This window comes from Budorcas taxicolor, chromosome 11 (assembly GCF_023091745.1).
Source record: "Budorcas taxicolor isolate Tak-1 chromosome 11, Takin1.1, whole genome shotgun sequence".
Classification (NCBI taxonomy): Eukaryota; Metazoa; Chordata; class Mammalia; order Artiodactyla; family Bovidae; genus Budorcas; species Budorcas taxicolor.
Window position 1 is genome coordinate 78914051 of NC_068920.1, and position 144179 is coordinate 79058229.

The following is a 144179-nucleotide window of genomic DNA, read 5'->3' on the forward strand; positions in this document are numbered from 1 at the left end:
TCTGCAGTTCCAGAGTTGAAGAGGGCACAGACAGGAAAGATAAAGGTGACAGAGGGCCTCACTAGCTGGCACTGTTATGAGCCGGCATCCAGGTTCCCTGGGCTTGGCAGGCATGTGCCACTGTTTCTTGTCCCCATGGAAGCATTTCTATGGGTTATTTGAAAATCCCCCTGACTTTGCTAGTGACCCCTTGCCTGTGGTTCCCAGACATCATTTCATATGAGTTTGCTCTGGCTGGGGGCTTACAGTTCCTCCCCCAGCCACTGGGCGGCTGGAGAGCGATGTCCTGTGGCTTTCTGCTGCCCTTTCCCGAGCCCTCCCTGGACCCGGCTTGGGAGGCACCTAGAGCCACCCCAGGCTGACTCTCACACAGGTAGCCTTGTTTGCCATGAACTATTCCCTCTCTGTCTTAATCAGGAGTCCACTGTGCCCTCAAGTCCATGGGACACAACTACTCAGTCATTTCAACTGGTCACTGGGCATCCAAGCTGGACTTCCAAAGGAGGTAACCAAAAACCAGGATCCTGGCTATCTGCCCCACTCCAGACAACACAGGTGGGTGTAGAAGCCAAGAGGGTAGCTGGAGATTAGAGAGCAGGGTTTCTTTAGGAATAGTTGTTGGCATGTTCCCTCCTCCTCTGCCTCCCCAGATGCAGAAAGGGAGCCAGTGGTCTCCCCGCTTTCACCCACTCAGGCAATGGCGAGAGAAGCTGCAAGGAGACCACTTAGGAATAGGGAAGTAGTTGGCACTTGGTTTCAGCTGAAACTTAGACAAAGGCTCATCCCATTTTAACATCCCATTACACAGCCAATTACAATACTCTCAAATGTTTATTTAGATGGGTGTGTTATGCCTGGTTAAACTTAAAAATACGCCTGGTGCATCACTTTACCCTAAATAACATTTGTGAGAAGGAGAAAGCTGTGTGTGAGTTCAGGTCCAAATATGACTCTCAAACAACAAAAAAATCTCTTAATCCTCACAACTAAGATGATTTTGTCACAAATTTATGTATTTCACAGTGTGCCTCTAAGCTATTGTCCACAGAGCATTTCAAAAAGCCTAGGATAGATGTATCAAGACAAAAAGGAAGGGAAAACCATCTTTTGATCGTAACATGGGGGTAGTAAGTGGGGTTAAGTGTTTGAGACCTGGATTCTATTACGTACTTATTCTACAACTTATAGCTTACTAACGTTTGATTGCTTGCTAAAGTTCTCTGAGCCTCAGTTTCCTACCCTGAAAAATGGGTACAATAGTAGTGACCTGATGGGGTCACCATGATAAATAAGATCACACTGGTGCAATGTATAACATACGGTGAGCATTCAACAAATGATATGATTGTTATTATTAGAGTGGACTGTAAGCTTCCAAAACTTTCCTTTAAGAGGAACAAAGGACCAATCCCATGTCCAGGCCTCCAGACAGCTCAGACACAGTGGACAGAGCTGGGAATGGGCCCAGGGGACCTCTGGAACATGAGGCCACAAGGTTCCCCTTGGAGAGCTGGGTCTCCTGCTTCTAAATGACTCTCTTCCTTCTGCTGGTCCCCACCAATTTCTGGGACTTAATCCTTCAGAGCCATCAATAGCTCAGCCTCAGTCCCAGTCCTCCTCCACACCCCCGCTCCCCCCAGGCCTCTGGTTGCTGGAATTCAGGAATGCACTGGGACCTGCCGCCCCATGCCTGCCTCATGGTCGCGGCCAGAGAACTGGCCCCTGTCATCTGAGACTAACCCACTCTTTACCAAGAGGCCAACAGCAAAATACTACGGACCTTGCAGACACACCCTCATCTTCCTACCTCAGCTGGAAGGCTGTGCCAGACCCAAAAATGTTTTTCTGGGCCTCAGAATTGAAGGCAGACCAAAAAAGCACAGAGCATTTGGGCCAGTCAAGGCCCTGGGGATCCCAGTTGGACTGAACCAAATACCCAGCTCCAGATTCAACAGTGGACGGCCCCTTGGCAAACCACAAACCTCAGAGCCCAGGGGAGAGAACTTGCTGGGAGGAAGAGGGCTAATCCACAGTGTCAAATGCATTAGGTAAAGACGCTGCTGATGAGAGAAACTCGTCTTCCAGAGCTTCCATGAGAACCATTTAAAGCGAGAACGGTTTCCAGAGTAACTACAAGGAGCAGTCATGGTCCACCTGGCCTTTCACTGAGGCCCTCTGCCCATCCCCCTCCATCCAGATTTACTGCTCTTCCTGCCCCCTTCCATTACAGAGGATAAATAACTCTTGGAAGGAGTTCTTTAGAGCTCATTTGGGGGCATGCCTGCAAACTAGTATTTTTTCCCACTGGCAATATAAGATCTAAACTACCACTTCAGAAACATAATTACTGTTTGCAGCCTCACTGGAAATCACTATTGGTCGAAGCCTTTGTGGATGTGGTAAGCATTACCATATGTCAGGTTCTTAACGAGGTAGAAAATGATGGTCTGAAACACATGCACGGGGACGAGCTTTCCCTTTTTGGTTCCGTGACATGTAGAAACGTGCCACATGGATCAATGAATCTCATGGCATAGGCATATATCAATTATCAAACACATGCATAAGAGCATTTTAATCCACTCAGCTTCCCAGGAGTGAATATCTTTGCTTTAGGATTTTCCCTGAACGATGTAGTGATCAAAAATGATCTTGGAAAAGGGATCTTGAGCAACACACACTTTAACCATCAAAAAAAATATTACCTATAATATTTATGGAAAATTCCTAGATTGGAACATCAGTAAGTGTAAGATTCTGATACATACACTGAAAAAATGAACATTCTCTTAAATCAGAGTTTCTCAGCCCTGACACTATTGGCATGTCGGGCTGAACAATTCTCTTTTTTAGCAGTTATTTATCTGGCTGTGTGGGGTCTTAGTTGCGTCATGTGGGATCCTTTGTTGTGCTGCGTGGGCTCAGTATTTGCAGCTCATGGGCTTAGTTGCTCTGCGGCATGCAGCATCTTAGTTCTCCAACCAGGGATCAAACCTGCATCTCCTGCATTGCAAAGTGAATTCTTAACCACTGGACCACCCGGGACGTCCCTGAATAATTCTTTGTTGTGGAGGTTGTCCTGCATGCTGTAGGATCTTCAGCAGCTTCCCTGGTCTCTACCCACTAGATGCCAATAGCATCTCCGCCCCAGGCTGTGACAACCAAAAATGTCTTCAAACTTTGACAAATCTTCCCTGGGGGACAAAATCACCCCTTGTCATGAACCATGGTCATAAGTACATCAGGAACTCCACCGGGACATTCTGACAGCATGATTTCAAGGTCTTCTCCCATTTTTCTTCCCAGAGCATCCCAGGCATGCAGACCATGTTTTTCTTTTTCAGTGACTGCCACGGTTCTTGGATAGGAGCTGTGTGACCTTAGGCAAGTCACCTCACTGCTCTGAATTATAAGATAATGTCACAATAAACTGTGGGAAATTCTGAAAGGGATGGGAATACCAGACCACCTGACCTGCCTCTTGAGAAACCTATATGCAGGTCAGGAGGCCACAGTTAGAACTGGACGTGGAACAACAGACTGATTCCAAATAGGAGAAGGAGTACGTCAAGGCTGCATATTGTCACCCTGATTATTTAACTTCTATGCAGAGTACATCATGAGAAATGCTGGGCTGGAAGAAACACAAGCTGGAATCAAGATTGCCGGGAGAAATATCAATAACCTCAGATATGCAGATGACACCACCCTTATGGCAGAAAGTGAGGAGGAGCTAAAAAGCCTCTTGATGAAAGTGAAAGATGAGAGTGAAAAAGTTGGCTTAAAGCTCAACATTCAGAAAACGAAGATCATGGCATCTGGTCCCATCACTTCATGGGAAATAGCTGGGGAAACAGTGTCAGACTTTATTTTTCGGGGTTCTAAAATCACTACAAATGGTGATTGCAGCCATGAAATTAAAAGACGCTTACTCCTTGGAAGAAAAGTTATGACCAACCTAGATAGCATATCCAAAAGCAGAGCTATTACTTTGCCTAAAAAGGTCTTTCTAGTCAAGGCTATGGTTTTTCCAATGGTCATGTATGGATGTGAGAGTTGGACTGTGAAGAAGGCTGAGCACCGAAGAATTGATACTTTTGAACTGTGGTGTTGTCGAAGACTCTTGAGAGTCCCTTGGACTGCAAGGAGATCCAACCAGTCTATCCTAAAGGAGATCAGTCCTGGGTGTTCATTGGAAGGACTGATGTTGAAGCTGAAACTCCAATACTTTGGCCACCTCATGCGAATAGTTGACTCATTGGAAAAGACCCTGATGCTGGGAGGGATTGAGGGCAAGAGGAGAAGGGGACAACAAAGGATAAGATGGCTGGATGGCATCACTGACTTGATGGACATGAGTTTGAGTGAACTCTGGGTGTTGGTGATGGACAGGGAGGCCTGGCGTGCTGCGATTCATGGGGTCACAAAGAGTCAGACACGACTGAGCGACTAAACTAATTAACTAATGTCTATCTACTGCCTCAAGAAGATCTTAGGTGGTTTGGATGAGACAATTGTTGAGAAAACACTCTGCAGATTCTGATATAAACATACATCATTACAGTCTTCCCTAGCTGAATTCACTGAATGGCCAGGCACAGTGAGTTACAAAGCAGTCAGGAATAATCTTTCAGCTGCAAACCCCCCAAAAACAGAAATTTGTTATCTCACAGAATAGGTGGTCCCGAGGTAGGCCCAGCCTCCAGGCACGAGACAATCAGAGATCCTGCTCCATTTCTCTAATTCATTCAGCTGCCTTCCTCCTTTTTGCACTGGCTTTTTCCTCAGTCTAACTTGCCTCATGCTCACAACATGGCTGCCAGCATACTGGTAACAACCCACCCCCTTATTCATTTCCAGCAAGAGAGGTAACCTCATCCTGAAAAGCATAGAATTTAAGTTTCCCCTTTCTATTGGTCTGATTCAGCTTGGGACACAGCCCACCCCCTTGAGTAGTCATGGTCAGCTGGCGAGGGCCCTGTGCTGATGGGCTCAAGCTTCCAGTCCTGAAGCAATCACCAGCAAGGTGGCGTATGGACTCATCCTTGGCATGGACATGGAGTCAGATCCACAGCAGAAGCTGGGCACGGACCAGCTCCCTTGGAGCCCTCTGGTGGCATTTATTCCCTTTATCCAGTTGGGGCTGTGTTAGGAAGGAGGAAGCCAGGAAGCAGGTACTCTGCTAGGCAACCAACAGACAGCTCGACTCAGATTCTAAGCACATCTTCAAGGAGTCTGGTGCATCCTTAGGAGCCAAGATATTGAGAAAAAGCAAAATTTTCCCTGCCTTCCTTGCCTGATTGGCTTGCACTTTTCTTTAGGCATTTCCTTGAGATAAAAGAAAGAAAGAACTGGAACAAGAAGGGAAATAAGAAAAACTACTATCCTCTCTGGCTCATTCTCTTTCTTCACAGAATCCTCGGGTTTGTAACAGTGACCACTGATGTCATGGCAACAGGAAATGCAGTGTTATGGGCTTAGTCCAAAGGAATACAATCTGTATAAACTTTTACATGCAGGCTGAGGCCACCTCCCCATTGTAAAGGCCCCTCTTAGTGCCAGCCTTCCTTTCTCCGTCCTCACCAGATCAACCCACATCACTGACAAGTGGCTGAGGCTTTATATCAGGCAGAGATGGAGAAAGCAAGGCTGCAGATGTGGCCTCCTCCCATTCAGAGATGTTTGTCCTCAAGGGATCTTTGGCATTTTGAAAATATAGCACAAGCCTCTCATAACTATTAAATGTTTCCAAATGAACACTGGTTCTTTCCTCCTTGTGAACAAAGGGCATTGTCCAGTGCTCCCCCACGTAGCACCATAGATCAGACAAACACTAGCCTTACATAAATCCTACATATCCACTAGGGCGGATTTTCTTCAAGTGAGTGGCTTGTGAAAGCCTCGAGGGGGCTTATTAAAAATGATGAATGCAAAAATAATTTTTAAGCCTTCCATGTCTCCCTATTGCCTAAAGGATCAATTCCACATTCTTCAGGCATGACATTCAAGGCTGACATGGCCCCTTCTTTCCCCTCTAACAGTCTGACTCCCTCTCCTAGCCTGGCCTAGCAGCTCCCAGTTCCTGAAGCTCCTCTATCTCCTATGTCCTGTCCTTCCCTTACCCCTCATTGTTTTCCCGTCTCCAGTTAAACTAATTGAAGCCTCTTCCAATCCTCATGCCCCAGGGCTATTTACATCATCTTCCCTTTATGCTATCACCACATCCCCAACAGCAGAAGTTCTGAATTCTCGTTGCACAGCAGAGTCACCTGGGGAACTTTAAAATAATATTGATTTCAACTCAGACCAACCAAATCCAAATGTAGATGAGGGAAGCTCACTTGCTTATTATGAAATATCTATGGCAAGTAGTGAAATAAAATACTGGACCTCAGCGTTCAGAATGCCTGGTTTGAATTCCAACTCCTCCTCTTTCCAGGCTTATGATCCTTGGGCAAAGTACTTAACCTCTGTGTGCTTTCAATTCCTTACCTTTCAAATTAAGGCAAGAAATAGCCCCCACTTTGTTGGGTGTTGTGAAGATTAAATGAGTTAATGCATTACTGGCACTTAGTATGTGCTCAATTAATGCTAGTTATGATGAATGAGTCAGTTTTCTTTCTAGAAGACTTAAAGCAACTTGATAAAACCTGACCCTTCTTCCTCTCTGCTGACCATAGGGTACACACATGACTTTTTGAAAAATGATTAAATGCATGCATGAATGAAGATGAATTATGATTTCAGGAAATTCAGAAGATTTAAATAGAAGTGGCCGATGAGCAAACCATGAAAACCGAACAGGCTTGTGAGAGGCAGATGAGGGGTGGTAACATAGTCCAAAAAGAACAGTAATAAGAGCCTGAGCTAAGATGAAAAGTTGTTGTTGAATTACGACGCTGGGATTCTTGGCCCCCGGAGGAGAAGAATTCAATCCGGGGCCAGAGACGAGACTTGATCGCTCAGAGCTTTTGTGTAATAAAGTTTTATTAAAGTATAAAGGAGATAGAGAAAGCTTCTGACATAGGCATCAGAAGGGGGCAGAAAGAGTACCCCCTTGCTAGTGTTAACAATGGAGTTATATACTCTCCAGTAAATCAAAAGAATGTCTGGAGGTTGTAAAGACCTCATCAGAACTACTCCCATAATTTACATTTTAAGATAATGGAATTAGCCAAAAGGTTTAATCCAGAGACTGTCCTCAGGCAGAATACATAATACATTGTTGTTATATAATCCTTGTAAAGAGCAGGTCTACTCCCATAATTTACAGAATTAGCCAGAAGGTTTAATCCAGAGACTGTCCTCAGGCATAATACATTGTTGTTATATAATCCTAAGGAATGTAGAGAAGTAAAAAAGTTTGTCCTTTCCTCCTTGAGAATTCCAGACCCCTCTCTCCTTGGGGACTCCTAGACTTCTTATCAACCTGCCTAGGAAATGACTCTCTCACTAAGACACCGATGTGCAAGGTGTAGAGAAAGGACCAAAAGTCTGGAGTGTGCTAGGGTCAAAGGAGAGGATTACAGAAGAGAACTGCAGTGAGATGGTTTGCAAAGTATTATAAGTTGGGCCATTTCACGAAAAGTTCATTAAGGAATTTGGGCTTTATTCTGCAGAGGATGAGTGGACTGTGAAGAAGAATTCTGAGGAGGCTAATGCATAGTCAGAACTGTGTTTTAGGAAGGTGATCCTTTCCAACCAGAGGGAAAGGTGATCTGGAGCAAAAAAGCAAGGAGAGAGTTTGGAGGTTACTGTAGCTTCTCATTTGGTATCAACACCATCTGTATATGTTAAGTCTTCCCAAGAGAGATCATTTTATCAACTTGTTTTATTAACATATGTGCATAGGTTAAAGATTTGAACCAACAAAACTGTAAAACTCGCTCCTATCTCTGATCACCATTTACCCAGTTCTCTTTCCCTGAAGCAACCACTGTTGCTGAAATTAAAAAGATTAGAGGGGTGGGGTGGGGAGGGAGGTGGGAGAGATGCTCAAGTGGGAGGGGACATGGGTAAACCTGACTCATGTTGATGTTTGGTAGAAACCAACACAATACTGTGGAGAAGGCAATGGCACCCCACTCCAGTATTCTTGCCTGGAAAATCCCATGGATGGAGGAGCCTGGTGGGCTACAGTCCATGGGGTCGCTAAGAGTCGGACATGACTAAGTGACTCCCTTTTCACTTTTCACTTTCATGCATTGGAGAAGGAAATGGCAACCCACTCCAGTGTTCTTGCCTGGAGAATCCCAGGGACAGGGGAGCCTGTCCATCCATCTATGGGGTCGCACAGAGTTGGACACGACTGAAGTGACGCAGCAGCAGCAGCAGCAGCAACACAATACTGTAAAGCAATTATCCTTCAGTTAAGAATAAATAAAGCAAAAAAAAAAAAAAATTATGAGAGTACTATGAACAACTGGGCTTCCCTGGTGGCTCAGATGTTAAAAAATCTGCCTGCAATGTAGGAGACTCAGGTTCAATCCCTGGGTCAGGAAGATCCTGTGGAAAAGGGAATAGCTATCCACTCTGGTATTCTTGCCTGGAGAATTTCATGGACAGAAATTCCCTAATGGGCTACAGTCCATGGGGTCACAATGAGTCAGATACAACTGAGCAACTAACACTTTAACTTTTTTCATGAGTAACTGTACACCAACAAATTGGATAATCTAGATGAAACGAACAAATTCCTAAAAACACAAAGCCTACTTAGACTAAATTATGAGTAGAAACTCTGAATAATCTATAACTAGTAAGGGGAATGAATCAGTAACCAAAAATCTTACAACAAAGAGAAGCTCCGGACCTGATGGTTTCACTAGTGAGCTCTACCAAACATTTAAAGAAGAACTAATACCAATTCTTCTCAAGCTTTTTCCAAAAATTGAAAATTACGGGGCACTTTTTAATTCATCCTATGAGGCCAGCATTACCTGGATACCAAACCAAAGATGCTACAAGAAAAGGAAAGCACAGTTTCCCATATGAATACAATATCTCTTATGAACACTGATTATAAAAAATCAGCAACAAAATATTAGCAAACTGAATTCACTAGCATATTAAGATAATTATACACCATAACCAAATTGGATTTATTCCTATAATGCAAGGATGGTTACATACACAAGAATCAATTAATGTAATATGCTATGTTAACAGAATGAAGGAGAAAAATACCACACAATCGTTGCAACTGAAGCAGAAAAAAACACCTGACAAAATTCAACACCATTTCATGATAAAAATGCTCAAAAAACTAGGTAGAGGAGAAAGCAGCATCATCCTAATAGAAGCCATACATGAAAAATGCACAACAAATGTTAGACTCAATGGTGAAAGACTAAAGGCGTTCCCTCTAGGATAAGGAAAAGGGCAAAGATGCCTGCTTTCACTACTTCTATTCAACACAGTACTGGAAGTTCTAGCCAGGGCAATTAGGCAAGAAAAATAAATAAAAATACAGTCCACTTTAACCTATGCACATGGAAAGGAAGAAATAAAATTGTATCTGTTTGCAGATAATGTGATCTTGTATGTAGAAAATCCTAAGGATTCCACAACAGAATGATAAAACTAACAAATGAATTCAGTAAAGTAGTAGGATCCAACATCAACACATAAAAGTCAGTTGCATTTCTATACACTAACAATGAGCAATCAGAAAAAGAAATTAAGGAAACAATTCCATTTACAGTAGTAACAAAAAGAATAAAATACTTAGGAATTAAACTTAACCAAGGAAGTAAAAGACTCGCACAATGAACACTATAGAACAGTTAATTACTGAAAGAAACTAAAGAAGGTATAAACAAGTGGGAACATCACATGTTTGTGAATTGGAAAACTTGGCATTGTTAAGATATCTGTTCTATCCAAAGCAATCTACAGATTCAATGCACTATCAAAATCCCAATGACACTTTTTGCTGAAATTTTAAAAAAAAATACAAAAATGTATACGGAATATTGAAGGACCCCAAATAGCTAAAGCAATCTTGAAAAAGAAGAGAAGGGTTTAGGACTAGCATAAATACAGACATACACACCAATGGAACAGAACAGAGAGCCCCCAGATTAACCCTCACATGCATGGTTACGTGATTTTCTTGCCAAGATGATTCAATGGGGAAAAGGCAGTCTCTCCAACAAATGGTGCCAGGAAAAGTGGATATACACACACAAAAGAAAAAACCTGGACCCTTACCAAACACCATATACAAAAATTAACTCAAGTGGATCAAAGATCTAAATGTAAGACCTGAAACTGTAAAACTCTTAAAAGAAAACACAGGACAAGAGCATCACAACATTGGGTTTGGTAATGATTTCTTGAATATGGCACCCAAAGCACAGACAGCAAAAGAAAAAAAAAAAGCAAATTGAACTTCATGAACTTTAAAAATGTTCTGCACCAAAAAATACTATTCAACAGAATAAAAAGACAACCCCATTGAATGGGAAAATATATTTGCAAATCATATATCTGATAAGGGATTAATATCCAGAAAGTATAGAAAAACTTCTAAAATTCAACAACAATCAAAACACAATCTATAAAAAACTGGGCAAAGGACTCAAACAGACATTTCTCCAAAGAAGATATACAAATGGCCAATAAGCACATGAAAAGATGTTCAACATCACTAATCATTAGGGAAATGCAAATCAAAACTACAATGAGATGCCATCTCACACCAATTAGGATGACTTCCGTGTACCTCATATAGTAAAGAATCTGCCTGCAATACAGGAGACCTGGATTCGATCCCTGGGTCAGAAAGATCCTCTGGAGAAGGGAATGGCAACCCACTCCAATATTCTTGCCTGGAAAATCCCATAGACAGAGGAACCTGGTGAGCTACAGTCCATGGGATAGCAAAGAGTCGGACACAACGAAGCAACTAACACTACTACTATCAAAAGAACAGAAAGTAGTAAGTGCTGGGAGATGCAGAAACACTAGAACCTTTGCACACATATTAGTGGGATGTAAAGAGACGGGAAGGGTGAATGTAACGCAGATGACCATTACGTCTACTACTGCGGGCAGGAATCCCTCAGAAGAAACGGAGTAGCCATCGCGGTCACCAAAGAGTCCGAAATGCAGTACCTGGATGCAACCTCAAAAACGACAGAATGATCTCTGTTCATTTCCAAGGTAAACCACTCAATATCACGGTAATCCAAGTCTATGCCCCAACCAATAACACTGAAGAAGCTGAAGTTGAACGGTGCTATGAAGACCTACAAGATCGTTTAGAACTAACACCCAAAAAAGATGTCCTTTTCATTATAGAGGACTGGAATGCAAAAGTAGGAAGTCAAGAAACATCTGGGATAACAGGCATATTTGGCCTTGGAATACGGAATAAAGCAGGGCAAAGGCTAATAGAGTTTTGCCTAGAGAACGCACTGGTCATAGCAAACACCCTCTTCCAACAACACAAGAGAAGACTCTACACATGGACATCACCGGACAACCCCAGACAACCATCACATGGACAACACCGGACAACCATCACATGGACAACACCGAAATCAGATTGATTATATTCTTTGCAGCCAAAGATGGAGAAGCTCTATACAGTCAGCAAAAACAAGACTGGGAGCTGACTGTGGCTCAGATCATGAACTCCTTATTGCCAAATTCAGACTGAAATTGAAGAAAGTAGGGAAAACCACTAGACCATTTAGGTCTGACCTAAATGAAATCCCTTATGATTAAACAGTGGAAGTGAGAAATAGATTTAAGGGCCTAGATCTGATAGACAGATTGCCTGATGAACTGTGGATGGAGGTTTGTGACACTGTAGAGGAGACAGAGATCAAGACCATCCCCATGAAAAACAAATGCAAAAAAGCAAAATGGCTGCCTGGGGAGGTCTTACAAATAGCTGTGAAAAGAAGAGAAGTGAAAAGCAAACGAGAAAAGGAAAGATATAAGCATCTGAATCCAGAGTTCCAAAGAAAAGCAAGGAGAGATAAGAAAGCCTTCCTCAGTGATAAATGCAAAGAAATAGAGGAAAACAACAGAATGGGAAAGACTAGAGATCTCTTCAAGAATTTGAGATACCAAGGGAACATGTCATGCAAAGATGGGCTGAATAAAGGACAGAAATGGTATGGACCAAACAGAAGCAGAAGATATTAAGAAGAGATGGCAAGAATACACAGAAGAACTGTACAAGAAAGATCTTCATGACCAAGATAATCACAATGGTGTGATCACTCACCTAGAGCCAGACATCCTGGAATGTGAAGTCAAGTGGGCCTTAGAAAGCATCACTACGAACAAAGCTAGTGGAGGTGATGGAATTCCAGTTGAGCTATTTCAAATCCTGGAAGATGATGCTGTGAAAGTGCTGCACTCAATATGCCAGCACATTTGGAAAACTCAGCAATGGCCACAGGACTGGAAAAGGTCAGTTTTCATGCCAATCCCAAAGAAAGGCAATGCCAAAGAATGTTCAAACTACCGCACAATTGCACTCATCTCACATGCTAGCAAAATAATGCTCAAAATTCTCCAAGCCAAGCTTCAGCAATATATGAACCATGAAGTTCCAGATGTTCAAGCTGGTTTTAGAAAAGGCAGAGGAACCAGAGATCAAATTGCCAACATCCGCTGGATCATGGACAAAGGAAGAGCGTTCTAGAAAAACATCTATTTCTGCTTTATTGACTATGCCAAAGCCTTTGACTGTGTGGATCACAATAAACTGTGGAAAATCTTGAAAGAGATGGGAATACCAGACCAACTGACCTGCCTCTTGAGAAACCTATATGCAGGTAAGGAAGCAACAGTTAGAACTGGACATGGAACAACAGACTGGTTCCAAATAGGAAAAGGAGTACCTCAAGCTTGTATATTGTCACCCTGCTTATTTAACTTCTATGCAGAGTACATCATGAGAAACGCTGGGCTGGAAGAAGCACAAGCTGGAATCAAGATTGCCAGGAGAAATATCAATAACCTCAGATATGCAGATGACACCACCCTTATGGCAGAAAGTGAAGAGGAACTAAAAAGCCTCTTGATGAAAGTGAAAGTGGAGAGTGAAAAAGTTGGCTTAAAGCTCAAAATTCAGAAAACGAAGATCATGGCATCTGGTCCCATCACTTCATGGCAAAAAATGGGGAAACAGTGGAAACAGTGTCAGACTTTATTTTTGGGGGCTCCAAAATGACTGCAGATGGTGACTGCAGCCATGAAATTAAAAGACGCTTACTCCTTGGAAAGAAAGTTATGACCAACCTAGTCAGTATATTGAAAAGCAGAGATGTTACTGTGCCAGCAAAGGTCCGTCTAGTCAAGGCTATGGTTTTTCCAGTGGTCATGTATGGATGTGAGAGTTGGACTGTGAAGAAAGCTGAGTGCCAAAGAATTGATACTTTTGAACTGTGGTGTTGAAGAAGACTCTTGAGGGTCCCTTGGACTGCAAGGAGATCCAACCAGTCCATCCTAAAGGAGATCAGTCCTGGGTGTTCTTTGGCAGGACTGATGCTAAAGCTGAAACTCCAGTACTTTGGCCACCTCATGCAAAGAGTTGACTCATTGGAAAAGACTCGGATGCTGGGAGGGATTGGGGGCAGGAGGAGAAGGGGACAACAGAGGATGAGATGGCTGGATGTCATCACCGACTTGATGGACATGAGTTTGAGTGAAATCCGGGAATCGGTGATGGACAGGGAGGCCTGGCGTGCTGAGATTCATGGGGTCGCAAAGAGTCGGACACGACTGAGCGATTAAACTGAACTTAACTGAAAGTAATACAGCCACTCTGGAAAACAGTATGGAGTTTCCACAAAAACATTAAAAATATAATTACCATATGATCCAACAATTTCATTTCTGGGTATAGACACAAAAGAATTGAAGACAGGGTCTCAAAGAAATATTCTTACACCCATGTACATGGCAACTTTATTCACAATAACTAAAACACAAAAGCAACCCATATGTCCATCAGCAGATAAATAGATGAGGAAAATATGATATATACCTACAATGGAATTTTTCAGCCTACAAAAGGAAAGAAATTCTGCCATGTGCTACAATATGAGTGAACCTTAAGAACATTGTGCTATTTGAAATAGGCTAGTCACAAGAAGAAAATACTATATATGAGGTACTTAGCATAGTCAAATCACAGAGCCAGAAACTAAAATGGTAATTTCCAGGAGAATGGGGAGTTACTGTTTAATGGATCTGGAGTTTCAATTTTATAGACAAAAAGAATTCTTAATATGGATAATGGTGATGATAACATTTTATGGATGTATTTAATATTGCTGAAGTGTACACTTAAATATGGTTAAGATAAATTTCATGTTTTTGTATTTTACCATACTTTTTTTTAAATGGAGGAAAAACACTGAAGAACCATACAAAATAAGGTGGCATTATTATTTATTACCAATAATCAGCTCTTTTCTAATTATAGGCAGCAAGAGATTTAATTTAACTGGATGGCTACTCTATTTATGCATACTTTTATCTCACAATCAGCCTTCCTTTACCTTACCAGAACTTCATATTCAGAACTCTATATTACGTCTCACAATTTATAAATCTATGAATCAGTAACTCATTCTTTTGGAAACCTCTATTGTTCTGTTTTTGTTAGACACCTGGTTAGCACATGAGATAGTAAGTTTCCAACATCACTGTGTACCCCACAGCTCCTTGACATTGAACTGCCTGCAAAAACTGTTTAACAATACTGGTGGTCATCCTTATCTCATTTCTGTAAAGGCTAAGAAAGGGTTTGCATTGTTTTCACACATTTCAAAAGGCATATTTACAGATGAAATGTGTAAGTAAATGAACCAAGGAAAGAGAGAAAATGCAGTGGTAAGAAAGAAACCTCAGAATATTCTGATTCTAAGAGACCAGAGTGATTCTGGTTGCGTTCCATTACTGATGAGTCAGCACTTGGGGGATATTTCCTCTGGGGTTAGTATGTTTCCTGGAATCCTGTTGTTTTTTTATCCATCCACCCCTTTGTGTGAAGGTCTGGTCTATCATGTCTTCTTAAGTTGTAGGACAGATCTGAGAGCCCTTTCCTCTGCAATCCCATCTTCCCTTTAAGTTTGTTGACTATTAACAATGCTTACTGACATATAATCCACATGTCATAAAACACACCTCTGAAGTATACAATTCAGTAGCTCTTAGAGTATTCACAGATGGTCTTCGTTTTGTTTCCTGTCTTTACCTCCTTGGGGGAAGAAGAGCCCTAACTGCTCACTCATGGATTCAATATGTTTATCGAGCCCACAAAAGATCAAATAAAAATTCCTGCCTTCATGGAGCTTGCATTCCAGCGGAGAACACAAACAATAAACAAATACAATAGGCAAAGTACAGAGTATGTCAGAGGTGGTAAGTGACTGAAAAAAAAAAAGATAATAGGGAAAGGCTGATGCTTGGTGGTACTCAGTCGTGTGCAACTCTTGGGAGCCCAAGGACTATAGCCTGCCAGGCTCCTCTGTCCATGGGATTTTTCCAGCCAAGAATACTGGAGTGGGTTGCCATTTCCTTCTCCAGGGGATCTTTCCAACTCACGGACTGAACTTGTGTCTCTTGCAGTGGCTGGTGAATTCTTTACCACTGGCACCACTTGGTAGGGTGTACCACTTGATGGAGGGTGGGAGAGGGATTGCAATTTTAAGGTGAGTGATTAGGGAAAATCTCAGGAGAAGATAACATTTAGCAAAGACCTGAAAGAAATGAGGGAGTAAACCCTGTTCTGATCTGGGGGAAGGGCATCCAGGTAGAGTTAACAATAAGTGCAGAGACCCTGAAGGGAGAGATGTGCCCAGAGCTTAATAAGTGAGAAGGAGAATGGAGGAAGGAGAGGTCAGAGGGCCAAAGGCGGCCGAATCTCATGGGGTCCTGAGCCATTTGCCTGGATTTTGGCTTTTCTCCTAAGATAGAGAACCACAGAAGTTTTGATCTGAGGCATGCCGTGAACTGATCTGCTTTGAAGAGGATCACAGTGGAAGGATCTCAGTTTGCAGAGGAAGAAGGAAACACCCTAGTTAGGAGGATAATTGCTTTAATCCAGGTGAAATGGGGCATGGCCTGGACCAGATGGCAATGGTAAAGACAGGACGAAGCAGTTAGAGTCTGGACAAATTATGAATGTAGAGCCAACAGTCTTGGTTGATGGAAAAGATGTGCAGGACAAGAGAAAGAGAAGTCTGGAATGACTCACAGACAAAGCAGCCTAGAGGCACCTTGACAGATGAATGGACAAAGAAGCTGTGGTACATATACACAATGAAATATTACTTAGCTATAAAAAGGAATACATTTGAATTAGTTCCGATGAGGTGAATGAACCTAGAGCCTATTATACAAAGTGAAGTCAAAAAGAGAAAAACAAATATCGTATATTAATACACATATATGGAATCTAGGAGGATGGTACTGACGAACCCATTTGCAGAGTGGCAGTGGAGACGCAGACAGAGAACAGACCTGTGAGCACACTGTGGGGCGGGGGAGGGGGACGGATGGAGAGGGTGGCATGGAAACACAGAAATGACCATATATCAAACAGATACAGTGGGGATTTGCTGCATGACTCACAGCACTCAAGCCAGTGTGCTCTGTGACAACCTGGAGTAGCGGGATGGAGTGGGAGGTGGGAGGGAGATTCAGGTGGGAGGGGAAGGGGACATATGTATATCTTGGCTGATTCATTGTGTGGCAGTAACCAACACAATAGTGTAAAGCAATTATCCTTCAATGAAAAAATAAATTTAAAAAAAATGTTTAAGTCCAGTGCCGATGGCAACAGCCAGTTGGTGAAGCTAGTTAGGTGGGTCAGGAAGCAGATTAATATACTGCATTTATCCCAACAGGAGACATGTGAGCTGATCTGCAGCTTCTCAAACTAGTAAAAGACCAAAAAAAATTTTTGACTTATCACATTATTTCCAAAATATGACCCAGCTAATTAAGTATCAAATTGCCGATCATACACAGGGTATGATTATTTCTATTTTGAAGGAAAAAACCATTTTCCTTTTACTTAGTTAGTGGTTAACTACCTTAATTGGGAAATTTAACACATTACAGCTGTTGCTGGAAATTAGCAAAGGGACAGCTCTGCTTGAGGTTACTCTTGCTGCCTAATTTGTTTGTAATAAAGCCTTTCAACTACCAGTTTTATTTAGGTTGATAGTATCAAGCGATTGTATTACTACTCTAGCTATAATCTACTAATTGCTTTTTGTTAATCAACTCTGCACAGAAGTGTATCTACATATTAATTATACGCTTGCTCTAGACTTAGCTAGTACCAGATTGTGTTTCTCTTTCCAAATCTCCAGGCAGTGACATCACTTCGGTGATTTCAAAATCACCCACGGTGGGAGGATTTATGCCACAGAAATTGACAAATGCTTTAAATCAGAGCTTCTTTTCCAGACAGCAGGTTTCCTAGCACACCAGTGGACATAGCAGGGGGTAGAGTTATGAATGCCAGCTAAAACCTACAAGCCACTCAGCAGTGGCAGGCGGAGGGTGAGGAGGGTGGGGAGCGAGTATAGTGGGGGCCATCTGCCCCAGAGAGGAGGAGAGCTTTATCACTGACATTGTTTAGAATTGCTAGTTAATAAGGATAATAAAGAGCAGACCAACTTTAAGTCTTTAAATTCTCTACAGACCATATTCTTCCATATGGCCTAAGCCCAGGGTAGATCCTTCCCACCTACTGCCACCTCCATTCTGATCCTACTCACGGCCTGGTTACCATGTGTGTAACCTCTGATTTACCTTTCTAAGCTTTAGTTTCCTCATTTGTTCAACGGGGATCATAAAATCTGCTACTTTGCTTACTGTGCAGATTCTAGACAATATAGTGTGCACAGTATTCATTCAATTAATAGTGGTATGAATAAACCTAAGGTTTCCTCACAGCCTTAAGAGAAGTTGGAACCCCTAGGGATCAATAGCATCTTTGTATCCACTGTGCTTTCCAACCTCTGAGCATCTTTAAATGCTGTTCACCTCAACTTGGAGCCACTTCATCTCCTATTTTCATCTCTCGGAGTTAACCCAATTGCTGCCACCTTCACGAGACTTTCTCTTATTCCCACAGCTGACATAATCTCTCTTTTCTCTAAAATTCTTAGGGACTTCTTGGCAACTCTCTGGATTAAAATCTGAATTTTAACAAGATCCCCAGATATGTACATAAAGTTTAGGAAGCCTTGTTCTAAATCACTCAAACTTGGCTGTACATTGGAATTACCTGTGGAGTTTTGAAAATGCCTAATGCCTAGATAGACCCCACTCTCAAGAAATTCTGATTCAATTAGTCTGAGGTGCAGCCCAGGCATCAGGGCCTTTCAAAACTCCCAGATGATACTAATATGTGGCTAAGTTTGAGAACCACTGGTCCATAAACTCCCCTTATTCTCCCTTTTGGGGCCTGCACACTCTGTCATTTCTGTCCACGTATATTTTCTCACTTCTATCAAACTGTGTCTTTTAAGAGCAGAACTATTTTTTAATTCAATTTTTATAAACTCATCCCTAGGCATACAATAGGAGTTTGGTAAATGCTTATTGAATAAATAGTGAATGAATCTCTTCTGTAATCTAGAACAGTTTGTAATCTAAAAATATTCTGTAAATACCAGAAGTGTGACTTCTGTCCTAATTTGAAGACTGGTTGAACATATTCAGGAAATTGCGGAATTATTTCCTCTTTAGTCTAAGACCACATCTCTGAAGAGGAGGAGGCTGGCGGCTAGAATGGGTTTTCTGAGAATAGCCTCTCTAGGTACCACTACAGCTGACCTCAGCCATCTCCAAGTGTTATTTACAGAGAGCCACAGCTTGAAATCTTAAGACTCTAGAGGGCAATGCAAAATGAGGCCGCCCCTCCCTACACTCCGTGCACGCAATTCAGAACTCTTGGCTGAAATGTGATGATGTTATTGTTTCTTCCTCTCTAGGGTGCCGTTTTGATATTTATGGGGATTGTTGTCCTCACTATGAAGGCATCTGTTATTGAAATGTTCCTTGGTAAGTACTTTTATATGTGTATCTGGATACGCTTTTAACATTCTCCTAATGTCCAAAGAATCTTGCCAAGAGGTTTAATCCAAGACAGAGCATATAAACAGTTCAGTGTATCTTTTTAGTATAAACATTTTGGAGAGATGTTTAACAGAATGTTAAATGTAGATCACATTCAGGATGTATGTCTATATACTTTTTTTATATAAAGCAAGTATATATTGCAGATGTCTACATATTACACATTAAGCATATAAACACATATTTGTGTGTGTGTGTATTACTCAGCAACTGGCAAATATTTCAGATAAAGCATATTGACAGATTCTGGATTTAGGAACCTTATTTCTTAATTTCTCAAAAAAAAAAAAATTCTTATCTCTGACGTGACCTTGTTGTTTAGTTTCTGAGTCCGACTTTCTGTGAACCCATGGACTGCACCATGCCAGGGTTCCCTGTCCTTCACTATCTCCCAGAATGTGCTCAAATTCATGTCCATTGAGTTGGTGATGCCATCCAATCATCATATTCTCTGTCATCCCCTTCTCTTGCCTTCAATTTTTCCCATCATCAGGGTCTTTTCCCTTATGGCTCAGCTGGTTAAAAAAAAAAAAAAAAAAAAACCTGCCTGCAATGTGGGAGACCTGGGTTCAATCCCTGGGTTGGGAAGATCTCCTGGAGAAGGGAAAGGCTACCCACTCCAGTATTCTGGCCTGGAGAATTCCATGGACTGTATAGTCCATGGGGTCACAAAGAGTCAGACACGACTGAGCAAGTTATATACACACACACAGGGTCTTTTTCAAGAAGTCAGCTCTTCGCATCAGGTGGCCAAAGCACTGGAGCTTCAGCTTCAGCATCAGTCCTTCCAGTGAATATCCAGGACTGATTTCCTTTAGGATTGACTGGTTTGATCTCCTTGCTGTCCAAGGGACTCTCAAGAGTGTTTTCCAACACCACAGTTCAAAAGCATCAATTCTTCAGTGCTCAGCCTTCTTTATGGTCCAACTCTCACATCCATATATGACTACTAGAAAGAGCATAGCTTTGACTATACCGACCTCTGTCGAAAAAGTAATGTCTCCGCTTTGCAATTTGCTATCTAGGTGTACCATTGGCAACTCATATTTTTAGAAATGAAATCCTTTAAGCTTATCACCAGAGAACACAATTTGGGGTAGGCCCTTAAGGAGCAGCAGGTAAACCTGCTAAAAGAAAGGAAAGTGATGATGGCTTTGGCACTAAGCCCAAGGGTAATCTTCTATTAATCTTGACCCTATAGGGCTGTGGCCACTCTGTGTCAGGCAGAGTGATCTTATAGGTCACTGTGAAGCTATTAGCAGGGAAGGGTACAAAGGCCTTTTAGACAGTATTAGTTTGCTAGAGCTGCCATAACAAAATACCACAAACTCGGTGGGCTCAGAACAACGAGATTTTATTCTTTCATAATTCTAGAGGCTAGAAGTCCAAAATCAAGGTGTCAGCAGGGCCAACATGTTTCCTTCCTTTCCTTCCCTTAGAAGGAAATATGTTCTATGTGTCTCTTCTAGCTGCTGGTAGTTTGCTGGCAATCTTTGGCATTCCTTGGCCTCACCCCAATCTATGCCTTCACCTTCACATGGTGTTTTCCCTTTGCGTGTGTCTATATCCAAATTTCCCCTTTTATAACCCCAGTCTTATTTGAAGGATTTCCTTATTTATAACCCCAGTATGAAGGACTGATGCTAAAGCTGAAGCTCCAGTACTTCGGCCACCTCATGCGAAGAGTTGACTCACTGGAAAAGACTCTGATGCTGGGAGGGACTGGGGGCAGGAGGAGAAAGGGACGACAGAGGATGAGATGGCTGGATGGCATCACCGAATCGATAGACATGAGCTTGGGTGCACTCCAGGAGTTGGTGATGGATGGGGAGGCCTGGCGTGCTGCAGTTCATGGGGTCACAAAGAATCAGACGTGACTGAGCGACCGAACTGAACTGAACTGAACTGATGACCTCACCTTTGGGCCTCCCTGTGACTCAGTGGTAAAGAATCCACCTGCCAATGCTCATGTCAGGGGTTCAGTCCCTGGGTTAGGAAGATCCCCTGGAGAAGAAAAGAGCAACACACTCCATTTTCCTCCCCAGAAAATTCCATGGACAGAGGAGCCTGGCAGGCTATATATAGTCCATGGGGTCACAAAGAGTCAGACATGACTGAGCCCACACATGACTTCATCCTTACTTAACTAATTACATCTGCAACCACTCTATTTACAACCAAGGTCATCTTCTGAGGTTGTGGGGGCTAGGACTTCAACATGAAGTCCAACGTGAAGTCCTGTGGATTTAGGAAGGAGGGAAGGGACACAATGCAATCCATAATATACTCAGAATGCACAAGGTCTGTGCAGAAGGAGTCTACACAGGAGAGCTGAGGACTGGAGGAGAAAGAGGTGACACAGCTGGAAAGGCAAGGGGATTCCTGGCACGCTGGCAGGAAGCTGGGCTAGGAGGCGAGGGGAATCTTGTTCTGACTCTACCACTACCTTAGCAAGGAATATTCATGTTAAGAGCACAGGGTCCTTCATTCCCACTTTGCTGTTATGAGAGGCTGTCTCTGTCTACTAACCTATAGGTTAGCAGAGGTGGACACAGTGGAATAGATGTGGGGCAGGAGGTCAGGAATAGGAAGGATTTAGCCACAGTAAAACAAACAGAACAAAACACAGAAACCCTGAGGCCAGTTCCCATTTGCCATGTCCCCCACATTGTGGAACCAAGAAGAACTTGACTGTCCTTTTTTGACCTGTCCCTCTCAACCTGCCCTTTGGCAAAATCCATTTCTCCTCAGGGTTGGCTCATCCCAAGAGTAACAAATCAAAAGTAGAAAAAGGAGATTCCTTTTACAAAGTTCTTTCTCTATGTCCTTATACGCCCCCCTCCCTGACATCTCTTTATGCATCTGCTTGTCTCCATCCCAGGACCATTTCTCTCAAGTTCCCCATAACCCTCTTCAGCTCTGTGACAGTCTCCCTGTCCCACATCCTTATCCGACTCATTCTCCACTACACCCCGATTAATCTCCCTAAAGCCCATATCTGATTCCACTCTCCTGATTTAACACTCAATGTTTTCCTTTTGTCTCCACGGTGGAGCCCAGGCCTCTTTAAAGTGCTTTGCTTGCTGACGAGGCCTCTCTGATACGGCTCTTTCCATCCTTTCCTGCTCTCCTCTCAATCACAGAGCCCAATCCTGGCTTCCAGGGACCTGGAAAGTGCTGATCCTTTCATTCCCCTGAAAGTCGAGTCATTTACTTCCCACTTTGACTATGTGATTCTATTTCCTAGAATATTTTTCCTCTCACCCCTACACATCCTAACAGTCCTCCAGGAAGTTTCCTCTGCCCTCCAATTGATCAGATCATCTTCCTGTGAGCTTCCCTGGAGCCCTGTATTGATTATAACCTTGTCATGTTGTATTCATCTCATCAGGAGTCTGCTACCCTGACACTGTGCATCACCAAGCGCAGGAGCTGTGTCTTGCTCATCGTTGCATTTTAAGTCCTCAGCACATCTTACAGCCACTCAAAAAACATTGCCAAACAAAGTATTCTCTCAGGGATGTTGGATATTTCAGGTTTCAGAGTCTGAGTCTGATTCTGCACACCACAATTCCTCTATGTGAGTTTTTTCCCCCACACCAAGTGATTCCTCAACACCAGCTGGGTGTCCTACAATTCAGTTCAATTCTGACACCATCTACCTGGAGACAGCATCAGATTCCACAGGTAAAGTCTCAGTCACACACACACACACACGCACACACACATACACACTCCAGATGTCAGCTGGAGTTAAGTTGTCACTTGCTCTTCTGACAGATTGGCCACAAATCAGAGGTTCCCATGACCCTCTCCTTGGGTTTGATTAATTTTCTGGAGCAGCTCACAGACCTCAGGAAACTACTTTATTCACTAGATTGCCAATTTATTACAAAGGATATTAAAGGATACATATCAACAGCCAGATAAAAGAGACACACAGGGCAAGGTACTGAACAGAGGAGCTTCTGTCCCCATGGAATTTGGGCCCAGCACAGTGGCACCCGGAAGAGCTCTGGTTTCTCAACATGGAAGCCCTTTGAACCCCCTCTTCTGGGGTTTTCATGGAGGCTTCATTATATAGACATGATTGATTAACTCACTGGCCATCGGTGACTGATTCAACCTCCAGCTCCTCTTTCCTCCTGGGAAATCAGGAGATGGGAATAAATTCCAACTCTCTATTCTGGGTTGGTTCCCCTGGCAACCAGCTCTGTCATCTTCAGGGGTTTTCAAAAGCCATCTCATTAACATAAACAGTTGTAACTGAAAGGGGCTTGTTATGAGTAACAAGACATCCATTTCACCTTTATGACTCTGATTTCAGGAACTGAGGACAAGAAATCAAATATTATAACAAAAGATGCTCCCATTGCTCTTATCACTGAGGATATTCCAGGGGTTTAGGGAGCTGGTAGCCAGGAACTTGGCCAAAAGGCCAAAATGTGTATTTATCATAAATCTCCATATCACACAGAACCAGCCAGTGATCCCCCAAAAGCCCTCTAAATTAATGTCAATTAAGTATTTAATCAACACATATCGGAGCTAGCATGGTCGCTCTAAATATGTGTAAATTTATGATGTAGCAGGGTTTCATGCTGCCTACTGTCATCAGACCACCATGTAAATCAACAGCTGCACTTATGGGGAGAAAGGAGCCTAAAAAGCCTAAGGCTGCACCAGAAACATGCATTCTGGCTCCAACTTCTGTCCCCACCCCCTCCAAAACAGCAGATTTAGCCGAGATATCAACTTTGACCTTGGTTTCTTTTCTATAAAACAAAAAGGTGACCTCCAAAGCTCCTCCCAGCTTCAATATTCGGTGATCTGAAGCATAACTCATTGATTTATGTGATCATAGAGAATAAGCTGTCCTGTTTCTGCCGTGGAGCTCGACGTATTTGATGGTAAATGTTTCATTGAATATGCAACTCCAAATCGAAGCATAGGGGCAATTTGAGCTGATTTAAAATGATATGCATTATGTATCAGTTTCTAGGAAGGCACTGTGAATACTGTTAAAGAGAACCAGAGCTGGACAGTATTTAAAGCAGTAAAAACAGATGCTAATCAGAAACCACTGCAAGAGGGGAAAGGAGAGGCCAGGGTTCTACTGGGCTCAACTCCGAATACAACAAGAAAAAGTGGGGATCTGTAGCCAAGGCGCAGGTTGCAGAGGTCAGGGAATGGAAAAGACTGAGAGGATAGCAAGGGAATAGGGAGATCCTTGCAAAACTGACTAGACAGTGTTCTTGCTAAAGGCAGACCAGAATGATCAGATATCAAGAGCGGAAGATTCTCTCTAAACAAGATTCTTGCTAAAACCACATGATGGCGGCCCTACAAGAACAGACACACAAGCCCAAGGTTAAAGCCTCGTTGAGAAGAGGGCTTAGAGGAGCCTGACTCTAGTTGGTCAAGGAAAGAGTCCTTGTTAACACCACCTGAGTTAGTATCCTGAGTGGCACTAAGGGATTGAACAGGAAGTTGATGGGCTAGAATGAGGCATTCCTATAAAAGTTCTAGACACATATTAAGCATTCAGTAAGTATTTACTAATTTGATCACTGGCTAGATGTTCTGGCACTTCATGTCTTTCCTTGAATGTAATAGATTCTGATTGTAATTTATTATCAACAGGAAAAGTGGAACACAGGTGCCTATTAACCAGGCCAATGATTTTAGAAAGCATTTTTCATTATTACATAGTATGATATCAATATGAACAAATTAAAGAACAATTGTCTTTTTCTAACAAGAAACATTCTATAAAAAATACAGAATATATATATGTGTGTATGTGTATATATATATAAGAAATATACTTTGAAATGGGAAAAACACAAAAAATATAAAATAGGAATTATAATTCCACCATTATGAAAATTTGGGGATTTTTTTGTTCCAGGTAGTTCTCTCTGTATATGTTCTAATTTTGTCAGAGTCAAGATTATGATTAGAGCTTTCCAGGTCATTTAGTCTTCTGCTACACATCATTTGTAATAAATGCTTTGTTTGTTGTTGTAGTCGCTAAGGCATGTCAGACTGTGACTCCATGGACTGTATGGAGTCCGTGGAGCCCACCAGGCTCCTCTGCCCATGGATTTCCCAGCCAAGAATACTGAAGCAGGTTGCTATTTCCATCTCCAGGGAAACTTCCCAACTCAGAGATCAAACTGCTTCTCCTGCTTGGTGGGCAGAATCTTTACCACTGAACCACCATTGAAGCCCTAGTAAATGCTTCAGTTCAGTTCAGTTGCTCAGTCGGACGACTCTTTGAGACCCCATGAATCGCAGCACGCCAGGCCTCCCTGTCCATCACCAACTCCCGGAGTTCACTCAGACTCGTGTCCATCGACTCGGTTATGCCATCCAGCCATCTCATCCTCTGTCGTCCCCTTCTCCTCCTGCCCTCAGTCCCTCGCAGCATCCGAGTCTTTTCCAATGAGTCAACTCTTTGCATGAGGTGGCCAAAGTACTGGAGTTTCAGCTTTAGAATCATTCCTTCCCAAGAAATCCCAGGGCAGATCTCCTTCAGAATGGACTGGTTGGATCTCCTTGCAGTCTAAGGGACTCTCAGGAGTCTTCTCCAACACCACACTTCAAAAGCATCAATTCTTCGGTGCTCAGCTTTCTTCACAGTCCAACTCTCACATCCATACATGACCACAGGAAAAACCATAGCCTTGACTAGACGGACCTTAGTCAGCAAAGTAATGTCTCTGCTTTTGAATATGCTATCTAGGTTGGTCATAACTTTTCTTCCAAGGAGTAAGTGTCTTTTAATTTCATGGCTGCAGTTACCATCTGCAGTCATTTTGGAGCCCAGAAAAATAAAGTCTGACACTGTTTCCACTGTTTCCCCATCTATTTCCCATGAAGTGATGGGACTGGATACCATGATCTTCCTTTTCTGAATGTTGAGCTTTAAGCCAACTTTCTCACTCTCCTCTTCCACTTTCATCAAGAGGCTTTTTAGTTCCTGTTCACTTTCTGCCATAAGGGTGATGTCATCTGCATATCTGAGGTTATTGATATTTCTCCTGGCAATATTGATTCCAGCTTGTGCTTCTTCCAGCCCAGCGTTTCACATGATGTACTCTGCATAGAAGTTAAATAAGCAGGGTGACAATATATAGCCTTGATGTACTCCTTCTCCTATTTGGAACCAGTCTGTCGTTCCATGTCCAGTTCTGACTGTTGCTTCCTGACCTGCATATAGGTTTCTCAAGAAGCAGGTCAGGTGATCTGGTATTCCCATCCCTTTCAGAATTTTCCACAGTTTTTTGTGATCCACACAGTCAAAGGCTTTGGGATAGTCAATAAAGCAGAAATAGATGTTTTTCTGGAACTCTGGGACATGTTCAACCTTTCATTACTTCCAGATTGCTATTAGAAATAATGCTCTGGTACCTCCTTGGTGGTCCAGACTCAGTGCTTCCCCTGTAGGAGGCGCAGGTTCTATCCCTGGTAGGAGAACCACGATCCTGCGTGCAGTGCTATGCAGTTGAGAAAGAAAAAAGATAGAAAGGAAAAGAAATAATGCTGTAATGAACATCTTTTACATAAATCTAAATCTTTACGTATATTTTTGATTCAGTTCAGTTGCTCAGTTGTGTCAGACTCTGTGCGACCGCACGGACTGCAGCACATCAGGCCTCCTTGTTCATCACCAGCTCCCAGAGTTTACTCAAATTCATGTCCATTGAGTTGGTGATGCCATCCAACCATCTCATCCTCTGTCATCCCCTTTTCCTCCCACCTTCAATCTTTCCCAGCATCAGGGTTTTTCCAAAGAGTCAGCTCTTTGCATCAGGTGGCCAAGTATTGGGGTTTCAGCTTCAACATCAGTCCTTCCAATGAATATTCGGGACTGATTTCCTTTAGGATGGACTAGTTGGATCCTAGTTGGATATTTCTGATTATAAGTTGGGATACATTACTAGGTATATATTTTCTAGGACAAGGAATAGAAATGCTTTTTAAGGCTACTGAAATGTATTGCCCATGGCTTTCCAGAATGATTCTACCTCCTCAGAATTTACTAACTGTGTACTGGACTACCTTAATCCCAAATTCATGCCAGGAATAACTATAATCCTGAGTTCAATATTCAGTACACAATATGAGAAAATATAATGTCATTTTGCTTTAGCCTGCACTTTTTTAATCATTAATGAGATTTAACATTTTTCAAGCTAACTCATTTGTATTTTCTCTATAAATTATCTGGATGATAATGTATTTAAACTGTTGAAGTTTTAAGCTATTGCACCTCAGCCATCTTAACCATCCTGATGGCCACACTAGAGAGAAAGAGAAGTAGAGGAAAAATTTTATTTGAAAAAATAATTTTAATATTTACTTTGTTTTGAAATGTCAAGCATGACTAGCGAAAGGTGAGAACTTTTCATGTTAATCGAAATTGGAACACTGAATTTTTTAAAACTGAGAAATATTGTTGCAGAGTTGGTAAATCATGATTGCCCTGGAACTTCAGACTCTAGACTTGATCTCAAAGTCTCTAGATGCTAATGGCCTCAGTGGCCAGATAACTAACTATTCCCATGCAAGTGCTTTCAGACCTGTGTTCTGCTTTGACTTTGAAGTGAGCATCAGTCATCCATCTCTGTGCTCTGTCTGTTCCTTCGAACAGGAATACAAGACAGATTTTCCTCTCACCCCAATTCTACACGCAATAGAATTCCATTGCAATTCCAAAGTACCAAGAAGGGCCCTAATGATGAGGAATGAAGACTTGCTTCAGGGCACAAGCACTTTTGCAGCCTTACTGACCAGCCCTCCCCTTGAGGAGTGGTTTCTTGGCAGCTTTAATTAACAAGCATCTAAGCTGAGGGGAGGGCCTCTGTCTACCACTGAAAATAATGACTTTATTAACCACTGCTGTAAAACTGAACCCAGCTCTGCATGTTTTCAGCCTGGAGGGTCTTGGGTGAGCAAAAGTGAATGATGGGGTGGTCTTACTGAAATATTTATAGTCCTAATGATACTGAGACTTATAAACCACTCACCACAGGCACACAGCCCCAGAAGGACAGAACTTGGTTTTCCACCAAGAACTGATAACCAAATTTATTACTATTTAGCTCTTTCTACTTAACTTGCATCATTTTTTCTATATATTTATTATCCTTGTTTTTTTTTTAAATTCTAGAATTCTAGCTATTTATTTTTGTGTATAAAATGAAGATGCGGTCTTTGGATAGACTTAAATGACACAGAGACTACTATAAAAATCAGACCTCCAGGACACTCACACCCACCCAAACCCCAGAAGTAAATAACACCTAAAAAATGTCTGCCTTGATTCTGCTTGGCTAGACTTTTGGTTTTCACTCAGTTCTCTTTTATGGTTCTGTTCTTGCAGGACATGGTATGTCAACTGTCCAGGCCTCAACGAGCGCTAGTCAGAACTGGGGATAATTCAGGAGGTACATCACTGGCACAGCCCAGCTAGAGAATCATAAGATATACAAAAATTTTTCTTAATCAACACTTGGTGGCATTGCCACTTTTTCCTTCAAAGATAGTTGCCAATTAAAGAATTCCTAAGTCCTGATTTATGCCTTAATCGAGCATCTATGTTCTGTTAGATAAAAATTTTTAAAAGCACATAAAGTAGGAAGTAAAATGCCTGTTTTAATTATTCCACTGCCTCATGTTCACCTCCAGAATCCCAACTCCATCCAGAAAATGGGTTTCTCAAAAGAGTGGCTAAAATGGAAGTAAATTACAGCAGTACCATCTTTGGGTAGGTAAGGTAGAAGAATTCCTGGAGAGGAAGGAATAAGAATAGAGACGGAGGAGCCCTTTGAAAGGGAAAATGTGCTTTTCTGTTTACCAGTACAATTAGTGTAGATACAGAGGACTGAGAATTTTCAGACATTATTAATAAAAAATTGCTCTGAGAAATTTTCACAATATATGTCAAAAATTTAAGTGGGCATATCTTTCAGACAAGAAATTGTATTTGGAATGTTACCTTAAGGAAATAATAAGAAATCCATGCAGAGAGGAAGCTATTTATATTAAATAAGGGGTTGGCTAAATTATGATACATCCGTGCACTGCAATATTTTGCAGGCAGTTAAGATTATTATGGGAGGAACGTTGAATGACTGAAAAAAAAAAAGGTCTCTACATATCTTTAAGTAGAAATATTGGGTTGGCCAAAAAGTTCGTGTGGATTTTTCCATAAGATGGTATCAAGAATGCCAATGAACTCTTTGGCCAAACTGATATGTTTATGACACCTTGTAAACAGTATAAGTATTATCAAAAGTTTGTTTAAAAGTACCCATATGAATACACACATACAGAAAAAGCCTGAAAATGTTACGCTTTTGCTTTCATCTATATTTTCTATAGTACTGTTTTAGTGCGTTTTTTATACACTTCTACCAGCAATATCTATTATTTCAGTAATAAGAAAAAAACGGTCTATGTTATATTTTAAAAACACAAGGCTCAAAGGAAACTTAGTGTGGAACAGAAGAAAGAGCACAGGAAGGGCCTGGGTGCCCATCTTGCCTCTATCATTCATTCCTGCATCCAAGCAGAGCAGTGGACTTCTCTAGATCTACGTTCCTGTCTTTGGAAAGTAAAGATAGTGGAGTTGGTGTGGTGAAATTTAGAGACAGCGAAACAAAGGACAGATAGCCAAGAGATATTTTTGAAAGGCCCTTTCAGCAGAGGCTAAGAAGAGCACAAATGATACATCTTATTTCCTCAACCATAAAATAAGGGGAAATTAGTTTTACTAATGAGAATACTTTACCATGTGATTGAAGCAAGTATAAAGGTCGAAAGAGAGCAAGTATTTAGTGAAATAATACTTATTAGATTTTTTGCATTTTCTTCATGTAGTTTTGCTGGTGACTGGAATACAATCTAATCAAGAAATGACGAAGAAAATGAAAAGGCCCAAATTCAGTAAGTAAAGCTGCAATTCCTCACTAGTACAAAACTTGTGTCTTCCATGTGGAAGACTGTCACACTTGTCTCAGTTAATTTGGAAAGTTTAGGGTTTTGTTTGTTTGTTTTGGGGTTGAGTTTTATTTTCTTATCTCAATTACTTTGCACTCAGACTAATTAGTTATGATTCTTAGTACCCTTTTGACTGTAGCCCACCAGGCTCCTCTGTCCATTGGATTTTTCAGGCAAGAATACTGGAGTGGGTTGCCATTTCCTTCTCCAGAGGTTCTTCCTGATCCAGGGATTGAACCCATGTCTCCTGTGTCTCCTGCATTGGCAGGTGGATTCTTTACCCACTGAGCCATCAGAGAAGTCCATTATTTGTTGTCTATTTTATTCCAAAAAGCATTTGAAATACAAGTTCTTATTTTAGGGTAGATATGTTTCACTATATTCAAAATGTACATACAAAGCCAGACAACACTGTGTCTCTATGACTAATCTGAAATAGGCATTTTTCTGCCATGGAAATGCTGTCTCAATTCCCCATACCAGAAAATTCAGTCTGGCTAATGCAAAAATCCAGCAAAGCTGCCCACCCTCCAGCATGCCCTGGGATCAGTAGGTAATCTCACGAAAAATTTCACACCCCATCAGTGATAAGACAAATAATTAATTTCATTTTTGGCTTCTAGTTAAGATTAGACAACAGAAAATCCAAAATAACCACAGATTAAATAAGACTGAAATTCCTTTCTCTCTCCTATAAACATAGTCTAGGCTTTTATGGACATTTCACAATCTTCAGGGACCCACGCTCCTTCTATTTTGCCGTTCTGCTTTTCCCAACATGGTTCTCAACTCATTGTCCAAAATAGCTACCCCAGCTCCATCCAGCATGTCCACATTCCAGTCAGTAGGAAGGGATGAAGAAGGTTACATATTTACTCCCTTTAAAGATAAGTCCAGGAAGTCAAATACACCACTTCAACTTAAATACCATTGACCAGCATTCAGGGAGAATAGAAATGTCTTGATTTCAAGAATCTACATGCCTCCTAAATGCAAGGTGTTCTATTATTAGGAAAGAAGAGAAAATAGATGTGTGGCGGGCGGGGGGGGACTAGCAGAATGGAACATAAATGGAAAATCTCACACTCAAATATTCTGAGCACACTGAACTACCTGGATGTGAATTTGTAGACTTGATGGAGGCTTGGATTAAGGTATATTTAAGAAGGGCCATAAAAGAAAGACTTTAGGTACATTCAGTGTTCTGTGCTCTCTACAACAGAAACTTCTGTTTAGGCATTAGATTTAGGTGCCATGAAATCAGCAACATTAAAATTCTGAAATAGAAAAAGAGATGTTTCACACAGCATTTTTTTTTTTCTGTTCCTTTAAGCCATTTGTGCACAACTTCCTGTTGAAATGAGACCAAAAGGGCAGCCATCCACAGCCTCCTAGCCTGAAATACTAAAAAGGAATTACTTGTTTATTTATTCCTGTCAAGGCTGAGAGCCAAGAGAATTGGCCCAGGGGCAGATGTGTGTTCAAAACAGTGATTGAGCTAATATGGAGACAAATGCACACCCAAGTATGAATTCCTTTGGATTGTTTCCAGTATCTTCATTGACTCATATACAAAAATCATGAAAGAGTCCATGATTACCATGACAACAGTTTTCAGTGACTATGAAAGTCTGTGCTAAACGACCCAAGGGGAAACCTCTTAGAGAGATCTCAAATGGATTGAATTTCTGATATGCTAAATTCTAACCTTATTCACAAAGTCTCCCTTTTGAGTCAATATATGCATGATGTTTTTTCTCTAATTAGAAACTCTGTCACAGTCATTAAAAAGGGGTGGGGAAGATAGATGCAATGAGGTAACAGGATATTCCCAAAGTATGGTGATATCTGATTCTTTACCTCAGGAGTATTTCCAAATTGTAGTCTATAGCTTGAGGCCAGAGTAATTTTCACTTTTTTCTATTCAACGTTTTTAATCTGCCACTGGGGCAGGTGACTGATAGCAAGGGAGGCACATCATTCATTCATTTGACAAGTACTGATTTGGTGCCAGCCAAGTAGCAGGCACTGTTAAACACTCAGATACAACAGTGATTGAGATTCAGACTTTGCCCTCACATAGCTCAAAATCGAGACAGGAAGAAAGACAAGTCACCAGGCAACTATGATGTCTTATACAAATGCTAGGCCTTGGGAGCTAAAGGTACTCCAAGAATATAGAGAAAAAAAGTTATGTATCTGGGAGGGTTTCCTGGAGGAGGTGACACACCAACACTGATGTCTGAAGGCCAAATAGGGATTGATCAGGCAAACATGAAGAGAAAAGAGTGTTATAAACAGAAAGAAAAAAAGCATCTCCAAGGCCTAAAGAATAGAAAGAGCTAAAAAATTAGTTTCGTATGACCGAGGTTTAGGGCGGGAGGCAAATGTGTTGAGATGAGAGATGGAGGGGCAAGCAGGCACCAGATCACAAAGAGCTTTGTTGCTGCATCCAGCAAACTGCAGTTCAGCATGAGGGCAATGGGGAGCATTTCAGTGCAGGTTATTTAGACTCAATTAGCAGAAATCCAAGGGCAATTTAAGGAGATTTTGGCAGGACAGGAAGTATCTCACAGAACCCAAGGCTGGAAGGGCAGATGGAACTCACAGGACTGTACCCTAGGCAGAAAGACCCCCAAAATTGGTGCCCCTACTCCTCTCTATATATCTGCCTCACTGCCTAAGCCCCTACCCGCCCACCCCACCCCCCACCAACTCTGCTTCATGCAGACCATGTCTCTCAGTCCTGATTTCAAATCCCTGGGAGAGAAACTCTAACTGCAGCAGCGTAGGCTGGGAGGGAAGTTTTCAAAGAAGAGTAGAATGATTAGGGTTGTGTTAGGGAAGTAAAACAATCCTGCCAGCAAAAAGCAACAAAATCCCGTTGTCCAAATATATGAAGAGAGAAGAGAGAGAACACAATATATTAGTGAGTTAGTATTACACATAGACACGTGCCTACAGATAGGATGAAAGTAGCTACCAAGTCTTGACAGAATTTCACACCAATAGTGAACTGGAAAACAGAACAATTACAACTTCTCTTAATTCCAGGAAAGATAAATGAATGTACCTGCTGAGTGTCTTTTGTATACCCAGAGAGCCCTAAGCTCCTTCTGCAGGTAAGTATCTAAGGATCAGAAGTCTGGAGACCTTGCACTCTGATGCCTGGTGAAATTTGAGAGCCGCTAGATTAGATGCCCATAAGGTCAGGGCTGCTTACAGACATAAATGTGAAACCATGGGTTCTTTCAGTGCACTCTGTGTCTTTCCTGGCCCACCTTCAATTTTCCCCAGTGTTTATTCAGGACTAAAGGTCTTCACCAGTCAGACGGCTCAAGGTAAGATAACAAGGGGGAGGTCATTTGAGAGTTTTGCTCAGGAAACAGTTTACTGACACTAATTTGCATGTAGAACTCCTTTCAGCTCCTGAAGATCTAGTGATCAGACATGGTGCCATGAGTTGGCAGAGCTGGATCTGAAATTCAGGTCTCTGTGAGGCTCAAGCCCAGATGCCTTTCCAGTGCCTTGTCCCAGACTAGCCAGAATTTAGGAATGAAGTATCTGGTTGACCAAAAAGTTCATTTGGGTTTTTCTGTACCATCTTATGGAAAAACTCGAATGACGATTTTTGGTTAACCCAATATCTGTTGTCTAGAAGCAGATGAGCTGCTAAGATAATCAAGTGCTGACCAAATAGGAAATAAAAGAGAAGAGATGTGGGGCAATAGAGCAAATTTGGGAAATGGAGTTTCTTCCTTTGACTTGGCCTGAGACCTTGAGCCACATCTGTCTCTGCAGAGGGTTACTGTTACTGTAGGTAACTGGCACTTTCTCTCCTCCTTACTTCCTCCGCTTTCTCATTTCTTTTTCTTCTCAATTCTTTTTCCTTCTATTTCTTTGGTCTACCCATCTCCTCCCAGGGGCCCTTTTGGATGTTGCCCAGCTCCACTGGCAGACCTTTGGACCAAGAAGGTAGTACATGTTGAAAATAATCTCACATGAGGGTTTTACAAAAGGGAAAGCAGAGATAAAAACAGTGGAACTAGTGCTTACAGCTCTGCTCCTCCCACTCCTGTATGACTGTTCATTCCAGGCCAGTATTTTGCTGTCATGTACAGAGTTGTATTGGGTACAGTTTTCTTCTGTCACTTGGCTTATCACATGACCTTACTTTATAAATCAAATCAAGTCTGACTCCAAACTGCCAATTGCCAAGGGCTGAGATATTAAAGTTCCCTCATTAGTGGGCTTCCTCCCACCCAGCTCCTGTCTTGGGAGCCTTGCACAGTCTACAACATTCAGGGGGAGCCTCTGCACTGTTCAATGTCCAAACCCATGTTATTCCTAGAAGCTGAATAGCTCCCCTGTTTCATAAATGGTGGGATCTTGGAAATGTGGGGAAGCCTCATGCCGAAGGTTCTACCCAGAGGGGCACCACCCCAAGTATTGTCCCAAAGTGATGCTCACCCAAGACACCTGTTAGGGAACAGAGGCCTTTCCCTAACTGGGACCTACCCGCTCACTCCCATCTTCCAGTCATGGAAGATCATTTTTCTCTCCATCACTCTTTGGACTGGCCAAGCCCAATCCCCTCAAACAAGGAGTATTTAGAGTACCTAATTCCCAAAGCCTTGAGGGAGGGTTGCCAGGTAACCCCTGCCCTCTGCCTTGCAACCATGAGCCCCAAATAGGAGAACGCAAAAATCTGACTACCTTCTTGGAACAGTAAGAGGGGAAAATACAATAAAAATAAGCATAAGTTAGTATGAAAAAGGAAATGGCAACTCACTCCAGTAGTCTTGCCTGGGAAATCCCATGGACAAAGGAGCCTGGCAGGCTACAGTCCATGAGGTTGCAAAGAGTCAGACATGACTGAGCACACACACAAATGTCTTAGTAACTTACCCTGCTGTATGGTGCTGAGTAAAGCTTACCATACTGTACAAAATGAGAGTTTTATCAGGTTTTTTTACACAGATGACTTTTTCAAGGCTCTCTTTTTCCTGCTATGTTTTGGAGCCATAGATCCAACCTTACCCACAGGCACATCACTGATATATTTAATCAGCATAAACCTATTCACACAGTTTCTAACAAATGGCCAAAATGCGGTTGCATTTTTCTTGATCATTGAAGACTACAAATAAAGGTTGAAGGATTTAGTTGTGTTCATGAAACTCTTCTCCTAAAGTAGTCAAGATACCTTGTGGATTTTAAGGATTAGCTTCATTTATGTGTAGATTCCACCTTCAAAAAAGGCTTTCTCTTCAACTCATGAGCTTTTTAGCCCATACTGTAATAAACACATCATACTTTTCCCCATAAGTTATGGGGAACAACTCTAGCAAAGTCCCTGACTGGCAGAGTTCCTATGCTAGAAAGAGAAAAGCTTTTAAGTTGCAAAATCTCTTCCATAGTGTTTCTACATGTAAGAAAGTCCCAGGAGAGCTCCAGAAGCAATCAGTTCAGTTCAGTTCAGTCACTCAGTCGTGTCCAACTCTTTGCAACCCTGTGAATCACAGCACGCCAGGCCTCCCTGTCCATCACCAACTCCCGGAGTTTACCCAAACTCATGTCCATTGGGTCAGTGATGCCATCTCATCCTCTGTTGTCCCCTTCTCCTCCTGCCCCCAATCCCTCCCAGCATCAGAGTCTTTTCCAATGAGTCAACTCTTTGCATGAGGTAGCCAAAGTATTGGAGTTTCAGCTTTAGCATCAGTCCTTCCAAAGAACACCCAGGACTGATCTCCTTCAGAATGGACTGGTTGGATCTCCTTGCAGTCCAAGGGACTCTCAAGAGTCTTCTCCAACACCATAGTTCAAAAGCATCAATTCTTTGGTGCTCAGCTCTCTTCACAGTCCAACTCTCACATCCATACATGACCACTGGAAAAACCATAGCCTTGACTAGACAGACCTTTGTTGGTAAAGTAATATCTCTGCTTTTCAATATACTATCTAGGTTGGTCATAACTTTCCTTCCAAGGAGTAAGCGTCTTTTAATTTCATGAAGTCTAGAAGCAATGGACTTAGTCTAAAGTGGGGTCAGATGAGATAGTGTTACCAGGTGAGAGATGTGGTGACTAACTCCAACACATTATTGCCTGCCCATTCTGCAAAGTCTCTGACTTCACTGAGCACCTGATCTTACAGAGGGTAAAATAAAATTGTGCACAGGAAAGCCTTCCTGGACTCAACAGCCACTGCTAACATACCAAAAACCAGTTTGCATGGCTCCAGGGTATGCTACACTTCCTCTACTGTTGACTTACTGCACATTATTATAAGGGCTTATATATATATAATCTGTCTTTTCAACTAGGTCAAAATCACCATGAACACATAATTAGTGCTCATTAGGTATTTGCTGGATGAATGGACAAACAGCAGAATGAAATAGAACAACAGCAGTGAAACAAAACACTATAAAATAAAGCAAAATGTGGTAAATGCTACAAAAGAATAACAAGGGGACTACAATAGGATTCAAAGGGCCTCCCGGGTGACACCAGTGGTAAAGAACTCACCTGCCAATGCAGAAGACATCGAAGACTTGGGTTCGATCCCTGGGTCAGGAAGATCTCCTGGAGCAGGGCATGGCAATTCACCCCAGTATTCTTGCCTGGAGAATCCCATGGACAGAGGAGCTTGGTGGGCCAGTCCATGGGGTCACAGAGAGTCAGACACGACTGAAAAGACTTAGCATGCACATACAATAGGATTCATACTGGTTTCTTGAAGGAGTATTTGAGATAGGACATGAAAAATCAGTGGAATTTTACAGGCAGAGATAGATGGGAAGGCTTTCAAGGCTTTTCAGGCTTTCCATATATCATGAGTGAGATGGCATTGGGAAATAGTGAGTGGCATGATTTGGCTTAACTGTTGGGGCCTCACAGGAGATGCAGCTGGAAGATGGGTTAGGACTAGGTAACGTCAGTCTGAGAAGCTTTGTTCTTTGCCATTCTTCAAAGGGTGGAGACACGGAGAGTGTTCTGAGCAGGAAATCTACATGATGAAGCCAACAGTCAGCAAGATAAACAACAGCAAGATATTCCCTGCAGGCAGTGAAACCACATTCTGAAATATTTCCATTATATTGGAGTCTGTTGAAATAGTCTCAGCTTGGGGTGAAATGTATTAGCTTTTATTCGCTTAGTTACCTCCAGTAAGTTAACCTTAATACCATGTAAAGCATGGAAATATTTTTGCAATCAACCTTGAAAGGGTGGATAATTCCCAGAGGTACTGCCTCAGTATGAGGAGGTAACTGTTCTGCTGCTGCTGCTGCTGCTGCTAAGTCGCTTCAGTCGTGTCTGACTCTGTGCGACCCCATAGACGGCAGCCCACCAGGCTCTGCCATCCCTGGGATTCTCCAGGCAAGAACACTGGAGTGGGTTGCCATTTCCTCTCCAAGGCATGAAAGTGGAAAGTGAAAATGAAGTCACTCAGTCGTGTTCAACCCTTAGCAACCCCATGGAAGGCAGCCTACCAGGCTATCTCAGTCCATGGGATTTTCCAGCAAGAGTACTGGAGTGGGGTGCCATTGCCTTCTCCGGTAACTGTTCTGGGACTTGGTTATTGATTGTATCGGCGCTATTGACGGCATATGGCTCTGTGCGTGTAGAATTTGGTATAGCACACACACAGCTTCCTCACTGAGCTCATATGTTGTCAGCCATAGCAACTGGTAAGTAACCCACAATGTTTTCTTGCTCTTTAGGTGTTGGTACCAAGAACACACTTGGTTCCAACACGAGTGTCTTCACACAGATTGGTGCATGTGCCCTCTCTCAAACCATGAAAAAGGAAGTGGATTAACTTCTAGTCCTCCTTCTGGTGTGTAGGTGAGAAAGAAAGCCGACCATCTGCTACAGACTTTTACTTGAATAAATTCTACCATGGCAATCCTCAGAAATAATGGGCAAAGAATGCAAGGAAAATTGCACTAGAAGAGTTGCCTTGCAAGTGTTAGGGATAAATGCACAGATGTGTACAGATACACACAAATGCACACTAACACACCCACACAGACAACCTATTTACAAGACATTTCCTGTATTCACCCACTGCTGCTGCTGCTGCTGCTAAGTCGCTTCAGTCGTGTCCGACTCTGTGTGACCCCACAGACGGCAGCCCACCAGGCTCCGCCATCCCTGGGATTCTCCAGGCAAGAACACTGGAGTGGGTTGCCATTTCCTTCTCCAATGTAGGAAAGTGAAAAGTGAAACTGAAGTCGCTCAGTTGTGTCTGACTCTTAGCGACCCCATGGACTGCAGCCCACCAGGCTTCTCAGTTGGTTTTCCAGGCAAGAGTACTGGAGTGGGTTGCCTTTGCCTTCTCTGATTCACCCACTAGTGGTTGTCAATGATCTTTAGGTTCAGAAAAGCCTTGCAGGATTAGAGCAGGGAGGCTACAATTTAGCTCCTTCTCTTCAGTGGTGGGAGAAGCAACCAAGTGGAGCTGGCAAAGCTACGTGCCTGGAGCCCCAGTGTGCAAGTTCAGGGCCTGGCTCTGTCACTTGGCACCTGAGCTTGAACAAGCAAACTTCTCTCTCTGGAAAATAACGACAATATGCCTCTCAGGGTTTTGTAAGAATCAAGTGAAAATCGTGTGTTACAGTCCTTTCTAAATTAAAAGTGGGTTACTTTCAGGGACATCCTGGCGGTCTAGTGGTTAAGACCCCACACTCCAGACTCCACACCCCACACTGCAGGCAACAAGGTTCTATCCCTGGTCAGGGAACTAAGCTCTCATATGCCTTGTGGTGCAGCCAACAAAAATTTTAAAGAGTAGGTTATTTTTAGACATACAAATTTCTGCAATTGCCCAAAAGCTATGTTACCACAGGCATAGTAACCTCTGTCATTCAACCACTCTTCTATCTGCGGTGTATGGGTGAAGGTGTTTTCTCAAGGCTGACAAAAACACTAGCTTCTGGGACCAATCTTTATAGGCTTTTTGACATGCTTAGAGCTGCAGACTTGGATTTATTTATTGAGGCAAGTATCTGTGACTAGCTTTGTCTTTATAAACCCTTTTCATCACACATCCTAGGTTTCCCTCAACTGTTGCATCCAGAGAAATCTTTTATACAAAGGGGAAAATACTTATTTAACCCCCAATACTCCCCATGGAGGGGACTATGGAAAGGCCTTAAAGATTTTGGAATTTTTCCTCAAGGCAGCAAAAAGGTACTGATAGCTTTTGACCAAAGATGCAACACGGTCATCTAGCAATCACACTCCTGGGTATATATCTGGACAAAACTGTAATTCAGAAAGATCCATGCATCCTTACATTCATAGCAGCACCATTTACAATAGCCAAAATATGCAAACAACCTAGATGTCCACCAATAGATGAATGGATAGAGAAAATGTGGTGTGTCCCTATATATATATTATGGAATACTACTCAGCCATAAAAAGAGTTAAATAATGCCATTTGCAGCAACATAGATGGATGTAGAGATTATCATCCTAAGTGAAGTGAGTCAGACAGAGAAAGACAGATACCATAGATATCACCCATATGTGGAATCTCAAATATGATGCAAATGAACTTATCAGTGAAACAGAAACAGACTCACAGAGATAGAGAGCAGACTTGTGCTTGCCAAGAGGGGGAGGAGGTGAGCAAGGGAAGGACTGGGCATCTGGGCTTGGCAGGTGCAAACTATTATGTATAGGATGGTGGCTTCCCCGGTGGCTCACTGGAAGAGTCCACGTGCCAGTGCAGGAAACGTGGGTTTGATCCCTAGTCCGGGAAGGTCCCACATGCCTCAGAGCAACTAAGCATGTGCTCCACAAGAGAAGGCACCCAACAAGAAGCCTGAGAACCACAACTGGGGAGTAGCCCTCACTCACCGCAACTGGGGAAAGGCCCAGGCAGTAACAGAGGCCCAGTGCAGCCTGAATAAATAAATAAAAATTTTAAAAAATGATTATGTATAGGATGGATAAACAGTAAGGTCCTCCCATATAGCACAGGGAACTATACTCAATATCCTGTGAAAAATGATAATTGAAAAGAATACATACATGTATAACTGAATCACTTTGCTGTACAACAGAAATATGACATTTAAAATCAACTATACTTCAGTAGCATAGATTTTTTAAAAAGATTCAACATGGTCAAAGACTCTATAAGCAAAACGGAAAAGAATCTTTGCAAAAGAATTTGCTGCCAAGGAAGAATTAACATGATCTGGTCACTGGTGTCAGGATCAAGGAGAAGGAAGCTTTCATCTTAAAATTTTATTTGGTGGGCATTTTGTCTCATTAACGTTTTTGCATGATTTTCTTAAAAAAAGAATTTTACTCTAGTTGAATTTCACAATCCAACAAAATTAAGTTTCAGATCAAAACTGCTTATGCATAAGTGCTTTTATGTTATAATAATTCTTTCTCATTAACAGCCAGGAGGCAAGCTTATAACAGCCTTCTCTAATTGATGAAATTTGTTTTCCCGAAGCGATGTGGTTTGCCTGGAAAACCACATTCACTGAAAAGATGAATGGAAAATAAGCAGGAGATTATAGAGCTTGATTTGGCCTCTCCATCATTGGCTTCTTGTATGTGACATCATCCAATAATCACTCTATTATTAGGTCAGGCAGAAAACCCAACTTACAGCAGAAATATCTGCAGTTGTGCCTCTAAGATCCCAATGTTGCATGAAAGTGGAGGCTCAGACAGTACCTGTTTTGCTTCTGAGATCTGTACAGCAGACCCATTGCCTCAGAGAACAACATCTAAAAGTTATCTTCAGTTCTTGCCACCTGGGTTGCAAATGGTTCTCTTTTCCCTGTGTTTAGTGCCAAGGTCCTCTGGGAAGAACAGATTCTGAGATGCCCTGATGTGAGTTCCCTCGAGAAAATGATAACAGCCCTGAAAAGGCAAGGTAACCTTAAGGAATCATATGAGATGGGAGCAGAGCAAATGGCCAGGAAACAGGTCTCTGAGCAGCTTCCCCTCGAGTAGTTCTGGGCTTCCCCAGGAGTTCTGTAACTTCAGCCCAGGGTTCTCTCACTTCCACTCACAAAAGTACACTCAGGAAGGAATGAAATCAAGCATATATAGTCAAGCACATTGGAAGAACAGGTTGCAATGACAGAGCATGTTTAAAGGTCAAATATTTGTTCAACTTGTACAGAAAATTAAGCTGGAGAGAGTGAGCTAATTACAATTTCAAAGTGATGGCCAAAATCATTGGAAAATGTAATATCTAAATCCAGCCAACAAGAAGCAGTCATTTGCATCTTTTTGAGTATATGGGAATCACAGTTTATTCCTTTACAGTATTTTCCCAGTTATTTGTGAAGTAGTCTGTTTTCTTGCAACCTTCTAAGAATCTTCCATCCATCCACTTAAGGCCCAAATGAAATGATTTATCTCTGGATTTCCTCCGCATACTTTTGAACTGTCCCACTTTACAGCTGACAGTTAACAGATGCAAACTACTAAGAATAGGATGGGGGCTTCCCTGGTGGCTCATGCAGGGCACACAGGTTTGATCCCTAGTCTGGGAAGATCCCATACGCCTTCCCAGAAGTTTTCCTTTTCTCTCTTCCTCCTCTGTGGGTTAGGTTCATGTTCATCTATCTTTGTGTTTCCTCTCACAAGTGCGGAAATAATCTTTCCTTCAGAGGAGAAGTCAACATTAAGGCAGCTCAAGAAGTATCTGCCTCAGGTCTGAAGGGAGCAAGGAGGCACTGATCTGGCAAGTAGGGCTCAGGGGACAGTGAGCGGTACATCTTCCAAAGTACCCAAGTGTACATGCTTGATTTCATTTTATCCCCCCTCCCCCTATCATGAGGTGAGTTAATTCACCAGTTGCTAATCCAACTGGATGCAGATAAAACAGATCTTATTGAAGGGACTGCCCCCAGCCTTTGTGCAAGCAAGACAAACAAGCAAACAAATCCCCCCAAAGGAAGGGGCTAGTTGAGGGTGGGAATTGATGAGCAGGAAGCAAAATATTCCCATGTGACACTTTTCCCCTTGTCATTCTAAGCCAACTATTCCATGGAAAATTCTCCTGCCTGGGCACCTGTCTTGCTGTAGGTTCGATCACTGTATGGCACTCAGGCAACAAGCTTCTCCATAGCACCCATTCACAACTCCAGAAGAGTCGGGTTGGCCTACCAGGAGGTCCAAAACCTCAAGATGCCAAAGTCACACCCACACGGAATCCCAGGGCACAGAGCTGTCACTTCCTGTTTCACACAACTACGAGCCTTAGGGAATATGTGCTTTCATTTTCTTTGCATCCAAGGGTGGAGCTGCATTCAAGAATGGGGCAGTGATCTGCGGAAGGGAGGAGAGTCAACGCATTTAGTTATACACCCAGTGATCCGACAATTAACCAGTTTAAGGAGAGGCTACACAGGAATCTTCCATCCTTAAATTGTCTCTTTAAAACAGTGCTCCCAGACTCAAAATAGTCCATGCAGCCTTGAGTATCGGGGTTTAAAAGAATGGAAGATAAAAAGAAAATAACTGGAGAGGAAGCAGCCTGTGGTGGGGAGAATGAAACCACAAAACTGTTTTAAGCGTGGCACTCCCCTCTTCCATGGGGACCACAAATTGTTTTAGCCTGTGATCACACTCAGCCCCCGGGCTCCCAGGAGGACTTGCATGCTGGCCCAGCCCTGTGTGGCCAGGACTGTCTGGGAGGGGTGTTTAGGAAAAGAGCGGGAGCTCTAACTTCAGTCCTCTCTCCAGTCTGAAGGAAACACAGCTCTGATCCATTCAGGTACAAAAGAGTTAAAAAAAAAAAAAAAAGTACATTTTGGATACAGCTGGAAACCATTAACAACTCTGAGAGCATCTCAGTAACCCAGTTAGAGGATGGGTGGCCTGGCAGAGATCCGGAACCTATGTTTGTAATCACTGACTCTCAGCACTGGGCGGGGCTTTCTTTCCACCTCCCACCCAATGGAGACAACCCATCTTCAACTCTTCAGTCCCTGCCTGCCCCTTCCTTCAAGGGCAACTTCATTTACTAGAAAGTTCTTTTTAGCCAAAAAAAGAAAAGACTCCATAGAAACCTCCCCTTCAGTTTTTGCTCAGTCCTACTTGTGACTTGCCTCCAAATGTTCGCCTTATGTCCAAACACCCCCTCTCTGCCAGGCAGCTGTCGCATTTGGTGGTTTCCAGTTCCCTCCTGCTTACTCTTTGAATGGTTGTTTGTGTTTCAGAGTCTCTTCTAGAGAACACATTCCTAGCTCCCGGGCATCAGTATAGGATCTTCTAGGAGGCCTTATCATTCAGGAGTTTTGGAGGGAAATTTTTTCAGGGAAGACGCAGCCACACCCCCCTTTTAGGTACTGCCACTAGAGCCTCTACATCATCTTATCCCTAAGCAAGTCTGGGGCGCCAGCAGCCTTGCCAACTGACTACTGCTAGGCTGGCTATGGCGTCACAAGGCCCAAGAGGAGGGAGGCTGAATGAATGGGCTTCTCCAGGATGCCCAACAGGGCAGTCCCCAGCTTTCCACTGAGCCTTGAGGAAGAGGAGGAAAGATGACTCCTACCTTGTCCCTGGAGCTAGGACCCAGCCTCAAGGACCAAGACAAAAGATCGCTTTCAGTATCTATCTCCCCAGTTCAAAAACTCTCCAACGAGTCCCACCTCATTCACAGAACACAAGCACTCAAGCTGCCTCCTCCTGGCCTGGCCCTGCCCATCCCTGGGCTCCCCCAGCTGGGGTCTTGGCTGCAGTGGGCCCACCTTTTCCTAGCCAGTCCTGACCCAAAGCCCATGCTCTCTAACTCGCCCTTCCCGAACACCTTTCCTTCCTCCTGCGAGGTTTTCTGAGCATTTCCTCTTTTCCTGGGCTAGCTCCAGAGCATCTGAAAAAGCAGTATTCTCCAGCTGTGCACTCACACTGACATTTCTGGCCACTGGAGGTGGGTCTTTTCCCAGAGTTCTCTACTCCAATTAATTAACTGTTCGATTAAGCACAGGAATGAGCCTCTTGTTCTTGCTCTCAGCAGGTTAAATGCAACGGACAGTGATTGCTCTTTTGGCCTGAGGAATGTCCTAATTACCTCTCTGCTTTCATTATACAGAGGGGATCCAGGGTCAGCTCAGGCTCTGGCTTTTAGAGATCAAGTAAATGAATAGTTATAACCTAACAGTCACCCCATATATAAGCTGCTACCACGAGGTGTAATCTTGACTTCACTTTGCATTCCCAGCTGTGCCTCAGATCAGTTGTGATGTGAGAGCTGGGAAGATAACGAATGTCGAGTTCATCGTGAAGTGTCCGCCAGGATGCCAAGACCCCAGGTACCACGTTTACGGCACTGACGTCTACGCTTCCTATTCTAGCGTGTGCGGCGCTGCAGTTCACAGGTGGGCAACACTGAGTTACTTAAGAACCGGGCGTCAGGGTGTGGGCGGGGAGCGCCGGGCGCAGGGTCGCCTGATGAGCAAGCAAAACTAGACAACTTTAAATGAGCATTCTGTGTTTTATCCAGCAGCCCTATCCCAGAGGATGACCCAGAATCTGTGCATGGCCCTGGCTCTCCTTGAAAATCTCTCTAGAGAGGAGAACTGACTTCTCCTTACACATGAATGAGAGGGGAGGAGAATCCTACTCTTTTGTGTTCACGAGGAACACAGAAGTTCTTGATGATGTAAAAAAATATTTTCTACCTGCCTGTGCTGGGCAAGGAAATAATAGGGATGTGACTAAGGAAGGCCCAGAGGTTTAGAGAAGACATGTCACAGCTCTGGTTGATGGCTGGAGACAAATGGGAACAGGAAACAGTGAAAAGGAGGGTGACAGGTGGTCCTGACTGGTCAGCTGTTGGTTTGGGATCCAGGAAGAAGGAAGCATGACTATGTCACTGCCTAAACGAGGCAGGCGTGACCTTTGCAGAAGCCTCACACCTCTTTTACTTAGGCTTGGAGTCAAAACACAGGGGAAGGAATGTTTACTGAATATGTTCCATAATAAGGCTGATGGGTGGATGTCCAGCTCTCTACCTGTGTTGTCTAATTCAGCCCCCACAACTCCCCTGCATGCTATCTACCACTGTTATCCACCTCTTAAAGGTGAAGAGAGGTTGAATAGCCTTTCTAAAGCCACACCATTGAAAAATATCAGAGTGGGGCTTCAAGATGCCTGTGGCATCTTTTCGCTTTTCTTTATTTGCAGGCCAGTCACTTGATTGTTCAGTTGTATCTCTGCCAGAGAGAGGGGAGACTAAAATTCATTCCCTTTCAAGGTGTCTAGGCAGTAGTCTCTCTGAAATTTGCAGAAGCAATGAAAAAAATCTCTGCCTAAAATAAGACTTAAGAGTTACTAATTGACTTTGTCAGCCATACTCTTTTTCCCATCAGCACAGAGAGATGAAGAGCTACCTGGTTTTTCAATGGGAGGGGGGATACAAAAGCTCTACTAAGGATAAATAGAGGAACATTAAAGAAACAAACACCAAATTCTACTCCTTAACTCCAAACTATGAGATAAAAATATTTTGCTTTCACCTTGAAATCAATTTTGTGCAGCAAGGCAATATGCAAATCTACACGTGAATACACACACACTTATGCTTGCCCCCACAGGATCACTTGTTCAAACACTCATGCCTCCTACCTGTGTTTGAACACACATGTGTGTGCTCACACACACCCTGGCATGTGTGTGTGCCCTCACAGCTCCACCAACACCATCAGCACACTCTGGTTAGTGTTTGTGTAGACACTGATATCTTCTGTAGAGGCTGAGCCTATCGTAGGCCTGCTTGTATTTTTCCAGGTTGACACTTGCTTCCTCTGGCATTTGCTGTCTATCTCTTGCCTTTCCTTGTTTCCTGTGCAGTACAGAGCCACACGAGTTCATGTGAGCTCACAAGATGTCTTCATAATGACAGTAACACCTTACACAGATCCTCTCCCTAGCATCACCTCAGCCCTATGAGACTGCTCAGAAGAGGAAGTCAAAAGTGTCTGACTCTGCAACCCCATGGACTGTGTAGCCCACCAGGCTCCTCCATCCATGGGATTATCCAGGCAAGAATATTGGAGTGGGTTGCCATTCTCTTCTCCAGGGGATTATCCCTACCCAGGGATCAAAACAGGGCCTCCTGCATTGCAAGTAGATTCTTTACCATCTGAGCTACCGGGGAAGCCCATAGGGAGACATAGAGAGGTTAATTAAATTGCTAGTTACTTCCAGGATTAGAATTTGTATCCCCTGGCTTCCAGCCCAGAGCCCAGGTGATACATTTAGGTAAGAACTGAGGCGTCCCAGCATTGCTTAATGTATAACATGAGGACATGATGAGGTTATAGACTTTGGAGCAGTTAGAGTTGGGAAAGGCTTTATAATAGATGAACACGCCTCTAGGGAGAAAATAGGAATGGCATTGACAAGGACCAGGACTCAGCAATATCAGCATTTGCGGTGGAGCCTAGGAACTTGCTGAGAAGAATATAGATGAGTGTAGAGGGACTGCAGAGAAGAGCTTGACTGTTTCAAAAAAGATTTGCTGCTAGAGCAACTGAATGCCTCGTGACTTCTTGAACAAATAGTAGGAAACTGGAAAGAAGGAATCACTACCCATGAGGAGGATGTATAGAAGTCTTAAGGGAAAAGAGATAGGAATTTTGGATTATATCAGTTCCATTTTTTACAAACAGAACAAGTCTCTTTTCAGAAGGAAGGACTGAAGAGTGGGAAATGCAGAAGGAACCGTCCATCACTGTCCTGCCAGAGGCCCATGCAGTCAGAACTGGGAAACTGGAGAAAGCATACTTCGGTTTAGAAACTCAGATTTAGCTTAAAGGGTTTAATTTTCATATAATGTATAATCAGATGCCTTATTATGAATGATCCCCTTGATCTTTCAAACCAAAGAGATAATGAACGTATTTGAGGCATTACATTCAGGCTCAGTCCTGGCCTGAACTAACTTCTATGTTTAAAGTGGGACCAAAGCCTGGGAGAAGGGAAGAGTTCTGAGATGGGACAATAAAGAGGCCATCTTTCTGCTGAGCATGGATTTCTGACCAGATGCCCATCTTGAGGATGGCAGCCAGCAAAACCTGGCCTCGTGGTGGACAGCCCCTTTCCTCCAGGCCACGATGCTGACCCTCAGCTTAGCGTAGTGTCCTGAGGGCCAGGGAGGAGGTGACCCTCAAGGCCATGTTCAGCATCATGCAGGATGTCTGAGGAATGCAAAGGAGTGGAACTGGTTTTGCTCTTTCAGAGAATATGTATGAAGCGTCTCTGCCTCAGTGAGGATACAGGTGAGGTTTTATTTACATAAATTCTCTGAACTACCTTGGTTCTGAGCACCTAAGTGTATCCCAAGTGCAACCACAGGCCTTCAGGCTCTCTCCCTCCTCTGGTATCCCCTGTGGTGGTCTGGCATCCCGTGCACTCCTCCCCTGGGACAGCTGTCACCTCCTCGAGTTGACAGACCACTCCCCACCCCATGCCTCCTCCAGAAGGATATCTGGAAATATGCACGTCCTGCAGTGAAGTCCACTCACAAGATCTCTCTCTTAAGGCAACAGGAAAATCTCATGAGAAGACAAGAGTTCTTTGTCCATGCCTTCCCCAAAGTCTGGGTTTGGAGTCTTCTATAACCATCACAAGGGATCTCCACCTCCCAGTCCAGCCTAAGAACCCCCAGGCCTTCCCCCATTCCCTTTTTAAAAGCCTGAGAAAAGTGAAATTCAGCACCTCTTCCTCACTCTGAGTGGCAGCTACAGTGCTTCTGACTTTTAAAACAAGAATGACTGCTTGCACATTTCCTCAGTACAATATAAACTGTATATTGTACTGAGGAAAATATTGTAAATTGTAAGTATTCCTCAGAATATAAATCCAGGGACAGAAAAATTTCCCCCAGGAGAAAATAAAAAGATAAGAGCTATTTCTATTTACTAGTTATAAATAAGGGACCATGGGATAACTGGGATAATTTTTTTTAAAATAATTTCAATTGTCAGCCCACGCCAGTGGTGTGCTGGTCAGTGTTTACCAATTAACCCTTTTAAAGGGAGGAGGGGGTAGATGCTGATTTGTCGACATCTGTAGTATAAATCCTCCCACTGTGGCTGATTTCAAGCTACCATTGTGAAATGAACCCCTTGGCACCATCCCGAACCTAACAACCAGCTTTCACAAGTCAACATGAGGGGCATCCACACAGAGACAGGCCTTCAAACACAGAAGCAAAACTAGTGTCGTCCCATAAGGAGATTCCTGTTCCAGTTGAGAGACAAAGTTAACTCAAGGAATTTTTATAAAATAAAATCAGAGTCATCATGGAAAGACAAGATCCAAAGGCATTGTTAGGAAGTGAAGTGAGTGAAAGTCGCTCAGTAGTGTCTGACTCTTTGCTACCCCTTGAACTGTAACCCGCAAGCATCCTCTGTCTATGGAATTCTCTAGGCAAGAAAACTGGAGTGGGTTGCCATGCCCTCCTCCAGGGGATCTTCCCAAAAACAGGGATCAAACCTGTCTCTCGGGCGTCTCCTGAATTGCAGGCAGATTCCTCACCATCTGAGCCGTGGAAGTAGTGTGGCAACATCATGGAGAAGGAGGTACTGGGGAGACTGCCAGGTTTTCCAGCACAGAGAATGGCATGAACAGAAACATGGGAGGGGGAATCTGTGGCTTGTCAGCAAAGCTGGGACCAGCCTTGCTGCAGCTGGGAGAGTGAGAGGCCCTGACTAAGAGCGCCCCAGAGAAGGACGGGCAGGGCTGCAATGCTGTGAAGGAGAGATGGGGACTTGATGTGCAGAGAAGCCTGCAGCTTTTGCACTTTGAGAGGCAACTGTGACCATGTGGGGCAAACCCAAGATTCCAGGTCACTTAGATCTGGGTTCACATCCCTCCCTTGCAATTTAAAAGTTACAAAATCTGGAGTCACAAGATCCTTCGACCTTCCTAAGCCTATCTCTGTAAAGTGGGAATGACAGTATTCCCTCTGCTCCACAGCCAGTAGGTTTGCTGGGAGAACTCAGTGAGAGACCATGAGTGGGAATGAGTCAAAAGCAATTAAGGGTTTTATATGTCAAGTATTATTATCACCTTCTTTCCTTTTGAGCTGTTAGGAAGTTGAGTGTTGAAAGTTGTTGACTCACCATGGAGGTGGGAGGGAAAGAAATAGCAGCACTCATTCCTGTATAGAAGGAAGGGTGTTAATGGGAGCAAATCTAAGGACTTTTCCAGTCCCCCATGCTGTCAATTACAGATGCCCAAGGGAGCCACGTCAGGCTCTGGGCCAGGGAAATGACTTACCGGAGCCCCTGCTTCAATAGAAGCAAAGAGGTAGATACATCAGTTACTGTCATATCAGAATCTAAAACCTTCAAAATCCTAGACATTAAAGAAACAATTTCCAACCTTTGGGGACTCTTTTAAATGAGTTTAGTTTAGCTTACACACCTTCCTTGGCCCAAAATAAAAGGAATAATGTGCTTTTAAAAATATTGTTACCACCCTTTGAAATAGTTGAAATCATTCTGTGATGTCACAAAACCAAACTGGAAATTGTCAGGAAAGAGGTTTTACATCAGGGAGAACTAGTAACAATTAAGACATCAAAGAGAAACTTATGAAGGAAAAAGAAATAAATAAAAGGATTAAATTAAATAATCATTTACATATATATACACATATGCACACATATATATGTATTTATATATATATATATATATATATATATGGAACTAAAAAGAAGAAATCTGAAGCATGATCAGGTCCTGTAATATGAAAGAGAAGGACATCAGACTTGGGAGGTCAGCGGCCAGGTCATGTGATGGAAGGACCATACATGGGGCTGGGCTGCAAGGTGAAGGTTTTCTTGCTCTTCCTGCTTTCATATCTCTAAATAAAGATGGTGGCTGAATATCATTAATGAACATAGATGCAGAAATACTCAACAAAACACTAGCAAACTAAATCAAACAATACATTAAAAAGACCATCCACCATGGTCAAGTGGGATTTATCCCAGGGGTACAAAGATTCTTCAGTATCCTCAAATCAACTGGTATGATGCACCATAGTAACAAACTGAATAATAAAAATATGATTATCTCAATAGATGCAAAAAAAGCTTTTGACCAAATTCAACACATATTTATGATAAAAACTCTCCAGAGAGTGGGAAAAGAAGGAACTTACCTCAACATTTCTGGCTCAATCCACCTGCAATGAGGGAGACCTGGGTTTCATCCCTGGGTTGGGAAGATCCCTTGGAGAAGGGAAAGGCTACCCACTCCAGTATTCTGGCCTGGAGAATTCCATGGACTATATAGCTCATAGGGCTGCAAAGAGAAAGAAAAACAGTAGCGGTGAAAGGGTGGGATGAATTGAAAAAGTAGCACTGATATATATATATATATACACACACACACACACACACACACTTACACACTATCGTCTGTAAGATAGCTGGTGGGAAGTTGATTTATAGCACAGGGGGCCAAGCCTGGTGCTCTGTGATGTCCTAGGGGGGTGTGATGGGGGGAGAGAGGGGGAGGGAGGCTCAAGAGGGAAGGTGCACACACACACACACACACACACATATATACACATATACACATATATAATTATGACTGATTTTCATTTTGTACGGCAGAAACCAATACAACATTATACAGCTATTTTCCTCCAAATAAAAAATATTTTTGGAGACTTCCCTGGTGGTCCAGTGGTTAAGACTTCACCTTCCAATGCAAGGGATGCAGGTACGATCCCTGGTCAGGGAGGTAGGATCCCACAGGCCTTGTGGCCAAAAGATCAAAACATAATAAAACAGAAATAATAATATAACAAAATCAATAAAGACTTAAAAAAATAAGTTTGTAGCTGATTCATGTTGATGTATGGCAGAAACCAACACAATATTATAATTATCTTCCAATTAAAAACATTTTTAAGTCGATGGGAAAAAATGGTTAAATATTTATAAAACTAAAAGAATAGCATGTGAAAATTAAGTTAAGAACTAACCTTATATAGAAAAGGAAAAACAGCTGGAGGGATTAGGCTCCCCAAGTTCTAACTGTACTACAAAATGACAGTAATCAAAAAAGTATGGTACTGGAGCAAAAACAGAAATATAGATCAATAGAATAGGATAGAAAACCCAGAAATAGACCCATGCATTTATGGTCGGTTAATTTAGGAGGCAAGAATATACAATGGAGAAAAGACAGTCTCTTCAATAAGAGCTGGGAAAACTAAATAGCTATGTATAAAATAATGAAGTTAGAACAAATATTCTTTAACACAAAAGTAAACTCAAAGTGGTTCAAAGAGCTAAAAGTAAGGCTAGACACTATAAAAGTTTTAAAGGAAACCATAGACAGAACACTCTTTGACATAAATCGCAGCAATATCTTTTTTGGATCCACCTCCTAGAGTACAAAAACAAAAGCAAAAATAAACATACAAGGGCTAACTAAATTTAAAAGCTTTTGCACAGCAAAGGAAACCATAAACAAAATGAAAAGACAGCCCATAGAATGGGAGAAAATATTTGCAAACAAAGCTACTGACAAGGCATTAATCTCCAAAATATAAAAATGACTCATGTATCTCTATGTCAAAGAAACAACTCAATCCAAAAATGAGTAGAAGATCTAAATAGACATTTCTCCAAAGATGACATGCAGATGGCCAAAAAGTACCTGAAAAGATATTTAAATCACTAATTATCAGAAAAATGCAAATCAAAACAATAACAAGGTATCACCTCACACTGGTCAGAATGCCATCATCAAAAAGTCTACAAACCATAAACACTGGAGAGGGTGTGGAGAAAAGGAAACACTCCCACACTGTTGACGGGAATGTAAATTGATACAACCACTATTGAGAACCACTATTTAAGGAACAGGAGGTTCCTTAAAAAAGTAAAAATGAACTATAATATGATCCAGCAATCTCACTCCTGGGCATGTATCTGGAGAAAACCATAATTCAAAAAGACACATGCACTCTAGTGTTCATTGCAGCACTATGCACTACAGCCAGGATATGGAAGCAACCTAGATGTCCACTGACAGAGAATGGATAAAGAAGATATGACGCCCATATACAATGAATCTTAGTCATTAAAAAGAATGAAATAATACCATTTGCAGCAACATGGGTGGACTTAGAGTGAATGGACATATATTCACTTATATTAGACTTACAGGACTTATATTGAGTGAAGTCAGAAAAAGAGAAATATTGTAAGATATCCCTTATAAGCAAAATCTAAAAAGAAATTATACAAATAAACTTATTTATTAAAAAAAAAAAAAGAACAACTCACAGAAACAAGTCGCAGATTTCAAAAACAAACTTATGGTTATCAAGGGGAAAACATGGGTGGGGGGGTGTATAAATTAGGAACTTGGGTTTAATATACACACTGCTATATATAAAATAGATAACCAGCAGGAACCTACTGTGGGCTTCCCAGGTGGTGCTCGTGGTAAAGATCCTGCCTGCCAGCGTAGAAGATGTAAGAGACATGGGTTCATCCCTGAGTCAGGAAAAGCCCCTGGAGGAGGGCACGGCAACCCACTCCAGTATTGTTGCCTGGAAAATCCCATGGTCAGCAAAGCCTGGTGGGCCGTGGGCCGCAAAGAGCTGGACACAACTGAAGCGACTAAGCACTCAGGCGCACACAATCATAGTTCTGTCCGACTCCTTGTGACCCCGTGGACTGCAGCTCGCCACGTTCCTCTGTCCTTGGGGATTCTCCAGGCAAGAATACTGGAGGGGGTTGCCATGCCCTCCTCCAGGGGATCTTCCCAATCCAGGGATCGAACCCAGGCCTCCCACATTGCGGGCGAATTCTTTACCATCTGAGCCACCACCAGGGAAGCCCCCTGTACGGCACAGGGAAGTCTATACTCTGATAACCTGTGTAGGAAAAGAATGTGAAAAAGAATAAATACACGTATATGAATGACTGAATGACCATGCTACACAGCTGAAACCACCACAACATTGTAAATCAACAATACTTTGATTAAAAAAAGATTTTAATGTATAACATGTAGAATAAGAAAAAAATTAAGATGTGACTGGTTTCATAGTCTATTATATGTCAAACAATATTCTTCTCCTCTTTCTTCAAAAAGTTTTTTCTCTCTTCACAGTGGTGTGCTTGATAATTCAGGAGGGAAAATACTTGTTCGGAAAGTGGCTGGACAGTCTGGCTATAAAGGGAGTTACTCCAACGGTGTCCGCTCATTATCCCTTCCACGATGGAGAGAATCCTTTGTCATCTCAGGTACGTGTACGCCCTGGAGAGGTGCTGCCCTATAACGACACCTGGGTTAAGTGACCTCAGGGGATGAAATGTGCTCTTCTCAGCGTGCTGTTAGCTTTATTTCATAGCCCACCTCATTACATAAAAATCTGAAGCATTAGTTCTTCTGATAATTAGGATCATGAAACAATGAATTCTAATTACAGTGATAAATCACTACCAAGTCTGGAAATATAAAAAGGCTCCAATTACTCATTTTAAACACACAGCAGCTATCAGTAAGTCCAATCAAACTTTTAATTAAATGAATTACATTTAATAACTTGGGTTTTTGAGTTACTCCTTTAGTTATGCCAAATGTTCCTCATATCTAGCTTATTCCTTGAGAAGTCTGGTAAATGAATAGATAGGGACAGGCTTTTAGAGAACTGAGCTACAACTGTATTTGAGATTTCTTTTTTAAGACTAATTGTTTCACTGTTAATCAGTCCTCACTATCTGGCTCCATAGGATTTTATAGATAATCATTTTCACTTTTTTTTTTTTGCCCTCTTCTAAAGAGGTACTGTCAATGACCTAACGGCCAGTGTGACTTCACAGTAAAAAGATAACCAAGTATCTCTGTATTATGATGACCTGCCTGTTCCCCTCCTTTTATTTTTGTGAACTTCCCTAACCTAACCTTTTATTTTGAAAGCTTTTAAGTTTATGGCAAAATGAAAATATAGTACCACGAATACCCATATTCCCTTCACCCAGATACACCAATTGGTAATATTTTGCTATACTTGCCTTATCTATCTATTTACATTTTGCTTAAACTGTGTGAAAGTAAGCCACTGGCATGATGACAGTTATCCCTTAATACTTCAGCACACATCTGGTAAGAACAAAAGCATTTTCCTAAATAACCACAGTACAATGCCTTAAAAATATTAGCATTGCTACAATAATGTTAATGAATATTAATAAATATGAAAAATAAGAAATAGTCTGATTCAATTATATCCAACTATACCCAAAATATTCTTCACAATAATTTCTTCTTCTGTTAGGGGGTGGATCTACAATCAAAGATCACCCCTTGTATTTACTTGTCATGTCTATTTGGTTCCCTTTAATCTAGACCCATCTACCACCACACTTCCATTTTTGGTCATGAGTAGCAGTGACATTTTTTTTTTTTTCGGCCGTGCTGGGTCTTTGTTGCAGTGCATGGGATTCTCCTTGCGGTCGCTTCTCTTGTGGCAGAGCACAGGCTTGAGGGCATGTGGGCACAATAGTTGTGGCACACAGACCTAGTTGGTCTATGACATGTCCCCAGACCAGGGATCGAACCCCTGTCCCCTGTATTGGCGGGCGGGTTCTTAACCACTGGCCCACCAGAGAAGTCCTGCAATGATATTTTTGAAGTCTCAGCCAGTCATCTAGTACTATGTTCCACAATCTGGACCATAAACAGGTCTGGCTATTGCCTCATGCTCGGGTTCAGGTTAAATATTTTGGCAAAGATACTACATAGATAGTACCATAGCATATCCATTGTGTAGTATCATAAATGGTCATAAGGAGACACATAATGTCATTTTGTCCATTTGTTGGTGATGCTTAATTTGATAACTTGGATACTTTATAATATCTCTCCATGGTAAAAGATACTTTATAATTAATAGCAATCTGTAGGATGATACTTCAAAATAGCTTGTCCCCCTAACCCAAAATTCACCCAATGGTTTTAACATCCATCAGTGATCCTTACTGTAACAAGAGTAAAGTCAGAAATTGAAAAATTATCCTTATTCTTCCACATTTATTAGCTAGTGTTCTTACATAAAGAAATGAGCCCTCCTCCCCCCACACAACTATTTTTCCAAGTACCATGGTGGACATACAGATTATTTTTTAAAATACAACATGTTATAGACTATTATCATCATTATTCTTTTTGATGCTCAAAATTTCCAGGTTTGGCCACTGGGAGCCCTTCCAGCTTTTGACACGCCCCATCAGCGTTTGAGCGCAAGACAGTGTTATGTCTTCACCTTGTACTGTCCCACTCTGCACTGGGCCTTGAATCTCTCATTTTCTCCAAAGAGGCACTGCAGGATTTTAAATACATTCTAGCAAACTTTTCTGGCATTCCCCACAAAATCAGGAGCCATGTGACTCTCCTGAGAAGGCACCACCTGTGGAAGGCCAGCTAAAGCAAGGAAGAGAGAAATGTCTCATAATATAGCAGGCCTTTCAATCCGGGTGGGATTTTTGCACCTTTAGATGCCCCGTGTCCCAACCTCTACCATCCTTTGATCATAATTTTAGTAGGACTACAATCAGATCTTCTAACTTGAGCAATCTCTGTGTCCTCTTACGTGTGGATTTCTGCATATCCAGGGTTCAAACTATACCAGTTTCTATGTCCGGTAGTGGGAGGTCATTAATCATAGCGCTGTAAGCTTTACCTCATAACAAAACAGGGGACATATGAAAATACTAAGGTCTAGAATACAAATTTGCCAAACTTAGAAGTATAATTTCCACATTGGTGTTTACCAAGTAGCTCCTGGGGGAATAAGAGGGTTTCAGTCTTCGGTGCTTAGCCTGCAGTCCAAGAATCCTAATAGAGGTTTAAAAGAAAAAATTAATTCCATAAGAGTAGAGATGTTTTGGATTTTTTAAATGAAAATCAATCTGCTGTGTTATTCCCTATATGTCTCAACTGCTGTGTCATCTCATTCCACCTAGTGACATTTAACCAGAAACCCTTTTTGCCATTGATAATAAGCATATGTGCTCTGCAATGACTACCAATGAATGAGTTTGGAGAGCCCAATGCCACATAAGGGTCTCAGCTGACAGCGGCCAGAGCTTGCTCATCCACTGTCCAGTGGCTCACAGCCAGCGAATTTTGCTGGATCATGTCAGAGTCCTCTTCTGAAGGTTCAGATGCCTTCGTGACCTTTCTCTAGGCTTTTATTTCCAATTGTCACATGTTGCTATGCGCCTTTAATTAATTCACGTTGGCAGGCTGGGAGGGGGCAGAAGAGGAGTTGTCTTTTTGTTCAGCACAGTCCTTCCACAGTTCAGAGATGGGAAAGGTCAGAGAGGGACTTCCTAATACTGCCTGTTTGTCCTCTGATCCACATTTCAGAAAGCTGAGCTCAGGCTCCTTTTCCTTCTGAATAGAAACAGAGAGAATCACAGGGTTTTAGATGTGAGAAGAATAGGAAACTGAAGAGCCGGTGTCCCTGTGGCGTTTGCTATGGATAAAGTGAGGCCTCACCAAGGCACCCTCCTTGGGTCTGAAATAGCCCCACTCACTGTCCACCTGGGCTTCACAGTTCATGCTAGTGGTAAAGAACCCACCTGTTAATATGGAAAAAGTAAGAGACGCAAGAGATGCAGGTTTGATCCCTGGGTCAGAAAGATCCCCTGGAGGAGAGCATGGCAACCCACTCCAGTATTCTTGCCTGGAGAATCCCATGGATAGAGGAGCCTGGTGGGCTACAGTTCATGGGGTCACAAAGATAAGATGGTGACTTAGCACAGCACACACGGTCCGCCTGGAGCAGGGCCAAACCAGGGTGCCCACCCTGCTCCAGGCGGGCTTTCATTAGAGGAAGTAACTCCCCTGAGCCCAAACATGTGCCTCTTTCTCACCTTGAGTGACATTCATAGCTAACACCAGAAGAACTTCTTCACATCTCTATGGTGATATATGGTTCCAAAACATCTTAACTATGTTTTTCCCTTCAGATCCCTACAACATTGCATAGTAAACTGGTCCATACCATTATGCATATTTTCTGAATTAAAAAAAAAACAAACACCAACAGTCTTAGAGGTTGAGGCAGTCAATCATTGGTGAAATAGAAACAGAAACAGATTTTCTTGCTCTCAATCCCAAACCCTTCCTGAGACCCTGTTACCCATTCTGCCTCATGACTCTTGCTGTTCCTTGTTCCAGAAGGACCTTTGGTGAACCCAGGCACTAGATTCCGTTCCACTGCCCATCTCCTATTTGACCCTCTACACTGTCTCCTCTCCAAGCCCATCCTATAAAAATATTCCCTTGGGTTGAGAGTTAAAAATGCTTTCATTATCAGGTGGAAATATCACATAACAGGTGAGACCCCTTCCGAGTGTATTTAAATTTTAACAGAGATCTAAGTGAAAGTTAGTCACTCAGTCATGTCCAACTCTTTGTGACCCCCATGAACTGCCGCCTACCAGGCTCCTCTGTCCATGGAATCCTCCAGGCAAGAATACTGGAGTGGGTTGCCATCGCCTTCTCCAGGGGATCTTCTCAAGCCAAGGGTTAAACCTGGGTATCCTGCATTCAGGACAGCTTTTTTTACTGTGTGAACTACCAGGGAACAGAGTTCTAAGCACTAAGGTAATTCCTCAGTTATACTTACTGAGCATCTCCTACATTCCAGACACTCTCCAGGCCCTGGGACTTGAGAGCCACCAAGTGAGACCAATTACCTGCCTCAGGGGGGCTTGTGTTCTACTGACACTTTCCATTTCCTTGGAATGAGGCTCCCTGGTGGAACTCCAGGCTAACTCTCTGGCAGAGGACCACCGTGGGCAGCAGTCTTCACAGGCTTGTTCAGTCACACCAGGCTTGAGACTTGCCTACCCAACCCCAGTCATTTTTCTTGTTTATGCCTCCACCGTTTCCCTGATACACATTAGCATTCTTTCTCTAAACTCACTCCCTGGGTGGGCAACAAATGGCTGTTTCCAAGGCTGATCTCTATTTCCCTACTTTCAAGTTTCTCTAGCGCTGTGGAATTCAGATGGGTCCCACAGGGTCCATGAAAGTGAGAGGTAGTTGTTCATGCACAGCCAGTCAGCCGCCGGAGCTCTCGTGTCCAGGAGAGTATAGGGAGGATTTTCATCTACTGACCCGGTTTAACATTCAGAGTCACACGTATGAAAACTTCACCTCCAGGTCACATCTTCGCGAGCAAATAAGGGTTGCTTATGTTAATTCTAAGTCATGAAGATGTTATGGTTTCCTTTCTAATATTAATAAAACACAGGCAATACAGAAAAACATAATGCCACTTGACTTTCTCACTGTAATCAACAATTCAGCAAAGGATGGGAGGCGGGTGGAGATTGACTGATTTCCTTAAACTCAAGAGAAACAAATCAGAAGGAGGGAATCAACTTATCAGGATGCAACCATCTAAAATCTCTAGCTCCAGAAATAAATCGTTTTGTTTGTTTTTTTTTTACAGAAGGTAAACCCCAAAAGGGTGTAACCTACCCATCGTCTCTTACATATTCATCATCTAAAAGCCCAGCTGCCAAAGCAGGCAAGTGTCCACGTGTGATTTCATCTAAATCTTCTGATTTTGTAATCAGGCAATTCTGTGTTTTATAAGATAGGGTGGAAATTAGCATCTTAACCGGTCAAGCTCCACTGACTCCAGTAATATTTTAACAGATGCCAGGAACGCGGGCACAGAAATCAGTGGGCTGAAGACTGAGGCTTTATTTTTTTTTTTGCAATTCTGAGATTATCTCTGTGTTTCTGTCATTTTTGTTCAGAATGACTGTTGCCTTGAATTTTATTGCATTGCTACTTTAGAAGATGACATGACATTCTGTGTGGAAGTGTTCCCTGGTGGCTGAAAGGGAAAAGACTGTCTCTACTTAGGTATGAAATGAAGGGAAGCAAAGAAGGTGATGTGGCTTCTGTGACAATAGCAAGCCACTAATCTCAACGACACCAGCCAAAACTACACTATCTGTGAGGTTGCGCCAACCCCAGCTTCCTGTGAACCACTAAGCGGGTACAGAGAGAACTCAGGCTAGGAAAATACCTTTTTCTGGGTTTCTGTGTAAAAGCAGTAACTGTGCTATGCATTCCTGTCCTTTCGCCAGGGGTGGGGGGCGTGGGGGTGGTGGGATAATACTTTGATTTCTCATCAAAGAGAAGCTGTGAGTTGTTTTATGGTGGGATTGAACATTACTTCCAGAAACTTGAAATAATGAAGGAACAGAAATGTTGAAGAATAGGAAAGCCTGGTGTGCTGCAGGGGCTGGATACTACTGAGCGCCTGAACAGCAAACCCCAGAAGCTTGACAGGCTAGCTGACTTTGTTCCTGTCCATAAAGTGAATATGGCTTTTAAATGGGCAATATAAGCTAGCTAGCATTTACTGAGCTTTCGCTGTGTGCCAGGCATTGTTCCAAGATCATTGGAACATTCACCTGATCTTTGTATTTGATCACCCCAGCAACACCACGGATATGTATTAACACTATTCTTAGCCCTAAAGAAATCACAGCACCAGAGAAATTTAGTAACTTGCCCTTTGCCACACAGCAAGTAAGTAGCAGAGCTGAGAATCAAATCCAGTCAGTCTGGCTCCAAAAACCCTCTCTACACTGTTACCCTGTATTTTTTTCTGCCAATTATAGTGTATATAAAGAATCCTGACTCGAGGCACTTATTATTCAGATAGAAGCTGTTTTTCATTCCCCGCCCCAATTACTCTCCAATATCTTTAATGACTTCTTAATTATTCCCGTAATCTAGACCTGTTTTTGCTTGTTTAACTGCACAGAATCAACTCTTCCTTAATACCTCCCACAAGCAGAGGGTGGCGCCCCATGGACCGTTTCTGAGATGTCCCCTGTCCCTTTCTGCTGTGGGCCCGGGGAGAGGACGAAGCATGAAGGGAGGGAGGGAACATCCTCTTACCCTGCACACTGCTCTCCCCCAGAGCTGGCCTTGGACCCCTCCCCTTCTTCGAGTCCTTCTGCTGAGGGGCCTGGGTCAGGTGGGGCCACCAACAGCACAGTTCTGCCAGCACGGCCCCACCCGTGGGAAGTTCAGTGACACCTCTCCTCAGGCAGAAAGCGGGGACAGAAAGCGGGGACTGGGGCCTTCTGGCTTCTGCGCTGGACCATGGCCAGAATCTGGACAGATTCCCACACCCCCTCCTGTGACTTTGCCAGACACCTGTCCCACCCCTGAGGCAGAACGCCAGGACACCCCCATTTCAGATACCCCAAGGGTGCCACTCTAATGGGCCTTGACGACACTAGAACTCTACTGGCATCCCCCTGAAGTGGGTCAGGGTGAGGGGAGAGAAACCAATCACAACCAATGGTGACTTAGATGGCCAGATCAGTTGGTTTCTAGGTCCTGCATAGCAGAGACTAGTTCCAAAACTTCTCTCTCTGACCCTGCACTGTGGCCAGCTAGGCACTGCCCACCCAGCAGACCTGACTCACTGACCACCAGGAGGAATGCGGAGGAGCTGGCACCTTCTCACACTGTGCTGCTATGTACATATATTTTTTGGCCATACCATCCTGCTTGTGGGATCTTAGTTCTCCAACTAGGGATTGAACCTGGATCCTTGGCAGTAAAAGCACCAAGTCCTAACCACTGGACAAGCAGGGAATTCCAATGTCATGCACGTTTAAAACTAGCAAAAGCCATATCTCCCATCACCATATCTCCCATGGCACCATCTCCATTTCTCACTATCAGCCTCTTATCACAAGATCATCCAGAGTTGTCTGAGTCTGAAAAATTAAATTCAGTCATTCAGTAACCATGTGTTGAGCACATTTGGTGGCAGACTCTGAGCTCAGCTGTAAGGATTCCAGCATAAAGGAGATACTGGGGTCTTATCCAGCCTCAAAATTAGATGAACCTCTTTCAAGTGACAGTCCCACCATGCAGTGAGTCTCAACAATTCAAATGAAAAATCCAGTGAGAACAGTAAAAAGGGTGGCCCCTTGATTGCCACTGTTTCTTTGGTGATAAAATTCCTTTAGAAACGGAAGGAAGAGGGAGAACTGGAGATGCACAGACCAGCAGCTGCTCAGGTCCCAACCTGCCCCTAACAAGATGCTTCCTGATCTCTCCTAGAATGGGAGTGAACAGATAAATCAGGTTAGGATGATCCCCTCAAGCATCGCAACCCTGCCCTGGGGGAGGGGCAGGTGTATCACGATGGTGTCAGCTGCTGGCATTTATCAGAAGTCTGCCTTGTGAAAAGCACTGTGCAGCCCCCTTATAGACACGACCTCTAACTGTGACAGCAGCCCCCCAAGTAGGTCTGACCATCCCCACTTTACAGCAGAGGAAGCCAGGCTCAGAAGACTGGAGAAAGCCTCGTGGCCAGGCTGGCGAGGGCTAGGGCCAAAAGTCCAGGCGCCTGGAGCTGGCCATGCTTCTCCAGTCAGATTTCCCCAGCCCACCCTAGCTCAGTTGATCAGAATCTCTGAATAGAGCCCTGGATCACCCCCATTGCAATCCTAGTGATGTCCAGGTACAGGCAGCTGGGGACCCTTTGGTGTGGTTGAGTCTCGAGCTATTCTTGACCTTGTCCAAAGAATAATATGTCAAGAGTCTGAGGGAAGTTTTGAAATGTTTTCCCATGAAAATCTTTGAAAAAAGCCTAAGCTTCCACATAGCTGAAGTTGTGCAAAGAAACTATTTTTTGGTAGTTTTATTTCAAATTGCTCAAAAGGAACCTGGTCTCATGAAAAATTCACTTGGTGTCACACCAGGCATTATATTCAATAAGCAACTGGAATCATTTAGGGTATTTTCTCTATCTCCCTCTTAGAGACAGTTCTATTCCTTGAAGGAGAGCAGGCAAAAATGACTAGGTCTTCCATGGTAGAATGTGGAAGACCAAGGAGATGGCTCTGTTGGTTGAATTTATTTATGCTTGAAACTATCTGTGTTCTAAGCAAGTAACATAAATGGCTGTCCACAGGATATTTTATTTGCTATCTAGCAAATCAATATCAGCAAAAGCAGACTGGCAGGGAAGCAGGTTGGCAACCTCAGAATTAGCCAATGGTAGGAGAAAAAGATAATCCAGATCCTTAGTATCTAATGAATTTAAAGTGGCAAAAGTATTCACTATTTTCAAGTAAGTTTTTCTTTTAATTAATTGTGCTTTAATTAATAATTTGCAAGTACAATGTACTGTCAGTTTATTTATAGATTTCTCTCCAAATTAGTAATATATCCTATTTCATAAAATATACGAGTGATTCTGTCTTTTCCCTGTATGAACCTGAGCCTGCGTCTCCCTAAAGAGGCATTAATGCCTGGTAGCGTTTACCAGAGGGTATAACAGAGGAGTACTTTGGAGAAATTAGAAACTTCCCTAGGACTTGTTATGAAAGCTCAGTTCCTTTAGAGTAATGGAAACATCATAAATCACTCAAGTTTAGTTTTGCCCAAGGATGGCGTGAAGACTGGCTGAACCCCTGAGGCCGCTGCCAGCTCTTTAGCAATTAGTCTGGCACAGTCTCCAGGCGGATTTAAAGATGACCAACTGCTAGCAAGCATCAGGGTAAATGCGGGATCCGCTTCCTGCCCTGCCAGGTAGCGCCTGCAAGAGCAGACAGGATGGCCAAACTCCAGCCCAGTTCCAGGGTGTTCTGTGCTGACCTGTGCTCCCAGGTCAGTGCTCTGACTCCCACAGGAGGTGACAGTGTCGGGGGGCGGGGGGAGGGCGGGCGGGAACTGGCGAATACAGTGCTGGGCAGTGGGTCTGAACACCCGACCCCACCTCATGTTTGTCTGCACGTCTGAACAGGGCTGCAGTCTGACATGGCCCAGCACGCAGTGCCATGTCCAAGAGGAGGCTGGGTGGTCCCCACAGAGTGTAGAGCTTTCTATCTCAGATGCTACCCCCCTCGGCCTGCTGTTCTGTGTACCAAAGATGCTTCATGCTTAAGCAGAGTTACAGCTAAAGCTGGGATGCTGTCATAGGCTGAAAAAGCAACCCCTGAAAAGATATCCGTATCCTAATCCTGGAATCTGCAGAGGTCTTCTTACACAGCAGGAAAGGGGTAGGGGCAAAAAGGCTGGGAGGCTGTGCTGATGTGATTAAGTTAAGGATCTTTAGATGGCAGGGGCGGGGCGTGGCGGTGATCCTAGGCTGAGAGCAGGGTTGTCAGGGAGACTCAGTGCAATCACATGTACCCTCATAAGAGGAGAGAGAGGGAGATTTAACACATATAGAAGAGAAGGCCGCATAAAAGTAGAGCAGACGGCGAATTGAGGATGCCGGCCTTGAAGACTGGCGGGGTGTCAAGTCAAGGAATGCCACTGCCGCCAGGAAACAGAAGAGGCAAGAAGCAGATTCTACCTTAGAGCTTCTGGACGGAGGTCAGCCCAGTGATGCTGATTCCAGCTTTCTGCCTCCAGAACTCTGAGGGACTACATTCCTGTTGTTTTAGGCCACTGAGCTTAAGCTAATTGGAAAGCTGTGGAAACTAACACAGACGCACAGATGTAGGATGGCACACCTGCCATGGGGTCCAAGAGGCACGGGTGAGGGTGGCTGCTGTTCCCTCCCAGGACTGGGGTGCTGTTCACTTGGGGGACTATGTGGTGTTTCCTTCTGACACAGACACATGGTTCTCTATACAATCCCAAGGTCCAGTGGGCCATTTGCCCCCATGCCCTCAACATAAATAATTCATAATAAATTATAAATTCATAATAAATTCATAAATAATTTGTAATAAATTCAGATTATTTAAAATTGTGGAAGCAGTCTAAATCATCACGTGTGGGTGAGGAGTAATGTTTAGAAGAAGAAACGAGATAGTCTTTACCAGCTGATTAGTTCTGTTACCCCGTTTTATAGATGAGGAAACTGGGACCTAGAGGAGTTAGTCGGCTAGTCATGAACCAAAACTGAAGCATCTAAGACACATTCTCTAAAACAATGAGAGCCCTGAAAGCACCCCTTGCTTCTAGGCCAACACTAACTGAAACAGCATATAGATCCACGAACCATTGCTTCTGGTGTATGGCAAATTAATTTGATGATTAATCATGTTCAGCCTTGTTTATGTGGCTATTATTTTGAGCTGTCTTTTAAATATTTTATCATTATTTCATCTTTGGTTCATTTATCGATTTATTCCTCCATCCAGATTGTACATGCCTCCACAGCAGCTAGCATAGGACTTTGCTCATAGCTAGTGTCCAAGAACTACTTATTTCTGTCCTGAAGAGCCTACCAGCTATTCTGTAAGCCCCAATGTAATTCCACTTTCTTACAGGTGAGACCTTAAGAGCAGATCAGAGCCCATCAGGTCCAGAGACAGCAGCACAGCCAGTCACTGTGACGCAGGTACCGGGGACCACTGCCGTCGAGGCCACCCACACCACCCTGCTAAAGCCCTCCCCATCTGCAGACTCTACCACCAGCGGCCTCCGACCACAGCCCGCAGGCCAGAGAAGCAAGGACCTGGGTCAGTAGGTAGACTGTATGCTGCTGTGTGCTAGAAAAGTGGGTGGCTGGGTTCTTAGGGTCAACAGCCTCTCTGAATGCCTGTGTATGGAGTTTTGAGCTGGGCCGGGGGTGTGTGCCGTGTCTTCCCATATGAAGGGGTAAATTGAGCTCATGATAATTCAAAACTGAACTAAAAGCTAAGCAAACTATGTAGAAGGACTTAATACAGATTTGAAAATAGGACTGCTGTTAATCATACTTTAGAAGGTAGGATATTATGTGAAACTTTCCCATTGCAAAATCTCCATTTCTCCAAACGCTCAGTTGGAGGGCTAATAGATTCTTGTGTAAACACTGTTGGGTTTTAAGGGACAAACTGAATACTCCTGGAAGTCTTCAAATATTAGAAGCAGGCAACAACAAAAAAGAATTCCTTTAGCAAAAGTCAGATAGCTCAGGTTTTTATTTCTTTTCTGACTGCCTTTGGTCTTACCACTTGTATCCATTTCTTAAATCATGTTTTAGGTTTTACCAAAGTCCAGTTTATGGAATTAATCTTGGTATTACATCGAACTCAACCTTAGGAGCCCATTGGATAATCCAAACAACAGCTTTACACAGTCTTCTATGTTAGGCACCCTGGGCAGTGAGCATCTATCTCATTTCTAAAGGTCCTCTGGCAAGAGGGGAGGAAATTCCACAGAGCAGGTGTCGCTGTGTCTCGGCTACTTCTAAATACCTCCCACCTTTTTCGCTTCTAGGAGGAAGTGCCCAGGACTGGGTCTTTTCAGCCTTACCTCCAGCTTCCAAACATCACTGCCACGTAGCATGGCCCTTCCCTCTTCCCTGTCAGAGCCCAGCTCCCTAGCCATCCTTCTATTCAACAAATCCAAACACTTTCAGTGTGCTAGACACTTTTCTAAGCCCCTGAGAAACATTAGCCTACTAAATCCTCAAAACAACCCTATAAAGCAGATACAGTGCTTCTAATTTGCTTAATTCATCGTATTGGGGAAGAAACTGGCCCCTAGTCACACTGATGGGAAGCAGCAGAGCCGGGCTCCACGACCAGCAGCCAGCTCTCCCGTGACACTCCCCTCCCACCCCCCAGCCCCGGCGACAGGAGGCATCTCCACCATGAACAAACACCCAAGGCACTAACGATGTGGCACAGAAGCTGAGGCCTTGACCTGCCCGGATATAGACAGGGTGACAAGACTGGAGGGTCTAGACACAGCCAACTCCTGCTCTGATTAGTAATAAACAATCACAGAATGCACAGTCCATTCTCTCCCTGTGCCAGGAGCCCTGCACACATTATTTTAATCTTCCCAACAGTTCTATAAAATAGAAATTATTATTATTCCATCCGATGCACGGCTCATGGAAGAAGCTATAACATAAAGTCCCCAAATAAAATACCACAAAAATCATTTCTGAAATACATTAACACACTACCCCATCATCTTGATTCTTTTAAAGACTTGTGAGTAGCTGAGTATGTTACTTGCTCCTGGTGTCTCCTTAGAGGATGGCAATTTTTACATAACATATAATTAAGCCTGGGGCATATTTACTTTGCTACACTGGGAGCTTGGAAATCCTGTTACAAGTTGGGCCTTTGCTTGTGGAAAACCTCAAGCAACTTGAAGCAGTGGCTCCCAGCCTGGCAAACCTTCCTTATTCCTGGCTTGGGGACACAAGCTTTGGGCAGCAGCCTCGCAGCCCATCAGTTTGCGCTTCATCCCGGTCCAGCACCCACGTCTGTGCTGCCCCACAGACTCCTAGACAAATATCCAGGGTAAGCGCTCTGTGTAGCCTGCGCCCTAATTGCTACGAGAGGAGCCAAACTGGGGAGGGAGGCAGGAAGAGAGGACTTTTTAAAACGTGAATGGTTTACTCAAAGGATTTTCCGTAGGAATGAAGAAGAGTGAAGACTCATGTTTGAATGCCTATGTCTCTTTTTTTTTTTTCAAATAACAGCCTTCTTGAGATACTTTTTGCCTGCCGTACAATTCACTCATTTAAAATATTCAGGTCAATGATTTTCAGTGTACTCAAAGTAGTGTGACCATCACCACAGTCAGTTCTAAAACATTTTCATCACCTCAAAAAGAAACCCCACACTCACTGACAGTCACTCACCAAGTCCCCCTAAAGGCCTCCCCCACTGGCCCTAGATAACCACCAATCTACTCTCGTGAATGCCTATCCTAATGCTTGGCTGTAGATAGTCACTGTGATATTTTATCCCAACTGTACTAAATAATATTTAATATATAGATAACTTATTTCTTCAAATAGCTGAAAATATTCTATTAAATTATGAGAGCAACTCTCCTGCTGATGGACAAGTAAGTCGCTATTGATGCATTTGTGAATTTTTTTTTCCTTTCATGTATGTGACTGTAGTCAAAAGATTCTAGAAGTGACTGTAGGTGGGGCACTGAAGCAAAACCTAATTCACGTATTCATTCAAAAGCATTTCTTGAGTGCCCATTGTGTGTCAGGCGCCGTTCCAGGGTCTTGGGCCATGTCGGTGAAGATATCCTACCAAGATCCCCCAAGACCCCTGCAGCAGGACACCTAAGAAGTGTGAGGCAGAGCAGGAGCAGCCTGCTTTCAGGGGTCCTGGAGTCATCTTTGCTCTCCAATGAGCTCAAGAGCTGTCTTTCAGAGCAGACACAGGCAGGGGAGGGAGTCCAGGAGAGTCGAAACTGCAGCAAGGAAAAGGGGTTCTCTCGGCTCATGACGAGAAGCTGATGCAGGTAGTGGGACTCCCAGGAAGATAGGGCTGGACACCAAGGTCACATCTCAGCCTCTTAACCGACCCGCAATTGTGCAAACCTAACAAGACAGAGAGGAGTACAGAACAAGAGAAGGCTGGGGCTCCTTTGGGGGGCCAAGACCTAGAGTGGCGGTGACTCAGAGCAGAGGCGAGACCGTTCACGCGAGAGGCCGGTGGGGTAGGAATGTCGGCACCTAGTGGAGCCAGGCAGGCAGAGTGCTGCCTCCCAGGACCAGAGCCGGCAGCCGGGAGAACCAGGTCCCGCGTTATGCTGAGGAAAGCGCTGTGGAAACAATGGACGATGCCGTAGGTCCAGCTGCAGGGTCCGCTGAATCTACTGTGGCTTGGAAGGTAGAGTGTGGCTTGGCCCAGCATTGTTTTCTGGTCAGGTTTATCTCAAGAAGTGCCCGGGATGCCTCAGCTAATCTAACACATCATTAGATGTGTCCACACTAAAGGGTAAACCCCAGAGAGGAGCGGAGCGCCACCTGGTGGAAGGGCCGGTGACACACGTTTCTACTCCAAGCCACCCCCTGACCAAGGTCCACTAAGGAAGAAGTGGTGAAACCTGGGACAGGAAGGAACCAGTATCCATAAAAAGCCCGACCCTTCTACGTGCACTTTCCCTTCTCACCAACATGCATCTCATCTCTGAATGTTTATCTTCCTTAAGGTATCAGGAGGAGATTTTCCTTAAAATCCAGTCTTATAAAACAGTAAGACAAACATTCCAAGAAAGATGGGTGAAGGTTATGACCAGGCAGGCGATGGAGGAAGAACTACAAACAGCCAATAAATATAACAGATGTTCACCAGGAATCAAACACACTCAGAGTAAACAGTAAGGTGTCAGCTTTCACCAATTCACATTAGGAATTGATAAAAATACGGTTTGGGCAACAGTGTGGAGAAATGACCCAGCATTTGCACTTCCAGGAATATATCCCAAGGTAATTATCAGCCAAAGTCAAAAGAAGCCTGGACATAGATGTTGTTCATGATAGAAAAATAAGTGGAGACAATTTAATTGTTCATTGTCAGAATGGTTAAAAAGTCACAATGCAGCTATTAAAACATGCATACTTCCTGACAAGAGAAGATTGGTCTGTGACAGGTTGTTAAGTCAAAGAAGCAGGCTACAAAACAGGATGGCTACCAATCTCATGTGTTATAATTATGTTTTGCACATGAGAATATGTGCATAGAAAAAGGAATAGAACACTATATACCAAAATTGTAAACAAGCCACTGCTGCATAGACGGGTTGCAGATGATTCTTTACTACCCACAGTGGATATGCTGAGAGTGAGCACGTGCCCACTTTATAATTAAAAAACAGAGCTATTTTGAGTTTGTGTCCAAATAACTGGAACAAGAAAGCAGAGACATCACTTTGCCAACAAAGGTCCATATAGCCCAAGCTATGGTTTTTCTAGTAGCCATATGGAGAAGGCAATGGCACCCCACTCCAGTACTCTTGCCTGGAAAATCCCATGGACGGAAGAGCCTGGTGAGCTGCAGTCCATGGGGTTGCTAAGAGTCAGACACGACTGCGCAACTTCGCTTTCACTTTTCACTTTCATGCTTTGGAGAAGGAAACGGCAACCCACTCCAGTGTTCTTGCCTGGATAGTCCCAGGGACGGGGGAACGTGGTGGGCTGCCATCTATGGGGTCGCACAGAGTCGGTCATGACTGAAGTGACTCAGCAGCAGCAGTGGCCACGTATGGATGTGAGAGTTGGACCATAAAGAAGGCTGCGCACTGAAGAATTGACACCTTTGAGCTGTGGTGCTGGAGAAGACTTTTAAGAGTCCCTTGGACAGCAAGGAGATCAAACCAGTCCATCCTAAAGGAAATCAGTCCTGAATATTCATTGGAAGGACTGATGCTGAAGCTGAAACTCCAATACTTTGGCCACCTGATGCGAAGAACTGACTCACTGGAAAAGCCCCTGATGCTGTGAAAGATTGAGGGTAAGAGGAGAAGGGGGCGACAGAGGATGAGATGGTTGGATGGCATCACCCACTCAATGGACAGGAGTTTGAGCAAACTCTGGGAGCTAGTGAAGGACAGGGAAGAAGACTGGCATGCTGCCGTCCATGGGGGTCACAAAGTGTCAGACACAATTTAGCGACTGAACAACAACAACAACAATTGGAACAAAGACAAAAGGAATGAAAAGTTAAGGTGGATAAATTTGATTCTAAGAAAAACTGATGTTTTCCCATGACCTGTTATCTCTCCCCTTCCATGAAACTTGGTTCTTTCCCTCAGCCAGTTTTTATGTGGTCCCTCTCCCGCCTAAAACAAACTTTGCAGCTCTCTTCACAGAATCTCCCATCTCTCTCTGCCCTTTTAAAAACCTTCCTTCAGAAAAATTGCCCAGTGAATAATGAATGCTGAAATGTATTCAATTCTCCCACGGAGTAATTAAGGATAACCCATTGTGTACCCTTAAAAATGACTGAAAGCTAATGCTATTTGCATCGATACCATGTTAATGCAGTTTCAGCAAACTGCTAAATGTTAAGTGACATTTCTATTGAGGAATTACTGTAACTCCCTCAGGAGAGGCACAGCTGAATTATTATAAGAATAATGAAGTATAAAGAAATATGGCACTTTAGTAAAAGATGCTTTGACAGTTGTGGACTGCAAGGGCTACTGTTACCTGGAATTTTCAGTCAGTGTTTTGAGTTAAATCCTTCTTCCCCTCATTTCAATGCCTCCTCCAGAGCAGATTCAGGCCACACAAGGACAAAGCTTTACCTCGGTTCTCACCTTGGTGATATCTTGCTAGGATGAATCATGGAAAGAATGAGAAAAGTTAAATTAAAATTCATGCTCTGGCCAGTCAAATGCTACTACAGATCTCTGGTCCACCACCACCTACAAATCAAAAAGTCTTTTCACTCAGTCTTGTCTGACTCTTTTTGATCCCATGGACTGTAGCCCATCAGGCTCTTCTGTTCCTGGAATTCTCCAGGCAAAAATACTGGAGTAGGTTGCCATTTCCTTCTCTCAGGGATCTTTCCAAGCCAGGGATCAAACCCAGGTCTCCTGCATTGCAGGCAGACTCTACCATCTGAGCCACTACCTATATTAACAGCCAAAATAGCCCCCAAGCTAATCCAGGTAAGAACCTGAACTCACCTTTTTAGCTACTGGAGGAAGTTAGGCTTGTTTACATGGAGGCTGTCTTTCCAAATCCTTGTCATTTGACTCAGATTTGAACAGAAATCATTACACCAGATATGTCAACAAAAGATACTGTTCAAGGGCCCAAATTGTAAGGAAGCCATTAAATAAGCGAAGCGCCACTCCCTTGAGGCAATTTTTTTGGAGGTTGTAATAGAAATTCCTAAGGATTCGGTGACAAGGCTCTCATAAACTTGAAAAGGGATACTCTCTGGGGTTTATCCTTGAGGAACTTGGGTCAAAGAAGCCTTTATCATTTCCCAGGAAAGGGCAGAGCCAATTTTGCTCGAGTGCTTCTGTGACACAGGGGACAGAAATCATCCTTTCTCCTCCAGCCATTCTCCTGGGAATCATGACACTCCCTGGCTCCCTTGTTTCCCCTTCTGTGTGCACCCCTTCAAGGTTCGGCCCAGGAACTGGGGATGCAGACACATGAAACAAGTTCTCTTCTCTGAGAGGCTGCTGAGGCCTGCAGAGATGAGAAAGGAGAATCTAGCCCAGTTAGATGCTTTCCACAAACTCTGCCTGGGGCCTGGGCCGTGAGCTGACAGACTTTCCAGTTTCCTTTATAGCCTCGGCACTCAAGGAAGGAGAAGAGTCCAGGCCTTTCTCTTGCTAGAGGTACCTGTCCTCCACATGTTAAAAGATTCCTTGAGACTGCAGATTCTGTTTTGCTTTGATGCCAGATGGGAGCAGGGGCTCCAAGGAGTCCCCTGGACAGGACTGAGAGCTTCTATGGCTTCCCAATTGCCTCTTTGCCAACATACACGCTGATGTTCAGGACAAAATGCTTAAGAATCAGATCTCTGGGCAGGCCAAGGACTCCGAGGCCACTTTAGACCTTAACAGGCCCGGGGAATTAGTCTTTCAGGCAGTCAAGCATGGGCACAGTTTCCTTTAATGCTGTTGGCCTTCTCTGCAACCCCCAAAGTAGAACCAACCACAGAGAGGAAGGCTGACTTCCAAGGAAAATCTGAATGAGGGGTACTTTCATCAGGGGGCAAAATAAGAGAAGAAAACAGATTGCTGATTGCATGTTAATCAGCTGATCCTGTCTAATCCCACCCCCTGGGGTATCCAACGGCAGGAGTCTCTGAAGCCAGAAGCCTGGCAAGGCTGCCGGCTGCTTACCGCCCTTGTTCTGCTGTGTCTACAAACACCATCTCCCGCACAGTGCTGGCCCCTGCAGCTCACCTCCAGGTCAGGCCCAGCTTTTAACCTCCAATAACCATCTCTTTGCTCTGTCCAATCTCAGTGTCCCTTCTAGTGTCAGAGGTATGTCTCTACCAGTCAAGATGCCCTGGGGCTCCCAGGGGCTGGGGACTGCTGGAGATGTCCCTCATTTGGGCAGCCTAGGCCCCATCCTGCCATCCCAGGACCTGCCTCTGGGACACAGTGCAAATGCCCAGACACCCCATGAGAATCAGACTTGGCTTGGGGGGTGATGGCAACAAGGTATTTTTTTGACCTCTGGCTCCTGTTTCTTCCTGCCCAACAACCCAAGACTGTTTTTTAGCATTTGATCCCATTCCCTTTTCCTAACCTTTTATAGCCTTTCTGCCTGGGTCTCCAGCCCTGAGTCTCCCTTTCTCATCCACTCTCTTTGTGCTCCTAGTAACTAAGACTCCATCTCACTGACCACACTGATGGTCCCAGCTCCTTTCTCCCTCAAATCCTGCTCTTTTCCACTGCTCTTCCCACTCCACTATCACCTCTGCAACTTGGCTCTGAGCAGTCAGACCCTCCCCAAGGCAGGGTGCTCTTGGGACTTCTGCTCGCCCGAGGTACTCAGTTCAGTTGCTCAGCCGTGTCCAATTCTTTGCAACCCCGTGGACTACAGCATGCCAGGCCTCCCTGTCCATCACCAACTCCCAGAATTTACTCAAACTCATGTCCATTGAGTCAGTGATATCATCCAACCATCTCATCCTCTTATCCCCTTCTCCTCCCGCCTTCAATCTTTCCCACCATCAGGGTCTTTTCCAATGAGTCAGTTCTTTGCATCAGGTGGCCAAAGTATTGGAGTTTCAGCTTCAACATCAGTCTTTTGAGTGAATATTCGGACTGATTCCTTTAGGATGGACTGGTTGGATCTCCTTGCAGTCCAAGGGACTCTCAAGAGTCTTTTCCAACACCACAGTTCAAAAGCATCAATTCTTCGGTGCTCAGCTTTCTTTATAGTCCAACTCTCACATCCATACATGACCACTGGAAAGACCATAGCTTTGACTAGATGGACCTTTGTTGGCAAAGTAATGTCTGCTTTTTAATATGCTATCTAGGTTGGTCATAGCTTTTCTTCCAAGGAGCAAGCGTCTTTTAATTTCAAGGCTGCAGTCACCATCTGCAGTGATTTTGGAGCCCAAAAGGATAAAATCTGTCACTGTTTCCCCATCTATTTGCCATGAAGTGATGGGACCAGATGCCATGATCTTAGTTTTCTGAATGTTCAGTTTTAAGCCAACTTTCTCACTCTCCTTTTTCACTTTCATCAAGAGGCTCTGGTGTTCAGGCCTGCACAAATCTCAAAGCCCAGAGCTAGCTTCTGCGGATAGGGGAGCCACTGGCACACGGGATCTTCACCTGGCTCTCACTTCCGATAAAATCCTGCATATCAGATAGTCAGCCAACTTCTCAGCTAGAAGATCCTCAGATCATAGAACTGGGAAGAGCTGTATAAGTGCTTCTGGTCTGTATGTTTGTAATGAGCAGCACAGCAATGACTCTGCTTTGAAGTGCAAGGCAGCTAGGTCAGGGGCTGTAACTCGCTCCGGTTTCCCCATCCTACCCATTTTCAGACTTTTATGTGTTGGCGTTTCAGATCAGTTCAGAAGTCTTGTTTTTAACTTTCTATGTACTTTAGTGATTTCTGTCCTGTAATCACAGCCCATTAAAATATTTACTTAATGCCACATTGAAAAAATAAAGCAAAGTGGATCTGGTCTGATTTCCCACCAAACAACTGAATCCCTTGTGATGTGGCAGACAGAGGCCTCGCCCTGTGCTTGTTGTTGTTTAGTCGTGTCTGACTCTTTTCGAACCCATGGCCTGCCAGTCTTGTCTATTCGTGGGATTTCCCAGGCAAGGATACTGGAGTGAGTTCCCATTTCCTTCTCCAGGGATCTTCCCAATCCCAAACCCATGTCCCCCACACTGGCAGGCAGATTCTTTACCACTGAGCCAGCAGGGAAGCCGTTGCCCCGTGTAGGATAACTATGTGAGGGGCCCAGAGCTTCCCAGGCCCGCTGTTGGACGTGCTATCTAGAACTTAAGCCTGGTTGCTCCTAATGTGTCGAAACTACTACTTCTCACTTTGTGGTCCAAGAACTTTGCTTTCAGGGCTTCTGTGAGGCCCTCTCTTTGCTCCCTCTATAACTGAGGCCAGATTTTCTTCAAACTCTTCAATAAAAATGACATATCGCCACAGATGGACTGAAGGAACTGACATCAGATTTGAGCTGTTTTCTATTACATCAGACAGTGGAGATGTCTGCCACTCTTCCCATTGAATTCTTTTGTTTTAGGAAGCAGTTATTTCCATTATAAAATGTTAAAATAGAATAAATAGGTTTGTTGTTATTTTAAGTGAATGAATAGTGAAATAAATGGATAGGTAGTCTGTTTTAAATGAGAGGATACACAGTTTTAATTTCTAATATGAGAAAAAGCAATAATAGATGTAACCAACACAGAGGCTCTATGGGGATCTTCGGTATTTGTTAAAATGATAAATTTGAGAGTCCTTCACGTATGTGAAAGGAGCCTTCATGTCCTCCTTTGCATCTCGTCTTTTCTGGGACAAATTTCTCTTAGACTTCCAACAGGTCCTTACGTGACTCAGCAGCACACCCTCCGGCTAAACCTCAGTCTATTGGTGGTGACTCAGAGCAGGCACTCAGAGCAGGACACGCTGCCTAGAGGGCTGTGCCAGGGAACTGCCTCTCTCGCTCTAAATACTCTGGTTCCTTGAAAACATCCCAAGTTCCATGTGGGGGAGGCTTTGTCTCCTCATCAGCTCATCTCCTACTGAACTGGCAATTGCTCAGGTTCCCAGGGCTTTTTCTCACGTATTTCTAGAGAAGCAGGTCACCCCAACGCTGTCCTGGAGCAGCTGAGTTTTCGCCCCCGGTTAGAATATCACACTTAACTCTATTAAACCCTCCCTTAGTTTAGTGTGCTGCAGCCTTCCTGAATCTTAATTCTGTCACTGAATGTATTAACTAGCCTTCCATCATCATCAGCTGGCCTTCCTTCTCTGTCATCCACTAAATTGATTAATACGCCAGCCGTCTCCTCTCCAGTCACTGATAAAATTATATCACATGGGATGGAATCTCCTGAGCCCCACTAAATACCCTATCCATGTTGAGGGAAATGCATTAACAGACATAAGCAGCTATGTACAGACCTAATAGTATGGCCATCAGCCTTAATATTTCACCCTCTCCTGCACAGGACCCCGAACTTAGGACCCTGAGTGAGTCCTGCTTCCTCCTCCCGCTATGCCTTCTGCTCACAGGTGTAACTTAACATGTTCCCAGTTTAAGTCACCACCTCCATGGCAGGGGAACTGTTAATTTTTTTTTTTTTTTAATGTACTGAGACACTGTGCTATGTGTTAGAACTAAAAGATGACTCAAATATTTTCAGATTCTAATATTCTGGGGCTGAAACTTCTGCCTTGGCAGGTCCCATACTCCCCACCTCCAGACTCATCAGTGATGCCATCGCCTCCCCCTGCCCCCACAGGCATACCCTTACCCCCTGACCAGGACCCTCTAAGTCCACTCTGGCTGGCCTGGCTGCTCCTGCTGTGCCCCCAGGGGAGGGACGGGTGGAACACTCAGGAAGATTGAGGTTAGAACTCAAAGACTTTTCCTTGGAACCATCGGAGGTAGCTTCACGGTACCCCGAGCTCTGTTTGATCAGATAAGCTTCACTGGCCTGGAAACCTAACCACAGAGTTGATGTCGCTTCCATGAGAAGAGGTTGCCAGCTCCCAAACAAATGCCCCATGCAGAGCTTTGGAGGGGAACCCATCTGTAAACGCAGGGCTGCGGATGTTTTGCTGGCCTGATGCCCATGCCCAGGACCTCTGAGTGTCCCCAGCCTTCTCCAGTCACCCTCAAATGTGGAGCTGCTGGCACGAGGCCAGGCCCTGGAAGGGAGGTGTGTGGAGTCCCCTGGCTCCAGAGGCTGCTGCCCCTCAGACTGACGCCTCCTGCTAAAAACTGCAGTGGAAGTCCCTGGGGAGAAGCCGCGGCTGAGGGGCCAGCTGTGGGTCTGTCCCATAAAACTTGAGAGCCCTAAGGGCCATCGCCATGACTCCCATTGGATCCCAGGCTGGTAAACTCCAGATGTTCAGGGAACAGTAGAAGCCGTAACCAGGGCAAAGGTTGCCATGGATTTTAAACCAGGGATGCTCTGGGCCCTCGTTCTTCATGTGACATTCCAGGCCTGGCTTCTCCGTGGTGCACCCCCCACCCCCAGAACCCTGAGATTCGGAAGCAACAATGATGCCGCCCATCATAAACAGGCAGTGAATACCACAGGGAGAGCCTACCTGCCTGGGTCTAATACTCTGCGCTGCCATTCCCCGTGTGTCAGTTTTCCCACCTGTAAAGTGGGATCATGGCTGTCCCTGACCCGCAGGGTTACTCTAGTGTAATGCTCACATGGGGCTTGGTCAGTGCGTGTTCAAGACCAATACCTCCCATAGACGCTGACTGTATCTATAAGATGACGGAGCCAGCACTGTCACAAGAATTATTAACCATTTCTTTACAAGCGCCTTTCACCAGTTTTAGAGTGATTTTATAGACATTTACCTTCATATGAGGGCTTCCCAGGTGGGTCAGTGGCAGAGAATCCAACTGTCAAGCAGAAGACATGGGTTCAATCCCTGCATCAAGAAGATACCCTGGAGGAGGAAATGGCAACCCATTCCAGGATTCTTGCCTGGGAAATCTCGTGAACAGAGGAGCCTGGCAGGCTACAGGACATGGGGTCGCAAACAGGTGGACACGACCTAGCAACTAAACAGCAGCAGTCTTCATGTGAGCAGGGCAGAACAAGTCCTTGTGCCCTCAGTTTACACAGGAGAAAACTGAGGGTCAGAGAAGGCAGGCAAGCCCCTCAGCCCCCAGCTAGTCTTTGGTAGACTCGGGATAGTCTTCTGTTGGCCCCACACCATGCCCTCGACACCAGAACACAAACGTTCTCACAAATCTACTTCTCATCACCACCAAGCTCAAAGCACCAAGTCTGAGCTGTCTAAATATTTTTTCAGCCTTCAGCTTTTGGGTGAAAGTGATTTGGTTCAAACTTTTCCCAAACAAATTAAAGTGACACAGATAGAGGACAGGCCTCCAGGACAGAGTAACAGACTTGGAAAAATCCTTCATGTCAGGTGAAAGAGGAGAGTGAAAAAGCTGACTTAAAACTCAACATTCAAAAAACGAAGATCATAGCATCTGGTCCCACCGCTTCATTACTTCATGTCAGAAAATTGTTCATCTCCTACTAAAGTAACAGAGCACCCAGCATTCTAATCTTTCCTCACACCCAAGGGTGCTGAAAGCCTTAGACAAAAACTGAGGTGTCACCAGAACATTTTTCTTTTTCTTTTTTTTAAGGAAAAGGGCAAAGTGCATAGTTTTGCCGGTAGGTGGCGATAGAATAATGAGGCTAAAGAAGCTGAATACTTAAAACATATAGATCATAAATATTTTGAACTTGGAGATCATCCCACCCAAACTGCTAATATTACTCAAAAAGAAATTGCAGTTCATGGAGGGTATGTGACTTGCTCAAGGTCCTACACCTGGTTAATGGCTGAGTCAGATTAAACTCACTTTTCACCATGAACCCAGAATCTACAAGAGCAGACTTGCCTTTCGCAATAGCCTGGCATCACTGAATCATGTAAAGGAGAATATCACTTCATCTGAGTGTGCTAACTGAAGTGTGCTGGATGGCCTTTAAGAAATGAAACAGTTGGTTACGCTCTTAACCTTGTGAGCTGAAGGTGGGAGGAGGGGGTGGGAAGGAGGAGAAAAATAGCCACGCGGGTGTCCTTATGAGGCTTCCTAACATGTTTTGCTGCCCCTTAAGTCCCTTCCAGACATACTCCCCATAAAAGATCAGGGACTATTGCATAAGAATGTTCACTTCCTGACCACCCCTGCCACTGCATCAGCACTGGGGTGCGGTGAAGGGCGTTTGCTGCTTTGGTCCATTCTGCTTCAGGCACGCAGGGAGAAGCAGAGCCTCAGGAAATGAGGGGACTGTCTACTCCCTGAAGGGGCCAGATTTGGTCTGTGTGGTTCCAAGGGAAGAAACACAAATAGATGGATGAGGCAAATGTACCCGGAATGACAATGGGCGTATTTTGGGTGCATATTAAGTGTGATGGGGCTTCCCTGATGGCTCAGCAGTAAAGAAACTGCCTGCAACACAGGAGATGCGAGTTTGATCCCTGGGTCAGGAAGATCTCCTGCAGGAGGACATGGCAACCCAATTCAGCATTCTTGCCTGGAAAATTCCATGGACAGAGGATCCTGGCAGTCTATAGTCCATAGGGTCACAAAGAATTGGACACGACTGAATGCACACACATGATTAAGTGTGATGAAGAACAGATGGATGGATTGCAGATGAAGGTTTCAGATTGGCATAAAGAAAAGTTTTCTCAAAGTCTCAATAGTCCAAGAAGAAATGCTCTATTTTTGTTGTTGCTAAAGTAATGAGTTCCCTGTCTCTGGAGGTATTCAAGCACCCACCAGCCACTCACTTGGTAGAGATGTTATTGAAGCAGGTTAGTGGGTTGCATTGGAACAATGGACTGGTTCAAATTTGGGAAAGGAGTACGTCAAAGCTGTATATTGTCACCCTGCTTATTTAACTTATATGCAGAGTACATCATGAGAAATGCCAGGCTGGATGAAGCACAAGCTGGAATCAAGATTGCCAGGAGAAATATCAACAACCTCAGATATGCAGATGACACCACACTTACAGCAGAAAGCAAAGAGGAAATAAAGAGCCTGTTAATGAAGGTGAAAGAAGAGAGTGAAAAAGCTGGCTTAAAACTCAACATTCAAAAAAACAAAGATTATGGCATCCAGTCCCATCACTTCAAAATAGATGGGGAAACAATGGAAACAGTGAGAGAGTTTATTTTCTTGGGCTCCAAAATCACTGCAGATGGTGACTGCAGCCATGAAATTAAAAGATGATTGCTCCTTGGATGAAAAGCTATAACAAACCTACACAGCGTATTAAGAAGCAGAGATTAACTTTGCCAACAAAAGTCCATCTAGTCAAAGCTATGGTTTTTCCAGCAGTCATGTATGGATGTGAGAGTTGGACCATAAAGAAGGCTGAGAGCCAAAGAATTGATGCGTTTGAACTGTGATGTTGGAGAAGACTCTTGAGAGTCCCTTGGACTGCAAGGAGATCCAACCAGTCAATCCTAAAGGAAATCAGTCCTGAATATTCATTGGAGGGGCTGATGCTGAAGCTTCAATACTTTGGTCACCTGATGCGGAGAGTCGACCTATTGGAAAAAGGCCCTGATGCTGGAAAAGATCAATGGCAGGAAGAGAAGGGGACAACAAAGGATGAGATGGTTGGATGGCTTCACTGACTCAATGGACATGAGTTTGAGCAAGCTCCAGGAGATGGTGAAGGACAGGGAAGCCTGGTGTGCTGCAGCCCATGGGGTCACAAAGAGTCGGATACAACTGAGCGACTGAACAGCAACAATGGTGGTTCTTCAAATTGCATGAGCTTTTAGTTCCCCTTGAACTTCAGGACTGCTATCATTCCATGCTTATTGGTACATAATGAAAGGAAGAAAAGAGTAACAATGTTTTTGTCTCTGACTTTAAGAACTTTAAATAAGAAAATCACAGATTTCAGGTTGCTTCATCCCATATCTGGTCTTGGGTTTCTTTACTGAGCTTTCTGCCATAATTAGAAAATATTATCATCCTGGCAGTTCACTTGAGGGCTTCTGCTGGTTTCATCTAACTAATGAGTTTGTTTTTTTCTTTAATCCTGAAAATCAGGGGAACCTGCCTTGTGGAAACCTGAATCAGTCCTTCTCGATGCAGGTAATTATACAGCCCATACTTCTGGCCATGACTAGATCAAGATTCTTAGGATTACAGCAAATGGCACAGAGGTCAAATCTGCTACAGAAGATTCCTCCGGTGTCACCTCCAACGTTAGGTATCTGGTGGCCAGGCAAATGGCCCACTGAAACCCCCACAGGGAGGACTGAGTCAGGGACAAGACTGGACTCACAGAGAGGGAAGGAAATGTGAAGACAGAAGGCAGTGAGTTCCCAGCCCCCAAAATGGGTTAGACCCTCACTCCATCTGGGCACACACCTTAATTTCATTCTATTTCTTCTTCCTTCTTTGCAAATGGGATTCAGGTTTTTTCTTCTCATGAATGAATGTTGTTCCCTATTTACTACATTAAGCGTTTAAAACTCCAACAACAAACACAGTTTTCAGAATCTTGGTGCAAGGGCAGATTTTGCTGGTTTGGGGGCAGGCGGAGGGATATGAAGGAGAGGACTTGAGCCTCTGGACGTGTATTTCTTCCCCTCCCAGGACTCCTGGCTGAGAAATGCCATTAGTGAATTTTTTTAATGATTTGAGGAAGTGGGATGAGCAAGCTGACCTTTAATGGGAAGATGAAATCATGTGCTTTGCAAATTGGAAAAACTAACAAAGCCAAGAGAAAGCTCACCCCACCCAAGAGTGGAGTCCTGAGCACCTTCTTCCGTGGAGGTGGGGGATTCTTGGCGGGCATTCCCCAGCATCCCAAAAACAGGAGACTCACTTCCGGTGCTGCAATTACACTCTGCCGAGAAACTCATTGGCCTTTCTAAGCCTTAAAAGACTATTGTCTTTATTTCCTTATATGAAACATTTATGAATGTGGCTCCCAGGTAAACAGCTCTAAAGAAAACCCTGAAGCTGAAATTCAGTTCACATACACACACGCCCTCTCAAAGCACTAATCCTTTTGTTTCTGCATCTGGTCTCAGCCTGCAGCAGGGGACAGGCTGCAGCGTAGACCCTCTTGTTTGTTTGAGCTGCTAGTATCTCATCTCTTCTCCTCCGGTCTACACCCAACCCCGTCCTTGGTCTCACTCATCTTTGTTCATCAACTCAGTCACTGGATATTGACTGAGGACCACAGGGAAGGTTTATGTGATGGGTGAGACTCATCCCTGACCTCGAGATTTTCAGAATTGTACAGAGGGATAATTTACACTGGCAAAGTGCTTAATGCTTTCAGATAAGAAGGCTAAGGCTCAGCTAGATTAAGCCAAGGGGCTGTAGAAGACAGATCTGAACACACTTGACTTCAAATGCCCGTAAGCACCCAGAGGAGTGCTGTGTCTCTATTGCACTGTCTGTAAATATTCATCCATTCTTATCTCCTCAGACGGGGGTGGTATGGAGAAGGGCACAGTTAGCAGTAAGCCCAGCCCCTGGAGCTGAGTGTGAATATCCATTTTGTCCCCATCCCTGGGGTGAGGCCAGATGCTTCCTGTTCTTGTAAGTCACCAGAAGTTTTACTGCTCTTTCCAGGATTTGTTCCAAAAGAAGAATTAAGCACACAGTCTTTGGAGCCAGCATCCCAGGGAGATCCAAGTAAGTTAATTGACAACTAGAAACCCCTAGTGGCTTTGACATCTGATCTGCTCTCTCTCCCCTCTGCCCACTCACTCCCACCCACACCCGCCTCTCTCCTACCCTGGGTCTATTTATCTCTCTTCCGTCACTTTGTTCTAAAGGAAAAGGGAAGCTTCTGAAGGATTTAAACTATCTGTGTGCAAGAGTGGGAGAGGATCAGATGTTTAAAATGTCACTATGGCAACAGGCTGGGGTGGAGTCGGGGGACAAGAGCAGATGAAAGGAGCAGACTGGCTTGCCAGTGAGGATGAAGGTCTGCAGAGATGATGGTACACAGAGCTCAGGGTGGGAAGCATAAATGGAGAGAAATGGGCAAATCCAAGAGATAGAGAAAGAAGAAGCTAGAGGGGTGGAGGTGAAGACGGAGCAATTAAAGATGATTCGAACAACTGGAGCTGCCATCAGGACCACTGGAGTTGGAACAGGTTGGGGCAGGAAGGTGTTTATATCTATCACCTTCTGTAAGATATTCAGTCTAGCAGAGAGTTGGCCACCCTGACATTCAGAAACAACTGTCCAGCTGGAAACTTAGAGTTGGAAGATGATGAGGGCAAAACCAAGGTTTTGAGAACCGAAGGAGAACAGAAAGTGTGACCCAGGGAGATAGGTGACAGTAAGAAGCAGGGGACTTAAACCTGAAGATCTTTGATACTGACTGGGTGGAAGAGAAGCCACCCAAGGATACAAGAAAGAGAGCAGAGAAAAAGAGGGAAACCAGGAAGGGAGCTGTGTGTTGCAAGCATCTGCAAATTCCCCCAGAAAGCCGTGACAAGTCAGCCACCAATGGGGTGCCAGTCTCAACTCACCTATACGTGAGAATCACCTGCAGATACCTTAAACAATGAAAAATGCCAATTCTTGCCTCATACCTACTGAACCTGAGTCTCCCTTGATTTTGCCACTCAAAGTGTGGTCTGAGGACCAGCAGCATCAGGCATCACCTGGGAGCTTGTCAGAGATGCAAACTCTCAGGGTCCACCCCAGACCCACTGAATCAAGCAATTCCTTTGCAGATTAACCCTTGAGAAGCATCGCCTAGAGTGATTCCCAGGCATCTTTATTTGTTGAAGCTGCATAAGGAACTCAGATATTTATCCAGGGTTAAAAAACACTGGCCTAATATAGTAACACAAAGCATTCATCTATAAAATTGTACCATGTTGAAGAATACCAAAGCAATTAAGAAAATTGGTAGATTGATTCCTGCAGACACTTTGTCTTACCTTTCCTTCCTCCTCTTCCATGCTCAGTGAGCATAATAAATTGCTCATGCTGAACACTTCATAACCCAGTTCTGTCCCTTGGTATTGACACTGCCATCTTCCCATCAGCATGTTTTCATCTTAATGGGAGGAAGCCACTAGGGTCTCAGTGAGCACATGCCCTGAGCGTGAGCCGCTGTCACTCAATCATTCTTGGGTGCAAATCAAAACCGCAGTGAGCTATCATCTTACACTCATCAGAATGGCCATCATCAAAAAATCTACAAGCAATAGATACTGGAGATGGTGTAGAAAAAAGGGAACCCTCCTGCACTGGTGGGAATGTAAACTGATACAGCCACTATGGAAAAGACTAGGGAAGCGCCTTAAAAAACTAAACAGAGGACCACCATATGACCAAGCAATCCTACTCCTGGGCATACATCCAGAGAAAACCATAATTGAAACAGATACATGCAACCCCAGTGTCCATTGTAGTGCTATACATGGAAGCAACCTAAATCTCCATCAACAAAGGAATGGATAAAGAAGATATAGATATATGTAATGGAATATTACTCAGCCATAAAAAGGAATGAAACTCTGCCATTTGCAGAGACATAGATGGACACAGAGACTCATACAGAGAGAAATCAGAAAAACAAATATTGTATATTAATGCATATATATGGAATCTAGAAAAATGGTATAGATCATCTTATTTGCAAAGCAGAAATAGAGACACAGACATAGAGAAATTGGGGATATCAAGGAGGAAAGCTGGGGGTGGGATGAATTGGGAGTTTGGAATTGACATATACAGATTATTGATACTATGTATTAAACTGATAACTAATGAGAATCTGCTGTATAGTACAGGGAACTCACTGCTTTGTGGTGACCTAAATGGGAAGGAAATCCAAAAAAAAGAGGGGATATATGCAAATATATTGCTGATTCACTTTGCTGTACAGCAGAAACACAACATTGTAAAGCAACTGTACCCCCAAAAAAATGAATTTTAAAAATTTCTTGGAAAAGAGGAGCAAAGTTAACCCCAGTTTCAGCCATTAGGCTAAGTAAAGAGAATGAAGTAAATAAACACTTTGCTTCTTAAAACCTATGAAATCAATGTCTCAATCCTGAACATAGCTCAAGATGTAAGAAATAAGGAGAAAAAAATGGTCTAGGAAGAACCAAAATAGATGCTACAAAATCCATGTACTCTTGTTTGGCCCTTACTCTAATTAAGTTATTCTTTTCTCTAAATAAAAAAAATAAAGGATTTTCATTTAAAAGGCATATTGAACTACGCTGCTGACATCTGAAAGAAAAAGTTCTCTTCAGGCGTGCTTCTCAAACTTTAATGTGCACATCAATCACCTGGGGATCCTGCTAAACTGGAATCTGATTCTATATGTCCAGGTGGAGCCTGGGCGTTCACATTTCCAGCAAACTGTTGATGCTGGTGGGCGGCAAGCCCTAAAGAACACCACTGCCACCTGCTGGCGGAAATTCACATCACAAGCCTGGACCTAGGAAAAGAGTGGGAATAGCCCTGTTTGGGAAATATGCCAAGCCATAGAGTAGTTCCACTGTTCTTTTACTTGATTCTTGACTTTCAGTCAGTTCAGTTCTGTCGCTATGTCGTGTCCGACTCACTGCGACCCAATGGACTGCAGCACACCAGGCTTTCCTATCCATCACCAACTCCTGGAGCTTACTCAAACTACTGTTCATCAAGTCAGTGATGCCATCCAACCATCTCATCCTCTGTCAACCCCTTCTCCCCCTGCCTTCCATCTTTCCCAACATCAGGGTCTTTCCCAATGAGTCAGTTCTTCACTTCAGGAGGCCAAAGTATTAGAGCTTCAGCATCAGTCCTTCCAATGAATATTCAGGACTGATCTCCTTTACGATGGACTGGTTGGATCTCGTCGAAGTCCAAGGGACTCTCAAGAGTCTTCTCCAACACCACAGTTCAAAAGCATCAATTCTTGAGCGCTCAGCTTTCTTTATAGTCCAACTCTCACATCCATACTTGACTACTGGAAAAAACCACCAGTTCAGTTCAGTCGCTCAGTCATGTCTGACTCTTTGCAACCCCATGAATCGCAGCACGCCAGGCCTCCCTGTCCATCACCAACTCCCAGAGTTCACTCAGACTCACATCCATCAAGTCAGTGATGCCATCCAGCCATCTCATCCTCTGTCGTCCCCTTCTCCTGCCCTCAATCCCTCCCAGCAACAAAGTCTTTTCCAACGAGTCAACTCTTCGCATGAGGTGGTGGCCAAAGTACTGGAGTTTCAGCTTCAGCATCATTCCTTCCAAAGAAATCCCAGGGCTGATCTCTTTCAGAATGGACTGGTTGGATCTCCTCGCAGTCCAAGGGACTCTCAAGAGTCTTCTCCAACACCACAGTTCAGAAGCATCAATTCTTCAGCACTCAGCCTTCTTCACAGTCCAACTCTCACATCCATACGTGACCACTGGAAAAACCATAGCCTTGACTAGATGGACCTTAGTCAGCAAAGTAATGTCTCTGCTTTTGAATATGCTATCTAGGTTGCTCATAACTTTTCTTCCAAGGAGTAAGCGTCTTTTAATTTCATGGCTGCAATCACCATCTGGAGTGATTTTGGAGCCCAAAAAAATAAAGTCTGACACTGTTTCCCCATCTATTTCCCATGAAATGATGGGACCGGATGCCATGATCTTCATTTTCTGAATGTTGAGCTTTAAGCTCAACTTTTTCACTCTCCTCTTTTACTTTCATCAAGAGGCTTTTTAGTTCCTCTTCACTTTCTGCCATAGAGTGGTATCATCTGCATATCTGAGGTTATTGATATTTCTCCCGGCAATCTTGATTCCAGCTTGTGTTTCTTCCAGTCCAGCGTTTCTCATGATGTACTCTGCATAGAAGTTAAATAAACAGGGTGACAATATACAGCCTTGACGGACGCCTTTTCCTATTTGGAACCAGTCTGTTATTCCATGTCCAGTTCTAACTGTTGCTTCCTGGCCTGCATACGGATTTCTCAAGAGGCAGGTCAGGTGGTCTGGTACTCCCATCTCTTTCAGAATTTTCCACAGTTTATTGTGATCCACACAGTAAAAGGCTTTGGCATAGTCAAGAAAGCAGAAATATATGTTTTTCTGGAACTCTCTTGCTTTTTCCATGACCCAGCAGATGTTGGCAATTTGATCTCTGGTTCCTCTGCATTTTCTAAATCCAGCTTGAACATCTGGAAGTTCTTGGTTCACATACTGTTGAAGCCTTGCTTGGAGGATTTTGAGAATTACTTTGCTAGCATGTGAGATGAGTGCAATTGTGCGGTAGTTTGAACATTCTTTGGCATTACCTTTCTTTGGGATTGGAATGAAAACTGACTTTTTCCAATCCTGTGGCCACTGTTTAGTTTTCCAAATTTGCTGGCATATTGAGTGCATCACTTTCACAGCATCACCTTTTAGGATTTGAAATAGCTCAACTGGAATTCCATCACTTCCACTAGCTTTGTTCATAGTGATGCTTCCCAAGGTCCACTTGACTTCTTATTCCAGGATGTCTGGCTCTAGGTGAGTGATCACACTGTTGTGGTTATCTGGGTCATGAGGATCTTTTTTGTATAGTTCTTCTGTGAATTGTTGCCACCTCTTCCTAATATCTTCTGCTTCTGCTGTAAGTCATATGTTATAAGTCATATGGTGATAGCAAATACCCTCTTCCAACAACAGAAGAGAAGACTCCACACATGGACATCACCAGATGGTCAATAAGAAAATCAGGTTGATTATATTCTTTGCAGCCAAAGATAGAGAAGCTCTATACAGTCAGCAAAAACAAGACCGGGAGCTGACTGTGGCTCAGATTATAAACTCCTTATTGCCAAATTCAGACTTAAAAAAAATAGGGAAAACCACTAAACTATTCAGGTATGACCTAAATCAAATCCCTTATGATTATACAGTGGAAGTGAGAAACATATTCAAGGGATTAGATCTTATAGACAGAATGCCTGAAGAACTGTGGATGGAGGTTCATGACATTGTACAGGAGGCAGGGATCAAGACCATCCCCAAGAAAAAGAAATGCAAAAAGGCAAAATGGTTTCTGAGGAGGCCTTACAAACAGCTGAGAAAAGAAAAGTGAAAGGCAAAGGAGAAAAGTAAAGCTATACCCATTTGAATGCAGAATTCCAAAGAACAGCAAGGAGAGATAAGACAGCCTTGCTCAGTGATCAATGCAAAGAAATAGAGGAAAACAATAGAATAGGAAAGACTGGAGATCTCTTCAAGAAAATTAGAGATACCAAGGGAAAATTCTTGACTTTAGTGGCATCTTTAAACTTCACTTCTTGAGTTCATTTGCTTCTTCCAATCTTCATCTCAAGGATCATGCTTGGGCATAGGCAGTTTGGAGGCAGCAAAGGACAGGGGTAGCCAGCAAATGAGAAGAGTTGGCAGGCCCCAAACATCCAGGCAGACAGGGCCTAAAAGCTTACGAGGTCTCCAGTGAGCCCAGGCACTGATTCCAGATGGAGTGAAGTCAGCCAGGCCCAGAGAGGTCCCTGTCATTACCTACTTCTCCTCTGGTTTTGATTGTCATGCACCACAGCAAGAAAACAAGGCGTTTTCTCAGAACCTTTTCCCTTCGTGTCCAGTTCTGTAGTATCACTCTTTACTAAGTATTCCTCAACAATTCTGTTTAAAACTGTACCAGCTCACGTCCATTTCTTGCTTTCACTAATGCATATATGCGCGATGTGCTCAGTCGCCCAGTCGTGTCTGACTCTTTTGCAACCCCATGGACTGTAGCCCGCCAGGCTCCTCTGTCCATGGGATTCTCCAGGCAGGAATACTGGAGAAGGTAGCCATTCCCTTCTCCAAGGGATCTTCCTGACCCAGGGATCAAACCTGGGTCTCCTGCATTTCAGGCAGATTGTTTACAGTCTGAGCCCACACATTTGCATATACATACATACATATACATATATATATTAGGGCTTGCAGGTGGCGCTAGTGGTAGGAAGTGACAACCCACTCTAGTATTCTTGCCTGGAGAATCCCATGGACAGAGGAGCCTGGCAGGCTCCAAAGGGGTCGCAAAGTGATCAATACAACTTAGCAACTGAACACAACAGCTGACATGGTCTAAGCTAGGAAACCATTCTGAGGACCTTCTTAGACTTGACTTGGAGGTCTGGCTTTTGAAGTCTGTAACTGTAGCTAATACAGAGAATTCTACAACAACCACGGAAATAAGTACCAACCCAAGTATCTGTGATCTTGGTGGCCAGTGAAAATCTGCTGTGAATATAAATAAATAACTATATCTTGCATCTTGCTACTCTTTTTTTTTTTAAACTTTCTTTTCATTGCAATCTCAGGCAGCTCTGGTTGAGGAAGCAGGGAGTGGGCCGTGAACGCAATGAGAGGAGCAGAATAACAGAGTCTTTTTCCGCTTCTCAGGCTGCAAAGTTGACTTGTCGTTTTTAATTGATGGGAGCTCGAGCATCGGCAAACGTCGATTCCGAATCCAGAAGCAGTTTCTGACTGACGTCGCCCAGATTCTTGACATCGGCCCTGCCGGTCCACTAATGGGTGTTGTTCAGTACGGGTAAGTGTGGCTCTGAATTCGAAAACCAGGGCATGACCCTCGTTTCATTTTGTGCCAGAAAAGAAAAATATCCATACATCTAGAGCACAGCAGATTCATTCTTTTCCCTGATACAGACGTAAATGAGAGAAACTGAAGCAATCCAGATGCCAATGAAGAAATCTGAGGCCTCCAGGAGGAGGGACAGGTTAATCAACACTTGAAAGTAAATGGCATTTGCACTCCTGATTGGTAGAGAGAATATTTGTTTGGAGATTAAGAGAGCTGGGTTCAAGTTTTCGCTTAGCCAATAGCAGGCTGTGTGGCCTTGGGCTAAGGCCTTCACCTCCTCTCAGGCAATTTCCCTTTCAACCCTGACTCCTCAAGTATTAGTTTGAGGGGCTCCTGTGCTACCTTATAGGTGTGTGTGTGCTAAGTCATTTCAGTCGTGTCCAACTCTCTGTGACCCCATGGACTATAGCCCGCCTACAGTCCTTTGGATTCTCCAGGCAAGGAGACTGGAGTGGGTAGCCATGCCCTCCTCCAGGGGATGTTCCCAACCCAGAGATTGAATCCAGGTCTCTTGTATCTCCTTCATTGGCAAGTGGGTTCTTTATCGCTAGCTGGGAAGACCAAAAACTCTGTAGCAGAGGTCTCACTTATAGGTGAGATGACCAGAAATCATGGTCCTCTGGGTTGAACTTTCTCCTTTCTCCCAATAACCTGAGGCCTCTGCACTGGTTGGGGGGGAAGCTCACCTGGCAATGGGGAGCACTGCAGGAGGTGGGGGGGGGGGGGGTGATGGCCCTCAGGAGTCACCTAGTTGACTATCTCCAATTCATTCTACTGTTCTACATAGGATAGAAATTGAGGGCTCATACTGATGTCCACCCTCAACTTTTCTCTTATTGTGGATAATAAATCAATCTTATTTCACATGCAATAGATTTCTCTTTAAAGCAGATTTACAGATACCAACTGGAAATAAGTAATCAAAAGAGCAAACAAGCTGAAATCTCAAATAATAGGTGGCCTTTTGATCCAGAACCAGTAAGGGTAGGATAACTGTCTCACTTTTCACAAAGGATCTTGGACACAACCTTCCCTCTTCATCCCCCAGATCTGTAGCTCAGCCTTGGCCTTGGAAACTAACTTAGGCCTTGGTACCTCTTGCTCAGAAGCAGCAGTCACAGCTTATTTGTGCTTCATGACAAGTTAAAAAAACAAACAAACAAAAAAAAAAACCTGACAATAGCCAGGATGTCTCCAGACCCTTCAAACATTTAGAGCAGCATTTTAACCAATGTTGTTATGTCAAAGACAGTAGGACATTTAGTTCTGAGATCTCCAAAGGAATAAGAATGCTTTGCTTTCACAAGGGCCTATAATATTTGTATTTTTAGAATTAAATTCCAATATCATATATAGCACCACCTTCTATTTCGGTGAAGAAAAATCGCTGAGTTAAGTGGCACTTGCGTACAATCTGAGTCAAATATATAAAAATAAACACTTGCTACAAATGTTAATTCTCAGTGTCAGATGTTCTGGAGCCTTTTATCTTAAAGTAGGAAAATAACGTGGTTTGGGCCATTGTTTTCTTGTATTTCAACATGCCAACCTGTTTTCATTCCTGTTTTTCTTTTTAAAGATAGCAAATGAATAGCAGGCTTCTCTGGGGAGGAAATGTAAGTGTTTTAGTGCAGATGTCCCTGGTCAGTTTATTGAGGGATTTAAAGCTTGGTGTGTCATCTTGCATTAAAAAATAGCTGCTTTAAAAGCTGTGTATACCAGAGTTTATAGGATAATATGAAAATAAGGCGATAAATATGTCAAGGAAAAGAAAAATGGCAGGCAGACTATTTGGTGTGCTGATGGGAACACGGATTAAATAATAAATGTAGCAGGGTAGGAAAAACAATTCAATAAAGGCTTCTTCCTCTCAAAATAACATTTTCTCCCACTGTGTTCTTAACGTCATCACCATTTACAGGGAAGAGTCTACCTCCATGCTTTCCAATGTCACTTTCTAAAAATACCTTTGCTGTTTGTCCTTTTTTCCCATCCCAGGTCCTTATTAACTTAAAGCCCTTAAGGGAAACGTGTCTATTTTCCTTCACTTTCTGCTCACACAAGCCAGTCGATCATCTTCAGCCTTAGAGGGGGGTGGAAAGCACAAGGAACCGGTGACAGGACATCCTGAATTCTAGCCTTTGCTCCACTGGGTGACCTTAGGCAAGTCACTTAGCCTCTCCGTGTAAGAGCTGCCATCGGTGAAGTCCGAGGCAGGCGGAGTGGCTGATTTATTCGGGCTCTGCCAGCCCAGATGTTCATAATTCAGTGACTGGCTCTGTGCTAAGAAGACAGCCAATCAATGAACGTTGGGCGAACCCATTGGAAGCGCTTCGTCTCCCTTCCAGCCTCGAGTTCTGAATAGGTGGGTGAGTGATGAGCAAGGAAACAATGGCGGCACAGAGGTTATACGTCCGTCGAGGGAACAAAACCAGTTGGAGAAAGGGACTAGGAGGGTGTGATGAGGCTGAAGGGGAAATCCACGCACCCAGAAGTAAAAGCTGAAAATGCTCTTATATCTGCCCCAGCTCTCCCGTCCATTCTTTCTCCAGCAAATGGTCTTAGTGTGCAGAGGGGGAGGGTGTGGAGCAGGGAATGGTGAGGGCAGCGGTCAACGCAGATCTGAAGCCAGTGTTTCTGGAAAAGGCCTCACCAGTGTTTGGCTGGCTGGGAAACTGGTCCCCTTTCTGGCCCATTGGGTTCTCACTAGATTCTAGTACTCACGTCACGACCCGCCACTGGGGATCAGCCCCCTTCTCTCAGAATCGCAGCACAGTGGGGGCCCTAGAAAGCTCATGCTTCCACTTCCTCATGTTACAGTAAGGAAACAGGCTCTAAAAGAAATCCCCACCTCGCCAGGAACAAGCTCCCAAGGCGAGGCGTAGGCTGGGAAGGAGCTGGCAGAGGTGGGAGGAATCGGAGCTCCCTTTTTCTCCTCTCGGGCCTCTCACCCCCATCAGCACTGCCCTGGGTCCACGTGAAAGATTCCCCCAGAACATTCTTTTGCTTGGCTTTCCTAGAGCTGAGGCAGAACTTAGACTTTTGAATTTGGGATTTAGAAGCCTCATACAATGAACAGGAAACAGAAGGCAAATAAGAAATAAAAATATGAGAACCAGAACAATGGCCTGATGGACAAAATGCAGAGCTTGTTCCGCCTGCTGGTCCCTAAGCATCCGACACAGAGATACTTCGGGTACAAGAAACAGAAACCAACCCAGGCAGGCAGGTGGAAGGAGAGTGATGTCACGGGATTGGCGGGTCCCTGGCCCCTCCCTCCTCCTTCCCTGCATCCCCTCTGCTCTCCGCTTGTCCTCTCTGTCCTTCCCCCCAGTGGCCCAGCATCATCCCCTGCCAGGCCCGTGGCTTCTGCCACTTTCTGTAACTTCTCCTTTCACTGGCTGGGCTCCTACTTCTGGTCCAGGCCAGGGGGAGCTCTTCAGCCCAGGTGGTGCCAACCTTCTCCGTCTCCCACATCCTCTCTCTGCACGCGCAGAGGCTTGGAACCCAAGACTGGGTTAACATTTCAGCAACCACAGCGTTCCTTCCACAGTCATCACCACCTCCAGTAAGAGAGTCCACATCTGATACAGACCCGGAAAGGCTGAGTGACTTCCCTAAGAATGCACAGCTAATGCTTGACCACTAGGGAGAGGATAGATATTAAATCTTGGGTTAATCTCTAAAATGTGAAACCAAATTGACTTCAAAAATTTTGCTTCTCTGCCAAGAAAACTCCTGATTATTGAAGTTTTCCACCAGACTGAGGACTGAGACCCTGTTGAAGAAAAGGCCAAGGACCAAGCCCTCATTTTGCACACGTGGTCTCATTTTAGAATTAAGCAGCCAACAGGCTTGTGGTTGCGCTCAAGACCAATGTGAACACTAAGAGGCTAGATGAAAGAATGGCCAGACAAGTAGCTATTCGGTGAACTGTAGCAAACAGAACAGTGAAGCCAAGCAGGTTACATTTTAGCTGCTGCCTGGATCCACGGGTACTGAATACCCTCTGGACCTTCAATATAATGTTGTCTTCATCCCCAGTTTCAGTACAAATGGAACAGAATTGTACATGTTCTTCTGAACTTTGTAATCTATCCAAGGGTACCAACACTGGAAAACAAGCTATAGAATAGAGCAAAATATTGGTTGTTCTTCATTTCAAAATGAAATCCTTTTCTTTGCTCATGGTTCTCTGACAGGTGTCCTGTGTTTTAGCTCAAAGTTGGGCTGCATTTCCTTACTTTACTTCTCAGCCCACCCAACTCAGCCCAGACTGAACACCCTCAGTCACATTCAGTTGAGCCTCCCTTCCTACCCCCCAAAGCAGGAAGGATGCTCAGAGGCTACCGTGGACCAGGTGAGCCGTCCAGTGTGGGGCAACCAGACTTGGGGGAAGAAACCAGGTGTTGGGTGTGGTGCGATGGGCGGAATAATGGCTGCGAAGCTGCCCATGTTTGACTCCCTGGAATCCACGGCTGTGATAACTCACTGAGACAACAACCTTCCTGGCTGTGTGGAATCAGTTCACTGGTTTCCCATGAAACAGCAAAAACTGGCTTCATAAGAAGACCTATCATTTCCAGCAATGTATCAGAAGCAGAAATCCCTATTATAAGAAACATTTTGGCCCTTTTTTCATGCAACTTGAGAGGGAAACAGAAATGTAAACAGAGTGAGCCTCACAGACAAGACCGACTGAGCAGATGGCTGCTGCGTGTTCAAAACCCGATGTTATACTTATTAGGTCCAGCACGGAGCCCCCACCAAGATATTCCATCAGAGCCAGAGGGGCCTGGAGCTGTGATTAAAGTCAAGGGCCCTGAGACAGGAGACTGTCCTGGATGCCCAGGTGTCTCAGTCTAATCAGTTGGGTGCTTAAAAGCAGAGAACCCTTCCCAGCTATTATCCGTTGAGGGAGACGTGACTATGGAAGAGGCTGAGAGAGATGTGACGGCTGGCTCTGAAGGTGGAGGGAAGGGAAATCAAGAAACACGTGCTGGAAGAGACCAGGCAATGATGGTCTCTGAGAGCCTTTGAAAGGGAGCGTGGCTCTGCTGGGGAGAGCCCTTGTGGGCTGCTGACCTCCAGAGCTGTAAACTGATAAGTGTGTTGGTTCGGCCACTAAGTTTGCAACAGAAATCAGCAACTGCTACACCTGGCAAGGAGGACCCTTCTGTCACGTTTTCTTGAGTCTGCAGCACGCGAAGGAGTGAGAAGGTTTGGGGCACAAGCCCCCACAGGAGGGGGCCTGAGAGATGCTTGGCACCACAGGACCCCAGAGCAGGAAGGGGCTGCCTGGTCCCAACATCAGGTTGCGGTCACCAGGGGGGCTTTTAGAAATGCTGATGCCTGGGTGCTATCCCAGACCTATTAACCCAGAATTTGGCAAATACCCAGAAGCTAGTATGTTAATCTGTAGCCAAGGTGAGAATCACTAACCCCCAGGGAGGGGAAGGGACAGCTTGGCTTCCCTGGAAAGAGGGCGGCACCTGGCAGAGCTCGGGTCTCTCCAACCCCTGCCCCATCCACTCCTCAAGCCCTCCATCTACACTGCCTGTAGAGGAAGTGACAGGACCCAGAACAGCTGCCTGTCTCCCTGGAAGGGTTCTCCAGGGCCTAGGGGCACTTGCAAAGACCTCTCGGCCCCTCTTCTTTCAAGGCAGGTGAACCCTTGAGCCACACGCCTCAGGGACACAGACTCTAGGCTGAGTGAGCTGGGAATAGTTTACACAAGGATCTGATGCTTTTCTGTTCCCACCACACAGTTCTCCCAGGGAAGAAACAAAGCCTGCCCTTGTCTCCTGCCCTTTCTACTTGGATGGGTTCTCCTTGACCCTGCATTGCACATCGCCAGGGCTTCTCTGGGGGGCCCCATCCATGCCATGCTGAGATTATTCTCCCTAGATCCTTGGACCATTCTGCTAGAGAAGCAGACGGCCATTCTTGTGCACACTAGAACTACTTGGGGAACATTTAAAAATCCCAACGCCCAAAAACTGGGGTGTGCTGTTATCTGGTGACCCCTGTGCCCCGAGACCCTCCCGTCTCCCGTCTCCCCCCAGGTCACCAGCCTAGGGCTCCAGGAGCCCCATTCTCCTTCCTCACACCTTCTGCAGATTTATTTATTGTCCCCCCTTCCCCATATCACTGGCAGCCCCACTGCTTATGTTCTTGATTCTTACAACATTCTCTAAGACAGAGGTCCCCAACCTCTGGGCCATGGACCAGTACTTCCTGTCAGATCAGCGGTGGCATCAGATTAGAAATAAAGTACACAATAAATGTAATGTGCTTGAATCATCTCAAAGCCATTCTCCCCCCTTTGAAGACACTGCCATTCAAACATGATACACAGTGTCATGTGTATGAGACATAGCCTCTCATGAGGCTATAAGAAAGGCAGAACCTCAGACTTCACATCCAATCCACAGAATCTATATTTTTAAAAAATCGCAGGTGACCAGATGCACAACTGAGTTTGGGAAGCACCAAAGACTGTTGTCAAGACCTTCTATGTCCCTGCACTTATCAAGCCCTGCAGCATAACAGGCAGCAAGCTGGAGAGCCCTCTGGCTCCAGAGTAATTCTCAGATCAGCAGAGTACATGCCCATATTTCCTCCAGCAGGAAGATGCTTGCAGGTTAACTTTGTATTTTTTTGGTGGTGGGTGGAATTATTGTTGCTAATTACACACACACAAAAAAAATACTCCTCTAAACACAAAATTTGATTATAAGACTCTGCTCCAAATCTCTGATCCTAGGAAATGTGAGAAAGGCCCGTGTCCTTTCAAAAGGGGCCAGTTGTGCTAAGTCCCTCAGCAAGTTGGCCTGGGCCCCTGCACTGACCATAGCTGCTCAGTCCTTTAAGGGGAGGGACAGAATCATTTCACTCTGAGCTGAGTAATGCCCTCAAGGGACAAGTCCATCACCCAACCTACTGCCACCTTAGACAACCAGGGTTACCCCAGAACATCCTCCTGAGTTCACAGGCATGGTTCAACTCAGTGACTAACTCCATAAGTCATCACACTTTAGCATTATGAAAATTAAAAGGCTAAGGATAGTCAATAGAATGACTCCAACAGTATGTGAACTGAGAAATTCTAGATGTTCAAGCTGGATTTAGAAAAGGCAGAGGAACCAGAAATCAAATTGTCAACATCTGTTGGATCATCGTAAAAGCAAGAGAATTCCAGAAAAACATCTACTTCTGCTTCATTGACTACACTAAAGCCTTTGACTGTGTAGATCACAATCAACTGCCAAAAATCTTAAAGAGATAGGAATACCAGACCACCTTACCTGCCTCCTGAGAAATCTGTATGCTGGTCAAGAAACAACATTTAGAACTGGACATTGAACAACAGACTGAAGACAGTTGGGAAAGAAGTATGTCAAGGCTATATATTGTCACCCTACTTATTTAACTTATATGCAGAGTACATCATGTGAAATGCCAGGTTGGATGAAGCACAACCTGAAATCAACATTGCCAGGAGAAGTATCAATAACCTCAGATATGAAGATGACACCATCCTTATTGCAGAAAGTGAAGAGGAACTAAAGAGCCTCTTGATGAAAGTGAAAGAGGAGAGTGAAAAGCTGCCTTAAAACTCAACATTCAGAGAACAAAGATCATGGCATCCAGTCCCATCACTTCATTGGCAAATAGATGGGGAAACAATGGAAAGAGTAAGAGACTTTATTTTGGGGGGCTCCAAAATCACTGCAGATGGTGACTGCAACTATGAAATTAAAAGATGTTTGCTCCTTGGAAGAAAAGTTATGACCAACCTAGACAGCATATTAAAAAGAAGAGACATTACTTTGCTGACAAAGGTCCATCTAGTCAAAGCTATGGTTTTTCCAGTAGTCATATATGGATGTGAGAGATGGACCATAAAGAAAGCTGAGCGCTGAAGAATTGATGCTTTTGAACTGTGGTGTTGAAGAAGACTCTTGAGAGTCCCTTGGACTGCAAGGAAATCAAACCAGTCCATCCTAAAGGAAATCAGTCCTGAATATTCATTGGCAGGACTGATGCTGAAGCTCCAATACTTTGGCCACCTGATGTGGCCATTAGAACTGACTCATTAGAAAAGACCCTGATGCTGGGAAAGATTGACGGCAGAAGGGGACGACAGAGGATGAGATGGCTGGATGGCATCCGTGACTCAATGGACATGAGTTTGAGCAAGCTCTGGGAGTTGGTGACAGACGGGGAAGCCTGGCATTCTGTAGTCCATGGGGTTGCAAGGAGTCAGACATGACTGAGCAATTGAACTGAAAAATAATCAGGTTATTCTATTGTAACCTTTAAGTAATGATGCCTTGGAGGAAACAGTTTTGAAAGTTTCTTTCTAAAGGGAATATGATTAGCAAGTGTGTTTCTACTGCATCAAAATTCATTTGAGAGGCTCACTCCATGTGACTGGGGTGAATCAGTAGACTAGGACTTGAACCTAACGGGAACCTTAGGACTGAAAGGGCCTCAGAAGTCCTCTAAAATCCAGAGCTCCCCAGTAGGCATTCATTCTCCTCACACACTTGCAAGATAGTCCTTCCCTATTGCATGAATCAGTCCTTTCTATGAACAGTCAAATGCTGGCTCCCTGTCATTTCTCTTTATTAGTCTTAACTCCCCTTTCAAACATAAAACAATTTGATGTTTTCTTCTTGCTCTATAAACCTCTTTGTTTATTTTCTTCTCTTACTTTCAAAGGAAATCCTTAATACCCACTGAGGGAAACAATTGTGTTTTCCCTTGATGAGATCTTCCAACAAAATTACAAATTAAAATATTGCTTACATAAAAATATAGTGGCATGTCTTGAACATTTTAAATAATCTTCAGCTCTGAAAAAGGAACCAGGTAAAGGTGTAGGGCCACCAGTCCCAAAAAAGGACATATACACCCATGCACTCTGATACTGAGAGTGGTCAGAGTCTGCAGGTTAGTGATTTATCATTCATTACTATAATTTAATTACATTACATTTTAACAAAGATTTATTGAGTGTTTACCACACTCTAAGCACTATGCCATTTGCAGGGCATACTAATGTAAAATTCATCTAAGTGGTTTGATTGCATTTTCCTATTAGTCCCTTGGTGGATGAGCTCTGTGGTTTTGCTCCTAATGGTAATTTTAGCAATTGGAAAGAGTTTCAGCAGTCCTCTGATCCAACCTTTCAATTCATTAAAAATAAATAAATAACCGTGATAGAGATTCTGTTCTTTGGGACTTTACCAGCTAGTGAGGGAGGTGATATTTTTAACAGAAACAACATTAAATAAAATGAAAAGCATCTATTCATTGGGTATATGAATAGCTCATCTGTCTGCTTCTGAAGATAGATTCATCTACCTCCATGATGTAACAGGGGGAGAGAGTGATGAGTGTGGGGCTCAGAGGCGGGTGTTCACTTCTACCCAGGATGGTCTAAGAGAGGAAAGGACATTTGAGATTCCTCCCTCCTTCCCTCCTTTCCATAATTCTCTATTACTCCCTGTATGCTAAGCACCAGGGAGAGGAAATATTGGAACATACCGCTTATTCTCAAATAGGTTATAGTCAACCTTCATGATTTGTGTGTTCCATATTTGCAAATTCACCTACTTGCTAAAATGTACCTGTATCTCCAAAATCTATACTCCCGGTACTTTCACAGTCATTTGTGGATGTGCACTGAGAAGGAAGGAGACATACAACATTCCCAGCTGAGGTCAAACAAGGCAATGCTCTGCCTTGTTTCAATTCGTGCTCTAAACAAGTGTCCTTTTCACAGTCTACTTAGCAGCACATTTTCCAGCTATTCATTGATGATTTCACAATTTTAATGGCCCCAAGTGTAGCACTGAAGTGCTATCCAGTGTTCTAAGCACAAGAAGGCTGTGACGTGCTTAAGGAGAAACCGCAAGTGTTAGATAAATTTCCTTCAGGCAACCTATGCTGTCGGTCATGAGTTCAATGTTAATGAGTTGATGATCCAATATATTCAGCAAAAAAAGAAAAAGGAAATTCATGTATCTGTATGTGAATCTGCTCCAGAAACTGCTAAAATAACTCATGGAAAAGTGGCTGAACTTATGAATTCATGAAATGATGACTACTTTTTTTTTTAAGTATGGTGGATAGCCATTATGAAGCTGAGAGCTAAAACAAATCTACACAGTAAGACCCAGGGTCAGGTTTAAAACGTTAAACCCTTTCAGCTAGTGTTTCATGATACAGAAAATGTGCATATAATTAATTATTGTAAGAAACATATATTAAATTGGGTACCTTGAAACAGAAACAGACATAAAACAAGTTTATATCCTGACCTATTGATGAAAATATGACCAGAGGCCCACAGGAATCCAACCCCCTATTTTCCCTAGGAACAGTGGCTCAGAGACCTGCTAATGTGATGTTTGCAACAACTTTATAGAACATAACGACTGTAGATAACAAGGCTTGACAGTAGACATAGTATGGGAAATGGGTGATCAATCACTCTACAAAATCATCAACATTCAGCCTTATGAACAGGGTTCTGGGGGATCAGTATAGATATGACTAGGTGACTAGCTTCTACATTTAATCTTTTTTCTGTAAAAACTTAAGAAAAATCTATATTTTTCCTTTCGAAATTATTTGTCTATGAGCAACACAATTTATGGTCAGCTATGATTTCTTCACAATTGTCAGACACACTCAGGAAATCTTTCAAAATGAGAAAAATCCCCCAATCACTTTTGAATGTAATTAGAGGTCTATGAGTTAAAATTTTTATAGTTAATGGGGTATCTAGAACATTATGTTTGGTAGACAAATACATAGTTATTATTGTCAATATCAATTTTGCAATTTTCTGTTTTGTAGCTAATAATACTTTGTTGTTGTTTTGATTTATTATTTTTTTTCCAGCCCCTGAAAAGTTCATATTCTTTGGTTACCAAGGGTAGATCCAGGCTTTGGGGACTCTGAAGCTTATATAGTTTGGGGATTCTTTTTGGAAAAAGAACCCAATATTACAAATATGAAGAGGTATCATTAGCATTCAGGTTAATCCACCTCTGACAGGCTCTTAGCACCTGTGGGGTGAGACATCCTCTGGACAGTCCACTGTGGCAGAGGAAGACCAGGTAAGAGGCTGTAGGAATAGTTCAGGAAAAAGATCGAAGTCCAGACTTGAGTGGGCAGGGTAATGAAAGGATGCGAGAGTCACAAGAGATATTTGAGAGGCTGATCTGGCAGGACCTGGTATTTGATGAGGACATTATCCGAGGGTATCAAGAATGCATACTGTGGGGACGAGTTGATGAGTCAGAAGAAGGATTGCAGAAGGGGATGTGGGATGTGGAGTTCAGGGCCCCGCGTGACCTTAAAGGTCGCACCTGCGTGAGGTCCTGCCAGTGACTGACTCTGAGTGCTTCGGGAGATGTGATTTCACCATGCATCCTGGGTGTGACCACACACATCCATCCCACAGAGGCCGCGTCCCTGCCGGCATATAGTCTGCGTGATCATGAAAGATTCCACACTCCCTCCCTGCTCAGCTGCTCCCAAGCCTGTTACCTAAGGAAAAAGACTCCTTTCTAGAGAAGGGCTCTCCTTCTGTTTCTCCACTGAATTCACTCTAACTCCTCTCCAGCTAACCTTTTTCAGGCTGTAGTAAAATAGATGTTGACCTTCCATGTAAGATTTGAATATTCTCACTGAGTCACAGGAGTCGCAGAATGAGAAAGACAAAACCATGGGTTCTCCTTGACACAACCATTAACATGCAGTTCCAGTGCTTGGGTACCGGGGTGGGGTGAGGGGGAAGGGGCTATCAGCCGAGACTCTCTTCCTGGATAGGAGGGTCTGGGGCAGCCTGGGTACATCCTGACACTTGACAACAGTCCTGCTCTTTAGCAACATGAATGTGATGATCTTTATTTTTATCTCAATGAGGAAATTGAGGCCCAGAGAAGTCAGATGACTTCCCAAGGTCACGAAGCTAGGCAACAGCACAGTCAAAACCAGAACCCACACCTCATGAGCCCTGAAATGAATCAGTTTTTTCTACACACCCTGCCGAGGACCCAGTACTCCCATCTCACCAACAGTTCTTTGGGGTATTGTATAACACCAGCTTAAGGTTTTGAAGCAGCTTCCATTCTATTTGTATATAAAACAACTCTGATTTCTGCTTTGCTCCAAGGGTAATAATTTTCCCGCTAATTTTTACTTCTTGTTCTGAATCTTCAGAGACAATCCTGCTACCCAGTTTAATCTCAAGACTCACATGAATTCCCAGGATGTGAAGGCAGCCATAGAGAAGATTTCTCAGAGAGGAGGGTTGTCTAATGCAGGTACATGTCTACTGTCTGTCTAATGTCTAATCCGGATTCAGATCATCTTGCTACTATGGTTCTCCTTCTATGTGGTTGTCTGCTAGCATCCTAGAGAGAAAAAGGAAAAACCCAAACAATCCATTAAGAAATGACTCACAGAATATCTGTATCTTTCCTAAAGTATTACTGTGGACTGGGGGCAAAAGTCATTATTGCACACATGCTGGAGAGTTCTTAACAGGCCTGTTTCCTCGGGATGGCAGTTTTCTTTAGGACAAGCAGGACTACTGTGACGACTACCATGACAGGTCTACAAGTTGTCAACAATTTTTGTGTTTTGTAAAAAAGAAATTTTTAATAAAAATAAAATTCGGGCTTCCCTGGTGGCTCAGTGGTAAAGAATGTGCCTTCCAATGCAGGAGACATGGGTTGAGTCCACATGCTGTGGGACAGCTGAGCCTGTGCCTAGAGCCACGCTCTGCAACAAGAGAACCCACTACAGTGAGGAGCCTGAGCACCACTAGAGAATAGCCCATGCAGCAACGAAGACTCAGCACAGCCAAATAATAAATAAACCAATAAAATTTAAAAATAAATAATATTTGTAACTGGCTCCATTCAGGAAGCTTCACAGTGCTCCTTGGGAATCTTCCTCTAATCAGCTCCTGTTACAGTGATAACTGTGCAGAGACATGGTCTTTGTTTCCAGCTGTGTCTCCTGTGATATCTGGTGAGGAAGATCCCCTGGAGAAAGGAATGGCTAACCACTCCAGCATTCTTGCCTGGAGAATTCCATGGACAGAGGAGCCTGGTAGGCTACAGTCTGCCTTTGGGGCACTGGGAGGACTGCCCACTCTGCGGGGACGCTGTCTGCACCATCACAATCCAGGGAAATGGAGATGTGAGCCACGTTGCTTGGCATGGAATGCGCACAGGAAATACAGCTATCTGTGGAGGAGCATCTTCAAAATTACAGTACATCTGATTTATTACTTCCCTCCCCACTTCAATATACATCTATTTAGACCAGTACATTAGATTAGTATCTAGCAAATGAAGAGCCTTAGATCTCTGAACAATTCTAAATAAACACCATTCAAGTCACTTGGATCCAAGACACCAAATTGGATATTGCCTCATCACAAATATGATAGAGTTGATGTCTGATTTGTTTCCAATTTGATCTTTAGATCACTGAAATTCCAGTAAGGTATCATGAGTAAAACTCTAAAACTTCAGAAGACATTCTATGTCCTTGATGGGATTAGAGAGGGGTCTTAATAAAATTAGTATATGTTTTTTCAGCTCAGTTCAGATCAGTTCAGTCGCTCAGTCATGTCTGACTCTTTGCGATCCCATGAATTGCAACACGCCAGGCCTCCCTGTCCAGCACCAACTCCTGGAGTTCACACAGACTCATGTCCATCGAGTCAGTGATGCCATCCAGCCATCTCATCCTCTGTCGTCCCCTTCTCCTCCTGCCCCCGATCCCTCCCAGCATCAAAGTCTTTTCCAATGAGTCAGCTGTTCACATCAGGTGGCCAAAGTACTGGAGTTTCAGCTTCAGCATCATTCCCGGCAAAGAAATCCCAGGGTTGATCTCCTTGCAGTCCAAGGGACTCTCAAGAGTCTTCTCCAACACCACAGTTCAAAAGCATCAATTGTTCGGCGCTCAGCTTTCTTCACAGTCCAACTCTCACATCCATACATGACCACTGGAAAAACCATAGCCTTGACTAGATGGACCTTTGTTGGCAAAGTAATATCTCTGCTTTTCAATGTGCTATCTAGGTTGGTCATAACTTTTCTTCCAAGGAGTAAGCGTCTTTTAATTTCATGGCTGCAATCACCATCTGCAGTGATTTTGGAGCCCAAAAAAATAAAGTCTGACACTGTTTCCACTGTTTCCCCATCTATTTCCCCTGTTTCCCCATCTATTTCCCATGAAGTGATGGGACCAGACGCCATGATCTTCGTTTTCTGAATGTTGAGCTTTAAGCCAACTTTTTCACTCTCCTCTTTCACTTTCATCAAGAGGCTTTTCAGTTCCTCTTCACTTTCTGCCATAAGGGTGGTGTCATCTGCATACCTGAGGTTATTGATATTTCTCCCAGCAATCTTGATTCCAGCTTGTGCTTCTTCCAGTCCAGCGTTTCTCATGATGTACTCTGCATAGAAGTTAAATAAGCAGGGTGACAATATACGGCCTAGACGTACTTCTTCTCCTATTTGGAACCAGTCTGTTGTTCCATGTCCAGTTCTAACTGTTGCTTCCTGACCTGCATGCAGGTTTCTCAAGAGGCAGGAAGGTGGCATGGTATTCCCATCTCTTTCAGAATTTTCCACCGTTTATTGTGATCCACACAAAGGCTTTGGCATAGTCAATAAAGCATGAATAGATGTTTTTCTGCAACTCTCTTGCTTTTTCGATGATCCAGCAGATGTTGGCAATTTGATCTCTGGTTCCTCTGCCTTTTCTAAAACCAGCTTGAACATCTGGAAGTTCACAGTTCATGTATTGCTGAAGCCTGGCTTAGAGAATTTTGAGCATTACTTTACTAGCGTGTGAGATGATTGCAATTGTGCTGTAGTTTGAGTATTCTTTGGCATTGCCTTTCTTTGGGATTGGAATGAAAACTGACCTTATCCAGTCCTGTGGCCACTGCTGAGTTTTCTAAATTTGCTGGCTTATTGAGTGCAGCACTTTCACAGCATCATCTTTCAGGATTTGAGACAGCTCAACTGGAATTCCATCACCTCCACTAGCTTTGTTCGTAGTGATGTTTTCTAAGGCCCACTTGACTTTACATTCCAAGATGTCTGGCTCTAGGGGAGTGAACACACCATCGTGATTATCTTGGTCGTGAAGATCTTTTTTGTATAGTTCTTCTGTGTATTCTTGCCACCTCTTCTTAATATCTTCTGCTTCTGTTAGGTCCATAGCATTTCTGTCCTTTATCAAGCCCATCTTTGCATGAAATGTTCCCTTGGTATCTCTAATTTTCTTGAAGAGATCTCTAGTCTTTCCCATTCTGTTGTTTTCCTCTATTTCTTTGCATTGATCACTGAGGAAGGCTTTCTTATCTCTTCTTGCTATTCTTTGGAACTCTGCTTTCAGATGCTTATATCTTTCCTTTTCTCCTTTGCTTTTCGATTCTCTTCTTTTCACAGCTATTTGTAAGGACTCCTCAGACAGCCATTTTGCTTTTCTGCATTTCTTTTTTTGGGGATGGTCTTGCTCCCTATCTCCTGTACAATGTCATGAACCTCTGTCCATAGTTCAACAGGCACTCTGTCTATCAGAGCAAGTCCCTTAAATCTATTTCTCACTTCCACCGTATAATCATATGGGATTTGATTTATGTCATACCTGAATGCTATAGTAGTTTTTCCCACTTTCTTCAATTTCAGTCTGAATTTGGCAATAAGGAGTTCCTGATCTGAGCCACAGTCAGCTCCCGGTCTTGTCTTTGCTGACTGTATCGAGTTTCTCCACCTTTGGCTGCAAGGAATGTAACCAGTCTGATTTCAGTGTTGGCCATCTGGTGATGTCCACATGTAGAGTCTTCTCTTGTGTTGTTGGAAAAGGGTGTTTGCTATGACCAGTGCATTCTCTTGGCAAAACTCTATTAACCTTTGCCCTGCTTCATTCTGTACTTCAAGGCCAAATTTTCCTGTTACTCCAGGTGTTTCATGACATCCTACTTTTGCATTCCAGTCCCCTATAATGAAAAGGACTTCTTTTTGGGGTATTAGTTCTAAAAGGTTCTGTAGATCTTCACAGAACCATTCAACTTCAGCTTCTTCAGCATTACTGGTTGGGCCATAGACTTGGATTACCATGATATTGAATGGTTTGCCTTGGAAACGAACAGAGATTATTCTGTCGTTTTTGAGATTGCATCCAAGAACTGCATTTCAGACTCTTGTTGACTATGATGGCTACTCCATTTCTTCTAAGGTATTCCTGCCCACAGTAGTAGATATAATGGTCATCTGAGTTAAATTCCCCCATTCCAGTCCATTTTAGTTTCCTGATTCCTAGAATGTCAACATTCACTCTTACCATCTCCTGTTTGACCACTTCCAATTTGCCTTGATTCATGGACCTAACATTCCAGATTCCTATGCAATATTGCTCTTTACAGCATCGGACCTTGCTTCTATCACCAGTCACATCCACAACTGGGTGTTATTTTTGCTTTGGCTTTATACACAAAATACTGTGTATAAATTCCAGGGATTTGTGGATACTCACCCCCAGTGCCCAAGGGTCCACAGAGGCCAGGTTAAGAGCCCTGCCTTTGGGGTGATCAGTCATCCCAGTTTGCCCAAGGGCATATGGGACTTTCAGTGCTAAACCTGGGAAAGTCCCAGAAAACTGGTATAGTTTCTCACCCTCCTTGATTCCAAAAATCTCCTGAGGCCCTAGACAAGTATTAAGTATACGCTTGAGAAAGGCATGCTGGGAAGCTACGTCATCCCTCACAGCTGCTGCTCTCTGTTGAGGCAGGCTGTCGTCATGGAAACCTAGGCCCAGCAGTCCGGAGTGACCTATCCAGGCCCGCATGGCCAGCAGAAAGCACAGCCAGGTAGAACACATCTCTCGGTCCTTAGTGAGTGTGGTGCCTTCCAGACCAGACCTGTGTATCTCTAGTGGAAATGACACAAGATTCCACTGAATCCAGAATATACCCTTCCACACCTGGAGCATCGGGCTCACTGCAAGCCCTCAAAGCCCAAGGAGAAGGCTACCCCACACTTTTGGAAACAGCTCAGGGGCTTAATAAGGTCAGCTCCAGCACCCAGGCAGAGAATGGACACTATCGTTCCCATGAAAAGCTTTTCTCACCTGCGTGCTGGTCTCAAAAATTTATTATTATTTTTAATGTAATTTTTAAAATTGAAGTATTGTTTATCCACAGTATTGTGTTAGGTTCAGGTGTACAGCAAAGTGATTCTTTTTTTTTTCAGATTATTTTCCACTATGGGTTATTACAAGATATTGAATATTGTTCCCTGTGTTTTACAGTAAATCTTTGGTGTTATCTGTTTTATGTATAGTAATTTGCATCTGTTAATCAAATACTCCTAATTTATTCCCCCCCATTTCTTCCTTGTTAACCATGTGTTTGTTTTCTATGTGAGTCTATTTCTATTTTGTATATAGGGTCACATATTAATTTTCAGATTCCACATAAGTGTTATGAAAGAATATTTGTTTTTCTCTGTCAGACTTACTTCACTTAGTATGATAATTTCTAAGTCCATCCATGTTGCTGCAAATGGTATAAAACGTTTTTAAAACAAGAGAAAACTAGAAGTTGAAGCTCAAAATGAAGCTGGGGAGGGAAATGGCTAGTGCTATAGGTTCCATAACATTGTGGATGTACTTAATACCACTGAACTGTACACGCAAAACTAGTTAACATGATTAAAAAAAGAAAACAAGCCAACAAGGGAGGGAATGGATATTTTTCTGCAGCTCTTTATGCTGCTCTGATCTGTTCCATAATCACTCCAAGCATCAGTTTTCTTTTTCTTCCAGGCCGGGCCATCTCCTTTGTGACCAAGAACTTCTTTTCCAAATTTAATGGAAACAGAGGTGGTGCCCCCAATGTGGCCGTGGTGATGGTGGATGGCTGGCCCACGGACAAGGTGGAGGAGGCCTCAAGGTTTGCGAGAGAGTCAGGAATCAACATTTTCTTCATCACCATTGAAGGTGCCTCTGAAAATGAGAAGCAGTACGTGCTGGAGCCCAACTTTGCAAACAAGGTATGTTTGCAAACAACGTATGCCTTCTATGTAAGGTATGTAAGTGGGAAACCCACCCAATATAAGAATTCCCTACACTTTGCACAGCTGTAGCAACCATCCAGGCTGTGTCTCCTGTGTTTTTCAAATGGATGTTAAGCTCATTTCTAGGCAGGAGGGCCTCCAGTGAGAGACTAGTGAGTCTGGAACCTGGAGTTACCCTCTCAAAGCAATGCCCAACAACCCACCATGCACCTGGTGAACTGAGGTCTGGCATCAGCACCTTGAGAGGAGCAGGGTCCCCAAAGCCTCACATCAGAGGCTCCCCTGAGTGCCTCTCATAGCCCCAAGGGACCTCAATTAGGTAGCCCAGCAAGTCTTCACACAAGCACACACATGGGTGCACATGTACCACAAGTCAACTAATCTGATAGACAAGAAAAGGAAAGGTACTAAACCACATCAGGGAGTGCAGCCTTTCAAACTCAGCTGCCCCTGAGTTCTGCAGAGATGCCCAACAGGACATGGAGGCAGAACAGATGGGAATCTAGGCCCATTCCCCCAGTGCAGCTCACTTTGTGTATGCTTTATATGGTAGACCCCACATAAACCTTTCTCCAAAGATAGGACCCCGGGTTTAAAAAGGAAAGGAGGAGGACAGGGTAGGGGACGCCCCCCAGTGTTAGCAGCCTGTTTCCAGGTACACTGGGGCTCAGCTCCCTGCACAGATCCTGCGCTTCATCATCATTCTCGTCTCCCTTAACTTCTAGGACCCAGTGTGGTTCTTACTTCCCTTGCTCCCTTCTCTTTTCCGTCTTGTACCTGAAGCATAGACTTCCTTGGCTCTCTCCTCTGTTCTCACTAGTTTTTCTCCTTCCAGAATCTCTCCCAGGGCCACAGCTTCAGCTTTCACTCACAAGCAGTGACACACTTGTGTGTCTCCCGCTCTGCTTTCTCAGTAGCCATCTGTTTCAAGCTGACTGACTAGTCTCCACCCAATGGCCTGAAGAACCTTAAATCCTACATGCAACATGCCAAGTGCCTCATCTTTCTCACTCAAATTCCTTCTTCCTCTGGACTGTGCATTGGCCCCACAGCCGTCCCAGACACCCGGAGTTACCTCAGAGCCACTTGTCAGCTCCCAAGTCATGTAGCTCACATCTGCCCCGTCTTTCCCATGCCCAGTGCCACCTCCCTGGTTCAAGCGAGTATTGATACATCTCTTCTGTCTCCCTTCTGGATCTCCCCAGTTTAGATTTCACAATGCATCTGATGCTTTTTCCCAGTCCCACAGGGTCCTTGCTCCAAATCCTTCTCCATTCGCTGTTACTCCTGAGGTCTTCTGGAGGGTGGTCTTAACCCAGCTTCCTAGCTCCAGCCACCCAGTGTCCTGCCCATGCCAGCACCACGCTCTCTCCTGTTGTGACTCACTCAGACTGCCTGGTGGGGATCCCCGCCCCCCATCCATTGGCTAGAATTCAATTCAGCCTTGACACCCATCTCATATGGCGCCTAAGCCATGGAAAGTTTTGTCAACCCCATTAGGTTTTTACAAACCAATTAAAGTACATTTCCCAGGACATTTTAAGTCATTTCTTGTTTTCAAATAATGTTTTAATATATACTTTCATCCACACCCAGCAGGTCTGTGATTCTCTCTGAGACCTCTGGAGAGGCAGTGGCAAGGGAAATGGTCACTTCCAGGAGCACACCAATCAGGTTGCTCAATGTTTACTTGCAGGCACCTTGAGTTTTTTCTGGAACATGCTTGGGCACAAGTAAACATTCATCTGCCTGGAGGCAGGGTTATCCAGGGGACAGAGCTGGGGTTCTGAGGGCAGAGAGATTTGAGTTGTGACCTCAAGGATGTCACTTCACAACTGGCCCTCAGTTTGTTCCTTCATGACAAGTGCATTAGAATGTCACCCTGTGGGGTTAAGGTGGGCAGGGGGTGGGTAGTGAAATGATGTGAAGAACATCTAGTTGGGTGCCGGACACAGGTGTGGAACACCCTTCTTGCTGCAGGCAGGTCTGCTCTCTAACCAGTTCTTAAGTTTTGTCTCCTGCGTGCCTTTTGTTTTCCCAATCAGAACAAAAGCTTTCTTTAATCCTCGTGGGTTGGTGCCCACCAATGCCAGCCTTATGACTAGCTGCCAGTACAAACCAAGGGGCCTGGAGGGGCATAAATATGAAGCTGAAACCAGCAATTCCCCTCTCCCTGTGGATTTGCTTGACTGATGGTTCTCCATGAAAGCAGAGACCTGGCTGAGGGTGGGGGAATGTGTCAGAGATAACCGGAGGGGTGAACCGAGATGGACAGAGGCCTTAGGTGGCCGGTCATGGTGATCCATTGGAGGGTGAGACCCCTGACCTGGCAGGTGGCCTGCCCCTGTCTTCCAGGCTGTGTGCAGAACCAATGGCTTCTACTCACTCACCGTGCAGAACTGGTTCAGCCTCCACAAGACCGTGCAGCCCCTGGTGAAGCGGGTTTGTGACACCGACCGACTGGCCTGCAGCAAGACCTGCTTAAACTCGGCTGACATCGGCTTCGTCATCGACGGCTCCAGCAGTGTGGGGACCAGCAACTTCCGCACGGTCCTCCAGTTTGTGGCCAACCTCAGCAGGGAGTTTGAGATTTCAGACACGGATACACGGATTGGGGCCATGCAGTACACCTACGAGCAGCGGCTGGAGTTTGGGTTCGATGAGTACAGCACCAAATCTGACGTCCTCAACGCCATCAAGAGGGTGGGCTACTGGAGTGGAGGGACCAGCACAGGAGCTGCCATCAACTATGCCCTGGAACAGCTCTTCAAGAAGTCCAAGCCCAACAAGAGGAAGCTAATGATTCTCATCACTGACGGGAGGTCCTATGACGATATCCGGATACCGGCCATGCTTGCCCATCACAAGGGTGAGTGAGCTGGTCTTGCTGACTAGTCTGGGGCTGAGCAAACCTCTGGGTCTTGATGGGTTGTCTGTCTGGGCACCGGTTTTGTCTAGTACCTAATAAAATGTTCACAACCCTAGGGCATTAGGGTGTAGTTCAACACCACAGGGCCCTCTGGGTAGTGAAGAAGGGTCAGACAAGGACACGAGGGTAGTTTCCACAGCATCAAGGCCTGCGGACGCTACCCCTCTTCTTTACTTCCCACACTCGGAGGCTGCACACATCAACTCGTGATGCATTAAAGAGGAATTTGACTCCTCACTCTAATCTCCATTGAAGACCACAAAATTGTGTTAGAAACTTGAAAATGGATGTTTTAAAACAGAAGTATAATAATATTATATAAGCAATTGCTAACCAGATATTGGAGGTTTGGGGGTGAGACCTCAAAGAAATTTTCATTCAAAATGTTTAAAGAGATATTTCCATACGAAATTTGGACGAGGACAACAGAAAGTTTAAAACCAAGAAAAATGAGCAAAACATTTTTTTGTATATGTTCAAAAAATCAGTCATATGTAATGCCTTTTGGACAAAATCTATATATAATCCTTGTTTTGAAAAGTGCCATAAAATACAAAGAAAATACAAACAACCTGAGAAAACCCCTAGTAACAGTAATACTAGTAATGACAATAAAAGTAAAGAGAGTCATCAGTGAACCAAAAACATGTAGTAAGTACTAGTGAACAAGACTTACCTGTTGTGGGGGAAGTTTTTGTCTGTGTGTGTGCACACGTGTATGCACATATGTGTGCGTGCACTGAGTCTCTGCCTCTATTTAATTTGGGTTTGTTTGCAGGATTTCCCATATTCTTTAAAGCTGCTTTTAATCCTTTCTGGAACAAGGAGGGATATAAAAATAAGCTTTCAGGAACCAATATTTCTGGCTTCTGGAGAAGTAGCCAGACACCAGGTTCAGACAGTCTTCCCAGTGATTTAGCCCATAGGGAGCACTCATAATGGCGGGATGGCAGGTGGCCCACGTGCCAGCAGTCACAAGGCCCCTTGGGCTGTCAGCAGAGTGAAGATGGTTTACGGTTCAGAAGCAAACTGCCCAAAGTTCCAAAGTGAGTGAGCAGAGCCAGGTGGGGCAACTCTTGATGACAAACCCAAGATCGCCCGTCCCCAGCTTGCGTTCAGCTCCTCTTACTCATTTTTCTCAATGCCTCTTCTTGAGCCTCCCCCAGAGGGTATCCTTGACCCACTGGTCAGGAGAAAGTGAAGACCCTGATGATGTCCCAGGCACCATCAGGGCTATCATGCTCTGGGTATCTTTAAACAACAAGGACCAACAGATGACATGGAAGCCATGAGCACTGGGTGTCCTGAGGATGTCCAAACCAAGGCTAGGGGCCCATCTATCAGAATTGCCAGTAGAAAGTTCTCTGCAGTAAGGTTGGACTGCAGGATGTGAAAAGCTAGATCTCTAATACTGGTCTTGTTGTCTTTACTTGGGCCAGGGGTGGGAGAGGGCAGCCCTTCCATCTTTGAATAGAAAGGAGATCTTAGTGGGTCTAAGCCCTGTTCTGCAGTTAAACTCTTCCTGTGACCACTTGGCAGTATTTTTAAAGCCCAACCCTGACTTTTCCCAATGTAGATAATGTTTAGAGAAAAGACACTGGAAAGGTGAGGAAAGGACCTGGCAGCTTAATAAGCCACAATAGGAGACCAGCTTAGCCCAGAACCACCTGTGGTGTGGACAGCACTCCCATCAGCAGGAAAGGAACCCGGAAGATGCTAGAGAAAGCCACGGCCCTGAGGATGGTGGGGAGGTGGGGGAATGGAGCCTGTGCAGAAGCCCCTCCCCAGGCTCTGCCCGCCATCTCATGGCCATCTTGCTTATCTCATCCTGGTCAGCCTGGAGAGGGCATGGGAATAGGTCAGCACCTGCCCACTAGCTGCCCCAGTCAAGAACCACACTCCGGGCAGTCTGCCGCCCCACTAAGGACAGATGCCTGCTCTCTGAATTCCTCTTCTCCCTGAGGCATCTCAGTCCACGGTTACAGCCCAAGCCCTTTAATCCTACTATATTCCCCTTTGTATCTAGACACACTCCAGTCCCTCCCTTCCTAAAGAGGGAAATAATTCCCTTTGACCCCATGTTCTGGCTCCAGTTACCACCTGCCTCCTCTTTACAGCCACACGCCTACTGCCTCGTATCTTCATTTCTCTTTCAATCTCAACTCACAGCAATTCACTTGGTTTCTTTGGCTTTGACTCCCTGGACACTTCTCCCTACAAGCTACGGCATCTTGTTTATGTCTCTTCTGAATTCAATGGATACATTTTCCCTTTCATCTCCAATGATCCCCCTGCAGCAGTCAGTGCTGTTAGCTCCTCCCTATATCTGTAAACACTTACTTTTCTGTGGGATGGAGCAGATGCTGGGTCGCCAGCTCTCCAGGTCCTTATACAAGTTTTCCTGCTCTGGAAATCCTCGCAGTTGGAGCCTATGGCTTATAAAGTCACCCTCAAGCCAAAAGTGATTCAGCTCCACTGGTTTTGTTTTGTTTTTTGGCCAAGGTTTGCAGCAAAGAGAGGGCTTATCCACAAGGCAGGTGGAAGAACCAGTCACAAGTCTACCTCCCCAAAGGCAAGGGGCTCAGGGCTTTGCAGGATAGCAAACAAAGGAGTGCAGCATCTGAGTTGTGGGGAGGAAAAGCTATGGAATTGTTCTGCGCAGGCGTAACTAAGCTACAGGCCTCTGCATGTGTTCTAAAGGCCACTAAGTGGGCATTCACGCATGCCAGGTTGGGGGGTCAGTGGTCCTATCCAGTCTTAACCAGCTCAGCTGAACTAGACGCAGCTGAGTCTCAGCTCAGCTGACTCCAAGTTTCTGGAGAACAACTCAAGCAAACATCTTATTGTTGAGGCTACGAGCCACTATGCAGGACATAAAACAATCTTGATTAGTGAAGGCAGGTGGATTTGACTACCCATCGTTTCACTTACATTTAAAAGATCTTGAACTGGTTTTTGAGGCAGTTAAGACTCAGTTTTGCGTGACTGTACACACAGAGCAGATGTGTGGCATGGGGTATAATCTGCAGGGCACCCAAGTTTTGCTTGTCCCAGATATCATTCCCTTGCTGCTTCTCATGAAATTCTTATCATGCATTGACTCCATTCTTCTGTTTTGTTTTTTCTCCAAACGATGGTAAATCCCTGCGAGAGAACAACTGTATCAATTTCACTGCTGCTGGCGCGCAGCACATGTTCATGCTTGGGGCACATTTCTGATTCTGGATTTGGTTGCGTTCAAGCACAATGGCCAACAGAGTGGCAGGAAGGCAAGGGTGGATGTCTGCACTTTTCCTTGGGGACATTCACTTCATCCACCCTTTGTCCCCACAGGCGTGATCACCTATGCCATAGGTGTGGCGTGGGCTGCCCAGGACGAGCTGGACATCATCGCCACTCACCCTGCCAGGGACCACACCTTCTTCGTGGACGAATTTGACAACCTCTACAAAGTGGTCCCCAAGGTCATTCAGAACATCTGCACAGAGTTCAACTCACAGCCTCGGAACTGAGTTCAGAGCAAGCCGAGCACCAGCAAAAGCTGCTCTCCCGACTGGCTCTGGGATGACCCCCAACACTTTACAGGGCACACGTGGGACAGCCAGGAAGGCAGGGCTTGCAAACCACGTCTTGTTATTTTTCTTTGCCAGGGTGGTTTTTCATACTTGGAGTTAGAAAGATGATCATTAATTTGTAGGATGAGCCAAAAGGATACCTTGCTTTGGGAATGCTGGGGATTTTATATTTTGAGAATTGTTTTTAAAATAAATATTGAGAATAGAACAAAGCACTTACAACAGGCTTACCTAGAGCTTTTGTGAGATTTTTAATATCTTTATCTCCAGTCAGAAATCTGTTAACTCTCCACAAGTTTCATTTTTGTCACGACAATATAGAAGTTGGTTAATTAAATGTTTGAAAGGATTTCATGCAACCGCTCTGTGTTCTGGGGAGTGGTCACAGGGTTGTGGCAGGGACCCCTCTATTCATGCCCCAAAGCACCTGCCCTGTGCCCTCTCCTGGCTCAAGGTGACAGCGCACCCACACGGGTGTAGGGACAGTGTGGCACAGCACGGCTGCTCCTGGTTTACCTTCGTCTTCTCTCTTATGGGAATCACTGTGTTCCTTCAGTCTATGGGGTAGCTGGGGAATGGACCTGGAGGACCACATTGACCTGGCTTCTTGTTTTTATTGGAGTATAATTGCTTTACAATGCTGTGCTGGTTTCTGCTGTACAACGAAGTGAATCTGCTATATGTATACATAAATGCCCTCCATCTTGAGCCTCCCACCCTTCTAGTGACCTGGCTTTAGAAGCAGTGCACCAGGCTGGTACAGCCGCTCTCAGCCCAAGCTGCTTGCTAGAATCGTTTTAGAGTAAAATGCTCATTCCAGGTCCCATCCCAATCTATGAAAGCTGAGTCTTTGGGACGGAAGCCGGATCATCGGCAGGTCTGACGAGCTCTCTGATGATACTGAGGATGTGCTGCCAGGATGGAGAACTACGAGCTGCCTTGGAGGGTCAGTGTTAGAGCTGTTACCTGGGAGAGTCCCTGTTTATATGCCTGCTGTTCTGGGTCCCATTTAGTTTAATATCCATCTTGGATATTTCATTTGTTAACTAGATGCTACTATTAATAATTCCATTCAAATAAGCTGGCCTGGGTTTGATTGAACCCCACTTTTTACTTCGAAGACTTATTCATTAGGATATGAAATTACATACATGATAGGGAGCATTCAGAAGCATTCTAAATAGCTATACCCTACTTGACAAGTTATACTCTGTAAAAATGTATTTTGGAGAATGGTACTCTGAATATAGGCTAAAAGATAGTACCTGTATTAATACTTGGGGCAAAATATTTATGTAAGAAATTTTCAATCAAAAATAGTATCCATTTAGTAGAATTTATGTAGAATTTACCAATCTCTCGATACCTGAGGGGTTATTGGCAATTAAAAATGTTGTGGTCTACTAAGAAAGGTGTCAATGATTTCAAATTTATTAACCATAAATTTTACTTCAAAAGCAATTGCAAACAGATTTGTTCAAAAACTTCAAAATATGACAACTAGCTTCAAAAAGGAAATTCTTCATTAAGATACTAGTGACAGATTTAGCTAGGAAACTAATTACAGGACATACGTACTAGGGGTGATTATTCTGCCTATTATTTTGAATGTGCTGGTAATTGATATAAAGTTTTTTCCAATGTTGCTTCAATGTACACAAGTTAATTTTTTTAAGAAAAGTCTTATTTTGGAAAACAGCTTTGGATATAATTATTTTAGAGGCTTTAATATGAAAGGCAATTTGTCATCAATAAGTAAATATTTCCAAAAATAATAAAACAATTATTTTGGTGTTCTCTTTCATTTACTGTACCAGTTTGAAAACTAAGTTATATGGTCACCCTAGCTATAAGTATCATAATTTTGAAGATAAATGAAATCTCTTCATACATGTCCATTGTTGATATGTTATCACATACTTGAGTATACACTGTGTGGAACACCAGAAGTGAGGTTGTTGAGGCCCTCAGAGGTCACAGGGTTGTTAGCATTGCCCATGTGGATATTCAAGTCTCGAGAGATGTGACGGTGTCAAGACGGAGAGAGAAGCAGTGAGCCAAGCTCACATGTGCCCAGGGAGGGCAGAGGAGCCCCGGAGGTTGGGAGAGGACCACAGCGACAAGGCAGGACGGCTGAAGCCAGATTCAAGGGGGCTGGGAGCAAACCTGTCCTGACTCCAGGCCTGAGACATGTAGGGTGAGAGAGCACAGGCAGCCTTGTCTCAGGAGGTGGAGGAAGAGAACCAGACTTCAGGTAAGACCAGGCAAGAAGGCCTGGGGGCCTCTTGGCAGCCAAGAGGAGTGGGGAGGCTGCGGTATGGTTGGGGCTGGGTCAGGTCTGGGTTTGCACAGATCAGGTGGAGACAAGCATCCTGGTGGTGATGGGTGCCATGGAAGACTTGCATTTAAAAGCCTCTTTACTCAGCCTAAACTGTGCCTGACACCACTGGGCCAGCATTGAAATCTTAACACCAGAAACAGAACTTTGGAGACAATCTACATCAAACCCTTCAATGACAAAAAAAAAAAAGAAAAGGAAACCCAGGCCTTAAGAGGATTGTGCAGATATAAAACGACAGAACCAGAATTCAGATTTCTTGTCTTCCAAATTCCTGATTCACTTAACTGCCTTCTGGGGGCTCAAAACCCCACCCCCTCTCCCGTGCCCATCCCACAAACACACCTGCTTCTGCACACTCGGGGCCTCTGGTCCAGCCTTTGTGGAGCACTCTGGGTCCTGCAGACATGAGCCAGTCTCCTAAGTCAACTCAATCATTCATTCCGAGGTCTCAGCAGAGAACTTCTTCTGTGCCCTTTCTCCTCCAAATCAACCAAAACAAGTGGAAGTGTCCGGGCAGCCTCTCTGGATATAGTGATGTCTAAACTCCACTCAACTGGCCCACCTCTTGGGAGTTAAGGGTCTGTGAGGTTTCTTAGTCATACGTTTTGCAACAAGGCTCTGCTAAAAAATTTCAAACAAACTGACAGGGTTCAGATATTTTTTGTTTCTCTGGGCTCTTTAATCCCTTTGATCAGGACAAAACCTCCATGAAGCAAGTTTCCCAGCATAATCTCAGGGGGACCGGCATGGTTTTATAAAGAAGATGATGCTTCTGTGGTCAAGGATTTTCCAGTCTGAAAGAGAAATTTCCAGCAAATAATGTTATTTTTCAATAACAATCCTAAGAAAAGTTCTCCCCCTGGTTACCAATATGTAAATGTAGTAAGTAGGAAATACGCTTGAAATGAATTCAATTACTTTAGAAAGAGATATTTATTCAACTAATGGCTTTGAAGAATTCACAGTCCAGTGAGAAACCCCACAGAAATAAACAATTAAAATGATAAAATTAATATCATGGGATTATGCACAAAGTGCATGACTGGTGATTGCAAACAACCTCATGAGAGAAATAATCGTGAAGCGTTTAATAATTAGTGTTTGCTGCATGCCAGGCACTGTTCTAAGGACTTCACATGTATTAACTCACCCATCCCTACAATTTATGGCAAGAAGTACTATTATTATTCTCACTTTACAGATCATGTAGCTGAAGTATGAAGATGTCAAGTAACTTGCCCAAGGTCATAGGGCTGGGAGAGGCAGATCTGGGAATTAAACCCAAGTGGCTGCATAGGGGGTTCTCTAGTAAGCTTGACAATCTAAAATTTATGTACAGTTCTGCTAAGTGTGTACTCAGGATCTCTTAAATGTACAAAGTGAGGAGTCTGTTAAACATCCAGTGCAAACTGTACTTTCCCCACATCACTCCTCCTGCTTCTCTGGATAGCTACCTGCCTTCACTTAAGCTAGGTGATTATAATCTACAGTTCATAGTCCCTGTAGCTCCCTGAACACACTGGGCTCTCCATCCTTTGATAAACTCCCAACCATCCTTCAAGTCTCAGTCCAAATGCCATCTTCTCTTTGGAGCCTTCCCTGACTTGCCCTGGGCTCTTTGGATATACAGTCCCGACCCACCTATTTTCCAGTGACCTCCTTGTCCCTTTTCCTTAAGGGACACAATTCACACATATATCATCAAGGACATGGAATGCAGGGGATGAGAACTCTGAATCTAAGTCACCTGAGAGTTCTAACCCCTAATGCAATAACATTGGTAGAACGGGAGGCAGAGATTTTTCAGAAAGAAATGGGATATGGTGGCAAGAGAAAGGATCTACTTCCACGCAGGCTCAGCACTCTTTGGAACCCTTCTTAGGTTCATTACTGCCTGTTACAATCACTGCCTTTCTAGGGTATCTACTCACAGGGAAACTATTCCTCACCTTACACTCTTATTTTTTCCCACAGAAATGAAAATCCCACTTTCTGTTTACCTTCCTGAGTTTCATTCAGTAGATGTGTTTTAAGCACATATCACATGTCACAATGTGTCAGGCATTGTGACAGCCAATGGGATACAAAGATAAATAAGGCCTGAGATGCTTAGGGAGGTGAGGAGGCTTGGAACAGTGTGAAATGCAGAGTGACAGCATGCAACTTGAGGCTGAGGCAGGGGTGTCAGGAAAAGGGCTGGAGGGAGAGGCAGGGGCCAGGTCAGAGGCAGGGGGCTGTGCTGGTTCAAGTTCTCTCAGGTGCAAGCAACAGAAACTCGACTTACAGTAGCCTGAGCAAAGAGGGGATTTGGGGAAGGAAAATGGAAGAACTCATGAACTCCAAGGTCAGGCAGACAGCAGAGTCTCAGAAAGGAGAGGGAGGACAAGAGAAGGACTGGAAAATCAGGTAGTCCTGTCACTCTCCTCTAGGACCAGCTTCATCTGGAAATTGTTGAACAGCCCTGCAGGTTGGGGACTGAGTGGCGCTGTCCACACGTTAAGGACTGGCCTCTCGATGTGGCCTCCTTCAGCAGGGTCCCCCAGCACCCCAAGCTGACACAGCGGGCTGGGGAGGAGCATTGACATCGTTTTGTCCGATCACCTTACAGTTAGTAAACTTTCGAGGTTCCTTGATTGCCTTGAATGCTGACAAATGAATGCCCACGAGTTCCTGAGTTTGGAAAATCAAATGCACGCTGAGTATTAGTCTTCCAGTTCTGCAGTCTCCCTCTGTTTTGCTTAGAAGTTTTATCCAAGAAAACCTATAGCTGTCAAAGACTCCTTTTCACGTCTCTTGGCCTCAATGGCTACAAGATATTACTTGTTTATAGGCCATTAGCCATTGAAAACTGTTCAGATCATCAGGGAAGCCAAACTGCTGCCTCTGGGATCCACCTCTACTCTTAGTACGAAGATGTAATTGAGGAGAAAAGTACTCTTTAAATAACCATCTACATGGCAAACAAATAAGATTGAAAGATTGTAATTTCGATGAAGGCTTTGCTTTTTTTTCTTTTCTTTCTTTCTTTTCTTTTTTTTAATGTTCTGTAATTGAAAAATACTGAGCTTAACTTTATCCCTGCCATTCCTCTTATACTAACTGGGCCCACAGGCAAGAAGCTGCCCAAGTAAGCAAATACTATACTTGGCTTTGAAGCTGAGACTTTCATATAAAAAATACAATTCCAGCTGAATAGCTCCTTTCTGAGACTCCTCTAGTTTCACACTTGGTTGAGGTGAGCAGGGTGTATTCAGGTTAATGGCAAATCGGAATCTGGGTTCTCAACAAAGAGCCTTTACATGACTGCCCAGGGCACAGAAACTGCAAGGCTCTGGAAGCCATGGAAACTGTGCAAACATCAAAACAAGACCCAAAATCAATTTAATTGTTATTGGTCTGACATTCCCAAGGCATCTGTAAACCTGTATCTTGATATTATATCGATTTTTTTTCAATTATCCTAATACTCTACAAGTTCTCCTTGAAATCATAGTGAAAGGGAGTTTCTTTTCAATCTCAGTAGAGGGGTTGTGTGGCATTTTAAAGCCAAAGAGGGAACAGGGACAAGTTGAAGGTTACAAACCGCTGTGGAAATGACTGTCTAAGATACGCACCAAGCAAAATAAATGAGCAGACACAGTTTTCTAAATGGCAAAGTGGCAGTGTAATTTGGTTTTCTCCTAAGAGAATACCCTCATTGAACAGGGGACAAGGCAGTGTGGAAACTCCAGGGGATCTTTCCAGCTCCTCTGACCTAAATGCAAGGCCTGGAACACCCACATGCCTGCTCTTACCTACAGAGAGAGAAGGCATTCTCCTGAAGTGGAAAACCAACCCTTTCATCCTGGAGTCACTCTAATCCTGGACAGTTAGCAGAGATCTCTGGAAACAAAATACCAGTGGAGCTAGGCAGCCTCAGTGGAGAGCTGCCCACAGGGGAGCCGGCAAGATGTTGGCAAGGCCACAGGCTTGTTTGTGAGCAGATCTGGGGCATCCGACAGAGACCCTTCCCTGCCTCTGCCCAGACCCTTGGTCCTACAGTTTATCAGGGAGGACCAGCCAACACCCCTAGGGAATTATCATCACAGGGCTTCATTTGCACTCAGGCTGAGGAGGCCTAGAGAAATTCAGTGACAAGGTTAAAATCAATCCTAGACATCAGTTATGCAGTCCCAATGTTCCGTGAAAGGTGCTAGAAGTTCTTGTGTGTCACTGAAAACACACAAAACTCTATTTTCTACTCTGCAGCCTCAAATCCAAGATCTTGGGAGACTAGACTGTTACTTGAAGTCCTAAGTTGCCTTTTGCTTTCATGTCCCTTTTCATATTTCTCTGATTATTATATAGGCAATTACACACCAGCTCAGATGATGTTAGTCCGTCTGCTCACAGGCTCTTAAACACAGATTAAGTGGCAGGTACTACATGCGCCAGGCAGCTGAGTGGGCAGTGTGCAGCCTCCCTCAAACTTTTCTTTTAAAGAGAAGGTATTTGGTTAACGAACTGTTTTGATTTCAAGGGATTCTCAGTTCAGTTCAGTTCAGTTCAGTGGCTCAGTCGTGTCCGACTCTTTGTGACCCCATGAATCGTAACACGCCAGGCCTCCCTGTCCATCACCATCTCCTGGAGTTCACTCAGACTCATGTCCATCGAGTCCGTGATGCCATCCAGCCATCTCATCCTCGGTCGTCCCCTTCTCCTCCTGCCCCCAATCCCTCCCAGCATCAGAGTCTTTTCCAATGAGTCAACTCTTGGCATGAGGTGGCCAAAGTACTGGAGTTTCAGCTTTAGCATCATTCCTTCCAAAGAAATCCCAGGGCTGATCTCTTTCAGAATGGACTGGTTGGATCTCCTTGCAGTCCAAGGGACTCTCAAGAGTCTTCTCCAACACCACAGTTCAAAAACATTAATTCTTCGGCGCTCAGCTTTCTTCACAGTCCAACTCTCACATCCATACATGACTACTGGAAAAACCATAGCCTTGACTAGACGGACATTAGTCGGCAAAGTAATGTCTCTGCTTTTTAATATGCTGTCTAGGTTGCTCATAACTTTTCTTCCAAGGAGTAAGCGTCTTTTAATTTCATGGCTGCAGTCACCATATGCAGTGATTTTGGAGCCCAGAAAAATAAAGTCTGACACTGTTTCCCCATCTATTTCCCATGAAGTGATGGGACCAGACGCCATGATCTTCATTTTCTGAATGTTGAGCTTTAAGCCAACTTTTTCACTCTCCTCTTTCACTTTCATCAAGAGGCTTTTTAGTTCCTCTTCACTTTCTGCCATAAGGGTGGTGTCATCTGCATATCTGAGGTTATTGATATTTCTCCTGGCAATCTTGATTCCAGCTTGTGCTTCTTCCAGTCCAGCGTTTCTCATGATGTACTCTGCATAGAAGTTAAATAAGCAGGGTGACAATATACAGCCTTGACGGACTCCTTCTCCTATTTGGAACCAGTCTGTTGTTCCATGTCCAGTTCTAACTGTTGCTTCCTGACCTGCACATAGGTTTCTCAAGAGGCAGGTCAGGTGGTCTGGTACTCCCATCTCTTGAAGAATTTTCCACAGTTTATTGTGATCCACACAGTAAAAGGCTTTGGCATAGTCAATAAAGCAGAAATAGATGTTTTTCTGCAACTCTCTTGCCTTTTCGATGATCCAGTGGATGTTGGCAATTTGATCTCTGGTTCCTCTGCCTTTTCTAAAACCAGCTTGAACATCTGGAAGTTCACGGTTCACATATTGCTGAAGCCTGGCTTGGAGAATTTGAGCATTACTTTACTAGTGTGTGAGATGAGTGCAATTGTGCAGTAGTTTGAGCATTCTTTGGCATTGCCTTTCTTTGGGATTGGAATGAAAACTGACCTTTTCCAGTCCTGTAGCCACTGCTGAGTTTTCCAAATGTGCTGGCATATTGAGTGCATCACTTTCACAGCATCATCTTTCAGGATTTGAAAGAGCTCAACTGGAATGCCATCACCTCCACTAGCTTTGTTCATAGTGATGCTTTCTAAGGCCCACTTGACTTCACATTCCAGGATGTCTGGCTCTAGATGAGTGATCACACCATCGTGATTATCTTGGTTGTGAAGATCTTTTTTGTACAGTTCTTCTGTGTATTCTTGCCACCTCTTCTTAATATCTTCTGCTTCTGTCTAGGTTGGTCATAACTTTTCTTCCAAGGAGTAAGCGTCCTTTAACTTCATGGCTGCAGTCACCATCTGCAGTGATTTTGGAGCCCAAAAAAATAAAGTCTGACACTGTTTCCCCATCTATTTCCTATGAAGTGATGGGACCGGATACCAGGGGATTCTGGACATTTATTAAAACTAAGTATTTAAGAAACAAATGGCTCTAAGAAATTTTCTCTAACCAAACTCTGTATCTGGGGATAATCTCCTTAGGTGAAAGTCAGTAGGAAAAGGGCTGTGCCGGGCACCCTGGTGACCTTGCACACCTCCACACAGGCACTGCTGGCCAGGCTCGGGTCAGGCTGCCCCACATCTGGTTGCAATGCCCTGAGATCACCTCAGGAATATAGCAAGGTGGGTAGTTTGTGAGGAGCTGTCACAGCCACTCTGTCCACCTGTCCATCATGTAGGAGGTGTTCACAAAACATTCTTTTCAGTCAAGGACGTCCCACCTTAGGGTACAGCTGCAGCCTATAAAGTAAATTCACTGCCCCCTGGAATTGGTGGTGGTGGTTTAGTTGTTAAATCACGTCTGACTCTTGTGACCCGACTCTGTGGACTGTAGCCTGCTAGGCTCCTCTGCCTATGGGATTCTGCCCAGGCAAGAATACTGGAGTGGGTTGCCATTCCCTTCTCTAGTGAATCTTCCCGATCCAGGAATCAAATCCATGAGCCACCAGGAATTCCCCTACAACGACTCATGTTGCCTGTCATCCAGGCCCTTTTGCTCTGATGCTGTCCTTGGGACAAGGGGGCTGACTGTGGAGTAAACCAACCTAACCCACTTGGGTCCTTTGTGTCCTTACCTGCCAAACTTATTGCCCCCTCCTTATGGCAATGACCCCTGTTGCTTGGGGACTGCCTGACCACTTTACAGCATCTGCTTTTCCCCAATGCCCTGGGAAGCCCTCCATACCATAGCACTGACCCCCACGAGATTTCTGAATGCCCCTCGTCCCACACATCCACAGAAATGCCAAGTCCTAACCCTGTCACCTGTCCCAGCTGTGATGACCTACCTGCCAGTGATTGGGGAACTCTTTATTAAGGAGTAAAGAGCAGAAAAAAGAATTCCCTCTTTGGACCTATGCCACATGTGTACTGGTGCCCTGGCAGCCTTTGGGCAGGGGTAGTGCACAGGTGTTGCCTGGGTAGATCAGGTAGGAGTCACTGCCTGAAGAACCCTATGCAGAAAAAGCCTGAGGTCAAGGCCATTAGAGAAAGCAATACTGAAATTGATTCTTGCTGTGTGTCATGGGAGAGAAATGGGGCGGTGTTGGCTACAGCAGCTGGGGTTCACCCCTCTCTGTGGTTGAAGGAGCAAGGCTGCACCTTGACAAAGCATACTTGGGGAACTAAAAGGGAGCTTTCTTAACTTTTCCTCCTGAATATAGCTTTGCCTATAAATTCTCTTCAGTAAATCTATTTTCTGGAAAAAATTAGGAATGGGGAAAATTAGTTTTACTTTAGTTTGACTCCTTTTCTAAGGAGGTTTCTAAATAAATCACCTGGAAACATTCAGATTATGAAGGTTTCTAAAAACAAGAGGTCTTTGTAATGTGTTGCTTTTGGTTAACAGGTCCAGAACTCTCCACAGTGAAGTTTCTCCCTGTGGGCCAGGCCCTATTTGCAGTTGCCCGAGGTTGGCAGGGTGGGAATGAGGAGGAAGGGAGTGGAGAAGCTGGCTTTCCTGAGGGTCGTTCATGTGCCTGGCACTATCTCTGAAGGACTTAATTGGAATAATAGATGTAAAGGCACCATTTTCAGAGGGAAAAATAGACTCAGAGATGCGACTTGTCCCAGAGTTACACATCTGGATAAATGGCAGGTTTAAATCCAAGTTTTCTCAGGAAAAAAAAAAAAAGACTTAAGTAAATAGAGTATGATTTCAGTAAATGCAATAAAATCATGCAGCAATATTTTAGGGAAACAACAAATCATTTAAGGTTTGCTCCTCATAGAAGAAAACAGAAATAAGCCAGGGAATAAATTTAAGTGAAGCTATGAATTAAAGAAGCAAGCAAAGTGCAAAAGAGAATAAACCATGCTACCTTTCATGTAAGGAAAGAAGAGTATGGAAAAAAATAGAAAACTGTATGGAACAGAGTCCATGACTTACTCGTCTTTTTACATTCCGAGTACTCTCCAGTGACAATTTGGATCATCTGCTTGATGGTGCTGTTTTTAGAAGCTAAATGATTAAATATTGATTTGACTGAAAAACATTACTTCATTGGCTTGGGATATTCATCATGACCTTAGATTCCTGAATTATACTGCCTTTATTGAACATCTGAAACTTATTTTATATAAATGTTCTTCATAAATTTTCTTCAAATGTCAGGATTAAGAGAATAGACATATTTGTTCCTGAATGTTTATCCTATTCACTGATGATCAATTTAGATTCTCTGTTCAAGCAAGAATAAACATGGTAAATGGTCTATTCCTTCCCCCCACCCCCCCCCAAAAAAAGTGAACCTATGAAGAAGGCTCAAATTTATAAATTCTGAATAACGGGGGTTGAAAATGGAAGAAGGATACGTATATTGTGAAGCTGCAAGTATAGAATTAAAACAGAATACTGTTTTAGAATCTTTAAATACAGTATATATGTAAACTTTTCAAATGACCAGTTCAAAACAACTTTCCTGGAGAAACAAAGAAATCCTGTGCTTTTTCCTCACGGAAGAACACATTGGGTCTTACTTGATTTTGGAAACTGATTATTAGCACATAGGAGTACAGATATTTTCTCATTACCCAGAGAGCTCTCTCGTCATTTTTCCTGGGTGAGAAGTGGTGTTGCAAGTCCCCTCCTTGATCCATTTGGGCAGGAGTTTGTCTGGAGAATCAGCCAGAAAAACGTTCCTTTTATTCGTCTTCTCAAGAAAATCAGCTGTTTCCACCATTGGCTTTCTCTTGTGTTTTTCTGATTTATATTTTATTGATTTCTGCTCTTATTTTTATCTTTCCCTTTGTTCTTCTCTGGGTTTACTTCACTTTCTTTGTCTTCTTTCTTAATGTGAAAGCTGAGCTCATCAAATTGAGAGCTTTCTTCTTTTCACATATAGGAGTTCAGTGCTATAAAAACTTCCCTTTAAGCACTCTTTAGTTGCATCCTACCAATTTTGGTAGGTTTTGATTTTCATTCAGTTCAAAATAATTTTTCCCCAATATTTTAAAATGGACTTTATTTTTTAGAGAAGTTTCAGGTTCACAACAAAATTGAACAAAAAGTACAAAGATTTCCTCTGTATCCCTAGTCTCCCCTCCACAAACACCGACTCCCTCCACCAACATTCCCCACCAGAGTGGTACATTTATTAAAATAGATGCACCTACATTAACACATCCTTATTACCCAAAGCTCATAGTTTACACATAGGTTCACTCTTGGTATTCTACATTCTGTGGGTTTTGACAAATGTATGACAAGTATCTACCATTACAATATCACACAAATAGTTTTACTGTCCTAAAAATCCTCTGTGCTGTGCTTATTCATCCCTCCCTTCACCCCAGTGCCTAGAAACCACTGATCTTGTTACTGTCTCTAGAGTTTCTGAAAGCATACAGTATAGAGTCTTTTCAGATTGGCTTCTTTCACTTAGTAATATGAATTTAAGTTTCCACCAGGTCTTTTCATGACTTGACAGCTCATTTCTTTAGTGCTGAATAATATTCCATTGTCTGGATGTACCACATCTACCTACTGAAACACATATGTTGGTTGCTTCCACGTTTTTGGCAATTATGAATAAAGTTTCTACAAACGTCCTTGTGCAGGTTTTTGTGTGGTTATAAGCTTTCAACTCAGTTGGGTAAATACCAAGGAGCATGATTGCTGGATCATATGCTAAGAGTCAGTTTAGTTTTTTTTTAATTTTTTATTTTTACTTTATTTTGCTTTACAATACTATATTGGTTTTGCCATACACTGACATGAATCTGCCATGGGTGTACATGAGTTCCCAATCCTGAACCCCCCTCCCACCTCCTACCCCATATCATCTCTCTGGATCATCCCCATGCACCAGCCCCAAGCATCCTGTATCCTGCATCGAACCTAGACTGGCGATTTGTTTCTTACATGATAGTATACATGTTTCAATGCCATTCTCCCAAATCATCCCAGCCTCTCCCTCTCCCACAGAGTCCAAAAGTCCGTTCTATATGTCTGTGTCTCTTTTGCTGTCTTGCATACAGGGTTATCATTACCATCTTTCTAAATTCCATATATATGTGTTAGTATATTGTATTGGTGTTTTTCTTTCTGGCTTACTTCACTCTGTATAATAGGCTCCAGTTTCATCCACCTCATTAGAACTGATTCAAATGTATTCTTTTTAATGGCTGAGTAATACTCCACTGTGTATATGTACCACAGCTTTCTTATCCATTCATCTGCTGATGGACATATAGGTTGTTTCCATGTCCTGGCTATTATAAACAGTGCTGCGATGAACACTGGGACACATGTCTCTTTCACTTCTGGTTTCCTTGGTGTGTATGCCCAGCAGTGGGATTGCTGGGTCATAAGGCAGCTCTATTTGCAATTTTTTAAGGAATCTCCACAGTGTTCTCCATAGTGGCTGTACTAGTTTGCATTCCCACCAACAGTGTAAGAGAGTTCCCTTTTCTCCACACCCTCTCCAGCATTTATTGCTTTTGGATCTCAGCCATTCTGACTGGTGTGAAATGGTACCTCATTGTGGTTTTGATTTGCATTTCTCTGATAATGAGTGATGTTGAACAATTTTTCATGTGTTTGTTAGCCATCTGTATGTCTTCTTTGGAGAAATGTCTGTTTAGTTCTTTGACCCATTTTTTGATTGTCATTTATTTTTCTGGAATTGAGCTGCATAAGTTGCTTATATATTTTTGAGATTAGTTGTTTGTCAGTTGCTTCATTTGCTATTATTTTCTCCCATTCAGAAGGCTGTCTTTTCAACTTGCTTATAGTTTCCTTTGTTGTGCAGAAGCTTTTAATTAGATCCCATTTGTTTATTTTTGCTTTTATTTCCAGTATTCTGGGAGGTGGATCATAGAGGATCCTGCTGTGATTTATGTCGGAGAGTGTTTTGCCTATGTTCTCCTCTAGGAGTTTTATAGTTTCTGGTCTTATGTTTAGATCTTTAATCCATTTTGAGTTTATTTTTGTGTATGGTGTTAGTTTTATAAGAAACTGCCAAACTGTCTTCCAAAGTGGCTGTACCATTCACATTCTCACCAGCAGTAAATGAATATTCCTGTTTTTCCACATCCTTGCCAGTCTAAATACTTTTAATTTTCCTTTTACCCTTTGGTTATTTAGATGTGTTATTCAGTTTCCAAATACTTGGGAATTTTCCAGACATCTTTCTTTTATTGGCTGCTAATTTAATTTCACTGTGGTCTATGAACATACTTTGTGTGATGTGAATCCTTTAAAATTTATTGAGACTTGTTTTATGGTCCAGAATATGACCTGTCTTGGTAAATGTTCTTGGCCCTTGGGGAAAAAGTATATTCTGCTCTTGATGGATGGAATGTTCTATAAGTATCAACTAGGTCAAGGTGGTTGGTAGTGCTACCTGTCCTCTATATCTTGATTTTCTATCTCCTTGTTCTATCAATTACTGAGAGAGGAGTGTTGAAATCACCAACCAAACTTGTTGATTTGTCTATTCTTCCCTTCTTTCTATCAGATTTTGCTCCATTTATTTTGAAGCTTTTTTACTAGGGATATAAACTCTCAGGAAATGTGTTCTCTTGATGAATGACCTCTTAATCATTTTGATATGAACTTTTTATCCCTGACAATATTCTTTTCCTCGAAATCTATTGTCTGACTTAGTCACTGAAGATTTTTTTTGGCAATGCATATCTTCTTCTATCCTTTTATGCTACCTTTAACCTATTTGAGTCTTTTTATTTAAAGTGGGTATCTTGTACGCAGCAGATGACAAACATCTATGACAGATATCATGTATCTGTCAATCTTGTCTTTAATTATGACATTTAGACCATTTACATTTAATGGTCTACACTTAAAGTGATTAGTTCTACAGGTGGGATTAAATCTACCATCTGGTTACTTGTTTTCTTTATTTTTTTATTTTTTTTTCTTTTTCTTTTTCTTTTTTTTAATTTTAAAATCTTTAATTCTTACATGTGTTCCCAAACTGGTTACTTGTTTTCAATGTGTCATATCTGTCCTTTGTACCCCTTTTCCTTCTTCTGTCTTCTTTTGGATTAATGGGATATTTATTGTCTATTGCCTCCTTTATCAGTTTATTACCTATGTCTTTTTTAAGTGGTTGCTTCAGGTTCAACAGTATACATCTATAATTTATCACAGCCTACCTTCAAGTAATATTATGCTACTTCTCATACAGTACCATAACCTTAAGGGGGTATACTTGTATCTACCATCTTCTAGTTTGTGTGTTATTGTTCTCATAAATTTTACTTATATATTTATTTTACAACCCCCCGTATATTAATTTTTGTTTTAAACTGCAATTATCATTTTAAATGATTTAAAAAGAAGTAATTTTTTTTCTATTATCATCTGGTATCAATTTCCTTCTGCCTGAGTACTTGCTTTAATATATCCAAATAGTCATGAACACTTCTGGCTTTTGTAAGTCTGTTTTTGAAATATAATTTTACTGGGTATAGAATTTCAAGTTGACAGGATCTTTTTCTTTTCAGTATTTTAAAGGTGTTCCACTGTGTTCAGACATATCAGTATAGTTAGAACATTTAATTGTCCTTGTTTACAAATTCTCTCTTATGTGTTAATTCTGGGTCATTTGCAATATATTAAATTTTCTCTTCATTTTGGGTTGTGTTTTCTTCTTACTTTGCATACCTGATCACTGGATCCCAAATATTATAAATATTACTTTGTTGAGTGTTAGGTAGTCTTATATATTTAAATATTAATAGGTACACAAGTATGTATATACACAAACATATACTTATACACATGTATGAACTTTGTTCTGAGTCACAGTTACTTGAAAATGATTTGATACTTTCATGTCTTACTTTTGAGCTTTAAGGCAGAAACAAAACAACTTTTAGCCTAGGGCTGTTTTTTCACAGTAATGAAGCAACAATAACCTTCAGAAGTCCTACTGCCTCAAATTTTGTATTTCCACTATGCCAGGTGGAAACATGTGCTATTCCTGACCCTATTCCCAACATCAGATAATAATCTCATAAGAGGATTATTCTGTCTATATCTTTTGGGTGACTCCTCAGCCTCTGATATGTTCCTCACATGCTTATACTTACCAGTACTTGGCTGAAGACTTGGCGAGGACCCATTGAGATCTCCAGAGCTCTCCTGTAGTACTTCACCTTGCAAACTCTAGCTGCCTTGGACTTGCAGAACTCTCAACTCTGTCTATTCAACTCAGAGACGTCTAGGCTGTACCGGGCCTGCCCAACTGCATCATGGACACCCTGTCTAGGCAGTAAGCTGGGGCAACAATCTGTTTTCCTCTCTCTCAAGGATTGCTGTCTTGTGCTACTGTTCAATACCAGAAGACTGTTGTGTTGTTTTCTCTGTTTTTAAAAGTTGTGAAAATCTGGTCTCTGTTGCTCTGTCTTAGCCAGAAGAATGATTTGGTCTAATTTTAAAGAGCAAAGGAAGTCCACTTTTTATATCAGGTTATAAAGTTTTAGGCATTTTTCAAATTGGTTGGCCCAAAGTATTTTAAGAGTAAAGATGTTTATTTTCTAAGGCATCTCTTAAGGTGTGTGTGCTTTTTTGTTTGTTTGTTTTACCATCTTCAGGAAAACAACCTCCTCTAAGGGATAAAAGATAATCCTTTGAGGTAGATAAAATGGAAGAATCACACATCAAACTTAAACATAACCTTAGGGACAACCTCAAGGCTCTATCTAAGATGATAGATTTCTTTAGGATTTGTGTGAAAGGAAGCCTACTTACCAAGCTTTGATGCTTGATCTCTCTTCATGGAGTGAATGAATTCAAAGCAGGGAAGATTAGAATCATTGGGACATCCTAGCTCAGTTCAGTCGCTCAGTCATATCCGACTCTTTGCGACCCCATGAACTGCAGCACCCAAGGCCTCCCTGTCCATCACCATCTCCTGGAGTTCACTCAGACTCACGTCCATCGAGTCAGTGATGCCATCCAGCCATCTCATCCTCTGTCGTCCCCTTTTCCTCCTGCCCACAATCCCTCCCAGCATCACAGTCTTTTCCAATGAGTCAACTCTTCGCATGAGGTGGCCAAAGTATTGGAGTTCCAGCTTTAGCATCATTCCTTCCAAAAAATACCCAGGGCTGATCTCCTTTAGAATGGACTGGTGGGATCTCCTTGCAGTCCAAGGGACTCTCAAGAGTCTTCTCCAACACCACAGTTCAAAAGCATCAAAAGCGCTCAGCCATCTTCACAGTCCAACTCTCACATCCATACATGACCACTGGAAAAACCATAGCCTTGACTAGACGGACCTTAGTCGGCAAAGTAATGTCTCTGCTTTTGAATATACTATCTAGGTTGGTCATAACTTTTCTTCCAAGGAGTAAGCGTCTTTTAATTTCATGGCTGAAATCACCATCTGCAGTGATTTTGGAGCCCAGAAAAATAAAGTCTGACACTGTTTCCACTGTTTCCCCATCTATTTCCCATGAAGTGATGGGACCAGATGCCATGATCTTCGTTTTCCGAATGTTGAGCTTCAAGCCAACTTTTTCACTCTCCTCTTTCACTTTCATCAAGAGGCTTTCTAGTTCCTCTTCACTTTCTGCCATAAGGGTGGTGTCATCTGCATATCTGAGGTTATTGATATTTCTCCCGGCAATCTTGATTCCAGCTTGTGCTTCTTCCAGTCCAGCGTTTCTCATGATGTACTCTGCATAGAAGTTAAATAAGCAGGGTGACAATATACAGCCTTGATGGACTCCTTCTCCTATTTGGAACCAGTTTGTTGTTCCATGTCCACTTCTAACTTTTGCTCCCTGACCTGCATATAGGTTTCTCAAGAGGTAGGTCAGGTGGTCTGGTATTCCCATCTCTTGAAGAATTTTCCACAGTTTATTGTGATCCACACAGTCAAAGGCTTTGGCATAGTCGATAAAGCAGAAATAGATGTTTTTCTGCAACTCTCTTGCTTTTTCCATGATCCAGCGGATTTTGGCTATTTGATCTCTGGTTCCTCTGCCTTTTCTAAAACCAGCTTGAACATCTGGAAGTTCACGGTTCACGTATTGCTGAAGCCTGGCTTGGAGAATTTTGAGCATTACTTTACTAGCATGTGAGATGAGTGCAATTGTGCAGTAGTTTAAGCATTCTTTGGCATTGCCTTTCTTTGGGATTGGAATGAAAACTGACCTTTTCCTGTCCTGGGGCCACTGCTGAGTTTTCTAAATTTGCTGGCTTATTGAGTGCAGCACTTTCACAGCATCATCTTCCAGGATTTGAAATAGCTCAACTGGAATGCCATCACCTCCACTAGCTTTGTTCATAGTGATGCTTTCTAAGGCCCACTTGACTTCACATTCCAGGATGTCTGGCTCTAGGTGAGTGATCACACCATCGTGATTATCTTGGTCGTGAAGATCTTTTTTGTACAGTTCTTCTGTGTATTCTTGCCACCTCTTCTTAATATCTTCTGCTTCTGTTAGGTCCATACTGTTTCTGTCCTCTATCGAGCCCATCTTTGCATGAAACATTCCCTTGGTTTCTCTAATTTTCTTGAAGAGGTCTCTAGTCTTTCCCATTCTGTTGTTTCCCTCTATTTCTTTGCACTGATTGCTGAAGAAGGCTTTGTTATCTCTTCTTGCTGTTCTTTGGAACTCTGCATTCAGATGCTTATATCTTTCCTTTTCTCCTTTGCTTTTTGCTTCTCTTCTTTTCACAGCTATTTGTAAGGCCTCCCCAGACAGCCATTTTGCTTTTTTGCATTTCTTTTCCATGGGGATGGTCTTGATCTATGTCTCCTGTACAATGTCACTCAGTCGTGTCCAACTCTTTGTGACCCCTTGGACTGCAGCACGCTAGGCTTCACTGTCCATCACCAACTCCGAGATGTTGCTCAAACTCATGTTCATCGAGTTGGTGATGCCATCCAACCATCTCATCCTCTGTTGTCCCCTTCTCTTCCAGCCTTCAATTATTCCCAGCATCAGGGTCTTTTTCAATGAGTCAGGTCTTCCCATCAGGTGACCAAAGTATTGGAGTTTCAGCTTCAGCATCAGTCCTTCCAATGAATATTCAGGATTGATTTCCTTTAGGATTGACTGGGTTGAGCTCCTTGCTGTCCAAGGGACTCTCAAGAGTCTTCCCCAGCACCACAATTCAAAAGCATCAATTCTTTGGTAGTCAGCTTTCTTTACGGTCCAACTCTCACATCGAAACATGACTCCTGGAAAAACCAGTTTTGACCAGATGGGCCTTTGTCGGCAAAGTAATGTCTCTGCTTTTTAATATGCTTTCTAGGTTGGTCGTAACTTTTTTTCCAAGGAGTAAGCATTTTTAATTTCATGGCAGCAGTCACCATCTGCAGTGATTTTGGAGCCCGCCCCCCCCCCCCCCCCCCCCGCTCCTCCCCGCCACAAAAGAGTCTGTTTCCATTGTTTCCCCATCTATTTGCTATGAAGTGATGGGACCGGATGCCGTGATCTTCGTTTTCTGAATGTTGAGCTTTAAGCCAACTTTTTCACTCTCCTCTTTCACTTTCATCAAGGGGCTCTTCAGTCCCTCTTTACTTTCTCTCATGATGGTGGTATCATCTGTATATCTTAGGTTATTGATATTTCTCCCAGCAATCTTGATTCCAGCTTGTGCTTCATCCCAGTCTGGCATTTCACATGATGTACTCTGCATAAAAATTAAATAAGCAGGGTAGCAATATACAGCCTTGATGTACTCCTTTCCCTATTTTGAACCAGTCTGTTGTTCCATGCCACTTCTAACTGTTGCTTAATGACCTGCATACAGATTTCTCAGGAGGCAGGTAAGGTACTCTGGTATTCCCATCTCTTGAAGAATTTTCCACACTTTGTTGTGGGCTAAAGGCTTTAATGTAGTCAATGAAGTTGATGTTTTTCTGGAATTCTCTTTTTTGATGATCCAACAGATGTTGGCAATTTGATCTCTGGTTCCTCTTTTTTAAATCCAGCTTGAACATCTGGAAGTTCATGGTTCACATACTGTTGAAGCCTGGCTTGGAGAATTTTGAGCATTACTTTACTAGCATGTGAGATGAATGTAATTGTGTGGTAAGTTTGAAGATTCTTTGGCATTGCCCTTCCTTGGGACTGGAATGAAAACTGACCTTTTCCAGTCCTGTGGCCACTGTTGAGTTCTCTAAATTTGCTGGAATATTGAGCACAGCACTTTCACAGTATCATCCTTTAGGATTTGAAATAGCTCAACTGGAATTCTATCACCTCCACTAGCTTTGTTCATAGTGATGCTTCCTAAGGCCCACTTGACTTCACATTCCAGGATGTCTGGCTCTAGGGGAGTGATCACACCATCATGGTTATCTGGGTCATTAAGATCTTTTTGTATAGTTCTTGTGTGTATTCTTGCCACCTCTTCTTAACATCTTCTGTTTCTGTTAGGTCCATACCATTTCTGTCCTTTACTGTACCTATCTTTGCATGAAATGATCCCTTGGTATCTCTAATTTTCTTGACGAGATCTCTAGTCCTTCCCATCCTATAGTTTTCCTCTATTTCTTTGCACTGATCACTGAGGAAGGCTTTCTTATCTCTCCTTGCTGTTCTTTGGAACTCTGCATTCAAATGGGTATATCTTTCCTCTTCTCCTTTGGCTTTCACTTCTCTTCTCAGCTATTTGTAAGGCCTCATGGACAACCGTTTTGCCTTCTCACATTTATTTTTCTTGGGGGTAGTCTTGATCACTGCCTCCTATACAATGTCACAAACCTCTCTCCACAGTTCTTCAGGCACTCTGAGATCTAATCCCTTGAATCTTTTTGTCACTTCCACTGTATAATTGTAAGGAATTTGATTTAGGTCATACCTGGATAGTCTAGTGGTTTTCCCCACTTTCTTCAATTAAGTCTGAGTTTGGCAACAAGTTCTTGATCTGAGCCACAGTCAGCTCCCAGTCGTGTTTTTGCTGACTGTATAGAGCTTCTCCATCTTTGGCTGCAAAGAATATAATCAATCTGATTTCAATATTGACCATCTGGTGATGTCCATGTGTAGCATCTTCTCCTGTGTTGTTGAAATAGGGTGTTGGCTGTCACCAGTGTGTTCTCTAGGGAAAACTGTTAGCCTTTGCCCTGTTTTATTTTGCACTCCAAGGCCCAATTTGCCTTGGTAAAAGATACTCCAGTTCTTGACTTCCTATTTTCGCATCCCAGTCCCCTATGACGAAAAGGACATCTTTTTGTGTGTGTTAGTTCTAGAAGTCTTATAGGTCTTCATAGAACCATTCAACTTCAGCTTCTTCAGCATTATTGGTTGGGGCATGGACTTGGATTACTGCAATATTGAATGGTTTGCCTTGGAAATGAACAGAGATCATTCTGTCATAGGATGTCATTCTGTCACATCCCCTGGAGCAAACAAACGTCCAATCTGGGAAGTGATTTGAGGCACCGTTTTCAAGAGTCAGGAAATGAGGACTCAGTGTCTACAAGTTATATACATCACCTTTCATAATCAGGGTAAGAGAGGAAAGATAAAGGAAAATGCAAAATAGAAATAAGTGATCAAGGAGATTTCCTTCTAAGGTTATCTAAAGATAATCTTCCAGACAAAGGTTTGTTGTTTAATCCAACAGCAATTTGAAATTGACTTCTCAGTTGCCATCTCCTACCAGCAAAGCTGAAAATCAACATGCATTAAATGTAGGGAGACAATGTTCTGGACAGTGGATACATGGGGGAAATCTGCTAATGGGATTGCCTCTAAGACTTCCTTTACTTTCCTTTATCATAAGCAAAGCCCCAATTAGTACTGCCTTTCCCTCTTTTAGCAAACTTCTCCTTGTCTTGAACTTGGATAACATGACTGGCACTGTGAGAGCCTGAAGCCAAACAATAGATGAAATTACTTTAAGAATTTTAAGGATGTGAGAGCTGAACCATAAAGGCTGAGTGCTGAATAATTGATGCTTTCAAACTGTGGTTCTGGAGAAGACTCTTGAGCGTCCCTTGGACTGCAAGGAGATCAAACCAGTCAATCCTAAAAAAAACAAAACAAAACAAAAACAGTCAATCCTAAAGGAAATCAACCCTGAATATGCATTGGAAGGACTGATGCTGAAGCTGCAGCTCCAGTACTTTGGCCACCTGATGCGAAGAACTGACACACTGGAAAAGACCCTGATGCTGAGAAAGATTGAGGCAGGAGAAGGGGGTGACAGAGGATGAGATGTTTGGATGGCATCATCGACTCAACGGACCTGAGTTTGAACAAACTCCAGCAATAGTGAAGAATAGGGAAGCCTGGTGTGCTGCAGTCCGTGGGGTGTCAAAGAGTCAGACACAACTGAGCAACTGAACATCAACTCTAAGAATGACACTAAAGACATAAAAAGAGCCTGGGTCTTCCTCAACATTGTGAACAGGTATAACCAATGCCAATAACCTCCTTACTCTACACTTATTATAGAGGAGGAATAGCCTCTAATTTTTAGTTATTTGGTTTTCTTAAACATGAAGGCTGTCATCTACAAACTGCCAGTTGCCAAGAGCATCTCCCAGCAACTGAACAGCAACAAGAAGGGCATTTGCCTCTGTGGAGGTTGGGCTTTCCAGGCGGCTCAGTGGCAAAGAATCCACCTGCAATGCAGGAGACACAGGTTTGATCCCTGAGTCAGGAAGATCCTTTGGGAGGAATGGCAATCCACTCCAAAGATTGAATCCTATGCTGTTGCAGGTGTTGACCTTCAACACCCTCTGAAGGAGTTCAGGTTGGAATGAGGCATTCTGTGCTTCAGGGAATCTGGTAGACCTGGTCTTTACTAATTTTCAGGAACTGATTTCAAGATCCCAATCCTTGCATCTCTTCTAGAAAAACCACTAAATCCCTTCTTGCTGACATCAGCTCCTCATGACTAGCAAAAAACCTTTTGTAAAGTAAACACTTGATTGCATGGAACTCCCCCTTCATCAAAGTCTTATATATTGATCTTCCCTGACTGCCTCTTTGGAGCAGTCTCTCAGCTATCTGAGATTCTGTCTCCTGGGCTGCAGTCCTCTTTTTGCCCCAAATAAAACTCAACTTGCAACTCTCAAGTTGTGCATCTGTTTTAGTTGACAAGGCTAATTCCAGTCTTTGCCAAAACTGAAAGTAAACAAATGCACTTTGTCTGAATATTGAAAACAAATTGTTCAGTAATAATGACGAAACACTCTTGGAATAAGACAGACAAAGTGGCTAGTATCCATGACCATTCCAGATTACTCTTTGCCATTTGTTTTAAATATTTGTACCTAAGAAGAGTTTTCAAATTCTTGGTAAGGTTTCTTCAGAACTTGTCCACTGACTATAGTATCAGAAACCAAAGTATCAATACTTTGCAAACTCTTCCATACAGCATGGAAAGGAGAGGTTTGGGTAAGGCAATGAGAATCAAGGAAAGCGGGGGTAAAAGAATTGGTGTCCTTCACTCTTCAAAAGTAAGAGAAATGGAGAAATAGCATAATGCACCCCCTCAGTCACTGATTCAGGAGTCTTCAAATGAGAGTCTGAGAAAATTTTTGACCCACCTTAATTTTCTCTTCCTCATCATTCAACTTGCTATGGGGAATTCAGTATGAAAAATGAGTACTTCTTTTGTTTGACCCGTTCACCATTTATAATCATAGAGCCCAACAGCAAACAGGCTATCATCTTTGTTATAACTTCTGCTTGACCTGAAACTCAGCCTTTCATATATTAATATATAATATTAATAGGGCAGCTTAACAATTTGTGATTCACATGGCAACTGACATTGCCCAGTTATGCCCAAGCATTAACTAATCATCCTAATCCCCAAAGAGCTGGGAAAAAGCTAAGAGATGAAGTGAGTCCTCTATATGTCTCCAAAGCACGAAGAGCTATGAGGAGACTTAGGCACAGAGAGACTTCCCCAGCTTTCAGAGGACACTGACAGCCCATCTGCTTCCAAACAACCAGTCCTCAGACCAGAGACTGCCATGTATCCCACCAGTTCTGGAACACACAATTTTTAGCAGCTGGGCCCTATGAACAAACAGTAACATACAAGAAGCCAGATTATCAAAGATGGTGAGAAAACCAACAGAACAATCAGAGAAAGTTTTCCATGAAATAGGACTGTGGACAACTTGAAAAAATAATGAGGTTCATGTAAGTAGATTTAATGACAGCAAACACACACAGGATAGTTCTGAAAACTTAAGAAACAAAAGGAAAGGAAAAGGGGCATGTGTGAGACGTGAATTAGAGGCCTGAAAGTGGAAAAATAACTCAAGTCATAGGTCAAAAATAATTCCTTAACCAGAACTTTAAAAAAATCACTTCCAGACAAAAAGAGCAAGTGACATATGAAGCAAAAAGATCCTGGCTAGCATCAAACGTCTCAACTGCAACACTAAGAATACGATGTTTTTTAGGCCACTGGACAGAGATCTACAATCCCAAGTACTACACCTAATCAAGACATCACTTACCTAATAGGATAAAAAAAGATTTGTGGCTTATCAGACGTTCAGAGATTAAATTACCCCACCCAAGGAAAAGACTAAAAACTAAACAAGATACTAATTAGGACAGAGACTTCAATCTAAAGAGAAATAAAGAAAGCTGAAGGAAATAGGGGTGAGCAATAAACCTTAATATGTGTGTATACAGCCAAGGGCTAGGGAGGCAAAAGACTTGAGACAGTCCTACACAATAAAAAAAAAGGCCTTGGGATTTCTGTCAAGTTCCATCTGATCTTTAACAGGCAATTTTAGTGACCTCTTATTTAAATGATTCTAAACTATAGAAAAAGGTGAAAACTCCCCAATTCATTTCATGAAACAGTATTATTCTAAAGTATATATACAAAAAACACACACATACAGAAAAACGTACAGATGAATTTTCATTAACTAAACAATCCACCATGAACAGGCATCCAGAAGCAGAAACAAAACATTTCTGGCACGCTAAGTCGCCCTCAGACTTCCTTTCACACAGTGTCTCCTCTCCTACCTACCTCCCACTGAGGATAACCACTTTCCTGACTTCTAACAGCATAGATTAATTTTGCCTGTTTTTGAACTTTATATGAAGGAGAGCATATACCATTCTTTTATATCTGGTTTTTTAGGCTGATCATGCTGCTTCTGAAATTCATCCATATGTTGCACATAGTTACAGACTGTTCTCACTGTCTCATATACCATTGTATGAATACACAAAAATGCATTTACCCATTCTACAGGTGGATGATCTTTTAGGTAGTTTCAGGTTTGAGGCTATTACTAATACCGTTGCTATAAACATTCTAAAACATACCTTTGCATGTATGTATTTTATTGGGTGTATGCCTAGAAACACAATTACTAGATTCCATGGTAGGAATTATTTCCACTTCAGTAGACTCTGCCAAATGGTTTTCTAATTGGAAACTGTATTTGAATAAATTTGAATTCTTACCAGCAGTGAGTAAACCTTCTGATTACTCCCATATTTTGTCAATCTGCATAATTTTTTACATCTAATAAAATAATCCACTAAAGAAATCTATAGACAACCACACTTATGAATATTCATGCTAAAGTTCTAAAATACAAGATTAGCAACTAGAATACTGATTTATAAGAAAAGAATACCACATTATGACCAAGCAGGCTTTATTACAAGGAGACAAGAGTGGTTTAATATCAGCAACTCCACGCATAATCCATCTAGTCAACAGACTGAAAGAAAGTAACACATGATCACATCAAAAGATGCTAAAAAGGCATGGGATAAACTTAGCAGTCATACCTAAGAAAATCTCTTGATAAAACAGGAAATAATATATTTAAATAAGATAAAGATTATTATAAGTAGCAACACAAATATTCTAAATAATTAAAGACTCAAACTATTTCAACTAAAACAATGACAGAGATGTCTGTCTATCACCAGTATCACTCAACATTATGATGGAATTTCTAGACAATAAAGATTCTAGAAAATAATCTGTCAAACATCACAAAAAACAAGTTGTATTATTTTTGTGAGTGTCATTATATTTCTAAAAATCCAAGAGACTCTAGGGAAAATTGCTGAAATTAATGAGAAAATTTCCTAAGTATATATAATAAATTTGTTATATACCAGATAAGTACACAGGAAAAAAAAAAACAAGCTTCTTCTTTATTTATAATGCTCCTTTAGAAAGGAAATGGAGAAAAAAATCCATTTACATGACCATTCACAGTAATGACCAAAACACTAACAAACAAGAATATTTAATAAAAATGACACAAGATTTAAATGAAGAGAATTTCAAATCTTACTACAGATATAGACAAGATCTGAGCAAACAGAAAATGATTAGTTCTTAGACAGTATCATATGTCAAATTTCCCAAAATTAATCTGAAAATTTAATGTTATTTTAACTCCTAATCATTTAAAATGATCACAAACTTCAAATGGCCAAGAAAAGTAGACAAAGAACAGTAGGCAGAGCATGGATGGGAGAATGCTCTGCCTGATCATTTGATAAAACCATTGTTCACAAATAGAATACAAGCCACTGTGACTGAATCCATATGCTATTGCTATATGTAAAGAGAACTAGAAGTGAAACAGAATGGCATATTGAAAAATAAATCTTATCATATGTGAAAATTTAATAAATGACAAAATTAGTGTTTCAGTTCATTGGGAAAAGATAGTTTAATAACAGGTGCTGGGACAACTGGCAACTCACTTGGAAGAAAGTTGTACTTATAGCTTGCATTCTATACAAAAATAAATTCCAAATGGAGCAAAGACAAACACAAAAAACATTAACAACTAAAACCAAAAATAAAATGCACAAGTCATTCCAGGAGACTACACAACCCATCCAGGGGTGAAGACCTTAAATGATACAGAATACTTCAAAATGTTTATAAATATATTCACAAGTGCTTATATTTTGAAAACTAAAATAATATGTTGGATATATACTAATATAAAATTTTGAATGGGAAAATATTATAAATATGGTCAACAGATACATTATAGATCTGCAGAAAATTTGCAAATAAGAGTTTATATATAATAAACAAACAGCACTTGCAATTTTTCTAAAAAAAGACAATGAAAATATGGGCAAAATGCTAAAAATGAAAAAAATGAGTTAAAATTTTAAATGTGAAATTTAAAAATACAAATACACAATTCACCTTAAGAGTGAAATTCAAATGGCTAAATTTTCTATGGAAAAAGTACTTTTTAATGTGGTTAACAGACAGCTAATAAGAGTTAGGAAAAAATATTTGCAACCAAGAATAGGAAGGTTTAATATATGAAAAGCTAAACACAATAGAACCATAAGCAAAAATATGAATAAAAATTAAAATGAATATAAAGTTATAAATAAAATATACATATACATCCTTATGGTAGGCAGAATTCTTAGCTGGTCCCCATGATCTCTGCCCCTGGTGTTACTCCTATGATAATGCTACATTTACAGGGCAAAGAGACTTTGCAGATATAACTAAGGATACTAACAAGTTGAACTTAACATACAGAAAGGTAATTTTAACATAATTTTAAATATATATTATATATATATTTTAATATACATTTTCTGGGTGGACCTAACTTAGTCACGAGTCCTTTAAAAGAGGTGTCTTCTATGACTGGTAGCAGAAAACAAAGAGTCAAAGCAGGAGGATTTGATGAATGCCTGCAAGCTTTGAAGATGGAGGGGACTATGTGCAAGGGCTGGAGGGAAGCTTCTAGGAGCTGATAACAACACTTGACCTCCATCCTACACCATACTACAACTCCAAAGAATGGAATTCCGCCAACATCAATGAGCTTGGAAATGTATTCTCCCCCAGAGCCTTTAGTTAGAAGCCCAGACTGGCACAAACCTTTATTTCAGCCTTATTGAGAACTAAATAGAGAGCCCAATCAAAGCCTGCTTTGAAAGAAGTTCAAACCCACAGAAATGTGAGATAATCAGTGGGTGCTGTTTTAAGCTGCTAGATTTGTGGTAATTTGTTATGCAGCAATATAATAGGTCATTTAATTATGAGTGAAATCCAAATGACCAAAGAACATATGGAAAATTGTCCAGATTTACAGTAGTACTGAAAATGCAAATAAAATAACACTGAGAAATCACTATACCTACTACCAGGCTATTATTTTTCCTTTCCTTTTTAAAAAAATTGCTAATGGGTATAAAGGGTAAGAGTATTTTCATACATTTACTTATGGAAATATAAACTGTCCAGGCATTTTGGGAAACAACCTGTCAATATCTATTTTAAAATTTTAAATCTACATATTCCCTTGGCCCAGCAATCCTACTCCAGGGAATCTATTCCATAGAAGTGAAATATCATGGTCATGAATATGCACGCAGGCACAATGACCATACAGCTAAAATCTGCTCACAAAGTAAATGCCCATCAACGTGGAAGAGGTTTAATAATGTCTTCATCATCATACAGTATTACACAGCATTAAAAAGAGTAAGAGCTGAAAGACACACCTGGAGGGATTTTCATCATCCATTACTGAATGAGAAAAGATGCTGAGGATATACACAATCCCATTTAAAGCAAAGTGACACACTAAAAAATCTCATTTATATAAATGTATGTACATTAAGGAATTTAAAAGAGATGTATTTATGTCCAGACTTGTAAGGGGCTCACAATACACATCACATTTTAGAAAGCTGCAGAAAAAGACAACACCCTGTAATATTTGGGTATACATATCTGTGTGATTAAAGGATAAAGACAGATATATCAGGCTGCTACAAGGCAGGAGAGAGTGAAATGATATGGCGGAATATGATTAGTTTTGTCATTATGCATCTTTATTAGTTCATCTATTGCTCATTTGTGATGTTCTTTTAATGGTAATATTGATAGTACTATTGCCTGGAGAATCTCATGGACAGAGGAACCTGGCGGGCTACAGTTCACAGGGTCACACAATAGACACGACTGAAGCAACTCAGCACACGCATAGTACTATTAATCTGTATCACTCTTTTAACCCGAAAAACATCAAATTACCCTTCCTCTGTTTTTCCTCAGTAGTTATCACAAATATTCTATGTATTTTACTTATATTGTTTCCCCCAACTGTAATGTCCACTCCATCAGGTTTTGTCTGTTCACTGCTGAATGTCAGCACCTAGAACTGTCTGGCACAAAGCAGGCACTCAATTATTGAGGAAAGTAATATTTTATGTATAACTTCCTTAGGGCTCCTCTTGAGGTTCCTTTTAACCTTATTTCGCCTAAAAACCTGGTATTTCAGAAGCTATCAAGACTGTGAATTACATGGTAGCCTACTGGGCTCTTCTGCCCATGGAATTTTCCAGGCAAGAGTACTGGAGTGGGTTGCCATTTCCTTCTCCAGGGGATCTTCCCGACCCAGGGATTGAACCCAGGTCTCTCACATTACAGTCAGACGATTAACCCTCTGAGGCACCAGGGAAGCCCAAATTACAAGGAAAGAAGATTGAAATCAAGCAGTGAATAACAGTTATTTCTTGGATGCTTATTACTGTCTGACATTTCATCAGGTGTTATCTAAGTAGGCAGATCTATGTTACCCATTTCATAGATGACAAACCAACTCAGATTAGCTTACCTAAAGTTTCACGGACAACAAATGTCCTGTGACCAGGCCAAAATTTTGTTCTTTCCTCTGTGCTATACTGACCGTAAAGGAATCATATTTTAATAATTGAAAAGGACATAATAGTTCTCACCTAATACATAGGTTTAATATCATTTTGAGGCTTAGTCGAATAAATTCAGTCACATAATTTACTACTCTTTGATAATTCTATTAATGATTTGAAAGTCATTTGATTGTTAAATACAAATACCCTACTCTAAGTCTAATTAGTTGACTCTTCTATGCCTACAGCAATTAAGCTGTTCAGCTCAACACCTCAAGCCTCCTGGGCCCTGACGGACTGGCAGCTACAAATCAAGACAACACAACTGTTTCTAGAAGTTGGAATAAATATTTAGATAATTGCATCAAATCTTCAAGACAAAAACAGCCCTAAGAGCATCCTGAGGGATTTTGTTCTACACTCCCCAGAGGAATGCCTTTCCTGACAACGTTCTACTAGAGGAAGCTTCCTACCTCTTAGGAGAGAAAAAAAGACAGGGAGAGCAGGACTATCTGAGGGTCACAGGGGAAGAGTAGTGCATACAGTCTGGGCCCAAGCTGGTCAAGGCAGGGTCAGCTTCCAGGTTGGAGAGTCCCCTATCAAGGCATCAGAGGCCAGTGGGTTATTGTTCACGAAGTTAGGGGGACAAAAGGGACACAACAGGACTTATAGAGACCACCTACTTCCCTACATGGTTTGCTCAGGTTCAAAGAAGGCAAAATTGGAAATGGACAACAGAAGAGGGAGCTGCCTTGGGCATTCTGTTGTCACCTTCCAGGTGAGGTCCAAATTTCTCCCAAGGAAGGTGCAGACCCAATCTCAGCATCAGCTCCACATACCTAAATACACCTGAGATCACCTGGCAGGGACACGTCCCCCCACCCCACCTTTGTCTTTGACGTTCTGGATAGATTTAGAGTTTTAAGAAGTGTTCTCCAGTCACTCAACCAATAAATATTTACCAGGTACTTTCTATATGGTGAGGCACCGGGAGAGGTGTTAAAGGGAATATAAGAAAAATAAACACGGTCCCTGCCTCAAGGAGCTTACAGAGACAGCAGCAAACAAAAAGTCATTACCTTCTATTTTTTAGGTGACAAATGAGCAATAACTAATTGGTAAAATCTGAGTTGAGAATGAGTTTAGAATCAAGGCATTCAGAATAAAACTCATCACTGCCTGTTCTTCACGCCTCAAAAAAATCCACAAGATTTTGAAAGATAATATATGTAAATCAGACTTACTGTATCTTCCTTGCCAATCTTTGTACCCTGAAAACAATTTCTAAAATTCACACAAAAATAAAACATGATTATCTGTAGAGGCAAGCTATATGTAACTTGCATACATTGCGGGTATAAAACTGCCTGGATCTATAATCTTCAAGTTCAAAAGTAAAATTATTTCTGCCTCCAGAAAGCAATGGTGTTTCAAAAGAGAAAAAGGTCTGCTTGCAAGCTTTATTTTCTTAAATTACAATCAATACATATACAATCAATACATATATATTCCAAGGTATCTCACAACAACAGAATTAAGTAACTTATTGTCCTGCTTGTTTAAAAGGCTGATCAAAGGAATAAAAGGAAGTCTGAATGTTCTAGAGTTGAGAGAAAGCCTCATTTCTTCTGACTCTGAGACACACAAGGAAATTGAACAGGTACTATTTCATTGAAAAACAAAGTGTCCAATTAAACGAACTGATTTTGGCTAAACATGAGTATTTTCAAAATCTGTGAATGGCAAGATCTAATCTTGACTTGTTCACTCTCAAGGGACACGATTAACATTATTTATGTGCTACACATGCTCTATCTTAATGCTCCATACATTTTAACACGCATCAAATGCACAAGGCTCCATGGTTTACCTGCAAGCTAGGTATAAAAATACTGCTTTTCCAATCAGCAAAATGCTGAGATATTTACAACATATAGAATTCCTACATGGCACTTGGGTATTGGTAGGGAGTG

General features: G+C 43.1%; 1 protein-coding gene across 1 annotated transcript; it reads left to right on the forward strand.

Annotated features, from left to right (window-relative positions):
• Positions 1 to 30051: 30051 nt before the first annotated feature.
• VIT (vitrin) lies at positions 30052 to 112915 on the forward strand. Its single transcript, XM_052649096.1, has 14 exons — positions 30052 to 30084; positions 44350 to 44506; positions 53282 to 53415; positions 58641 to 58718; positions 64465 to 64656; positions 70297 to 70329; positions 70517 to 70561; positions 79696 to 79740; positions 81238 to 81300; positions 88018 to 88165; positions 100460 to 100563; positions 106094 to 106320; positions 108700 to 109213; positions 112607 to 112915. The coding sequence occupies exons 1-14, from the start codon at positions 30054 to 30056 to the stop codon at positions 112783 to 112785; spliced, it is 1950 nt and encodes a 649-aa protein (XP_052505056.1). The 5' UTR covers positions 30052 to 30053; the 3' UTR covers positions 112786 to 112915.
• The last annotated feature ends 31264 nt before the right edge of the window (positions 112916 to 144179 follow it).

Bases quoted from the DNA above. Each gene is read 5' to 3' on its own strand.
- VIT (XM_052649096.1), top strand. From the start codon at position 30,054: ATGACGAAGAAAATGAAAAGGCCCAAATTCA. The intron at 30,085-44,349 runs GTAAGTAAAGCT...TTGCATTCCCAG, and splicing joins AATGAAAAGGCCCAAATTCA to CTGTGCCTCAGATCAGTTGT. The intron at 58,719-64,464 runs GCAAGTGTCCAC...ACTTTCTTACAG, and splicing joins AAGCCCAGCTGCCAAAGCAG to GTGAGACCTTAAGAGCAGAT.